This window comes from Erpetoichthys calabaricus, chromosome 17, assembly GCF_900747795.2.
Source record: "Erpetoichthys calabaricus chromosome 17, fErpCal1.3, whole genome shotgun sequence".
In the NCBI taxonomy this organism is placed as follows: Eukaryota; Metazoa; Chordata; class Cladistia; order Polypteriformes; family Polypteridae; genus Erpetoichthys; species Erpetoichthys calabaricus.
Window position 1 is genome coordinate 3,053,716 of NC_041410.2, and position 144,179 is coordinate 3,197,894.

The 144,179-nt window shown below is 40.7% G+C and overlaps 2 protein-coding genes across 4 annotated transcripts; both read left to right on the plus strand.

Moving 5' to 3' along the window:
• The first annotated feature begins 20,548 nt into the window (after nucleotides 1-20,548).
• On the plus strand, nucleotides 20,549-93,252 carry LOC114668258 (upstream stimulatory factor 2-like). Of its 2 annotated transcripts, none has more exons than XM_028823936.2 (10): nucleotides 20,549-21,042; nucleotides 44,759-44,805; nucleotides 55,235-55,353; nucleotides 66,807-66,929; nucleotides 72,226-72,379; nucleotides 81,699-81,786; nucleotides 86,108-86,166; nucleotides 88,350-88,444; nucleotides 89,198-89,326; nucleotides 89,436-93,252. In XM_028823936.2, the coding sequence occupies exons 1-10, from the start codon at nucleotides 21,005-21,007 to the stop codon at nucleotides 89,523-89,525; spliced, it is 942 nt and encodes a 313-aa protein (XP_028679769.1). In that variant the 5' UTR covers nucleotides 20,549-21,004; the 3' UTR covers nucleotides 89,526-93,252. The 2 variants fall into 2 exon arrangements, with proteins under 2 accessions (XP_028679769.1, XP_028679770.1); XM_028823937.2 differs by having other exon boundaries at nucleotides 66,807-66,926.
• A 19,626-nt stretch (nucleotides 93,253-112,878) lies between these two features.
• On the plus strand, nucleotides 112,879-120,448 carry hamp (hepcidin antimicrobial peptide). Of its 2 annotated transcripts, none has more exons than XM_028823407.2 (3): nucleotides 112,879-113,105; nucleotides 116,910-116,990; nucleotides 119,936-120,448. In XM_028823407.2, exons 1-3 carry the CDS (start codon nucleotides 113,028-113,030, stop codon nucleotides 120,038-120,040), a joined length of 264 nt encoding a protein of 87 aa, XP_028679240.1. In that variant the 5' UTR covers nucleotides 112,879-113,027; the 3' UTR covers nucleotides 120,041-120,448. The 2 variants fall into 2 exon arrangements, with proteins under 2 accessions (XP_028679240.1, XP_028679239.1); XM_028823406.2 differs by having other exon boundaries at nucleotides 112,881-113,105; nucleotides 116,910-117,002.
• The last annotated feature ends 23,731 nt before the right edge of the window (nucleotides 120,449-144,179 follow it).

Here is a 144,179-nt window from a genome sequence, read left to right on the forward strand (position 1 = left end):
GCCTTAGGTGTTTGCAGAGATGCATGGATATTTTGAATTCCAAATAAATTAGGTTATGATTGAGTCTAATTTCTTAAAAAATGGAAAAAGCACACTTTTATTCAAACTAATTTTGATTCCAGATATCTTCTGAAATTCTGCTAGTGCTGTTAGGACTGCAGGCACCACATTTTGTGGATCTGATATATACAGTAACATATCACCTGCATATAGTGATATTTTCTGTTCAAGTCCTTCTCTGATAATCCCCTTTACCTCAGATGCATTTCGAAATGGAACAGCCAGTGGTTCAAAGGCACTTGCAAAGTGCAGTGGTGACAGGGAGCATCCTTGTCTAGTACCACGTTCTAGTTTGAACTAGTCTGAGCTAATGTTGTTAATACAAATTGACGCTTCTGGACTGGTATACAGTAGTTTGATCCTTGCACATATGTTAGGGCCAAACCCAAACTTGTGCAATGTGGGGAAAAGGAAGTACCATTCAACCACATCAAATGCTTTTTCTGCATCCAAATATTATAAGATCTCCAGGGTGTTAGACTTTATGGGTGAATATATCACATTAAACAAGTGTCAATGATTGGAAGCTAAGTGTCTGTCTTTAATAAATTCCAGTTTCATCTTGTGATATATACCAAAGGAAGTAGTTTCTCAATGTTTCTAGCTTGAACTTTGGAGAGCATCTTAACATCGTTATTCAGAAGTGAGATTGGTCTGTATGATCCACATTGTAAAAAGTCCTTATTTTCCTTAGGGAAGATGGTAATTAATGCTTGGTGAAAAGTTTGAGGTAGAATTATATTGTCCCTGGCTTCTATAAATGTTGCTTATAATAGGGGAGCTAACTTAATGGAGCATTTTTTATAAAATTCAGACGGGTAGCCATCAGGGCCTGCTGCATTCCCACTCTGAGTGAGTTTATAGTGTCTGGTAATTCTGATAGTGTCAGAGGTTTATCCAGTTCCTCTGCACTGAGAATATTGAGCTGTAGTATCTGAATACAACAAAAAACTCATTAGATTTATGTCTTGTCTTCTTTAAACTGAGTGGAATATAAGGACGAGCACTCTCTAAATGTGTGCTTTATATTTTTAAGGTCAATGATTTTTTCTATCTGTGATGGTGGTTACTGGAATTGCATTGGAAACTGCTTGTGGATTTGTTGAGCTAAGATTTAATTAGCCTCCTCTCCATGTTCATAATAATGATGTCATGATTGAAAAACGAGTTGTTCTGTTTTTTTTTTTTTTTGTCAAGAGGTTGACTTCTGATTGCAAAGCCTGTCCTTTCCTAAAAAGTGCCTCATTTGGAGACCTGCTGTGTTCTTGATCCGTTCTGGTAATTTCACTGATTAATTCTGAGGCCTTCTTGGGTAATGATTTATTTTTGTGAGAGAGTGTGTGCTTGGTGTGTGGGTGTGTTTGTGTGTGTCCTGCAGTGGGTTGGTTCCTGCCTTGTGCTCTGTGTTGGCTGGGATTGGCTCCAGCAGACTCCCGTGACCCTGTGTTCGGATTCAGCAGGTTGGAAAATGGATGGATATGAGATAATCTATCCTCTTAAAAATGCCATCAGAGTTTCCAGAGTATTTCTGCAGAGACCTCTGAGGATGCATTTGTCTCTAAAAAAGAAGCAGTTTGCTTGGATATAAATTCTGTACAGTTGTCGTCAGCTAATAACAGGAGGTTAAGATGCCAGCTGCAAGATGAGTATGTGGGGCGTAGTGATTTGACCTCCATGATTAGAGTCACATGGTTGCAGATAAGAATAGTGTCGTATTTACAAGATGTGATCATGGGCAATTACGGGGGTAAAAAGAACAGATTAGAAATAGCTTGCTCTCTTTCACTCATCTTCCCTGTGTCCCACAGGCGCAACACAGTCCCAAAAGACACACCAAACAGAACACCACCACAAAACACTCTTCTTTTCCTCCACTCCTCTCGGCAGCTTCGTCTCCCTCCTCCCGACTCTGGCTCTTTGATTAGTAGCTGTAGGCTTCTTTTATAGCCCACCTGGAAGTGCTTCATGTGGTAATTAGCCTAATTAGGCTGCACTTCTGGGTGTGGCTGCATCACAGCCCAGAAGGGCTCGGTAAGTCATTCAGCTCCCCCTGGTGGTGGCCACGGAGACCAAAAGGTATGAGGTCCAGTATTCCACGATTGTGGCCCCGATGCCGCCCAGGGGGGCTTTCACCAAGTGTTCCGGGGAATGTAATGAGCCTCCGATTACAGCTTCCCCAGATTCAGTGCCAAAGGGACATCCTGGCTGGGCATGGGCTCTGGCTATCTGTCACACTATCTATCTATCTATCTATCTATCTATCTATCTATCTATCTATCTATCTATCTATTATATAGTGCCTTTCACATCTATCTATCTATCTATCTATCTATCTATCTATCTATCTATCTATCTATCTATCTATCTATCTATCTATCTATCTATCTATCTATCTATTATATAGTGCCTTTCACATCTATCTATCTATCTATCTATCTATCTATCTATCTATCTATCTATCTATCTATCTATCTATCTATCTATCTATCTATTATATAGTGCCTTTCACTTCTATCTATCTATCTATCTATCTATCTATCTATCTATCTATCTATCTATCTATCTATCTATCTATCTATCTATCTATCTATCTATCATATAGTGCCTTTCACTCTATCTATCTATCTATCTATCTATCTATCTATCTATCTATCTATCTATCTATCTATCTATCTATCTATCTATCTATCTATCTATCTATCTATCTATCTATTATATAGTGCCTTTCATGTTTATCTATCTATCTATTATATAGTGCCTTTCACTCTATCTATCTATCTATCTATCTATCTATCTATCTATCTATCTATCTATCTATCTATCTATCTATCTATCTATCTAATCCTGCCAACTACGCTATCCTTTCTATCTATCTATCTAATCCGCCAACTACACTATCTATCTATCTATCTATCTATCTATCTATCTATCTATCTATCTATCTATCTATCTATCTATCTATCTATCTATCTATCTATTATATAGTGCCTTTCACATCTATCTATCTATCTATCTATCTATCTATCTATCTATCTATCTATCTATCTATCTATCTATCTATCTATCTATCTATCTATCTATTATATAGTGCCTTTCACATCTATCTATCTATCTATCTATCTATCTATCTATCTATCTATCTATCTATCTATCTATCTATCTATCTATTATATAGTGCCTTTCACTTCTATCTATCTATCTATCTATCTATCTATCTATCTATCTATCTATCTATCTATCTATCTATCTATCTATCTATCTATCATATAGTGCCTTTCACTCTATCTATCTATCTATCTATCTATCTATCTATCTATCTATCTATCTATCTATCTATCTATCTATTATATAGTGCCTTTCATGTTTATCTATCTATCTATTATATAGTGCCTTTCACTCTATCTATCTATCTATCTATCTATCTATCTATCTATCTATCTATCTATCTATCTATCTATCTATCTATCTAATCCTGCCAACTACGCTATCCTTTCTATCTATCTATCTAATCCGCCAACTACACTATCTATCTATCTATCTATCTATCTATCTATCTATCTATCTATCTATCTATCTATCTATCTATCTATCTATCTATCTATCTATCCATCCCTCCAAACAGGGCAGACACTCTGTGGTAATTAACTGTTGGCTAAACTCACATACTTGTGCCCAGTTACTCTTTAACTTGTAGGATGTACCAGATATGAAGACTATGGGGTTGGGTAGACAAAGCTATCAGAATATAAGAATAAACACGTTTTAAAAGTAAAACACATCAGACTGATTTGAAAGTCACAGCCTGCCTCTTTCTTCACTAAAGTAAATGTCTCCATACAGCACTTGTGCCCACCTTCTTGAAGTGGGAGGCCCCCATTAAAAGTGGACTGGTCCCAGAGAGTACAGAAAAATCCCGCCCAGTCTAACCAGGTCCCTAGTCCAGATGTGAGAGAGTGAGGTACAGATTCGAAAACTGATATGGTTAGCAAAAGAAATTAGAAAACATTATTGACACATGGAATAAATGTGATAGAGAAGGATACTTTAGGGACGTTCAAAACTCAAATTGATGTTTTTTGTTTGGAAAAATGAGGCAAAAACGATCTTTGCTGGGCTGAATGGCCTGTTCCTGTCAAGATGTTCTACTGTGCAGTGTTTGAGTGTGTCATATAAAAAACCTGACGTCTGATTAAAATAGTAGAGTAAGGGAAGTTGTTAACTAACATGTTTTATGTTAATGTATTTAAACAATGATCTGTGTCGTACAGTTCTGATGAGGATGTCACTTGTAGATGGCGCTTTTATCCAAAACACCTTACCAACCACAGTAGGGAGGTATGACTGGGAAGTCAGGAGGTTTTCTGTCTAATGGCTTAATCTCCACACCTCATCCCTTTTTCTTTTTTTGATGTCTGTTAGCTTTTGAGTTTGAATCCCCAGCCTGTCACGGTCTGAATGGCACCTGCATGTCCTCCCTGTGTCTGTTTGCTGTTACTTTGAGTGTTTGCTTTTTCTCTGACTTCTCAAATTATGTTAACTGGCAACTCCAACTCGGCCCTGTGTGATTTAGTATGGGTGGCTGTATAAATCTGTGCTATAAAGAATTTGCAGTTGTTTGGGTCCAATGATGTTGGTATCGTAACACTGGATAAGTGACCTAAAAATGGATGGATATGCACAGATTAATGTATCATTTTTGTCATTCCCAGTTCCTCTGTTCTAACTGTGATGCTCCAATTTCCATTCCTCTTGTCATTACAGATGTACCTAATTCTGCAGCAGTCCGGGTCGGTCCTTGTCATCCATTATAATAAAAGCCCCTGTACTCACATCAGGAGGTCTGATTTCACTTTCATACCATCACAATTAAGAAACAGAAAATCTCACAAATCCCATCAAGTCTCTCAGATCGTGGATGGTTTCCTTTTTTGATGCCTGGGCAACTGACTAAGAGGAGCTCAAGTAGGTGTCACAGATGTAGGCTTAATATGTTGTTCTCTGCCTACTGATGAGATAGATGTGCTGGTATACTTAATATTACTAACTGTAGTTGTCGTTTATAATTGCAAAGAAGACAGTTTTTCTGTAGCTGCCAGCTTAGCTAAAAGGTTTTATCACACCATTACAAGTTATTAGGAAATATAAATTCACAGGTGCAAGGGAGGCCTTTGAAGGAGGCTTCATGTTTTTTGTAATGGAGCTAAAAAAAGTGGGTGTGTCCACTGAGCCCATGCATTCATTATAATATATGCAAATTAGGACAGGCAATTTGCTCTACAGGAGGTTTGTTTAATTGAGGCACATTAACAAGTGGATGAGGCCACATTATTATATTCTATCTGCAGTATCTATTATATAGTGCCTTTCACATCTATCTATCAATCAATCTATCTATCTATTAAATAGTGCCTTTCACGTCCATCTATCTATTCTAGCTGAAAAGAGATCGCCTGCAGTGCAGATTGACCTGTGCACTTTTTGGATTTGCTACATCAAAAGGATGGATTGAATGACACTCCTGCTTTTCATCAAGGTTAGAAAAAAAAAACCATGCACATTCTTAATTGAAATTATCATCTGCACTACTTATTACTTTTTAAAACCTGTAATGAGATGGCATTCCTCTTAAAATAAGCATACAGTACATTGGTAGAAAATTAGCCAGATAGATGGATACATAAAGAATGATATAACTGAAAGATGTTGGCACACAATCACAGGACTCTTTCAAAAATGTTTATATTTAAAGATAAATGTGAAAGGCAGATAGATAGATAGATAGATAGATAGATAGATAGATAGATAGATAGATAGATAGATAGATAGATAGATAGATAGATGTGAAAGGCACTATATAATAGATAGATAGATGTGAAAGGCACTATATAATAGATAGATAGATAGATAGATAGATAGATAGATAGATAGATAGATAGATAGATAGATAGATAGATAGATAGATGTGAAAGGCACTATATAATAGATAGATAGATGTGAAAGGCACTATATAATAGATAGATAGATAGATAGATAGATAGATAGATAGATAGATAGATAGATAGATAGATAGATAGATAGATAGATGTGAAAGGCACTATATAATAGATAGATAGATAGATGTGAAAGGCACTATATAATAGATAGATAGATAGATAGATAGATAGATAGATAGATAGATAGATAGATAGATAGATAGATAGATAGATGTGAAAGGCACTATATAATAGATAGATAGATAGATAGATAGATAGATAGATAGATAGATAGATAGATAGATAGATAGATAGATAGATAGATAGATAGATGTGAAAGGCACTATATAATAGATAGATAGATAGATAGATAGATAGATAGATAGATAGATAGATGTGAAAGGCACTATATAATAGATAGATAGATAGATAGATAGATAGATAGATAGATAGATAGATAGATAGATAGATAGATAGATGTGAAAGGCACTATATAATAGATAGATAGATAGATAGATAGATAGATAGATAGATAGATAGATAGATAGATAGATAGATAGATGTGAAAGGCACTATATAATAGATAGAGATAGATAGATAGATAGATAGATAGATAGATAGATAGATAGATAGATAGATAGATAGATAGATAGATAGATAGATGTGAAAGGCACTATATAATAGATAGATAGATAGATAGATAGATAGATAGATAGATAGATAGATAGATAGATGTGAAAGGCACTATATAATAGATAGATAGATAGATAGATAGATAGATAGATAGATAGATAGATAGATAGATAGATAGATAGATAGATAGATAGATAGATGTGAAAGGCACTATATAATAGATAGATAGATAGATAGATAGATAGATAGATAGATAGATAGATAGATAGATAGATAGATAGATAGATAGATAGTGTAGTAGGCAAGATTTAAACTGTTGATAAATTGATACTTATATAATAGATAGATAGATAGATAGATAGATAGATAGATAGATAGATAGATAGATAGATAGATAGATAGATAGATAGATAAACACTGTATTCATCCCAAGGGTGATTGTAATTTTTACACAGGCCCAGCACCAGGGAGCACCCTAAATATGATGATGATGATGATGATGAGTGCCCCCTGCCCACATTGCCAACTACACTGTTTCTTTTTTTTCTTTTGGATTTCCTCATCCAAGTCATATTTCAAATGCCCCCCTTCTCCTTACCTTTTTGGTGCTGAGGCTGGGTTGCTGTTACAGAAATATAGTAATAATCATCCCCCAAAACACACAAAAAAATTGCAAAAAAAGAAGAAAAAACCTTGTGACTTGACGTATTTCTGTAGGTATATAGGAGCCCCGCTCGTATTTCTTGACCCATTTCTGCTAACTAATACTTTGGCTGAAAGTCCTCAGTGTTCGACTCTCACAGAGGATGAGCAGCGTTGTTCATAATGACCATTACTTTTGACGTGATTCCCTTCTACGTCCGGCGGGTCCAGAGCGTCCCACAATGGAGCCTGTCTTCTAAATCAGCTTATTGATTCAGTGGGCCTCTCTTTTTGTGATATTACTGGCCCAGTGCACCACACAGATAGAGAACATATAAAGGATGTCACTACCCACATTGCCCACAGTCCCCTGAGAACAATAATACATACATACATCGCACAGTACAAAGTAGAGAGTTGGACCTTAGACTTGATGTTAGTTTGGAGAAAACGGGGGAATAGGGTTGGTGAACTTTTTGGGCTGAATAGCCTGTTCTTGTCAAAATTGTTCTAAAGTTCTTATGTTCTAATACATAAAAGTATAACAGCCTCCTTGTTCAGACCCGTGACCTTAATGATGAATGTATTATTCACGTTTTATTTCCTAGCCACAGCATGAAGCTATATCAGCTTTGGCGATCCTCACAAAAACTGGAAGCATACTTCCTTGGCATGTTCCAAAAAACAACGTCTGGACGAATTTTAACAGAATTGGATGCAAGGTTTTGCCCTCTCTGGTACCTGGATGAAGAAGCAAGGTGCTGGTGTCCTATTCCTCCTTCCTGGAACTTTGATCCAACCATCAGAAGGCCACAAGCAGCAATGGATTCCTCAATAAATAACACCAAGTATTACATTGTGGACCTCACACCTTTTGAATCCTGGGCAAACGGATCAAACCCTAAAGCCTTCCAGATGCAAGGACAGCGCATCACGGTTATATGTTCTGATGAAATCAGCTTGGATTATTTCTAATGAACCAGTCATTTTTTTGTTAGATCATGGATGGCCCTATAGCTATAAAGACATGTTTTTACAAAGTCCTCCTTTTCAGTTGTCACAGCTGTCACAGCATCTGTAAGTGTGCTCATTGGCAAATTACACCATGTGCTGAACGTCATTCGTATTGCACACAAGTAGTTATTCGCTCTATATATGTATATATACAGTGTGTGTGTATCTCTACATATATTTCATACACACACACACACGTCTAATGATACTGAAGATGTATTTTATGACATATATACTGTAAATATACAGACAAGTAACTAAATAACTAGGGTTGTACAATATAAATGATCTATCATGAATCTCTATATATCTATACAGAAATCTCTCAAAAAGGTCTGTAATGGCGTGCCAACCTCAACACCTTTCACTTATATTGTGCCCTCTATCCATCTGACTAATTTTTTTACAGCCGTCCACTTATTTTAAAGGGTCCACCATTGTATTTGTGTATTTTGCAAGTTTATAATATACATATGCAGGGTGGCCCAAGAAAAAGTGGCCCACCTCCACCAAGATGACTGCATTGAGAAATGATCAAATTTGGTATTCACATTTACAGAACATGCTGAAAGTGATCTCCTCGTGTGTCAATACATCTCAGTGCCCGTTTCAGCGTGTTCATATACGCTCTCGGCGGCAGACGAGACAGGAGTCGTCTCGGTAGAGCTGGGCCACTTTTTTGTGGGCCATCCTGTATAATACATATCTACTATATACTGTACACTTGCTTTATCTATCTACACAATATAGATAGACAAATAGATACATTTCTGAAAAAGGCATTATAAATTTTATAAACGATAGATAGATGAAAGGCACTATATAATAGATAGATAGAAAGACAATATATCATTTATATTATGCATACTTTGTTATCTCGTTACATATTGTGTATGAATATTTGTATACATATTTTAAAATACATTTCTTTTTGTACTGTATATATAGTGTATATATATATATATGCTGTATATATATTTATACTATACTATAATAATGATATAGCAATGATAATGATAACCCTGTTTAATGAAATGACTAATTTAAAGAATTAACAAAAATGAACAACCTCCGCTGTGGTTCAGATTGTTAATGGATGGCCAGTGAGCAGGAGCTCCGTCTCGATCTCTCTAGTGCAGGCCCCCAAATGCACAGCCCCTTCCTGTGACTGGCCACTATGTATAGCAGGTCCTTCCAGAGGGGGCGAGACTTCCAAGTCTGAAGGGGTCTCCTGGCGTTTGCCCATCAGTACTGCATAAGGAAAGGAGGGAAGCCGTTATCAACAGCGCCTTCTCCTGTCCCAGGGTGGAACTGTGCCAGAGGCCTGAAGGTGTCCCCAAGTACACATATTGTGGGCAGGCAGGTAGGAAGTGTGTTGCAGTGGTTACGGTCTTGGACTTTAAACCCACAGGTCTTAGGGTTCTGATCCTGCTACTGATGCTTTGTGACCATATGAGCAAGTCGCTTCACCTGCCTGCACTCCCAACTGCAAAGACATAAGAATGGCGACCAGTTGTACATCAAATTCTGTAAGCTGCATTGGATAAAAGGTGTCACCCTAATTATATATATATTTTTACACAGAGAGATGATGTATTTCACTATACAGTACGTATATAGGTATTCACACACAGTAAGTAGTGAGACAGCTAGATGTGTCCACTATGAATGATACACAAGCAGTGATGATCAGCTCACTTACATATTTATGGCAGCTGTGACAACTGAAATGGAAGACAGTATGAAGACAAGGCTATGCTGCAATAAAAACTGTCGTCTAAATCTACACTGCAGGACATTTCAAAATGGCCATTCTGAGGACCATGATGGCTGCAGGCATCTAGAAAACTCTGAAATGTAACTTGTGATGGACTCTCTTATCTGGCATCCTTTCCTATTATGCCTCCAGCTCCTTTCTATATTATTTTTCATTTACATCATGGGTCTTTCCTAGAAACGTCATACTGCATATTACCTCTGGAATATAAAAATGTTCAGATGTACAGCATTATACACTATTGACATATCTGTAATTTCATAGCAAATTCTTGCATTTCCTTTTATCAAAGTCAGCCGCTGAGGTCGGCCAGGTAAGCAATACGATAAGAAGACATGACAGGAGGCTTCTGGCTCCAAGAAGAAGTCACTGAGAATCAAGTTATGATCCATAAGCTAAACACTGCTATTGAACCTATCATGTACTTTACGTGTTATAAACTTGCACTGATAAACTGTAAAGAATGGCTATTATGTTTAATATTATTATATCATAGTTGTATGCATGACTTTAAGCAAGTAAACGGGATTTTTTCAACAGTTAGTCATTCTTCCAAATCTCTAAAACAATAAGAAACTAAATTTAGAGTATGGTACAGTGAATGAATGAATGAATGAATGCCAAGGCTGCCATTGTGGTGCAAAAGATAACATGTTGATATTCGAAACCCACGGCTCTCAGTTTACTTCTCACCTTTGTATCACTGTGTGACCCTCTGTAAATAGCTGTGATGTATCTTGACTTTGTAACTCACCTTGGATAAAGCTGTCATTTAATTATACACTGCCTGGCCAAAAAAAAAGTCGCCACCAAAAAAAAAGGCCACACACTCTAATATTTCGTTGGACCGCCTTTAGCTTTGATTACGGCACACATTCGCTGTGGCACAGTTTCGATAAGCTTCTGCAATGTCACAAGATTTAGTTCCATCCAGTGCTGCATTAATTTTTCACCAAGATCTTGCATGATGGGTGCATCACTTCATCTGCCTCTCTTCTTACCCTGATGCGCCCATCACTCTGGAACAGGGTAAATCTGGACTCATCAGACCACATGCTCCAGAGTCCAATCTTTATGCTCCCTAGCAAATTGAAGCCTTTTTTTCCGGTTCGCCTCACTGATTAGTGGTTTTCTTACGGCTACACAGCTGTTCAGTCCCAATCCCTTGAGTTCCCTTCGCATTGTGCGTGTGGAAATGCTCTTACTTTCACTATTAAACATAGACCTGAGTTCTACTGTTGTTTGTCTTCGATTTGATTTCACCAAACGTTTAAGTGATCGCCGATCACGATCATTCAGGATTTTTTTCCGGCCACATTTCTTCCTCAAAGACGATGGGTCCCCACTATCCTTCCAGTTTTTAATAATGCGTTGGACAGTTCTTAACCCAATTTTAGTAGTTTCTGCAATCTCCTTAGATGTTTTCTCTGCTTGATGCATGCCAATGATTTGACCCTTCTCAAACAGACTAACATCTTTTCCACAACCACGAGACGTGTCTTTCGACATGGTTGTTTAAGAAATGAGAAGCAACTCATTGCACCAGTTGGGGTTAAATAACTTGTTGCCAGCTGAAAGATAATCGCCCATGCAGTAATAATCCAATAGGAGGCTCGTACCTATTTGCTTAGTTAAATCCAGGTGGCGACTATTTTTTTGGCCAGGCAGTGTATAATAACCAGTAACAATAACAACAACAACATTTATTTATATAGCACATTTTCATACAAAAAATGTAGCTCAAAGTGCTTTACATAATGAAGAAAAGAAAAATAAAAGACGAAGTAAGAATTAAAATAAGACAACATTAATTAACATAGAAATTAATGGCGCAAATACACTTGATTTGAGCATTCATAATTTTAATACGGGTGGCACAGTGGCGCAGTGGGTAGCGCTTCTGCCTCGCAGTTAGGAGACCCAGGGGTTTGCATGTGCTCCCCGTGTCTGCATGGGTTTCCACCCACAGTACAAAGACATGCAGGTTAGTTGCATTGGCGATCCTAAATTGTCCCTAGTTTGTGCTTGGTATGTGGGTGTGTGTGCGTGCCCTGCGGTGGGCTGGCACCCTGCCCAGGGTTTGTTTCCTGCCTTGCGCCCTGTGTTGGCTGGGATTTATAAATGTAATGATTAATTATTATTATTGGCTCCAGCAGACCCCTGTGACCCTGTAGTTAGGATATAGCGGGTTGGATAATAGATGGCTGGATAGTTTTCATACTCTTTCTCTGTATGTTTAGCATTCATTTGCACAGAGGTTGATGCTTTCTCTTCTCTACCGTAGCGATCAGCCTCTTCTGTTCTTTTGTCGACATCTTTTCGCGTTAAAACTGATTAAGTGTTTGTGTTGCAATTAGTTAGTACTTTTTAAAAAAAATTTCACTTCAGCTGGCACTTAAGTCTTCAATCTGCCTGAAGAATGATTTAAGATATGAAGAGGTAGGGGAAGTGATGGCGAAGGTGGCTGGGATGAGAACCGCGCTGCACGGCCGTCCCGCTGCCCGAAGCCATGAGTTGTCCATCCATCCATCCATTTTCCAACCCGCTGAATCCAAACACTGGGTCACGGGGGTCTGCTGGAGCCAATCCCAGCCAACACAGGGCACAAGGCAGGGAACCAATCCTGGGCAGGGTGCCAACCCACCGCAGGACACACACAAACACACCCACACACCAAGCACACACTAGGACCAATTTAGAATCGCCAATCCACCTAACCTGCATGTCTTTGGACTGTGGGAGGAAACCGGAGCGCCCGGAGGAAACCCACACAGACACGGGGAGAACATGCAAACTCCCGGGAAGCGAACCCAGGTCCCCAGATCTCCCAACTGCGAGGCAGCAGCGCTACCCACTGCGCCACCGTGCCGCCCCCATGAGTTGATTCTACAATAAAATAAAATAAAAAGAGTAATAAAAATCACCAACACAAATGCGAACAGTTGAGGTCACATAGTATATGTGTACCAAATTTCAGGTCAATAGGTCAAACGGTTTGCGAGCTACAGGTGATTTAAAATCCTGGACAGACAAACGGACAACCACGTTCGCGTATTATATAAAGGCTGTTGAACTTTAAAAAACAATAAACACTCGGACCTGTCGCTCCCCCAAATCTGAAAGTGCCCCAGATCGCCTCACTAACTGCTCCAGTCTTACGTTTATGCTCATTTAAACAAACTTGAATCAGTCAAACTGAACCTGGGCCATCACTTTTTTCTACCCACCAAATACAGGTACGCCCTAGTTTCCATTTTACTGATCGCGCTTGCGCATCGGGTTATACTACATCTCCCAGCATGCATCGGGCACAGTTAAAAAAAAAAACAGGAAATTGCAAAAAAGACACTTTACAAATGAAAAAGTATGGTTAAAACGTTTTAAATTTGCTATATAAAGAATATTGCTACATAAAAAGGATTAACATGAAACAAGAAATTAAACTCTAACGGAAAGTCAGCGGTTGGTTACAACGAGCATTTTGTATTTTTTTTTCAGACCAAAGTGTTATGAGTAATTATATAAATAAATGTCTCCCGCTAAGCACAATAAGGCTTTAACGGGCGTTTTCTTTAAATGTAAACCGTGCTACTGCAAATAGGGCACCTTGACTCGTCGCCTGTCACTTTTTTTTTAAACTGTAGTCCTCACCGACGAGCCTCGTGACACCAGCGGCTTGTGCGAAATCCCGGATTGGATCGTCACGTCAGCTGACCTCCACGGCAGCAGCTGCTGGAAAGTAAGATGTCAGCGTGACAGTGGCGCTCGTGTTACGCACACCGCGAGCCTGGGATCACCGTCGACAGTAAGTCATTTATTTGCCGTCTCTGAATTACCGTGAGCGACATATGTCAAGCTAGCGATACGTACGGTTGACTACTCTTTTTTATACAAGCTGCCTTGATTTGTAAAAGAAAGTGCATATTTTAATCAGGGCTGCACGGTGGCGCAGTGGGTAGCGCGGCGGCTAGTGCTACGGGTTCGAAGCTCGCGCATGATCGTTGGCTGCGGTGGAGTTTGCATGTTCGCCCCGCTTCTCGTGTATGTATAGGGGGCTTCGCCCTAAGGTTCTTAATTGGCCTGGCACAACATCCAGGGCTGCCAGATTAGGCTGTAGTCGCCTTTTACCCTGAAGAACCAGGTATTGGGATATTCAGTCTTTATATTATAGACAGTGCAGCAAAACTCGACGTGTTACTAAGGAAATGAGATGTCAGTGCACAGTAAAACTAAAAAAAAAAAAGATAATGTAAATGCAATAATGGCATAAATGATAAAATTCAAATAACTATACTGATGCAGGTCAAAGTGTTTTTGCTTGGAAAAAAGTAGTACACATAGTAAAGTACGTGAAACAACTTTAAAAAAAACAATTTCAGACATTGTACAAAATTATATGATCATCATCTTCTATTTGCAGGTTATGGTTGTCTACTGCTGATGGTCTTGCCCTTTGCTCACAAGTGCCTCATATGTATCTATACCCCTCCATTTCTTGATGGGCACCAGCCATTCTACTTCATTTGTCTTTAAAATGTTCTTGAAGGAGTCTATTCTGCATGTAGTCCTTGATATAAGTATGGAGGACAAACATTAAATAGATTAGTAGAACTTTATTTGGCTTGTTAAAGAAACTCATCAAATAAAAAGATTAATAAACACACACTATTCTCTGCACACACACCAGAATGATTCCAAAGAAAGAAAAATGTCTGATTTGGCAATTCCTGTCCCAGTACAGCATAATTAAGGCATATTGCTGTTGGTATAAAGTAGACAGTGGCTGCTGGTTTTCATTCTCACCCTATTCTTAATTAGTGACCTGTTTTTGCTGTTAATTAACTTCTTTTGAATTCATTTTGGTTGACTTGCTCTTGAAATCTGAGACCCCTTAATTGTCTTCTTTTCCTTAATTAGCTTCCAAACGATAATGAGATATAAAATGAGCCAAAACAACTGGTGTCTATCATACAAGATCTGAAAATAAAGAAAGATGAATGGTCTCGGGAATGCTGATCTGCTCAGGTCCTCAAAGCATAGAAAAGAGAAAATCAACAATTTCAGAAATGTCTGCTATGGGACAATGAGAGCAGCAACATCCCATGGAATTAAAGAACAAGTTTAATGAACGACAAGACTCGGCGCCTCATTAAGTAGCTGGTTGGAGTTTGAGGCCCTGATTTAGTTGCTCTAGTGTTGGCTCCGTCACTTCACATTTCATTGCAGTTTAAGGAAATAAATGAAGCAATTCAGAGGAACGATGAAGAAATTCCAGGGAACAAATCTTAAAAAAACAAAAGTCAATTAAAATTAATTCAAAAGAAGTTAATTAGCAGCAAAAATGGGTCACTCATTAAGAAAAGGGTTAGAATGAAAATCTGCAGCCACTGTGGGACGGGATCCCTGCTTTATCTCATACACAGTGTAGGTCAGGGGTCTCCAACTCCAGTCCTGGAGGCCCCCAGTGCCTACAGATTTTCATTCTAACCCTTTTCTTAATGAGTGACCTGTTTTTGCTGCTAATTAACTCTTTGCCTTAATTTTTATTGATGTATAACTTAAGAGTCACCCCCCTTAATTATTTCTTTTTTCCTTAATTAGCAACCAAACAATATTAAGACTCAAAATGAACCAACACATAAACAACAACCTGCATCCGTCACACAATAACTGAAAATAAAGAAAGGCCTTAGTAACGTTGATCTGCTCGGGTCCACAAACCATTTTGACGGCGCTCTTAAAAAAGCAAATGGACAGTTTTGGAAATGTCTGCCATGGCAGAATGAGCACCATGGCATTCGATAAGGGGTTTAATTAGCAGCAAGAATTGGCTTCACATTAAGAAACTGAATGAAGGTGAAGTTGGTTGGAGTTGGAGGCCCCAACTTAGTTGATGATCACATCAACATTTATGTTTAGGTGCCGTTTAAGGAAAAAAAGAATCAATTCAGCGGTCAGAGTCTCAAGAAAAGTCAATTAAAATAAAGGCCTCCCTAGCCTGTTTGGCTCCTCTAATGATATTCCTCTGTTGTGCCAATCAGGTTCTGGGACGTCCGACACAGGGGGACACTTCTCGTAGTCTTAACACCATCCCTTCTGGGGACGTCGATATTTACAGCGTGGGACCAGAAGGGGCGGAGCTTCTAGACGGGGCTCAGTTGCCCTCAGTTGCCCGTTTCTCAGCACCGCAGAGGAAAAAAACGATAATACTGTTGGCGGGGGCACCACCACCCCCCCCCCCCAAAATTGCAACCCTCATCAGAGTCGGATAGGGAATCCTTACGCACCCATGTGTGACACCATTCCTCAAGTTTTCTTTGAGGCACGTTGTTAAGAGTGCTGGTTCAAGATTTTAAAAGGGCTCTTTCTGTATACAGTGACACAGGTTTACGTTTTTTTTTTTATCTGTTGTAGCCAACTAGACATTCAAGATTTCTGTTTTGCCCACATATTAGGAACCTTTTCAAAGCCTAAAGAACCAATTTCAAGGAATCCTTATTTGTTTAGGTATGTAACTGGCTCCACAAATTACCATGGATGGTACCAGATTTGTAAAATACGGTTCTTTAATGTCACTTTACTGGGTTGTATGGTTAATCGGACCACCATTGCTGTACAAAGAACCATTTCATTTTGTGAAGGTTTCTTTGGACTTTAAAAAGGTTCAGAATATGTGAATAATTTTCACCTGCATTATTATCATTCTTTAATTTAATATTATTTATTGTATCAGTATGCTGCTGCTGAAGAATGTGAATTTCCCATTGGGATTAATAAAGTATCTATCTATCTAAAAGAGAAATCTTTCATGTATATAGTAGGCTACACCACAGGATGCCAACAGAGCAAGAAAACCTGAGCTTAACCTGCGTTACCGTATGCAACAAGAGGCCTTTTAAAATCACAAACCCATTGGAAACCTTCATATGGATCGGATGCTCTAAAAAAAATAAACCACTCTGGCGTCTTTATTTTTTTTTTAAGAGTGAGGGGTCCCTGTTTTTAAACAGGCGCATTTTGGGTTAAACTGAGGTTTTCTGGATCTGTTGCATCCTGCTGTGTAGCCTACTAGACATTCAAGACTTCTTCTAGAAAGTTGATTCTGTTCATCTGGACACAGCTCTTTTCCATGGAGATACGTCACATCACTCATCCAAGTGACTTCCTCAGTCTCAGCTGACTGCAGGTTTCTCCAACCTTATAAACAGTACCTTGGCCTAATGACCGAAACTAGCAGCACTGACTAACAATGGGCCGTGTGATCAATGATATGCCAATTGTCCATGAGTACCATTCACAGAGAGTTGGGGAATGGCTGCAATCACAGCATTGGAAGATGGTGAAAGATGTACCCTTAGGCCCCCTCCTCGGTTCAGAGATGGTCGTTCCTTTTTCACGTAAATGGCCTCCTTGACTCCTCGCTCAAACCAGCGTTCCTCCCTGTCTAGGATGTGCACATCTTCATCACTGAGTGACCACTGTCCTGTAGGTGTAAATAGTCTGGCCTGACGAGGTAGCTTTTCTGTGTTGTGCCATCCGCTTCACCAGTGATTGTTTGATTTCCCCGATGTATAATTCACAGCAATCCTCTTGGCACGTAACTGCGTAAACTATATTACTCTGTCTAGGATGTGCACATCTTCATCACTGAAAGAGTGACCACTGTCCTGTATGTGTAAATAGACTGGCCTGACAAGGTAGTGTTGTGTTGTGCCATCCGCATTTGCCAGTGGTTGTTTGGTTTCCCCGATGTATAATTCACAGCAATCCTCTTGGCACGTAACTGCGTAAACTATATTACTCTGTCTGTGCCGGGGCACCCGGTCCTTGCCATTGTTAGTCAATGGTGCTAGTTTCGGTCATTATGCAAAGGTACTGTTTATAAGGTTGGAGAAACCTGCAGTCAACTGAGACTGAGGAAGTCACTTGGATGAGTGATGTAAAGTATCTCCTTGGAACAGAACTGTGTCCAGATGAACTGAATCAACTTTCTAGAATTTCTAGAATGCATCGAGACATTCAAGACTTCTGTTTTAGCCACATATTGGGAAACGTTTCAAAGCCAAAAGAACAAATTTCATGGTATCCTTATTTGTTTGGGTATATAACAGGCTCCACAAATAACCATGGATGGTATCAGATTTGTAAAATCCTTATGCACTCTTAAAGATAACAGTTCTTTAATGTCACTTCACTGGGTTCTATGGTTATTCGGACCACAATTGCTGTAAAATTCCCAGGAGTTCCTGATTTTGAAAGGAATCTTACTGCATACAATAGCACAGACTAACTTCAGGTTTTCCTGATCTATTGTATCCTACTAGGTAGCCTACTATACATTAAAGATGTCTGGATTGTTGTAATCTGCGGTGGGTTGGCACCCTGCCCGGTGGTTTGTTTCCTGCCTTGCGCCCTGTGTTGGCTGGGACTGGCTCCAGCAGACCCCCGTGACCCTGTAGTTAGGATATAGCGGGTTGGATAATGGATGGAATTATTCTTAGCAATACGACAAAAGTGGAATTCACCTGAAATCATGGTCTTTGGCCAGTATCACCCATTAGATGCTGTCGACTGATTCTCAAGCAGTGGGGGACATCTGGACATTGGTGACACATGAATCACGACAAAAGGGTTTTATGCTGGTTTTCAATAACCAGACTCACTAAACTGGAAGACAGATCTAATAATGTGACCCTGTAGTTAGGATATAGCGGGTTGGATGATGGATGTCTGGATTGTTGTAATTTGTTGAAAAATAAGACAAGAATTGGGCATTGAACCCAACAAAGCCACTTAATTCTTCTAAAATGACATCAAGTCCCTAAAGTCCTCCTGTCCACCACACTACTTGGTCACTTATTCCAGGTGTCTGTGGTTCTCTGTGTGAAGAAAAGCTTCCTAATGTTTCGGTGAAATTTCCCCTTCACAAGTTTCCAACGGTGTCCCCCGTGTTCTTACTGAACTCATTTTTAAAGTCGCCATCTCGATCCACTGGACTAATTCCCTTCATAATTTTAACCATTTCAGACAGGTCTCCTCTTAATCTCCTTTTGCTCAGCTCTTTTAATCCTTCCTCATAATTCATCCCCTGTAGCCCTGGAATCATCCTAGTCGCTCTTCTCTGGACCTTGTTTAGTGCTGCTATGTCCATTTTTAGACCCGGGTTCGCTTCCCGGGTACTCCCTGCGTGGAGTTTGCATGTTCTTCCTGTGTCTGCGTGGTTTCCTCCCAGAGTCCAAAGACATGCAGGTTAAGTGGATTGGCGATTCTAAATTGGCCCTAGTGTGTGCTTGGTGTGTGTCCTGTGGTGGGTTGGCACCCTGCTCAGGATTGGTTCCTGCCTTGTGCCCTGTGTTGGCTGGGATTGGCTCCAGCAGACTCCCGCGACCCTGTGTTCGGATTCAGCGGGTTGGAAAATGGATGGATGGAGACCAAAACTGCACACAGCACTCCACATGAGGCCTCACCAGTGTGTTATAAAGTTTAAGCAGAACTTCCTTGGACTTCAAGGCGCTATATAACCTGACATTCTTTTAGCCTTCTTAATGGCTTCTGCACACTATCTGGCAGTTGAGAGTGTCGAGTCCACTACCCCGTCTCATACTCTCAATTTTCAGACCTCCCATGGTGCATTTAAACCTTTCTACTTCCTATGTGCAATTCTTTACATTAACTTACGTTAAATTTCATCATCCAGAAATCTGCCCTAGTCTGTCTGCTGTATCATGTACAAACACCAAAGAACCAATTCCAAATGCAAAATAAAACTTTCATAGAAGGAAACAGTTCATCAAGCAAAAGGTTCTGTGTTGACCCACACAACGCCATTTTAGAACCTTTATTTTTAAGATTGTAGCTGAAAATGTGATTTTTGGAAAATAAAAAATAAATGAACCCTTTGGTGTATTTAATGTAGAATACGTCTCAGTAACAATTCTGGGCTTATTCTTAATCGTGCAGAACTTCTCCAGATCTCGTTGTCATCTCAAACTGTGAGCACGTGATTAAAAGGCACAGTCCCTGCGCTGGACTGTCGCCCTGCCCTGTCCCTAGATTGCTCTTTCTTTGTCCCTGATGCAGCGCAACTGGAATTAATCGCGTGTGGAAATGTAACGTGGAGTTACGTTATAAAAATAAATATCTTGAAGTAATATTCCTAAAAATAAATCATACTTCTGGCCTGTGGTTGGTCTCACAATAGGCTTTAGTGCCGGTCGTGTTTGGCGGAGGTCGCTCTGGATTAGGCAGCCGTTCACCGTGGCCGGTAGTAGCGCTACGTACTCAGAACCCCTGCACGTCCAAGCGAGTTTAGTTGAGCTGCGTTCCGCGATCCGACTTTGCTTCTGTCACGCATGAATTACTTTGTCGTTTAGATGGATGGATGTTCCAGTCCGTGCTTTGCAATTTGCAGCTTTCTCCCTCCTCTTCCTCTTTCTTTTTCAATCCACCCTTCGGCGCCCCCCTCGCGCATTGATATTAACAAAAAATGAAAACGAGGCAGCCAAAATCACCGTGAATATAAATCTAAGCTTATTATACAATACAAAAAAAAAAGGCTAACGATGTTGGAGAACATCACAGACGACCCCCTTCAAGGTTCCCTCGTCTTTGCGATCACAGCGGGTGATTTCGGCTGTTACTCTTGCACCCTCCTTCCCCCCTCTTCCCTCCACCTCCTCTTTGCAGTCGCCTATGACACGGCTCTGAGCAAACTCAGTACGAGAGTGAACGAGAGCGAGCGAGTGAGTGAGAGAGACAGACAAGCGCTCTCCATTTTCTCCAAGCCTGATCTCTCCTCACGTGTCCTGGAAAGGGGATCTCACATGACCTGTGTGTTTGTCCCCGTGATCAAAACTTCCATCTCCTGTCTGAAATTCACATTTTAAATACAAACCTAGGTCCCCACATGGACATGCTAGATCAGAGTTTGGATACAGCCTCCAGGTAAGTGCGCACCCTTTTGCAAAGCTTGCAGACGGCTCCTCCATGGCTCTCACAGCCCTCCATTTGCAAACTGAACACAGAGCGAACGACTCGGGTGGAGAAAGAGCTCGTTTCTTATTTGAATTTATTTTTCTTGATAGGCTTTGAGCGTCGCGCTGTCTCTTTAGGAGGAAATAAACGGACGGCACTTTTTAAGAGGGGACTTGATTTGTAGTGTGGGCGAAAGTAGTAATAATAATAATAATAAAAAATAATCATCAGTTCGGAAAAGAGTGAAGAGATGCAAGAAGAGGTCTGCGTTTTTTATTCGGTTTTCTTTGGCCGTGTGCGTATGCGCTTGAGATGAGCATTTAAAACAATTTTTGCAGACTTGAGCTACAAAAAAATCCTTGTCGGTATGAAGAAAATCTAAAAGACGTATACTTCATATTATTACTTTAAATATTTTATCAGCGCTATTTGTAGCAAATGTCATCGCGCCCAGTCGGGTTTACCAATAATAAAGAGCGATAATTATGTAACATAATAAAACACTGAAGTTTATAAGAATTTGAAATAGTTACGTTGACGTTGTTGATTTATGAAATGGCATGGGTCACATATTTTTCCTTCTGTATGTTTAACATTTTTTAGTATTTTAAACGGTTATTGTTATAAAACACTTTTAATTTCTGCCGCTAAAGTGTGAACGCATCGGCTTGGGGGACTGACCGCCATTCCTTTGCTCTCTCTAATAATTTCGCCGTTGCAAAAGGTCGAAACGTTGTTTCCGCTCAGTTTAAATATTTTCTCGCTGTCTGACATCCTTTCAGTCGCAGCATATCCCGCATGCTCTGTATTGTCGGTTATGGAGAATATTGTGAGCAGCTGTCCAAGCGGAGTATTTTATACATCCATCCCCAAAACTGTAGTTTTGTTTTTCGATTACGAGATCGCCTGGAGGGGATGCTTATTGGAGTATCGGCCAGTGTCTTGTTTATAGCGCCGCTTATAGCAGTCGTCCTACAGTGTAAAGAAGAGAACGGCAAACTCGAGACAAAAAGCGTGTCGTATAAATGGAAATTAAAAGTGGGATTCTAACAGTCGGCAGCACTCCTTTCTGTAGGATGTAGATGCGCATATACTGTATGAATCGCCAACTTTACACTACACTTCAAGTGCAGTGAAGTCGGTTACTGTGATATTAACACGATATGTAAATGACCCTATTGTCTTCATTTTCAAGTAATTCAAATTTGAAACTGTCGCACGTAGGCGGAAAAGCAACGTTTTGCCTTATTGCGTTTAACTGTAGCGTCGGAGAGGCGCCCGAAGTAGACAGCCCAGATTTCTCTGCGAAACCGCGCCAGACAGTTTTGCGAAGCCGCCTTTGCCACGTCTCTCTGCTGCTTGGCATTCTGCGCCGTTCGCGAGACGCCTTCTGTCAATCCGAGTGGAGACGATGCTGTGGACAGACTGCCAGAGGGGAGCGCTCAGCTGCCCCTGGTCTGCCGGGTTACCTGCGTGGCCGTCAAAAGTGACACCTACTACTACTACTGTATTGGGTGGGCGTGATTATGATGCTGGGGTACATTTGATTTATAAACGCTGAAACGGGTAAAATGTGGGCTGGGATGCAAGAACAGCAGCTTCGCAGAACACTGGGGGGATTGTAGGACAATGACAGATAAGAAAGGGTGTAGCATGGTCTTTTTTGTTGTCGTTGATGCTGAAAATCAAATATTATCAAAGTAACTTCTAAAGGCTGATTTATTGTCACTTTGTAACTTCCGTTTCTATTTTTACTTGCAACCTTTATATTAATTTGTAAAAGCTGACTGAAGAATAAATGTAGGCCAGTTTGTACGCTGAGTAATTTCTTGAATGTAAGTTAGGCTGGGAAGGTGCAGCTTTGTATGTCCTGTATGTGCGGGCAGTGTGGTGGCGCAGCAGTAGGTGCTGATGCCTCACAGGTCCAGCATCCTGGTTTTTATTCTCTGATCCAGTTGTTGTCTGCTGGAAGTTTGCAAGTGCTCTCTGGGCTGATATGGCAATCCTGTAGGTTTATCTGCCTCAATAAACTGTGTGAGTGAATGGGCCCTGTAATGGATGGGTGTCCTGCCCTGGTTTGTTTCCCACCTTGCACCCAGTGTTGCTGGATTGCTTCCTTCCTCCGGAGACCATGAATTGGATTGTGTGTGTGTGTGTGTCTGGGGCCCTCCCTTTTCATTATTTACCTCCTTCCCCTCAGTAATATCTTTCATAAATATAACCTTAGCTTCCACTGTTATGCTGATGACCCCCCAGCTCTATCTCACTAGCAAACCTACTGTTTCCTTTCCACCCTCCTCGCTTGTTGATTGCATAGCAGAAATCAAATCCTGGTTTTCTTCAAATTTTCTTAAATAACAAGTGACAACACTGAGGTTCTCCTCATTGGTACAAAATCAACATTATCCAAAACTGATCACTTTTCATTTGTTGTTGATAATTCCTCTGTCTCCCCTTCCCCACAGGTGTCATCCTTGACAGTACTTTATCCATTAAGTCCCACATCAATAACATCTCCCGGTCTGCGTAGTTCCACTTGCATAACGTTAATCGTATTCACCCCTCCGTCACTCGCCACACCACTGCTATCCTCGTTCATAGCCTCGTCACTTCTCGTCTGGATTATTGCAATTCCCTTTTCTTTAGTCTTTCTTGCAAATCTCTTTATAAGCTTCAACTGGTCCAGAATTCAGCTGCCCTCCCGCATCATTACTAGAACCCCCTCTAGTCACCATATCAGCTTCACTGGCTTCCAGTTCAGTTCCACATTCAATTCAAAATTCTTCTGTTAACTTTTAAGGCTCTCCACAACCTCGCCCTCCATATCTGTCTGACCTCCTCCATGTTGCCATTCCCTCTCGTACCCTTAGATCCTCTCCCTCCATCCACTTGACTGTCCCCTTCATCTGTCTTACCACTATGGGGGGGGGCACAGCATTCAGTTGTGCTGCTCCCCAGCTCTGGAACTCACTACCACCTGAGCTTAGAAATATTGAATCATTTTCACTTTTCAAATCTAAACTCGAAATTCAATTGTTTAAGACTGCTTTTTCTCTGATTACAATTGCTCTGTCTGATTTTAACTTTTGTATTTTACTTTTGTTTATAATCTGTGTTTTATCTATTGTTTGGTGTTCTTGAGTGTTTAGAAAGGCGCCTTCAAATAAATAAAATGTATTATTATAATTATTTCTGTTTCCATCGATATGTATACAGTGCATCTGGAAAGTATTCACAGCGCATCACTTTCTCCACATTTTGTTATGTTACAGCCTTATTCCAAAATGGATTAAATTCATTTTTTTCCTCAGAATTCTACACACAACACCCCATAATGACAACGTGAAAAAAGTTTACTTGAGATTTTTGCAAATTTATTAAAAATAAAAAAAATGAGAAAGCACATGTACATAAGTATTCACAGCCTTTGCCATGAAGCTCCAAATTGTGCTCAGGTGCCTCCTGTTTCCCCTGATCATCCTTGAGATGTTTCTGCAGCTTCATTGGAGTCCACCTGTGGTAAATTCAGTTGACTGGACATGATTTGGAAAGGCACACACCTGTCTATAGAAGGTCCCACAGTTGACAGTTCATATCAGAGCACAAACCAAGCCTGAAGTCAAAGGAATTGTCTGTAGACCTCCGAGACAGGATTGTCTCGAGGCACAAATCTGGGGAAGGTTACAGAAAAACGTCTGCTGCTTTGAAGGTCCCAATGAGCACAGTGGCCTCCATCATCCGTAAGTGGAAGAAGTTTGAAACCACCAGGACTCTTCCTAGAGCTGACCGGCCATCTAAACTGAGTGATCGGAGGAGAAGGGCCTTAGTCAAGGAGGTGACCAAGAACCCGATGGTCACTCTGTCAGAGCTCTAGATGTCCTCTGTGGAGAGAGGAGAACCTTCCAGAAGGACAACCATCTCTGCAGCAATCCACCAATCAGGCCTGTATGGTAGAGTGGCCAGATGGAAGCCACGCCTTAGTAAAAGGCACATGGCAGCCCACCTGGAGTTTGCCAAAAGGCACCTGAAGGACTCTCTGACCATGAGAAAGAAAATTTTCTGGTCTGATGAGACGAAGATTGAACTCTTTGGTGTGAATGCCAGGCGTCACGTTTGGAGGAAACCAGGCACCGCTCACCACCAGGCCAATACCATCCCTACAGTGAAGCATGGTGGTGGCAGCATCATGCTGTGGGGATGTTTGTCAGCGGCAGGAACTGGGAGACTAGTCAGGATAAAGGGAAAGATGACTGCAGCAATGTACAGAGACATCCTGGATGAAAACCTGCTCCAGAGCACTCTTGACCTCAGACTGGGGCGACGGTTCATCTTTCAGCAGGACAACGACCCTAAGCACACAGCCAAGATATCAAAGGAGTGGCTTCAGGACAACTCTGTGAATGTCCTTGAGTGGCCCAGCCAGAGCCCAGACCTGAATCCGATTGAACATCTCTGGAGAGATCTTAAAATGGCTGTGCACCGACACTTCCCATCCAACCTGATGGAGCTTGAGAGGTGCTGCAAAGAGGAATGGGCCAAACTGGCCAAGGATAGGTGTGCCAAGCTTGTGGCATCATATTCAACAAGACTTGAGGCTGGAATTGCTGCCAAAGGGGCATCGACAAAGTATTGAGCAAAGGCTGTGAATACTTATGGACATGGGATTTCTCAGTTTTTTTTATTTTTAATAAATTTGCAAAAACCTCAAGTAAACTTTTTTCACGTTGTCATTATGGGGTGTTGTGTGCAGAATTCTGAGGGAAAAAAATGAATTTAATCCATTTTGGAATAAGGCTGTAACATAACAAAATGTGGACAAAGTGATGTGCTGTGAATACTTTCCGGATGCACTGTATATGTGTATATCTGTCTGTCTATACTGTGATGGACGAGCGGCTATGGACTCCGGTCGCCACCCCCAGGCCGCTAGGAGGAGCCCTCCGGACAGCATATTCGTGCCCCGAGTTCCAGCAGGGCCTCATGGACTTTGTAGTGTTGTGACACAGCCCTGCTGGATACCTTGGGGGCCGCCAGGAGTCGCTGTAGGGGGGCTAGTGGGATCTTGCGTGCCCTATAACCCGGGAGTGCGTCTCAGTCACGTGACTGGAGGAAGCGACGTGCTCCCGGGATAAAGAAGAGGACTGTTTGCCCTGACCCGGAAGGAAATGGACTTGTGGGTTGTGCTTGGAACCACTTCCGGGTCAGGAGCTATAAAAGGACTAAGGAAAGCCCAGTACACTGAGCTGAGCTGGGAGGAAGGGTGGCAAAGTGTCTGGGAGTGTGGAGGATTATTGTTTATTGTGTTTATTAGTGATTATTATTATTGAGTATTGTGGAGAGGAGGGTGCTTTGTGCACTTATTTATATTAATAAATATTATATTTGGACTTTTACCTGGTGTCTGACGTCTAGTCTGAGGGTTCAAGGAGTCACGGAGACCCCTATCTATCACAATACCTATCATATATATAGAGATATAGAGATTCTATGCACGGTATGTGTCTGTTGCATGTTTAAGAGTGTGTGAGTATATCGATGCAGTGGGTCAGTAATCACTGGTGCTGTGCACTGACAGTTTGTCATTCTGGTCTTAGGAGTACTGTCATTTGGTGTACGCGTACACTCTTAAAATTAAGGTGCTAGAGCAGTGTCATGGGTCAGGGTTGTCCAACTCCGGATCTGTTGGGCTGCAGTGGCTACAGGTTTTCATTCTAACCCTTTTCCTAATCAGTGACCAGTTTTCACTGCTAATTAACTCCTTCTCCATTCATCTGTTTAAGGACTCAGTCCTCTGAGTTGATTCTTTTCTTCATTAAATGTCGGCCAAACAGAAATGAGATGTGAAATGAGCCAACAGATGATCAGCTAATATGGGGCTTCAAACTCCAACTAATTTCACTCCAACCAGTTTCTTAATGAGAAGCCGATGCTTGCTGTTAATTAGATAGAGAGATACTTTATTAATCCCAAAGGGAAATTCCCATACTCCAGCAGCATACTGATAAAGACAATATTAAATTAAAGAGTGATGACAATGCAGGTATAACAGACAATAACTTTGTATAATGTTAACGTTTACCCCCCAGGTGGAATTGAAGAGTCACATAGTGTGATGGAGAAGCGATCTCCTCAGTCGGTCAGTGGAGCAGGACGGTGACAGCAGTCTGTCACTGAAGCTGCTCCTCTGTCTGGAGATGATCCTGTTCAGTGGATGCAGTGGATTCTCCATGATTGACAGGAGTCTGCTCAGCGCCCGTCGCTCTGCCACAGATGTCAAACTGTCCATCTCCGTGCCTACAATAGAGCCTGCCTTCCTCACCAGTTTGTCCAGGCGTGAGGCGTCCCTCTTCTTTATGCTGCCTCCCCAGCACACCACCGTGTAGAAGAGTGCACTCGCCACAACTGTCTGATAGAACATCTGCAGCATCTTATTGCAGAGGTTGAAGGACGCCAGCCTTCTAAGGTAGTATAGTCGGCTCTGTTCTCTCTTACACAGAGTATCAGTATTGACAGTCCAGTTTATCATCCAGCTGCACTCCCAGGTATTTATAGGTCTGTACCATCTGCACACAGTCACCGCTGATGATCACGGGGTCCAGGAGGGGCCTGGTCCAATTTAGCCCGTTATTTAATTCCATGGCTTGTTGCTGCTCTCATTCTGCCACAGCAGACATTTCCAAAACTGTTGATTTTTCTGTTTTTTTTTTCTAAGAACATCATGAAAATGTTTTGGTGACCTGAGAGATCAACCTTACTGAGACCTTCACCTTTCTTTATTTTCAGATATTGTGTGATGGGTACAGGTGAGCTGGTCATGTGGTGGCTTGTTTTGTGTCTCATTACTGTCTGGCTGCTAAGCTAATTAAGGAAAAATAACTAAGATGTCTGAGTGAAGTTAATTTAAAACTAAAGAAAAAGAAGTTAATTAGCTGCAAAAACAGGTCACTAATTAAGAAGAGTGTTAGAATGAATTCCTGCAGCTACTGCGGCCCTCCAGGACTGGAGTTTGACATCCCTGCCATAGGTGAACCATTTTTGGTTCCCAAAAGAACTATCCACATGAAGGTTACAGAAAGATATCATACTATATTTATTTTGATCCATAACAAGCTCCATAAATACTCAAACCGATTAGAACAATCTAGACGAGAACAGGCCATTGAGCCCAACAAAGCCTGCCAGTCCTGTCCACTTAATTCTTCTAAAAAACATCAACAACAACATTTATTTCTGTACAAATAATGTAGCTCAAAGTGCTTTACATGATGAAGAAAGAGAAAAAAGACAAAATAAATAAGAATTAAAATAAGTGAACACTAATTAACATAGAATAAAATTAAGGTCCGATGACCAGGGAGGACAGAAAAAACAAAAAAAAAAGGCTGGAGAAAAAATAAAATCTGCAGGGGTTCCAGGCCACGAGACCATCCGGCCAGCCACCTCTAGGCATTCTACCTAACATAAATGACCTCAATCAGTCCTCATTGTATTCAGGGTTCTCGTGGAAGAACTTGATGATGACGGTCATGTGGTCTTCTGGCCTTTGTGAATTTCCCCTTGGGATTAATAAAGTATCTATCTATCTTTAATCCATCAATGGAGGGACATCACGGTGCTTTGATTAGGTGGTGGTGGCGCAGGTCGCCATCACAGAAAACCGGAAAAACAACAGAAGATATAGTAGGGGTTAGTAAGGATTTTGAATATGAATACCATGAATAATAGTTAATTGAATATACAGAGTGTCAGGATTAAACTAGATAGATAGATAGATACTTTATTAATCCCAATGGGAAATTCACATTCTTCAGCAGCAGCATACTGATACAATAAATAATAATAAATTAAAGAATGATAATAATGCAGGTGAAAAACAGACAATAACTATGTATAATGTTGAATGTTAACGTTTACCCCCCCCGGGTGGAATTGAAGAGTCGCATAGTTTGGGGGAGGAACGATCTCCTCAATCTGTCAGTGGAGCAGGACAGTGACAGCAGTCTGTCGCTAAACTAAGATGAAGCTCTGAGAAAGCCGTGTTAAAGTAATGTGTTTTCAGCCGTGTGCTCCACCGTATTAGCCTGGCGAATTCCTATTGGCAAGCTATTCCAGATTTTAGGTGCATCACAGCAGAAGGCCGCCCGCCTCCCCACTTCTTTTAAGTTTAGCTCTTGGAATTCTAAGCAGACCCTCATTTGAAGATCTAAGGTTACGATTTGTAAGGATCAAGTCGAGTTTTGAATGTCCCTAAAGTCTTACTGTCTACCACACTGCTTGGTCGCTTATTCCAAGTGTCTGTCGTTCTTTGTGTAAAGAAAAAACTTCCTAATGTTTGTGTGAAATTTACCCTTAAGTTTCCAACTGTGTGCCCGTGTTCTTGATGAACTCATTTTAAAGTCACAGTCTCGATCCACTGGACTAATTCCCTTTGTCATTTTAAACACTTCAGTTATGTCACCTCTTAATCTTCTTTTGCTTAAACTGTGAAGGTTCAGCTCTTTTAATTTTTCTTCATAACTGATCCCCTGTAGCCCTGGAATCAGCCCAGTCGCACTTAACAAAGAGCAAAGATCACAGCAAAGGTGTGAAATACAAATGAGACTGAGATTTTTCTCCTTCCTCAGACCACTTTTGGTAGTTAACTAACCACCGTATGCCCTGCCGTTTTGGAGATGCTCTGAGCCGGTCGGCTGGCCATCACAGTTTGGTCCTTGTTGAAGTGAGCGGTAGCTCTAGGCTAGGGATCTGCACTGGCAATCAGAAGGTTGCCGGTTCGAATCCTGTAAATGCCAATAGGGACTCTGCTCTGTTGGGCCCTTGAGCAAAGGCCCTTAACCTGCAATTGCTGAGCGCTTTGAGTAGTGAGAAAAGCGTTATATAAATGCAAAGAATTGTTGTTATTATTTAAAGTCACTCAGATCCATACATTTGTCCATTTTTTCCTGCTTCCAACACATCACCTCAAGAACTGACTGTTCACTTGCTGCCTAACATATCCCACCCCACAACAGGTGCCATTGTATCGCAATTATCAGTTATTCACTTTACCTGTCAGTGTGTGTTATACTGTATAATACACACACACACACACACACACACACACACAATTCACTACTCTTTTTGAACTGCCTTTCCGGAGGTTTCTTCTATTTTTTCCCTACAAGGATTTTTTTTGGGAGTTTTTTTTTGTCTTCTTGTCAAGAGGCAGGGCCTGTTAAAGCCCATTGTGGCACTTCTTGTATGACTTTGGGCTACACAAAAATAAATTGTATTGTACTACTTGGTATTCGAGGCGCATTTTCTGTAAGCCGTTCGTTCATTTTTGTCATCAAGTGCTTAACCGTTATCATGATTGTACGTTGAGTAACAGAGAAATGTATCGAATCCTGCCAGTTCCTGTTTTTTTTTTTTTCTTTGGTATCATTTTAAAATCTCGGCTAAATGGTTGTGCAGGAGTAAGACGGAGTGAACTAATAAAGAGCAGCGTACACTGAGACGGTGACGGCTCAGATTTCTTAAGGCACACGGGTAATGCAATTGGTTTATATGATGGAATACTGAAAATGACAATGAGATATTAAAATGGTGGTGTTATGCTTGGAGACATTAAAATAGTGTGCACTTATTTGATATATTAATAACTAGGAAAAGGGCAGAAGTAAAGTATGGGGAATTTTAGAATCCTAGTGCAGTATATTTTTATGATAATCTTCTAGTGGTAAACAATTCATTGTATGTAAAACATAAATAAGATTTAAAAAAACAAAACGCAGGACACAGACAAGACAAGAAGCACAGTGCTGCCGAGCTGCAGCTGGATTTGCTCAAATCTGCAAGTGCCACCGACTGCCGCCATGAGAATCCTTTGTAACAATTCCAATGCAAACCATCGTCACGGTGTTCTCTAATTTTTCTTTTTTCCACAAATTAATTTTTGGTGGGATTGGATTTTTCTAGGCCTTGGGGCCATGAGATTGATCTGTTACGGAAAATTGGTTTTCCTTAGGTTGCCTGCAAAGAGCCGAGAACTTACGTCAGTCAGTCAATTGGGAACACGTAGTTTTACATTTAGAGACGTGTATGTCTGCCTTCTAAGGTGACACGGTTGTTAGCTTGGCATCCTCGCAGCGCCCTGAACTTGAGTTCGGTTCTCCACCTACTTGTGTGTCCCTGTGTTGGCTCTCTCTTGATTTAGATTATCTGATGACTGTAGTTTGACCCATGGCAAGTGAGTGTGCCTTTTGATTCACTGTGCCCGACAGTGACAAGATAGGATATACTTGTAATACCGGGCTATTGAAAAACAAAAGAGCAGATTTCAAACAAACTGTATAAGACACATCACTGGATAGAGGAAAGTTCAAAATTTAAAAGCCCGGCGAAAAGTACCAGTGAATGCCACTGAGCGGCGTTTCTCATTTATAGTAAAATGGCGACAACACCACAAGAGAAATCATTTTGCGTGCTGCAATTAGCAAAGTGCGAGTCCATTGTGCAACATGAATTCTGCCGACAGTTCAACAAACAGCCACCTCACCATAAGCAAATTTACGAGTGGCATAAAAAAGGAGTACAGTCGACTCTCGATATATGACCGGCCTGTCATGCGAACAACTTGGTTTACGACCAAAATTTTTGTTTTGAATCACGACCAACGTCTTGCGTTACGACCCGAATGCGGCCACGTGTATCTGCTTGTGCGATTGTAAACAAACAGCCGAGAGCATTCGTAAGCGTCAGTCAGAGCCCAGATACGTGTGTTTGCGGACCTAATTTCGGTCAGTGCAGTGATTTATATAATTTATTTTGATAATTGCTATCAAAATGGCCCCAAAAAGCCAGAAAAGAAGCGAAGGAAGGAAGAGAAGGTAACAAAGGTAAAGAAAGCGATCACAATCGAATTGAAGAAGGAAATTGTGCGGAAATATGAGAGTGGCGTTCGTGTGACCGATCTCGCTAATATGTACAGCATGTCGAAATCCACCATCTCGACAATTTTACAAAGAAAAGATTTTGATAAAGAAGCTCCTTCCAAACAATAACCACCTTCGATTTCATTCTCCTCCTCTTCCTCCTCCCTTCCTGCAAGTCAAAGATGTCAACTTAAATGGTGAGTACAGTATGAAATTGTTGTTTCTGGTAGGCTAGCTAGATACTTTATTAATCCCCAAGGGAAAATTCACACGCTAGGCACTCTTTATAACTTTTTGGTTAGTACATTAGAAAAATTATTGGTGTTTTTGGTAAATTATGCACGTTATACAACCCTTTTTATTAAGAAAAGGTTAAGTAAGTGTTGCTGTGCGAGGTTCGGAACGCATTATGGGTATTTCCATTGTTTCTTATGGGAAAAATAGTCTTGACTTACCACCAACATGAGTTACAAGCAGCCCTCGTGAATGAATTGAGTTTGTAAGTCAAGGGTCCACTGTAATCTGTGACAGGCGGATATCAGCAAGAGTGACAGGGAAGGTCTACAGGACAGTAGCGAGACCAGCTATGTTATATGGGCTGGAGACGGTGGCACAGGAGACAGAGCTGGAGGTGGCAGAGTTAAAGATGTTAAGATTTGCATTGGGTGTGACGAGGATGGACAGGATTAGAAATGAAGACATTAGAGGGTCAGCTCAAGTGGGAGACAAAGTCAGAGAGGCGAGATTGCTCTGGTTTGGACATGTGCAGAGGAGAGATGAGGGGAATAATGAGAGAAGGGTGCTAAGGATAGAGCTGCCAGGCAAGAGGAGAAGAGGAAGGCCTAAGAGAAGGTTTATGGATGTGGTGAGAGAGGACATGCAGGTGATGGGTGTGACAGAGCAGGATGATGAGGATAGGAAGATATGGAAGAAGAGGATCTGCTGTGGTGACCCCTGACGGGAGCAGCCAGAAGAAGAAGATAAAAAAAAATTGCAGAAGAAGGTTGCATATGCAAACATAAAAGCAATGGTCGTCCGCGCATGTCCGATGAAATGGAGAAAGCTGTGCATTCAGTAACTAGGGACCAGCTGACTCGTGTGTGGCAAGAAATGGTCTACCGTTGTGATGTTTGTTGTGCTACACATGGTGCTCAAGTTAGGACCAAAGTTTGAACTTTCCTTTCTCTAGTGATGTGCGGAATGTGTTTCTGTCTTATACAGTTTGTTTGAAATCTGCTCTTTCATTTTATGTTTCAGCTTTATGGATTTTTTTTTTTTCTAACTGTAGTTAAATTAGTTACTTAAAACTCGGCAATATAGTTTAACACCATCTTCATAGAAATATACGAGGGACTTTCAAAAAGGTTCTGCAGTTTTTTTTTTTTTTTTTAACTCTATTAAGAATGTCAAAAACAAATTTCAGCTCCCGTCTACATAGTCACCTTCGTTTTCAATGCAATTTTCCCAGCGTCGTACCAACTTTTTAATGCCCAATTACTACTCCTCCTGCCCGCCTTCACCGTTTCCAATGAAAATCTAAAAGTGTGGAAACTTTTTGAACGTCCCTCGTATATTCCACAGTGCTGAATGCGTAATGGAATGCAGAGCCACCATTTTAAATATTGTTGATTGTGTTTCAAATATGGTTGTGTGTTTCATTCACACGTGATCAATTGGTGCAGATAGGAGCGGTGCAATTGTCAGTGTTACTGGCACTGAGGGTTCTCGTGGAGCGCAAATGCAAATCTCGGCAGAGTTTCTTTGCAGCTTTTGTTGATTTTCATAAAGTGTTGGAGTCAGTTGATCGAGCTGCCCTTGTGGGACATCTTGAGACTTTGCAGGATCCCCCTGAAGTTGCTGGATATCCTGGCCGGCCTGTACACTGGTACTGTGAGTGCTGTGCAGAGTGGAGGCACAACCTATTGCTTTTTTTCCAGTTGATTCTGGGGTCCGTCAGGGGTGTGTTCTGCTCCTACTCTGTTCATTGGGTGTTGGGCAGAGTCATGGGGTCCAGCAGCTGTGGGGCATCTGTTGGTGCAGATCTTGACTGATCTTGACTTTGATGATGCTGTGATCTTCAATGGAGGCTTTGATGGGGGCTCTCGAGAGACTGAGTGAGGAGTGTGAGGGTCTGGGCTTGCGAGGGTCCTGATAAAAACCAACATCAGGCCTTTAATGGCCTCTTGGACACGGCCATCAGCAGTGTGTCTGTCTGCAGAGAGAGTGTCGACTTCGTCGTTGAGAGGTTTACTGACCTCGGCAGTGACATCCATGTTTTCATATGAAGACAGTAGACGGATTGGGTCAGCATGGGGGGGTTGTGAGGTCGCTGGAAAGGGGTGTGTTGTGCTCCCCATAAATCTGCAAAAGGACGAAGGTCCAAGTCTTTATAGTCCTGGTGCTCCCTGTTTGTGAGACATGGACACTATCCAGTGACCTGAGAAAAAGACTGGACTCCTTCATGTGTGTCTCTTCAGAGGGTCCCTGGGTCCTGCTGGTCTGACTTTGTGTTGCTCATAGAGTTCCGAATGAGGCACATGACCTGCACTGTGAGGGATTGTCAGTTACAGTACTACGGCCATGTGGCGCGATTCCCCATTGTTGAGGACCCGAGTAGCTGGACCAGGCCAAGGGGAGATGCCCATGTAACACCTGGCTGTGGCAGATAGAGGGTCATTTCCCATGCCAGGTGTTTTGTTGTATGGTGTATGTGACAACGCGTTGTACCAGTGCATGTTCCCCAGCTTGACCCGAGTTGAATGTTCCTCCGTTCAGTGCTGTTGTTTGGTGTTCATTTTTTAGTACCAGTAAATCTGCCTTGCCCCCCAGTGCCAGCTGGGATAGGCTACAGCACGCCTGCAAACCCAGGTCTGGATTAAGCAGGTTAGAGAATGACATGACTGATCAATATATGACAGGTATTAACCCTTTCGGCCCTGGATTTTCTGTTTTTATGGGAAAAATTTTATTTTGAGATATTCTACCCTGTGGGGTGTCTAGGAAGCTCAAAAATGAAAAACTAAAATACAATAGCTGCCAAACACTTCAATCTTCTTGAGGAAATAAAATTGAAAGTGGAGCTATGTACTATGTGGGGCGTACAGTCCAGAAGCGTCCATTTTTTACTTCCGTGTTTCGCGGACTGTATGCCGGTCTCTCCAGTCTACGCTAATAGTAGCACGCACCCGGTTCCAACAGCTGCAAACGTATGTACCTGTGCTTTACAAAAACGGCTGCATATATATGTACTTGTAATAGGTGGAAAGGGAACAGCAGAAATTAGAAAAGCAAACGTACAGCAATAAATAAACGATGAAAGGATTGTGCCAGCGATATCCTAGGAGTTCCTGTTGTTATGGAATTGCTTTGGAAGAAGATGTTGCAGCTTTTCTTTTTATTGGAAGCTATGCATGATGAGGTCACAACATACCCCATCGTCTGGCAATCCGTCCAACAAGCCATCAGTGCGTCCATTTGCTAAGCCTGCATCTTCTATCCGAGTATCGTGGGCATAGAACGTAGTGATTAAAAATAGAATATATGCAAATTAAAAGAAAACACTACCAGAGAGAAGGTGCCATGGCGTAAAGCAGACACAAAAGATCTTGTGAATGTCGGAACAGATTGTTGTGGAAGCAAGTGACTGAATGGAACGGAAAACGATGGTGTGAAATACGTGAAACTTAAGTGGTAGGCGCCCTATTGTCGTCAATATGGCTGGAAAAGCAATCGGGAGTGGCACAGCACAATGAAAAGGCTCATCTCATCTGGAAACGAGGGGTGGAAATGTTAGCACTTTTTGTGTTCACTTTATCCGACGGTGCGTTTAACCCCTTATTTACAATTATATAAAAAAAGAAATTATTTGTGTTTTTGCTGACAAGCAGATGCTAAATTAAGCGGAAGGGTCTAGCTGCTGTCTGCAATACCTATGACATAGATCAGGTAATGCCCACAACGTCAGTCACAAAATGCCCTTTGACTGAGATAACCCTCCTACGAGTGTAACGGGGCCCTAATGCTAATCATAGTCTGACGTGATGGGCGTTTCGTGATGTTGGGGCGTTACATGACCGACCTCATAGGTACTGCGGTCTGCAATGACACTCTGTTGAAATTAAGTGGAGATTGTTTATTTGAATAGAGCACACAAGCAAACAATAAGCTAAGTATTTTTATCTGACCACAACTTACCTCAAATTTGGACAATTTCTCGAAATTAGTAGCTAAAATCCACGTGCACGGTCATGCCAACACTTCGCTTCCATCAGGCGGATGTAGTTTCCACCACGACTGCTAGATGGCATGACCAGTGCCTCCAATACAATCCTTGGTACGCATCGATCAGCATTGGCGGGATACATACGCCACCTCAGCTGCATTCAGGCCCGAAGCAATTTTGCAACAATCGTCTACAAGAGGTTAAGAAGGTGGGCAAATTTTTTTTTTCTTCTTTCATGACAGACCCTGTAACACTCCTCTTAAGAAAGCAAGCAGAAATAAATCTGATGTGACAAAGTGGATTTCTGCATCATCCAATTCCAGGATAAAACCAGAATAAAACAGTAGACACCAGTAACGGCACACTGCTATAACGATATCGTGCAGTGAATACACTTGACTTACAGTTTTCATTCTCTTTTTCTGTACGTTTATCATTTGTTTGCTCAGAGGTTGATGTGCTTGCCGCTTCCTGAGCAGCTCTTGTTTTCTCCACCCTAGCGTCCCACTGCTTCTCTTCTTTCGTTAGCATCTTTTCACGTTACAACTGATCAAGTCAGTGTTTTTGTGTTGCAATTACTTAGTACATTTTTAAAAAATTTTCACTTAAGCTGGCACTTAAGTTTTCAATCTGCCTGAAGAATGATTTAAGATATGAAGAGGTAGAGGAAGTGACGGCGAAGGTGGTAGGAATGAGAGCGGCGCCCGTACGCATGCACCACACGGCTACCCAGCTGGCCGCCGCCGAGAGCTGATTCTACAATAAAATAAAATCAGGAATAACATTAGAGGTCAATCATCACCCCGAAAGCGAATAGTCGAGACTTGATTTTACTGTATAATTTCTGGTATTTTATAGTGTCGGTCGAATGCGGAAAACTCACGCTATTGGTCTAAGAGATTATGATATGCTAACGCCCACCTGAGAGAGTAACCACGGAGCACACGGCCTTTTCTTTTCTGTGTATTGTGCCTACGTGACCACACGGTAATACCCGCACTATTCCGAAGCGACATTTGCACTGTTGTGTGTTTTGTGTATCTCACACCCTCATACTCCTTTATTGGAAGAGCATCCCTTATCTACGATTGAGCGTTCGATCAGATGAAAATATGAAGCTGGTTTTAAATTAAAAGTCATTGAAGTGGCGAAAGAAATTGGGAACTGCGCTGCTGCAACAAAATTCATTGTGTCTGAGAAACTGGGGAGAGATTGGAGGAAGCAAGAGGATATAAAAAGAAAAAACTAAATTAAGTGTCGTATTTTTGAACAGGCGTATAAGTCGGGGTCTGATTTTATGAATGATTTTTTGGGTTTCAAGACCAGACTTATACACAAGTATATACGGTAGATAAACTTTATGCGCAGTGGTAGTGCTACTGCTTTGTAGTAAGGAGACTGTGGAAGATTGTGTGTTCGCTTCCCGGTTCCTCCCTGTGTGGATAGCGCTTTGAGTATTGAGAAAAGCACTATATAAATGTATGAATTATTATTATTATTATTATTAAGGGGAAATTCAGATGCATACAGCAGCAGAAAACATAAGAAAAAAATGATACTGACTCGCTGGACAAATAATACAGCCAATCAATCAATCGATAATGAAATAAATGTATATTGTGCAGAAGTTTCAAAATGAACATTACAGAGTATGCTGGGTTGAAGCATTGAAATGTCTGATAGCAGCGGGCAGAAAAGACCCCCAGAGGCACTTCTTAGCATACCGAGGTGGAATGAGCCTTGTGGTTGAAAGTGCTCCAAGAGAACAGCGCCTTCTGGAGGGGATGGAGGAGGTTTTTCATGTTGGCTTCCAGATTTGACACCATCCTCTTCTCCATAACGGCTTCCAGTGTGTCCAGGGTCAGCCCCGTGATGGAGTGGGCTTTCCTGATAATCTGTCTGTAAAGAGTGATCAGGGTTTGCAACGCCATCACCAACCCTCGGTTCTGTACACTGACTCATCGAATTACTGTATGGCAAGTCCAGTAACGGAATTTGTTAGGTGGTGTGGTTGAACGGTTTGGAGCTACTCATACGTGGTTACATCAAAAGAAGTGCTTGGTGGGCCTAATTCAGGGATGCCGTCACTCGTATGTCACATCCTACTTTTTCAGACTGAAACCAAGATATTTGGATTTTACGTGACCTGTCATAACTCTGTTCTGTACCCGCTGTTCACTTTTATTCGCTTCATCAAGACAAAGACGAACAGATTTCATAACCACACTCATCCACACGCTGTGACCACCTTGAACTTGAGAATCTCCTACGCTAATCCGATATTCAGTATATGTCAGCATGTGCTTGTGTTAAATAGGTTGTGTGGGGCTCATCCGACGCTGGTTGCCGTTGTCCTTATGTTATGTGTTTGTATTGATGTTTTATCTGAAGGGGCTTCACCAAGTCAAGTTCCATGAAACTGATATTAGAGATGTGCTAAATAAAGCACACAATCTCACAGTTGTACATTTTGGATTATTTCCATTTTCAAGTTGGCTACGACTAAGTGAGTGTGAGTGTGGGTGTGAGTGGGAGCCCTCCCTTTAGTGAACTGGTGTCTTGCCCAGGGTTGTTTCTTGTCGTATGCCTCGTCCTTTTTACCCATAACCCTAAACTGATTAATAGAATCAAAAAAAGGAGTGAAAGGATTTGAATGTTATGATCCTGAGATTGCTATAGTGTAGACCCCACAAATGTAAAGGCCCACTCACAGAGCGACGACTTTCCCTTGCCTCCTTCTATATGTTGTATCCTTCCCAGTGCAGGTTATACTACTGCTAGGCCTGGCTGCCCGGGACATGGTGGGCAAAGCAGCTAATGACTCCTTGACCTCATGGATGTGATCAGGGAAAGTAACTGTGTCATTGATCCGCCTTACTAGCTTCTGACTTTACCAAAAGTCCCGAGTAGTGATGGGGGCAAAGTTAATGGTGACAGAATTATAGGTCGGTGACATTTGGTAGTGGCTGTCATTTGGGTGAAGGTTTTCCGATTAATTTCCTCTTTAAGGGGTATCCTCAGATTCTGAGGTTTTGGAGTGAGGAAATACTTGGCCTTTGGACTTGTATTTCAAAGTGAGTCAACAACTCTATTAATACACAAACAGGAAAATTACAATTTATTAATAAATGCAAGAAGTGTAAGAGGAGTACATGGTGTGTAATAAAGTATCTGTCTGTCTCATAATTTCTCCCATTCGTCAGTTTATTGAAGCCACTTGATTTGAGTTTAAGGCTGTAGGGAGCTGGAGCCTGTGCTAACAGCAACAAGTGTGGGGCAGGAAGCAAACCCCGAAGGACTGTCAGCCCACCACCGGGCAAAATATATAAACATAAGATGAAGTGAGTGGGGCATGATGCATACAGTCATCTTCTTATGTTTGTTTAATTGTTTTTTTAAGCTTATAGGATCTTGTGAGCCGTGTTCTTATCCATCCATCCATCCATTTTCCAACCCACTGAATCCGAACACAGGGTCACGGGGGTCTGCTGGAGCCAATCCCAGCCAACACAGGGCACAAGGCAGGAATCAATCCCGGGCAGGGTGCCAACCCACCGCAGGACACACACAAACACACCCACACACCAAGCACACACTAGGGCCAATTTAGAATCGCCAATCCACCTAACCTGCATGTCTTTGGACTGTGGGAGGAAACCGGAGCGCCCGGAGGAAACCCACACAGACACGGGGAGAACATGCAAACTCCACACAGGGAGGACCCGGGAAGCGAACCCAGGTCCCCAGGTCTCCCAACTGCGAGGCAGCAGCGCTACCCACTGCGCCACCGTGCCGCCCCTGTTCTTATCCAGTTCAGTGTTAAAAGTAGACAGTGATTACAGGGCTCTCTGGTTTTATCAGCTGAGCAAGGTTTGGTTTTATTTAGTCTTTTGCAAACTTATTAATTGCCCAAGGAGCTTTCTCACTCGTTCTCTTTCTTTCCCCCTCTCCCTTCATCTGTCTTACTCATTCACACTTTAAGTCTGAATGACGTCAAGAGAGTCCGCTGGGACAGAAGGAGAAAACGCTTGTACAAAGAAGATGAAAATGACTTTTTTGTTTCCTAATTAGATAGATAGATAAAGCTGCAAGGACAATCATTTTATCTATTATATAGTGTCTTTATCTATCTATCATAATAAAAGCCCCTGTACTCACATTAGTAGGTCTGATTCCACTTTCATACCATCACAATTAAGAAATGGAAAATCTCACAAATCCCATCAAGTCTCTCAGGTCGTGGATGGTTTCCTTTTTTGATGCCTGGGCTACTGACCAAGAGGAGCTCAAGTAGGTGTCACAGATGTAGGCTTGATATATTTTACTGTGCCTACTGATGAGATAGATGTGCTGGTATGCTTAATATTACTAACTGTACTTGTCGTTTATAATTGCACAGAAGACAGTTTTTCTGTAGCTGCCAGCTTAGCTAAAAGGTTTTATCACACCATTATTAGGAAATATAAATTCACAGGTGCAAGGGAGACCATTGAAGGAGGCTTCATGTTTTTTGTAATGGAGCTAAAAAAAAGTGGGCGTGTCCACTGAGCTTGTGCATTCATTATAATATATGCAAATTAGGACAGGCAATTTGCTCTACAGGAGGTTCATTTAATTAAGGCACATTAACAAGTGGGTGAGGCCACATTATTATATTCTATCTATCTATCATATAGTGCCTTTCATATCTCTATCTATCTATCTATCTATCTACAGTCCTGTGAAAAACTTGACCCCAAGAATTTTTTTTAAACATGCAGCATGTGGACATACAAAGATTTGATGTTCTAATTTAAATAATATAGTTACATAAACATAATATAATAGAAAAAAAAAATGAAAATTTGACTTTGCAGTCCATCCATCCATCCATTTTCCAACCCGCTGAATCCGAACACAGGGTCACGGGGGTCTGCTGGAGCCAATCCCACCCAACATAGGGTGCAAGGCAGGAAACAAACCCCGGCCAGGGTGCCAGCCCACTGCAGGACTTTGCAATCATTTATTCAAAGAAAAATAAACAGGTTTGGTATTTCCCTGGGGGTGGGGGTGGGGGGGGGCTCTGACAGCTGGTATTGCCCCCTTAAGCTGGCATCTCCACTAACCATCAAGTAGTCTCTGATATCGACTGGGTGAAAGTATTTCCCCACACCTCCATGCTGTTTCAACTCTGTGATGTTTGAGGAGTGTCTTGCGTCCACAAATTCCCCCACAGCATCCTGATGGATTTCAAGTGCAGGCTTTTACCGGGACATTCTAGAACCCTCCATTTCTTTCTCTTCAGCCATTCCTTGGTAGATGTATTACTGTGTTACTTGTCATGTTGCACGGCCCATTTTTGGTTGAGCTGCAGTCTTCTGACACACAATCTCACATTATCCTCCATGAAACACTCCCAGTGGATTCTGTGATGGTGAGCTGCCTTGGCCCTGATGCAGCAGTGGACCCAAACCATAACATTTCCACCACCCTGCTTTACAATTGGTATTTGGTTCTTCTCATCAAATGTTGTCTTTGTTTTTTTTTATTGTTTTCGTCAAACATGTCTTCTTGTACTGTGGCCTAATACCTCTATCTTTACTTAGGTGTTCATCCACAAACTTTAATGTTGGTGTGATGTTCTTTCTGGACAGCACATGCTTCCTCCTGGCACATCTCTCAATGCAGATGTCATTTGTGCCGTCACTTTGACATCAACAGTGGCGAGAGGTTACCTGAAGGTCCAGTGAAGAAATTCAGGACTTCTTAGAGACGTTTTTCAGCATCTTGTGTTCTGGTCTTAGGCTGAATTTGCTGGGACAGTCTGACCTGTCCACATTGGCAGTTGTTTGAAATCTTCTCCACTAGTAAACTGGTACATGATCTTCCAGACAGTGGAATGGTTGATTCCAGTTGTTGGGAGATGTTTTGAAATCCTTTCCCCGTTACTTGTAGACATCTAGAACTGTGTTTCTGAAGGCCTCAGACACTCTTTTGATTTAGGGGAGGTGAAAACACACACACACCAACAACAACAGAGCAAACCCAACTAAATCTCAGAGTTTTAAATAACACGAGATCCTCTCTAATGATGTTCTGATCGTCTGCACCTGATCTTGACTTTAGGTATTTCAGGTAGTGATAAATGTACGGGTGAATTTACTTTTTCCTCATGCAAAATTTGTATTTTGTTTATTTAAATTATGCAATGGACAACAAAATGTAAATGTGGCATGATGTTTATTATAGTACTAGCTGTGTAAGCCTGTGCTGGAAAAAGCCCAGGCTCCTAGAAACTATGGAAATCGTCAGAAAAAAACTTGAAATGCAGAGTCTGCGGTTTTGCTTTACGGATGTGCTCACCCCCTTTGTCTATCAGCGGCTAAGCGAGTTTCCCTCTCGTTTGTCTTTCCTCAGCGGTCCCACTTTGGTGACGGAGTCACTTTCTTTTAGCTTCATGCTGTAGCCTCGTCCGTCTTTCTTCTTCTGACTCATTAACTTGGGGGGCCACCTTGTCGGCTCTTTGAACTTCATGCTGTAGCCTTGCACTTCCAGGCCGGCCAGAGAGTCAGTGAGACACACACACTTCCATGCGTAGACATTTATATATAAGACTAGCTGTAAAAAGACTGGGGTCCTAGAAACTATTAAAATCGTCAGGGGGAAAAAATTTAAATGTAGAGAAGTAAGGAAAGTGGAAGTAACTTCTCTGGGCGTCTCTCTCCTAGGAGGTTTCATTTTGCCGACGTGCTTGCATCACTTGTGTATTAGCGGCGGGAGGAAAAGTAAAAGGGATACTGTTTTGCTGATGTTAGCAGCTAAGCGACTTTGTCTTTCTACGGAGGTTTTGTTTTGCTGACGTTCTCGCCCCGCTTGTGCTATTAGCGGCTAAGCGAGTTTTCTCTTTCCTCAGAGGCGGAGTCCTTACCCCAACTCCACCTCTCACTTCCGGGCCAGACAGACAGACACTTCCACATGTAGACATTTATATATAAAACTAGGGGGCACTGCCTCCTGCTCGCTATGCTCGCCAACACCCGGGTGGGCACCACACGCTAGCCACTTCACGGTTCTGTTGCTCACGTATGGGGAAGCGGATGTACAGTTTAAACATTATTTTCATGGGAATTGTTACATATACATAATAGAACTACGTATTTTACATTACTATGTTTAATTACTCACTGTAAAACGTAATAAATTGAAAGAAAATTATGTTTCATGTTGTGTTAGAGGTATTCATTGCATTATACTTTTTCGTTCTGTTTGGCTTTGAAATTAAAATGCAAAAACTTTTTAAACTTATACCGTAAAACTTCAATAAAACAATATTTGAAATTAACTTTTCGTGATTATTGCTTTGAATTTTGATTCCATATTTGGAGTTACATCATGACAACGCAACATATAACTAACTGCCTGTGAGTGAATTTCGTTTCTTTCCCTCTAATAAATAAGCCAACTTTTTCAAATGTTTGTCCCTGTGATTTGTTAATTGTCTTTGCAAAAGCCTTAATCTTGCATATTGTCATCTTTTTAGTTAGCCAATAAAAGGTGTCATTTTGCTTGACTTTTCACTAAAATTAAATATATAAAACCTTCAGAACATTACAATTGTTTAACGTATAAAGATTCAAATGTCTTGGGATAAAGGAGTTAAGTTTAAGCTAAGGTGCTGCCATCATGTGGAGCTGAAGGGAACTCCATGCAATTTGTTGTAATGCTGTACTAAAATCGGGTGTGTCCAGCACATGGCTCTTGCTACGTAAGGGTTTGGATTTTTAGCAGTATAGTATTGCAGGTCAATATTTTATTATATGAAATTAAATGTTTTGTTACAAAATTCTATTCTCCTTCCCATGGTCCTGAAAAACACAATCATTATCTCATTCTGTAGTGCAAAAATTACTGAAGCGATTTTGCTCAATCAGTAGACTTTTAGCATTTTGCAGTGCTTTTAATTGCACCAGGTTTCACTTGGATGGAGGGATTATATTTTAGCTACTGTGTCCACGGTCTCCCATCTTTATACGCAGAATGATATCACTCTTAAATTGGTTAAATCATGTCCAGGAATGCATTAAAATGTGTGTGTGTATATACAGTATATATATGTTAAACACTCCAAAGTTGGAATTTTGAGCCTGTCACTGAACTTTCCTTATGTGTGTAATTAGTATATGCAGAAGATGATAAACACAGAAAGAAGCTAATGGATTCCTGTCTGTTGATAGCCATGAGAACATCTGAAAATGTACTGTTTGGCACATTTTTTTGTATTTGCTCATGTTGTATAAATAATACTGTATTGTTCTCTTCTCTGTAATGTGCTTTACGATTGTATACGCTGCTATTGGTAATGTGTAAAATAAAGATTGACAGACATGAGGAGAGATCGTTCATTGCATGTTAATCATTTATTGTCTCCTAGTTAACAAGTTGGCTCCTGCAAATGACAAAGATGGAGAATGAAAGCATGAACTTCACAGGCAGTATCAATAAATTTATTGATGTGCCAGACAGCTGTGTGAAAGTTGCTGATATTTATTTGCATCACTCTTGTCTCTTTCAGCCACGAAAAAGGACAAGACTCAGAGGAGGTAGTGCATCTGCAGGAAGGTAAGCATCACCAGCCGGGGGCTCCTTGGTTATCACTCACCCATTTAATTAAAAAAAAAAAAAGTCTGACCAGCGGACCTCCTCAAGGGCCAACCTGCACACATTTGGAGACGTAACACATGATGCTTTGAAGTCATATTTGCTGAGATTACGGTTTACAGCAGTCATTCACGTGATCTCGCTACGGCCGGATTTTGCACTTTGTAGACGGCCAAGTGTCTTGTGATTGTTGCACAAGGAGCCAATGGTGGTGCAGAATTTATCTGTGGGTCATTTGAGCCAAGCGCGTGTTGTTTTTTCTGGGGTGGTAACTGTTTAAGTTGCTTTGGCCTCGGCCCATTGGGTCCAAATCATTGAGAGCAGGAAAAACGTGACTGAAAATCAAATTTTGTCTCCAAATTTAAAAAAAAAAAAAAAAAGATTTAAACACTGCACTTTTAGGAAGAAGGTTTAGAAATCTCTCTATTACCCTAAGTTCTTGTCTATAAGCCGGACTCATGTATTAGCCGGAGACCAAAAATCATACGAATTTTTAAAATAAAATCGTATCATAGATAAGCCGGACTCATGGATAAGCCGAACGTACTATAACCTATAACTAATAGAAGGGAGGGAGGTCAGTGGTCTCACTCGCGCCCATTTAATTTCTTTAAGGGGGGAGAGAGTGTGAGATATTGCCGTCTCTCTCACTCCCCGCATGGCGCGGTTGGAGCGGCCGGAGCGCGTTCTTTCTGCTCTGGGCGTCGCTGAGTCAACACGAGCGCGTAGCGGTCATTTAAATTGTGATTTTATATGTAAGCATATTTAAATATATATCGTGGATTTCTGCGGACAATGGGTCTTTTAATTTCTGGTACATGCTTCCTCAGTTGGTTTGCCCAGTTGATTTCATACAAGGGACGCTATTGGCAGATGGCTGAGAAGCTACCCGGCTTACTGTTCTCTCTCTCTTGTGCTGACTATCTGTGATCCTGACGTATGCGGATTGAGCAGGGGGGCTGTTTGCACACCTAGACGATATGGACGCTCGTCTAAAAATGCTGAAAGATTATCTTCACGTTGCTATCTTTTGTAAAGCTGATTCCTGAAAAGACATGCTGCACAGTGCTTCGCATACTTAAAAGCTCGAAGGGCACGTATTGATTTTTGACTGAAAAACAAACTCTGTCTCTCTCTCTCTTTGTCTGCTCCTGACGGAGGGGGTGTGAGCTGCCGCCTTCAACAGCTTTGTACTGGCGGTGCTTCGCATACTTAAAAGCCAAACAGACATATTGATTTGTTTGCTTGACTCCTTTGAAGAGGAAGATATGTTTGCATTCTTTTAATTGTGAGACGGAACTGTCATCTCTGTCTTGTCATGGAGCACAGTTTAAACTTTTGAAAAAGAGACAAATGTTTGTTTGCAGTGTTTGAATAACGTTCCTGTCTCTCTACAACCTCCTGTGTTTCTGCGCAAATCTGTGACCCAAGCATGACAATATAAAAATAACCATATAAACATATGGTTTCTACTTCGCGGATATTCTTATTTTGCGGGTGGCTCTGGAACGCAACCCCCGCGATGGATGTATAAGCCGGACTTATGTATAAGCCGATATTCTATTTTTTCATTTTCACAACTTTTTTCCTTAGATAAGCCGCGGCTTATTGACAAGAACTTAGGGTATAATAAAAAAAAATCCTGGGTCGAGACGTGACTTTTTTCAGAGAGATACTTTCACATCCCGCAAGATGGGGCTTTGTGCTTAGATATTTAACCAGGCCCGGGGCTGGAAATAAGACAAAGAGTAGATGACAAAGTAGAACGTCGTAAAGAATTCAAAATCGTTGGCGCAATAATGGAAGTACGAAAATTCAAAAGTCTCAAAAAAATGACAGTAAATATCGCATTAGTGCAAAGAAATGGAAATTATTACTCGGTGAAATAATGGAACAGCGAAAAGAGATTGAATATATTGTTCAGATTTAAACTTTAAGTCGGAGACTTGTAGATCGTCTAATTCGTGTTGCCATCAGGGAAAAGTAGAGTTTCTTCAAATGAAGAGGGAATGAATTCTGCAAGAATTAAAAGATTAGTTGTTTGGTGAAAGTGAAATCCACAAACGTGAGAGACAGAGACAGGAAGTGGCTGGCGTGTAGCGAAGGCCTGTGGGGGTTGGCGAGCAAAGTGAGCAGGGGGTGAAGCTCCCTAGTTTAAAAAAAAAAAAATAATAATGTAGACCATTATTCTTTACCTTTTTAAATCATCTTTTCCTTTACAGAGAATGTGTTTAAATGATTTTTAATTTTCTATTAGTATTGAATCCTGTTTTCTGCAGATTTGATTTTAATATCTGGAAAAGGAAAAACAATAATAATCTACATGACTGTATCACAATATTTAGGTGTACACCGATGTCGATTTCCCAAGGCCATTGCTGGTTCCCAATTGTGTTTTTTTTGTTAGTTTTCCTATCTGCCTAAATGGCTGACACCAGACTAGCATATCATACTGTTTATTATTTGATAACTACATAGTGCCCATAAGTGATTTTGCCTGTAAAATGATTATCTCTGTAGAACGAGATGAACTGTAGCGGTTTTGGATAACCTCAATAGGCCTTGTAACGTTTTACAGTAGTAATATCTGCAGCAAGTATTACTTGGATTAAGTGATTTATTTTTGTGGTCGACATTCACATAAAAGACCAACATCAATCCCAAAGTGCTCAAGCTGTGTACAGAAAGGACTAAACCTGAAAGTTTGAAGTTTAAAACTCTTCACTGTACTACTTGTGTGCATAATGGCTGCCAAATTAGCTACCAAGAAGGTTCAAATATTCATATTTGAAAAGGAAATATTTGAGTAAATATGAATTTAGGTCAAAGGTTTTGTGTGTTCAGTGTATGTGTGTGTATTTTTAAGAATAATTTATTATATTTACTTTCTTTGTTTAACCACGGTGCGTCCAACTAGTGCGCTGTTGCGTGAATGAATGCTGCCGCCGCCTTCAGACGAATGTCACAGAACAATGGTTAGGATTTTGTTGGTCATCATTTTATTCGCGTCTAACCAGGAGGAGGCCCCGGGGAAGACCCAGGACATGCTGGAGGGACTATGTCTCTCGGCTGGCATGGGAACGCCTCGGAATTCCCCTGGAAGAGCTGGTAGAAGTGGCCAGGGAGAGGAAAGTCTGGGCATCTCTGCTCAAGCTGCTGCCACCGCGACCCAATCTCGGATAAACTGAAGAGGATGGATGGATCATTTTATTCTGTTTGAATGGAAAGAGATATATGGCCACTAAAGTGAAAAATGAAATAATGGAAACTCTAACTTGCAGGACTGCTTAACAAAGTTTTAAGACAAAATTTTTAATAGGCTCAGAGTATTAAGAAGGAGATTTTGGTAACTCCTACATTAGCTAATTCTGTAAAACACATCAAACGGATATCAAGATGAATGAAAATGTATATGTTTCCATCACACATACTGTATTATTGCAGTTTAGCATTTCTAAGGCGGTCTTTTAATGAAATCTGGATCAACATCTTTAAAGGAATACTTGTTTTAAATAGATTTTTTTTTATGTCACTTACCCCATGTACTTGTGTAGTGGTCGCCAAGAAAATTTTTAATCTTGTGTTTTCATGCAGAATGGAATCCAATAGTAACTAATGCTGTTAAACAGTAAGCAATGTGAAAAATGTTATTAGGGGGGAAAACCAAACTCCACTGTTACTTGTATTGCATAATTCACGTACAAAATACATGCTTTTTTGCTAAAATATTGTTAAAAGAGTCACTTCTGGAATAATACATTTATTTCTGTTGCACGTTTTCATACAAATGCTGTAGCTCAAAGTGCTTTACAAGATGAAGAAAGAAAAATATATAAATAAGATTAGACAATGCTAAGTAACGAAGAGTAACGTAAGGTCCAATGGCCAGGGAGGACAGAAAAAACGAAAAACAAAATCTGCAGGGGTTCCAAGGCCGCGAGACCACCTGGCCAGCCCCCACTGGGATTCTACCTAACATACAACACAAAACTAAAGCCTCAATGGGGGGGGGGCACTTTTTAAATTGAAAATGGTAATCTTGACCAACTAAAGGGGGGGGGGGGGGTGACGGGTCATCAGTTGATAAAAGGACTTGCATGAGGCTTTAGTTTCCTGTTTATGATTTACAGACGTATTTCAGAGGTTATTATTTAATGATGTTTTGAGAATGTGACTGGATAATGAACATGTGGATTATGGAATACGAGTAATGCAAGGTTTTTATTTTTATGCCATAAACTTTATTTCTCTCCATTCTGCATGAAAATGATGGTAATTTTCTCAGCCATCACTACAAACCACAAAGGGTAAGTAAGATATAAAAAATGATTTTTTGGTGAAGTATTCCTTTTAAAGATGATGCTGCTCAGGCATGTATATAGCAAGTTGTTCTAACATGCAATGTCTTGTACTGATTTCTATTTATAATCTTTCGGCTGCTCCCATTAGGGGTTGCCACAGCGGATCATCTTCTTCCATATCTTTCTGTCCTAGTCATCTTGCTCTGTCACACCCATCACCTGCATGTCCTCTCTCACCACATCCATAAACCTCCTCTTAGGCCTTCCTCTTCTCCTCTTGCCTGACAGCTCTATCCTTAGCACCCTTCTCTCATTATACTCAGCATCTCTCCTCTGCACATGTCCAAACCAACGAAATCTCGCCTCTCTGACTTTGTCTCCCAACTGTCCAACTTGAGCTGCCCCTCTAATGTCCTCATTTCTAATCCTGTCCATCCTCGTCACACCCAATGCAAATCTTAGCATCTTTAACTCTGCCACCTCCAGCTCTGTCTTCTGTGCCACCGTCTCCAGCTTATATAACATGGCTGGTCTCACTACCGTCCTGACTAATTTCTATTTATAATATCCTAAATTATATTTTCACAAGTCAAAAATCTAATTAGGGACATTTTGGCTCATGAAAACCCAGCAACTTTCTCCATTCACTTCTACAGAGTTTTCAATTAGAGGTATGTATAATTACATTTTATTAGTCAAAATTTGACTTGCCATTTCAGATATTTTATTATACTAAAACATAATTAAATATCTGAAATGTCTGAATAGTCAAAATGTAATTGCAGATATGTGAAATTCATATTCTGAAAAATGAAAATCTAATTACAAATACAGTATTTCTAATTGGCAATTGACTAGTGAAAATACAATTGTAGATATCTACAAAGGGAGTTTGCACTAAATGATAAAATAGCTTGCCATTAATTTCCAACTAGTCAAAACAGAATTACAGACTGGACCAGACTCTCCAGTGAAAAGCTCCGTAGAAGTCATGGTGTGGGGCGACGGGGGAACGTCCTTTGGGTTATACTGTGTGGTAAGACAGCCCCCGGGCACAGACAGACAGACACAGAATGTCCCAAAACACACACGTTTATTATAATAAACAGCACCACAATGCCTAAAACAACCAGTCTCTTCAGTCTCTCTCAATGCTTCTGCCGCCTTTACTCCTCTCCTCCCAAGCTCTGTCTTCTTCCTCCCGACTCCGGCTCGTCTACTGGAGGGTGGCGGCCTGTTTTATAACAACCCAGATGTACTCCAGGTGCTCTGTGACGATCTTCAAGCGGCACTTCCTGGTGTGGCGGAAGTGCCGCATGAGCACCTGGAAGCACTCCGGGTGTCCCTGGAATTCCTTCCGGCAGCACTTCCAAGTGCTGCCATCCAGGGTTCCATAAACGTCTGGGCGCCCTAACAGGGATGAGCTGCCAAGCTCTGATCCCATGGCTCCCTTGCAGACCAGGGAGGCTTCCTTCTCGTGGCCCATGGGAGGTATTGGCCCTCTCCCAGTTCTTCCAGGCATCCCAGCTGGGTAGAATCCCCAGCCGTCGCCCACAGCTGTATATTCTATAATGTAAAGTACGTAAATAGATAAATTTAATGTTCTGATTAGTCAAAAAAGGCATTTTAGATACTAGAAAATTAAATTGAAGAAATATAGTGATGACCCATTGAATAAAGTCAATACATGTGTTTTGTCTTGGTAGAGTAATATATATTGCTCTACTTTCCCCTATTGTATTATTAATATGTAGCCTTTGTCAGAATGCCTAATGTCACAGACTTACCACTGTTTATAAGGTATTATATAGTATATACTAGACAAAGAGCCCGTTTCGACAACGTAAGATGAAACAGGCACGAGTTTGTGTCAGCAGTGTATGAAGAACAAATGATAAGTAATGAAGAAGTTGTTTTGTAATGATTGTAGTCCGCTTTACTCATTACTGTACAGGCTTGTACTGTTAGTTGATGAATTTTCCAGGCCTATAGTATAATATTGAATGATGAATGTTCCAGTACAATATGGAATAGTAATAAATATAAACACCACAAACCTGATATAGGTGTATTGAATGAATGCATAATTGAATCAGAATGCGTAATTAGGCCTCGAGCTGTAGTCGAAATCGCCTTTCAGGCCTCTAGAGCTTTAATCGAAGTCGCCTTTCTCTTTGAATTTTTGCGGCCGTAAATCCGCCACTTACCGCGATGTTGGGGTTGGATGTTGGTCAAAGTCGCCTTTCTCTTTGAATTTTCGTGGCTGTAAATCCGCCGCCTGCTGCAATGTCGGTCTTGTAAGGTTTTTCGGGCGACTGCGCGTTCGGCTTCGGACGTGAGTGAGTGAGTGAGGAGGCTGGCGAATTATGTATACAGATAATTTATACCCACCTTCCCTTCTATATCTATAGGCAATTAGGTGTAGTGAAAAGACAAGCAGGAATGAAGTTACACATAAAACAATGTATTATTGGTAATATTCATAAATAATAACAATATGAAAAGTACATTTGAATATTGGCAACCATACAACCTGATTAAATGCTGATGTGTAGTTTCAGGCGGCACACAGACTTGTAATTATTTAAAATGTCTCTAGTTAAAGCATCATTCAGCTTTCTTCAGAACAGGCCGTATGCCTGTTCCAATATGGCTGCTAAACTGTGGTCTCCATTGTGTTGTCCTTTCAGTTCATGGTGTTATGGTCTTCATCAGTTGTTGGTTAGTAAGAGAGAGAGAATGTGGTTGAGCAAGCAGATTTATAGATTCTCTGTCCAACCCCTAGTGCCAATAGGGCATCATGGTACTTAAAAGATTTCTGATCCAAGCCAATTCCAATCTGACATACTTCAGACCAATGGGGGAATACAACATCTTAAAACCTGCCACCCCCCCAAGGCCACATGTTAAAGTAACCTGGCTTCCTTACGGGGGTTGAAAGGCTTTAGCAGAGAAACACTCGCCAAACTGGTTTAAAGCACACACCCCCCAACTCTGTCGTAAAATTCAAAGAAACTCAGTCGTAAAAGAGGGGCAAACATGAATTCCTCTCACCAAAGTAACACTAAATTACATTGCTTTTCCTAAATTACAAATAAAGGCATACAAAATATTTATCAAGTTATATGCAAAATCTCGCATCACAACAACATGTTAAAACAGCTTGCCATACAAGTGCACCTGTGCTGCTCAAGAAGACAGGAGTAGTTAAAGGACCGGCAGAATTTCAGTATTTTCTATAGACACGACTTCTAAGCAAGCTTGCTAGCACTGAAAGGGAGAGCTGCTGCAAATGCAGTTTAATTCAGTGGATTAAATGGATTCTAAAAAAAAGACCATGCTTTAGACATCCTTTAGCTGCCTGTTGCCCAGTTACTCATAAACTACGTTGTCCCTGTGCTGTAGTAAGTCATTCGGCCTTTCACATTCAGATGTCATCTTATCAATAGTGCAGTCAAAATGGTGAGACCACTTAACTGCTGTTTATGCATCAATTAACAACAGAACACGCAGAGCGTTTGTGGGCTAGATTAAGAAAAGTAAGAAAGTGATCAGCCAGCGGCACCAACTACCAAACAGTGAGGAGATTTGTTCAACAGTCCAACTCTTACGCAGATTGGTCACAGTTTTGTAATTTTATTTGGATGTCTGCTCTGTTGTAATTTTTTTTTTGCTTTTTTCTGAGTGCACATTAAAGTGGGTGCTATGTTAGACCATGGAGGAGCTCTGTTACATAATATGATGTAAAAGTAAGTGTTTCGGTGCAGTATTTCAATACGTACAGCACTTTATTTTTATGTACCCTCATTTATAGAATCTTTCCAGAATTGAACCATTGCTATTAAGTTCTTTGGTCATAACTGTGATTGAATTCTGACTGCGCCAATTCTGACTTGCACCGAAAAGGAGAAGTAGGCCGTTGTTTCCTTCCTGTGACCTGAGGGCTGCAGAAGAGCACTGAGGAGAAGTTTTAATAATAAAATATAATGCTTTTCTCTTCTTTTTCACCTTTCAAGATAATCAAATAAACAATGAAAACATTATTAGCAAGCAAATAATATTTGAACACTGTACAGCTTTTTGGATCCATTCAATGATCATGTGGTGCTTGCTTAGGCAAGTTCTTCCTTTTTATTAAATGTAAATTGTACCTCAAAATATAACAAACAACAACGCTTAAGACAAAGTGGTAGAATGGCAGAAGCTTCATCTTTATTTATTTATTTATTTATTTAAAGTGTGCCTGCTGCTGGTAGTATAACAACATTTAAATGTAGTCTGTGAGCTTCTGGGCTTACAAGAATGTTCTCTTAGCTCAGTACATCGGTCATTTTCTTTTGTGCTCCACAATGATGAGCGAGGAAACAAAGATGACTTTTTTCAGACCACAAAGAGGGACAAATGAGTGATGATAATTTTTTATTATTATTACTACTAAGGGGGCTCTGCCCCCTGCTCGCTTTGCTCGCCAACCCCCCATGCACCAGTCATTTCCCAGATCTGCCTCATGTGACGAATCGTGCTGTGCTTTTGGATAAACACGAATATCAATTCTGTCTTTGATATCTCCGTCTTTTGAAACTATTATCGCTGACAATTCGTCACATGTTGGTTTAATATATATGTGAGCGTGATCTTTCTGGTTCATATAGAAATCCAAGAAAACTTCTTTGTCCGTGTTTTTCAGATAAATTTCGTGTAAAGTGCGATACTTTTGGACATATGGATTTGTATGTATTAATGGTGGTAGAATTTGTAATACATCCAATTGTTTAATTTGATTCTATGTTGTATCACTTCTACGTGATCATAAATATAAACCTGACCAAATTGTGGTTTCTTTGAAATTAAACTTATAGTAGCTTTAATTGTTGTGTGACCACAGATTCTCATAGCATATGGTTCTGAATCGTGTAAATCTACGTTTTGAGCATTGAATGACGTGAACATGAGCAGATTATTGGAGATTCGGATATTTTGCCTGTAGTGTTTGTGGATTTCACTCTCACCAAATAAATCTTTTAATTCTTGTGGATACGCCTCTTCATTGGGAAGAAACACTACTTTCCCTGATGGCAGCACGAATTAGACGATCTACAAGTCTCCGACTTAAAGTTTAAAGCCGAACAATATATTCGATCTCTATTCACTGTTCCGTTATTTCACTGAGTAATAATTTCCGTTTGTTTGCGCTAATGCGATCTTTACTGTCAGTTTTTTTGAGACTTTTGAATTTTAGTACTTTCATCATCTCTAACCTGCTCTGCATGTGTATCGGGCCAATGTTTTTGAACCTCTTTATGATGTTCTACTTTATCTTATACTCTTTGTCTTTTATTTCCGGCCCCGGGCGTGATTAAATGTCTTGGCACAAAGTCTCGTCTCGTGGGACTTGAAATTATCTTTCTGAAAAAGTCTTGTCTTGTCCCAGGATTTTTTTTTATATAATAGTGATATATAAAATATTTTCACACCTTAAGTACTCTTTGCAGTTAGTAAGTGGAGCCCAGTTAGATTGAGTGAGTTACTCAGGGTCTTACAGGGAACTGACAAATTTGTGGTGTTGAGAGTTTGCTGCCTTAGCCAATATGCCATACTGCCTGCCTACAAATCTGATGCAATGTGTTTTTTTTTCTTTTCATTTATGTTTCAAGTGATCACAGCTTCATCCCAAGCTGGTGTGTCACCTCACCCATGTCTAGTAATTGAGGTATTATGTTCACCTGCTGTTCGTATGGTTTCCTTCACATTCCAAAGTCATGCACTCTGTTCATTGGAAACAAGTGCTACGGTGTGTGGAATTGACACCTGTGATGGACCGGCGTACCATTTAGGATATTTGTTACCTTGTTCTCCTAACTAGCAGAATAAAGTTCGTCACTTTGTAATAGAAAATGTGGATTTAGAGTTTTTGGAGTAGTGGGTAGCCCTGTGATGGACTGGTGTCCCACCAGTGATCGGTTCCTGCCTTGTCTAATATTTTTCATGGTAGGTGCCACCCAATGCTTGCATTGCAATAAGTTTGACAATAAATGAATAATAATTTGAGTGAAGGATTTGAAATTCCAACTATCTATTTATTCTCCTAGGTGACGGAACGGGAGCTGACGAGCAAACAGCTGTGGCTATTGCCAGCGTTCAACAGGCCGCCGCATTTGCAGATCACAACATCCAATACCAGTTCCGCACAGAAAACAGTGGTGGGCAGGTAGGTCAATGACTGCTCTTTCAAAGAATTCTAAATATATAGAAAGAATGATTGCAGTCGGGCCTATTTTTTTTTTTTGTTTTATTTTTTCTTACAGTTCTACTTCTGGGGTATATAATACATTTTTTGAATGCATCCTTTTAACACTTTAAATGAAAAAATAGCAACTAGGCAAGTTGTGTCCCTCACTCGCATTTCAAGGTCTTGCCTTGAGGACTTAGCTTATTTCCGCACTCTCAAGTCTGGTCAGTCTGTCTGCTTTGAGCTACCATATATACTCGTGCATAAGTCAGGTCTTGAAACCCGAAAAATTGATCATAAAATCAGTCCCCGACTTGTACGGCCATTCAAAAATACGACACTTCATTTTTTTTTTTGCTTCCCTCAATCTCACACCAGTTTCTCAGGCACATCGAATTTTATTGCAGCAGCGCCGTTACCAATTCCTTTTGCCACTACAACGACTTTTAATTTAAAACCAGCTTCATATTTTCTTCTGATCGAACACTCCATCGTAGATAAGGGATGCTCTTACGATAAAGGTGTATGAGGGTGTGAGATACAAAAAACAGTGCAAACGTTGATTCGGAATAGTTTGGGTATTACCGTGTGGTCACGTAGGTACAATGCATAAGAATAAAAGGGCATGTGCCCTATGGTTCCTCTCTCAGGTGAGCGTTAGCATATCGTAATCTCTTGGACCAATAGCGTGAGTTATACTTATATGACTGACATTATAAAATACCGGAAATTATACGGTAAAGTCAAGCCCCAACTTATCCGTGGGAGAACTTAAAACGCGAGTATATATTGTACATACTGTACAGTACAGTGATGCAGAGTGGCTGAGGATGCATTGATAAGCCACACAAATTGGAGAGGAAACTGTTAAGGGTGATTTTGTTTTTTTTGGTTTTTTATTGGGCAGCTGACAGAATTGAATTAATACAAGTCTCAATGTGTCACTTAGCAAATGAGTCATTCAGCTCTAAACCAAATCTGACAACCCAAAATGCAGCTCACTAGATCCAAGACGTAATGAAAGCTAGGTCAGTGTTCTTTTTTTCTTAAAGTAATTTAGCTGACATTATTATCGAAGATAACTGTACTGCACAGTGCATATATACATTTTTTTTTTACAATTTGTGCACCCAAGGGTTATTTATAATAACCTATGGCACTTCACAGTGATGCCCTTCAACTAGCAGTCTTATGATTAGCAGCCAACAGGGCACACTGCCAACTGGCACATGTTTGTTCTGTATACAATACATCTTAGTTGGTTAAAGAACTGATTTTTGCACTCTGTATATATTTTTTATTGTAGGGCCTTTTTTCACTTAAAATTGAGGGTTACCAGCTGAATGTGCATGTGACAAAAACTGGGCCAAGTGATTGGCTTTCTGTCTCCTGTGTCACATGCTGGTCAGGAGGGAGCCATGTGGGCTGGAAGAGGTTGTTTTTAGTAGCACAGCATCAGTGGAGAGCGCAGGCTCAAGGAGCTGAAGCAGTGTGTGCGCTGCACAATTATAAGGAACGATACTTGCCTAACCACTGGTCATTCTGAGAACATCTGATTATTTCCCTCTATGCGCATGAATGCTTGCAGATGACCTTTTATTTATTTGTTCATTTGTTTTATTTAAGATTAATAGAATTATTTTCTGTTAATGGTGAATTTGAATGGAGTCATCATCTTAAGTTTTTCAAGAATATGCCAGGCAGTGCATGTCGTTATCTTTGAAGACTGGACTGGAGACCATAAGGCTGTGGCTTAAAATCTCTGCTGTGGTGACTCTAAGCTAATTGCGTAACCATCTTGTGCGCAAATTATAAAGATGTGTGTCAGTAGGGTGCTTAGTGATGCAAACTATAATAGATGTCATTATATAATATTGGGACTGATTGCCACAGCAGATCACATTTTATTTTGTGACTTTTTTTTTTTTTAACTTGAATAATAGAAAGAGCAAGCTTTAGTTGCCTAAGCGGTAACCTGAAATAATCCATCACTATTTCTATCATCCGAAAGCGCTTTTTCCATTTCCATTGCCAACTTCATGGTGGCTGGAAAGCTGGCAACTTTCTGTGCAGCACAGGATGCAAGGCAGAAAAGGACCCCAGATTGGGTGCCAGTTAATTGGTGGGCACGTGACATGAATTAAAACCATCAATAATAAATTTGTTAAACTAGGAGGCCTAGCAGGGGAACATCTGCTTTAGGACAGATCAAAACCTGATCAGAATTAACAATTGACAGGATATGTGTGGGGGGGGTGGGTATGGATACATGTAGAAATAAAAGATACTGCAGTAGATGTGAAAGACAAATAGGATTGTGAGATTTATACTGTAGTGTATTGAAGTTCTTCATCTACGGTACATGAGTACAGTTTGGAGTTAATTACGTAAGGGTCAATTTCATCCATCCATCCATTATCCAACCCACTATATCCTAACTACAGGCCAACACAGGGCGCAAGGCAGGAAACAAACCCCAGGCAGGGCGCTAGCCCACCGCAGGGCACACACACACTCACACACCAAGCACACTGTAGGGCCAATTTAGAGAACATGCAAACTCCACGCAGGGAGGACCCAGGAAGTGAACCCGGGTTTCTTCACTGCGAGGCAGCAGCTCTACCCACTGCGCCACCGTGCCTCCCCGGGTCAATTTCACACATCTGAAAAAACACATTTCATAAGGATAGACATTGTTTGGAATGCATTGCTTAACTGGGGTTTAAAGTACCATCTTTTATGCCTGTAAATATAATTTCAGTACAATTTTTAGGAATACTTCGTGACTAATTATTAATGAGCTATTCTGGGTTAAGTGGCTTCCTCTGACTTTATCAGTCAGTCAGTCAGTCAGTCATTGACCAACCCGCTATATCCTAACACAGGGTCACGGGGGTCTGCTGGAGCCAATCCCAGCCAACACAGGGCACAAGGCAGGAACAAATCCCGTGCAGGGAGCCAGCCCACCGCAGGGCACACACAGACACACACACCAAGCACACACTTGGGACAATTTAGAATCACCAATGCACCTAACCTGCATGTCTTTGGAAACCCACACGGACACGGGGAGAACATGCAAACTCCACGCAGGAAGGACCAGGGAAGCGAACCCAGGTCTCCTTACTGCGAGGCAGCAGTGCTACCACTGCGCCACCGTGCCGCCCCTGACTTCAACATTGCTCTTACTATTGCTCTCCGATAGACTGGCAACTAGAAGTGTGCTCACCTTTGAAAGAGATGACACACAATTTTCCTTTTAAAACTGGCATAGTGGTTAGCACTGCAAAAAGTCTGGGTTCAAATTTTGATTTGGTAACTCTCTATATAATTTGCATGTTCAGCTTGCGTTCCTGTGGGTTTTTTTCCAGGTTCTCTAATTTGCTCACACACTTCAATAATGTGTTTAACTAGCAACTGAAAATTGCCCCTTAATCCTTGAGTGTGGGCGAAGGGGTGTGCCCAGTTCATAACTGACTCCTGCTTTGGGGATGATGCTGCTGAGCTAGGCTCTGGCACCCATGACACTGAACTGATTACCCGAGGTTGATCCGGCTCATTGTTGAGGACCTGAGTGGCTGGACTAGGTCAAGGGGATGCCCACGTAACACCTGGCTGCAGTAGGTAAAGGGTCATTTCCAGAGGGTGGGGGTCTGGACCACATGTCTGCCTAGGGGGTTGCCAACCAGGATCCCAAGGTGTTTTGTTGTGTGATGGGTTGCCTGCTCCCCAACCTGACCTGACCTGACCTACAGGCTAAGGCAGGGGTGGGCAAATTCATTCCTGGAGGGCCGCAGTGGCTGCAGGTTTTTGTTCCAACCCAATTGCTTAATAAGAAGCACTTATTGCTCAAGTAACACTTCTGCTTCATTTTAGCTATCTCCCTCATTAAGATTATTAACCCTTATTGCTTATTTAAGTCTTAAACAGCTGCATTCTTGGTTTTTAATTGCTCCTTATTAGCAATAAGATGCAAATGACAAAAGAAACCAGCAGTTATCCATTTTGCTTGTTACCCTTTACACCTGTGTGTATTTATCGTGCACTATTTGGTTTAATTAAATACTTGGAAGGAAAAAGAAGAGAAAAAAGAGAAGGATTGAGAATTACCCATCCGTTTTACACTTCAAAGTATTTGGATGATATCCTTAGAATGGAAAAAAAAAGCTAGGATATGAGAATGACCTGACATAGCAGAGTTAAAGCACTAACAAGCCATGAAATGTAATTATCTATCTATCTATCTATCTATTGGCAAGGATTGTTTTCTAATTTAAGCAACTGGGTTGGAACAAAAACCCGCAGCCACTACGGCCCTCCAGGAGTGAATTTGCCCACCCCTGGGCTAAGGTGTTGGACCAGAAAACACAAACCAGCCGTTTCAGATACTGTCACTGGTGCCCAGCGTGATTTCATTTTAACAGATTTCCATAGGTGTACTGCATATGTGGTTTTCTTGAATCAGGTATTACTGACGGAAGTTTTTTCCTCATTTTCTAATATTTATCCTTGATCCTATATAGTAATTAAATAGAAATTACCACTTGTTCCTTTCACTGAATTTGGAAATGAAATGCTATTTGGTGAGTGCATGAAACATGAAATAAATATAAAATCTACTCAGACAGGTTACATTTCTATAACTGATCTCAGCCACTGCATCAGACAGATTTTCTTCTGGTGTGTAGGAGCTTTTAGAATACAGAAACACTGAATTGTTTTGAAATAAGCAGCTACAAGCACAACATTGTTAATGTTTTGATTTTGTGACTATTTTTTCTTTTTCCGTGTTGCATATTTGCCCTTTCTTTTACAAATAGTCTGACATAGTGTGGTTAGCTAGGAGTAATAACTGGATGAAGTCACCAGCTATACCAATAAATAGGATGACTGTACGATGTTTGGGGATATTTTTGTGCTCAGGCCAGCCGCTTTCCAAATGTTCATTTCCTGAATGTCACTGCTGAAATAGGGCACCGTTTACAAGAATTTGGCAAATATGTATTTTCTGTACATTTTTTTTTAAATTTAGAGATCTTTGCCACTTCCCTTTTAAAAAGGGGAAATACAAAGTAATTTGTGACTTGCTACAAACCCGATTATAGTTAATGTACTCCAGTAAATGCAATGCATTTCCTGCATAAAATGAGGCAGTATTTGAAATATGCTTTTAGATAATTCTCCTAGGTCCAAAACATTAATAACACTGCACTGATTTAAAAGTGTACAGTATTTGCAGGTATTTGGTTTACCTGTGCCAACTTGGTGTCCTTAGGGATTTATGTTCTCCTAATTTCACATCAAAGAGTTTTTTCTTTTCCTGTCATCTGTTGCCTTTTGGTTTTAAACGTATTAAGCATCTACTGTATCTCTTTACTAGCTGCCCCCTGTCGCTCTGCCCACATAGTAGTGAAACAGGACAAACTTTAAATATCAATAATTAAAAAAAAAAAAAAAAAAAAGTAGTAATTTGTATTGAGAAGAATTTATATATGATAGCATCTGTATCCGAGGGCTTCTTGATATGTAATATTTTTGCTTTTGGGGCGAGAATGTAGCTGTGATCTCTCTCAAACTTTGGCACTGTATCTGATCGTGTTCAACTCTGAAGGGAGAGCGTCCCCCACGTGGGGAGAAAAGCCCGTGGCTGTGATATCTCTGCCAATCAGCAGCTACTCTCTCTATAACACGCGTAGCTCTGATCCCTCAGAAATGTCAAACATTACTCTTTAACAGTCTCTAGGTGGTGATGCCTGCTGAACAAACAGGTATTGCTAGCTAATCTGTGGCAAGAGGTAGAGTGACTCGAACAGAGGCTAGCACGTGAGTGAGCAGGGCCCTGCCCAGCTCTGTACTCCTGAGGCCTGCAGCCTGTCTCTTGGAGTCGCGTGAATAAATCGATGCTACAACCGAACGATGACACTTAGTGCAATGAGAAAAGTTGCAAAATCAACCAGAATGTTCAAGCAAATTATAGAAAATGACCCAATCTAAATCCATTAAGTAGTTCTGTCATGAAAAGCGGACAGACATACAGGCAGAAAGACAGACATTGGATTTTATATGTTGTAAGGTTTCTAAACTCTTTTGGGACTACCCCTAAACGAAATGCCCAAGAGTGTCCAGAAGCGCGATTGCCACGTCTGTAGAAAACAGCCTATCAGTTGCCAGTGCAACCGCAGGCTTCTCAGCGCTGTAGCACTTCGCTGCGAAAGCAAATCCGAAAAGATCACGGTCACACTAAAAGCGTCTGCCTTCGATGGGTGATGCAAGGAACATTATAACTACAGGGAACAGTATTACCTGACTGCTGTGTCTTTGTATAGGAGAGTGGCAGATCCCGTCACAATAAATAACCCTGCTGTTCCTGCTTCAAGGGAAGTAAAAGCTGGTTTTGCTAAAGTTCTGAGACTCGGCCTTGTGTTTTGGGGTACAAGACAGGGACTTGCACATCATTATATATATATATAATAATGTAATATAATAATATAAATATACATGCAACATTCATGATCTGCTTCTCGCAACTGAAGAGGGCCCCGTGGCAGATGTTTGCTGAATGGCAGACCAAATAGACGCGTTACCTGGTAGGTAACCACCCATACAAATTAGGTCGGGACTCAGACTACGAATGCAATGAATATATAAATAAATAAATACGCTACCATGGCTGTTTGTTTGTCTATCCAGGATTTTAAATCACCTGTAGCTCGCAAACCATTTGACCTATTGACCTGAAATTTGGTACACATATACTACGTGACATCTACTATCCACTTTCGGGGTGATGATTGACCTCCAAGGTTATTCCTCTTTTTATTTTTATTTTATTTTATTGTAGAATCAACTCTTGGCAGTACAGTACAGGCGCCACTCTCATTCCCTACCACCTTCGCCGTCACTTCCTCTACCTCTTCATATCTTAAGACTTCAAACTGCCTCACAAATGATTTAAGTGCCAGCTTAAGTGAAAAATTAAGGAAAACGTACTAAGAAATTGCAACACAAATACTGACTTAATCAGTTTTAACGTGAAAAGGTGCCAACGAAAGAAAAGAAGAAGTGGGCCACTACAGAAAGAGCTGCTCAGGAATCAGCAAACACATCAACCTCTGAGCAAACAAATGCTAAATGTACAGAGAAAGAGTATGAAAACTATGAATGCTCAAGTCACGCGTATTCACTGCACGTTATCGTGCAGTGCGCCATTACTGGTATATATATAATAGAGAGAGAGAGATTTACTGTATATACCGTATTCAGTTTGTTTTAAGTGATGATCTATCTGCATTGCTTTGCATTTGGACGTCATGTGTAGGAGGCTCAGCCTGTGAAGTACAAAGCATTTGGACTCTCCATGCGTTGTCCAAAGTAGGACTGTGGGGAGAGGAGGCCTTTCCTGGGAGCAATGGGCACAAGACAGGGAACACACCTGACTGAAGTGCCACTCCATCACAGAATAGACTCCTAAAAACATAAACATTTATTCATTTTAGACCCATAAGTTCACTTGTTGTTTTGTAATGTGAGGGTAAAACAGATCATGCAGACAGACACGTGCGTATTTCACACAGGCAGTGGCCCTGCCACAAGCAACCACCATGACATCCTAAAGGACCATGTTAACAAATTTCCTGTGGGTGTCGTGGTCATGGTGACTCAGTGTGTAGAAGCACAGTGTGAATCTTAGAATTTTGAGCTGTGAGGCTGCAGTACTTGTCACTCTGTGTTTTCACGTTTGTGTGAATCTTCCCTGGTATTCCAGTTTTATCCCACATACTGAGAATGTGCATATTGAGTTGATTGAGCACTCACAAATTAATGAGTCAACCTGGATATGTACCTGAGATGGGCTGGTATCCCTATAAAGCCCCCACACCACCACCACCAGTCAGTGCTGCCAGAATTAGCTACTGCTTTCCTGTTATGATGAGATAATGTGGTTCACAAAAATTAATGGATGAATTGCTGGTAACGTCAGATAAATGTTCCATTAAGTCTTGCATAAAGCTATCTTTGATGAATCTAAACAGCAAGAGTAATTCATTGAAAAAAATGTTTCCCTGAAAAACACTTAAAAATAAATAAATAAATAAAAAAAAAAAGTTAATTTACTGTTTGTAGAAAGTTCTAAGCAGCATATGGCATCCAGAAAGTTTAATAAGAGCATTTATTCTTATAATTTGGCATAAATGACTTGTGCTGTACAGGACACTGGCAGTTTGTCAAAATGAAATCATATTACTGCATTACTTTTATGTTCATTTCTTGATCTCTTGTTCATCTAATCTTTGGTTTATAGATTTCCTTTAATAGCAAGAACTATAGTAAAAATGGTTTTCAGGACAACTAATTTAGAGAAAAGTCAAGCAGAATGACCCCCTTTATGGGCTAACTAAAAAGATTACAATATGCAAGCTTTCGAGGCAACTCAGGCCCCTTCTTCAGGCAAGATGGAATGCAGAAACTGGAGTTCCCTGTGTTTATATACACACTCTAGGACCAGAAACAACATTGGTAAATCTTTAAGTGAGAAATCTTAAGTGTAAAAAATTTATAGACTCCTTCAAGCTAGGGTTCATTTAACAAGAGAGAGAAGAACAATGTATGGTCAAGATCTTTGGATACGATAACTGTCCAACAAAGTCTTTTATAATTCTAGAGATCAGAGGGGGCCAGACGAGCTCTACAACAACTTGGCTCAGGTGAACAGCAAATTATTCTGATAACAGCATGGAAAACTGTGTCCAGACTGGTCAAAGTTATGTTTTCGCCCGTACTTGCTAGTTTATTCTGTGTAGTACAGTTTAAGACTAAACAAGTTATTAAAATGTGTCAGAAGTGAAGATGAGTATGTTGCTGCACTGGGCCAGTGTGTCTCGTAATACTTGAGCTTCAATACACATATACCCCCTTAATTTTACCTCTCCACCCAGCAGAAAAAAGCTACAGCTACAGAAAATCTTACTGACCTGGTAAACATTTTGCTGGAAATTCTAATATTCATATTTTTTAAAGGGATAATATCTGTACGTACTTTCAGTTTTAGTGAAACAGTCAAGTATGACATTTATAAATAGTATTCATCCACTATTATTACTTTCTCGTATACAAAGTATAGAGAAAATATTGTAATCGTCCAAAGATTCGATGTTGAGATTTTGATGAATCACGAAATTTTAGACCTCCCCAAGTCCAAAAATACAATTTTTGGAATGATGTCTGTGTGTGTGTATGTAAATGATAACTTGATAACTTGTGTTTATGTGTTTGTGTAAACATAACTTAAGTACACCTTCACTTCATTAGGTACAAAACATAAATTTCTATCAACTTTTGGGCTATTTCCATTAACTGGAAGTGTTGCTTTACCTTTTACTTGTGCAGATTACCAGCATTTTTACCAGGACAGCATTTTTACATTCTCGTATACAAAGTATAAGGAAAGCATTGTAATTGTTCAAAAAGTCGATGTTTTTGACCTCCCAGAGTCCAATTTACTTTCTCATAGGGAAAGTATTTTAAGCATCCAAAAATTAAATTTCGAGATTTTTATGATTTTCAACGTTTTAGAGTCCAAAAATACCATTTTTGGAATTATGTGTGTCTGCATGCACACGTGTGTGTGTGTGTGTGTGTGTGTGTGTGTGTAAACATGATAACTAGAATACACTTTCACTTCGGTCAACCAAATTTCGCATACAAGTATTAGGTAGAAAATGTAGATTTCTATCAACTTTTGGGCTATTTCCATTAACTGGAAGTGGTACTTTAGCTTGTACTCGTGCAAATTACCAGGACAGCATTTTAACTTTATCATATACTAAGTATAGGGTAAGTATTGTAATCATCCAAAAATTCAACCTCAAGATTTTGATGAATCTCGATGTTTTTGACCTCCCAGAGTCCAATTAACTTTCTTGTAGGGAAAATATTGTAATCATCCAAAAATTTGATTTCAAGATTTTGATGAATCTCAACGTTTTTGACCTCCCAGAGTCCGAAAATATAATTTTTGGAATTATGTCTGTGTTTGTGTGTAAACACGGTAACTTAAGTACGCTTTCACTTAGGTCAACCACATTTTACATACAAGTATTAGGTACAAAAACAGATTTCTATCAACTTTTGAGCTATTTCCGCCAACCGGAAGTGTTATTTTTTTATTCATGCAGCTGCAGAGTCTGATTTTTTTCAGCTTCACTTTTATAATAATTGTTCAATGTGTTATTAATTTGATTTGTTGTTGATGGTTTTTTAATGTCCATAATATAAAAAATATAATCATTGTCTTGCGGTTTACTCCTCAAATATCCATCCCCATATCTGAGTATATGAGAAATTCACGATTTTGATTTATGAGATAACCAAATAATTTTTTTAATTTTCCCCAATAACATTGCTTTTTATTCAAGATCACTGCAAATTTTCACAACCATGAAAACATTAAGATACTTGTAAAGCCATTTCTGACCCAGACTTAAATATCTTATGTAGAGAAAACATTAAGAGTATGAAGGTATCTGGATATTGAAGCTGCATGGTTACAGTTAATATTGAGCTATAATGGTAATATCATAATGTTTAATTGCTAAAAAGAGCTTCACTTGGTCCTTTATTTTTTAAGCAGCTGCCAAGCCTTGCCAGTTAAAAATCCCCCAAAGGCTTGTCTTCAACTGGAGTATGGGCTTATTACTTGATGGTTTTAATTTGACCCTACTAGAAATGGATTACTGCCAATTTCAAGTCAAAATATTTTTATATAGTGCTCTTTGCTGAGTGCAACAAGTTTACAGGTAAATATGATTAGAAACTAATAACAATAAGAATTGTTTACATTTATATAGTGCTTTTCTCACTACTCAAAGTACTTTTCACAGTGGATGATATGACAGCAGCCATTTTTGTACCACATATTAACTGTTTACAGAGACAATTAGCCACTTAGAAGTATGGAGTGATTAGGGAGCCAGAAGGACTAGGCCATTGTGGGCGATTTAGCCAGAACATCAGGATACACCCTACCCTTCACAAAGGATGCCCAGGGATCTTTATAAGACCACAGAGAGTGAGGACCTCGGTTTTATGTCTCATCGGAAGGATGGCGCCATTTTAATAGCATCACTGCACTGGGACATTGGGATCCACACACAGAACACAGGGTAAGCGCCCCCTGCTGGCCTCACCAACACCTCTTCCAGCAGCAAACCAAGCTTTTCCTGGTTGGTTTCCAAGTCCTGGCCAGGCCTGACCAGGCTTAGCTTCAGGTGGATGACCCCTTCTGAAGTGCATGTGGTATGGCTGCTACTCCAAATTACTACTGCTTTACCTTTAATCTTTGACCCCTTAAACCCCCCCCCCCCCCTTCTTTTTAGATTGACTGTTTTTCCTATTTTATTGTCCCCGATGTTTGAGTGTCTTTCTTTCTTTAGGTAACATACAGAGTGGTGCAGGTGACAGATGGACAGCTGGACGGCCAAACAGACGCTACTGGGGCAGTCAGCGTTGTTTCCACTGCAGCATTTACAGGGGGACAGCAGGCCGTTGCGCAGGTGGTAATGGACATTGTTTCTTAGCTCTTGAATTGTGTGCTTTATTTCCTTTAAAATGTAGATGTTGCATAATTAGTAAAATATAAAGAAAGTCCACTCTACCAATTCTGAAAGCTACTCGACAGCAAAATGAATGTTCTTTTAAATTACAAACATTTCTTTCAATCCCAAATTTCTCCAGTACAGGGCCACAAGCTGCTGGAGTCAAAACTGGTAAGGGAGGAAGCAGCCCTAAATGGGATTGCTTTCCTATCCTAGATCACACAGTGACAGTCTCTCTCACTGAGCCACAATTGCAAATCGGTCCTTTTGTGTGGACATTCGAGGACACTTGCATGGGTAACATAACATGCAGACTCTTCATACAAGACGTCACAGCCAGGAGTTGCACCGTGTTCCAAGTGTTGTGAGATGGTGGCAATTATCCACTGTGCCGCCCTTCCCATGAAAATGCAGCCATTGTTGTAAAAATTGGTTTGCCAGAAAATGTGTTAAAAAATAAATGTTATCCAAACATACGGTTCATTTAGTGTTGGTTTAAGAGTGTGTTGGTATCATTTTACTATAATGATGTAAATGGGTGAATGAGAGGCTGTTATAGTTGTGCTTGAAAGTTTGTGAACCCTTTAAAATTTTCTATATTTCTGCATAAATATGACCTAAAACATCATCAGATTTTCACTCAAGTCCTAAAAGTAGATAAAGAGAAACCAGTTAAACAAATGAGACAAAAATATTATACTTGGTCATTTATTTATTGAGCAAAATGATTGAATATTACATATTGGTGAGTGGCAAAAGTATGTGAACCTCTAGGATTAGCAGTTAGTTTGAAGGTGAAATTCGAGTCCGGTGTTTTCAGTCAATGGGATGACAATCAGGTGTGAGTGGGCACCCTCTGTTATTTAAAGAACAGGGATCTATTAAAGACTGCTCTTCACAACACATGTTTGTGGAAGTGTATCATGGCACGAACAAAGGAGATTTCTGAGGACCTCAGAAAAAGAGTTGTTGATGCTCATCAGGCTGGAAAAGGTTACAAAACCATCTCTAAAGAGTTTGGACTCCACCAATCCACAGTCAGACAGATTGTGTACAAATGGAGGAAATTGAAAACCATTGTTACCCTCCCCAGGAGTGGTCGACCAACAAAGATCACTCCAAGAGCAAGGCGTGTAATAGTCAGCGAGGTCACAAAGGACCCCAGGGTAACTTCTAAGCAACTGAAGGCCTCTCTCACATTGGCTAATGTTCACGTTCATGAGTCCACCATCAGGAGAACACTGAACAGCAATGGTGTGCATGGCAGGGTTGCAAGGAGAAAGCCACTGCTCTCCAAAAAAAAAAAACATTGCTGCTCGTCTGCAGTTTGCTAAAGATCACGTGGACAAACCAGAAGGCTATTGGAAGAATGTTTTGTGAACGGAGGAGACCAAAGTAGAACTTTTTGGTTTAAATGAAAAGTGTTCTGTTTGGAGAAAGGAAAACACTGCATTCCAGCATAAGAACCTTATCCCATCTGTGAAATGTGGTGGTAGTATCATGGTTTGGTCCTGTTTTGCTGCATCTGGGCCAGTACGGCTTGCCTTCATTGATGGAACAATGAATTCTGAATTATATCAGAGAATTCTAAAGGAAAATGTCCGGACATCTGTCCATGAACTGAATCTCAAGAGAAGGTGGGTCATGCAGCAAGACAATGACCCTAAGCACACAAGTCATTCTACCAAAGAATGGTTAAAGAAGAATAAAGTTGAATGTTTTGGAATGGCCAAGTCAAAGTCCTGACCTTAATCCAATCGAAATGTCGTGGAAGGACCTGAAGCAAGCAGTTAATGTGAATTTGTAATTGTTATTGTGATATTATTGTTATTGTAATTTGCAATTGTGAATTTCCCCTTGGGATTAATAAAGTATCTATCTATCTATCGATCGATCGATCGATCGTGAGGAAACCCACCAACATCCCAGAGTTGAAGCTGTTCTGTACGGAGTAATGGGCTCAGATTCCTCCAAGCCGGTGTGCAGGACTGATCAACAGTTACCGGAAACGTTTACTTGCAGTTATTGCTGCAAAGGGGGGTCACACCAGATACTGAAAGCAAAGGTTCACATACTTCTGCCACTCACAAATATGTAATATTCGATCATTTTCCTTTATAAATAAATGAGCAAGTATAATATTTTTGTCTCATTTGTTTAACTGGTTTCTCTTTATCTACTTTTAGGACTTGAGTGAAAATCTGATGATGTTTTAGGTCATATTTATGCAGAAATATAGAAAATTCTAAAGGGTTCACAAACTTTCAAGCACAACTGTACATACTATATATGTCAATAAGGACAGAACTGAAATGTAATAAATGTAAGTTAATTCTGTATATTTTTGTACTATTACTGACTGTCTTTTAAGTCTTAAAGAGTCATTTAGGTATGTAAACAATGTATTTTAGGTCAGATGCTAAATCTTTTATGCTTTCCAAGTTATTTCCAATGTTTTAAGATGAATGCAATGTTTTAAAAAAAAAAAAAGAAAGAAAATGAGATAAGCTGAACGGGACATTTATACTTGGCGGCTTTCTTCTTTGCCAAGCTTTGTTTAATGAGCGTTTGTTTATAATCGGGCTTTGTACGGTGTGATGCTGAACATGTGCACTTTTACTGTGGACAGTTTGTTTTTTCTCTGTCATGCATTTGATTTGCATTTCCCTTTTCATCATAATTAAACCTAGCAATTTTTATCAATACCGTGCTTCCCCGAAAATAAGACCGCGTCTTATATTAATTTTTGCTCCAAAAGATGCACTAGGGCTTATTTTCAGGGGATATTTTATTTATTCATGTACAACGATATACATTTATCCAAATACAGTCATCGTGTCATCTTCTTCTGGAATATCGTCATAACTCTCCACATTCAGACCCTGAATTTCTTGCTTACTCCAGCCGCTTTGCAGATTGATGTGCGCGCTTCGATGTTTGATGAATGGTTCGATGTGGTGAAGCAAAATGCCGACATACAAATGTATTTGTATTGCTTTGACATTCAAGCGTTGCATATTCCCCAAAGTAATGACACCACACATTTTAAAACTTCACAAAACCATCAGAATGTACGGTGGCATATTTGAGCCACAGAGAAAAAAAATAAGGACATAATGAAAATGTCTATTTTTTGAATAAATTGGAAATTTCGGCTTTAAACTCAAAATGTCCACTTTAACCTCGTAGTTTACTTTATCATTAAAGCAAACCGTCGTAAACGTCATCTTAAAACCCACCCAGTTGTTAATCGCTGGGGCTTCCTCCTGAATGGACAGCAGCAACAAGCAGCATTGCCACACAGAAAACATTACATTTATAATATTCCAGCTCTCTGCATATTTAGAATTCTTAGATTTATACTTGATATCACTTTCATGATGAAATACATTAAAAAAATGTGTGTTACATTTTACAGATAAATCGTTAACTTTGTTTAAATAATGAATACTGTTAATAGTTACATATATGGGGTGGCAGAGCGGTAGCACTGCTGTCTTGCAGGGAGTCACGTCACGTCCCTTGTGATCCCTGCCTGGAGTTTGCATGTTTTCCTGGTGAGTTTCCACAGTGGGCTCAGTTTTCCATCCAAAGACATGAAGGTCTGGGGATTTGGTGAAGCTACAATGACGCCAGTGTATCTGTGTGCTTGTGTTGACCTTGCGTTGAACTGATGCCCCGACCAGAAGTTTTGTTTCTGTCTTGCGCCAATGCTTGCTGGAATGGATGCATCCCTAAACTGATGGACTGGACGTAATCATTAAACATCCTTTTCAGAGATATTGTGGCAAGGTGTCCTCGGAATTTAATGGATGTTTCGGGCACTTTGTGTCACTTTGCTTTGCATGTTAGACACTTTCTACATGAGATTCCCCAATAGATGGATTGGAAAAGGTGTGGCCCATTTTCTTGGCCTCCACGTTTGCCAGATTTGACTCCGTTGGATTTCTTTTTAGGGGGAGATGTGAAAACGAATGTTTATTCAACCAAACCTCGATCTTTAGAAGACTTGCAAGCTAGGATAACTGATGTGATTGGTGGTATTACTACTACAGAATCGTATTACCCTTTGTATTAGTAATGATGGTGGACATGTTGAAAATTAACAAGAGCAATAAAAAATGGAAGTGTTTCTGGCTTGGATGAGATTGAGGCCTGGATGTCCAAGAACTTCCTCAAGCTGAACAGCACCAAAACTGAAGCTCTTTTAATTGGCATCCCCCATCAACTTTGTTCCTCTGTAAATTATATTTCCTTTTTTGACCGTACCATTACCCTCTCCCCTTCTGTTACAAATCTGGGTGTCAAGTTAGACTCCCATCTGTCATTTGATACACATGTCCATCACCTTTGTAAAATTGCATTCCTTCATCTCCGAAACATAGCCAAACTTTCCCTACCTCTCCCTCTGTGATGCTGAAAAGCTGGTTCATGCCTTTGTCTCATCCAGACTAGATTATTGTAATGCACACTCCTCATCGGGATACCCAACAAGAGCCTTCAAAAGCTCCAACAAATTCAAAATAGTGCTGCAGGAACCCAGATGAGGGTGCGGAAATATGAACACATCTCACCAATCCTTCGGCCACTTCATTGGCTCCCTATCCATCTCCATATCGAATACAAACTCTGTTTGTTTACTCACCAGTGTATCCATGGAAATGCTCCACAATATCTCAAGGAACTCCTTAAACTAAAATCCACTACAAGAAACCTCCATTTTGTAAATACCTACCGCCTTCGCCCCCCCAACCCCCCCGTGACCAAACTTCATACAATGGGTGACCGAGCCTTTGTGGCCGCTGCTCCACGGCTCTGGAATGTCCTACCAGAGAGCCTGAGAACACAGCAGATGGTAAAAAACCGCTAAAGACTTTTCAATTTAGGAAAGCTTATTAACAAGAATGCTATAATTATTGTTGTTTTATCTCTGTTTTTATCTTGCTTTGCCTTTGTTTAAACTTTTTATGTTGCACTTTGAGATTTACTGCTAATGTAAAGTGCCCTATACTTTAAATTAAATGTATTATTATTATTACTGTTATTTCTTTTCTAATCTTTTTTTTACAGATTCTTTCTATTACATATACTTACAAAGTTACAACTATTTTAAATTGCACATGGACTTTATGGACACCCTGTATTTTTGCCATACAAAAGGTTTTGCTTAACCTTGGTGTACTCTTAAGTCTGCACTCAGAAGTACTTGCCTCTCCATACTGTTTTAATTTGATTTTCAAATGTCTTCCTCTGACAGGCAGTGATTCAGAACCCTTTTAGTAATGGTGGCAGCCCTGCAACAGACAGTGGTGAGACAAGGTTTGCATACTTCCCTGCATCCACAGTCGGTGATGGCACAGCCACTGCAGTTTCGGTGCAGACTGCAGACCAAACGTTGGCACAGGCTGGAGGTATGGCTCTCATGAGGAGTACAATTATTTAAGAAATGCATTTTGACAAATAACTTTATGTGTTAAGTTCTTAAATACTTTTTTCCTAAAAATTATTAGGTTACATGGTTAAAATATAATTTTGATGGCACTGTCTTCTTCTTCTTTTGGCTGCTCCCATTAGGGTTGCCACAGCAGATCCTCTTCTTCCATATCTTCCTGTCCTTGTCATCTTGCTCTGTCATACTCATCACCTGCATGTCCCCTCTCACCACATCCATAAACCTTCTCTTAGGCCTTCCTCATCTACTCTTGCCTGACAGCTCATATGGAATGAAAATGGAAATTTGGAAAAAATGGAATGAAATTTGAGCTGCCTTCAATCATTTTTTGTCATCAACAGATGAGACACACAGCACCGGGACTGTTGTTTATGTAAATATTTAACCCCAAATGACATGCAAGGCAGTTTTATCACTCTAAGAGATGTTCAAAAAAAATTTGCTAAAATGTCTAGTATAGACAGAATAAAATACAAAAAGACAGTTCTAGACAAATTGCTGTGGAATAGGACATACATACATCCTGTCAACATCATTTTGAAATTCACTCTCATGAAGTTGCTCATTCATTCATATTCCGAAGCTGTTCATCCAGTACATCTCAGGGAGACCAGATTTATCATTGAAGCGTCCTGTGCAAGTTAGAACTACAAGACGCCCAGTTCCAAACTGTTCATCATCTTTACCTTACCCAGCATGGGTGGTGGATCTAAATCTGCCTAGCCAATGCCCATTGAATTTTTATTAATATTTTTGGCAGTACTTTCCAGTTTAAACCTTTGGACTGCTTATATCAAACTATTTCCCTGGTATATTTGTTCTTAATTTTTTTTTTTTTTTTTTTTTTTTACACTTACCAAACCGTGGAGTGGTGGCTCTGAGGTTAAGGATCTGTGCTGGCAACTGGAAGGTTGCTGGTTCAAATCCCATTACTGCCAGAAGGGATCCTGCTCCATTGGCCCCTTGAGCAAGGCCCTTAACCTGAAAATTGAATCCATTGGAGTGGCTTACCGTTTTTTTTTTTTTTTTTTTGACCTCCAAAAAAATACATTTCTCTTTGGGGATCAAAATCAAAAATAATCAAACTTACTTCCTACTAGATGTGTCACTCTTGTTTCCATTACCTGAGCTGAAAAAAAAGGCTGTTTGCCTTGGGGACAGTGGCTTCTAAATTTGATTCTTCCTTCCCAATGGAAGTCCCCAGATTTGCTTGTTTTTATGGTTTTAATGGAAAACTAATGAGCCTTCTTCATCTAGAACTAGCTGTTTCAGGGTAATTGTTGTATGAGCTTTTTATATATGTGTATGTATGTGTGTGTGTATGTGTGTATATATATAATATATATGGGCAATTTTTTTTTTTTTATTTCGTTCTTTCATGACAGTCACTGTAACACTCTTCTTAACAAAGCAAGCACAAATGCAGCCGAAATAAATCTAATGTGACAAAGTGGATTTCTGCATCATCCAAATCCAGGATAAAATTAGAATAAAATAGTAGGCACCAGTAATGGCTTACTGCATGATATTGTGCAGTGAATACACTTGACTTGACATTCCTAGTTTTCATCCTCTTTCTCTGTACGTTTATCATTCGTTTGCTCAGAGGTTGATGTGCTTACTGCTTCCTGAGCAGCTCTTATTCTCTCCACCCTAGCGGCCCTCTTCTTTCGTCTGCATCTTTTCACGTTAAAACTGATTAAGTCAGTGTTTGTGTTGCCATTACTTAGTACGTTTTCCTTAATTTTTCAATCTGCCTGAAGAATGATTTAAGATATTAAGATGTAGGGGAAGTGACGACAAAGGTGGTAGGGATGAGAACGGCACACGTATGCATGTGCCTCACGGCTGGTTGCTACCGAGAGCTGATTCTACAATAAAAATAATTTTAAAAAAGAGGAAAAACCTTGGAGGTCAATCATCACCCTGAAAGTGGATAGTAGATGCCACATAGTATATATGTATCAAATTTCAGGTCAAATGGTTTGCAAGCTACAAGTGATTTAGAATCCTGGACAGACAAACAGCCACGGTAGCGTATTATATATATATATGCTATATTATGCTGGATGGTCTTGTACACCAAAACATAGTTGCACAAAGTTCAGGAAGCAAATAAAATGTTAAGACAACTATCTTCCAGTACAGACCTATTATCACACTACTTTCATTTCCCTGTTGTTTTTTCACCCTGCTTTGTTTCCTCCTTATTTTAGATGAGCTCTTGCCACTCCTGTCATTCCTACTCTGAACTCACTTGACAGAGTCAAGGAGGTGAGTTTTAAAGCTCAACCTGGCAGTACTTCTGGCATACCAGGAGCATAGTCTGGAAGCACTCGCAGGTCAGCTGTATCCCCTGACAAACAGGAATGCGCAATCCCAAGAGCTCTGTCAGGCAACCAAACCGGAGCACCCAGAGAAAGGTTTTGCTGCCCTGTGGCTGGTGGAAATACCACCTTTTGTCCTTTGATTATGTTTGTCCCCCATCTGGCAAAGTTTCCCATTAACCACACCAGTCAAATCTCCATAGTTGCTCTAAGTCTTGTTACAACCATATAGTGTCTTCCCATTATTTATTTATTATTTTAGGGGCGTCAGCTAGGCTTGTAAGGGTGGCATTGAGCATTTTTAATCATTGACTAATGGTTACCATAACTTTGCTGAAATTCTTATTGATAAATCAAGTTTACTCTTCTTTGTCTTTTTGAAAAACTAATAAACATCTGATCACAAAAAGAATAACATGCAGGTCAGGAATGGATCCTGGATGGAACTCCTGTCATACTGCAGGACACGTTCACATTTACTTCTATGATGCATGGATTTAGGAAGACACCAGGTGACCTGGAGAACACTCACTCGGGAATAGCAGGATTGGTTTCACCTGCACACAGAGTGGGATGGTTTTCACGCCCAGGGCAATGGAGATGTGATGCAGCAAAGCTAAATGTCATTTTATTTGCCATTAGCAGTAATGTTGTCAAGAATTCTTCACGTTGCCACTCCACAGTGCGATGATTAAACAAGAATGTGTTAAAATGGCAGTGGGTAGCGCTGCTGCCTCGCAGTTGGGAGACCTGGGGACCCGGGTTCGCTTCCCGGGTCCTCCCTGCGTGGAGTTTGCATGTTCTCCCCGTGTCTGCGTGGGTTTCCTCCGGGCGCTCCGGTTTCCTCCCACAGTCCAAAGACATGCAGGTTAGGTGGATTGGCGATTCTAAATTGGCCCTAGTGTGTGCTTGGTGTGTGGGTGTGCTTGTGTGTGTCCTGCGGTGGGTTGGCACCCTGCCCGGGATTGGTTCCTGCCTTGTGCCCTGTGTTGGCTGGGATTGGCTCCAGCAGACCCCCGTGACCCTGTGTTCGGATTCAGCGGGTTGGAAAATGGATGGATGGTTTCATTGTATTTAATACCGTTTGCACGCCCAGTTCGTGTCTGCGCGAGTTTTCCCCCTCCTGTACAAAAACATGCAGGTGAGGTTAACTAGTAATCTAAATTGAACATTTCAATCAGCTAGCCAGCTCATTTGAAACTGAGCCGATTATGGTGGAGGCCCGTGTGGTTCAACGCAGCGAAGAATCGCACGGCTGCGTTTAATACTTCTCTATTGTGAACTTCGAAAGCTTCACCGTCTCATGGAATAACGGTGGATTAAACGGGTGCCTTTTCCACTCATCCCTTATAACCAACGTTGAGTTTCTTTTTATACTTTCCAGCGAGGACGTCCTCATCAATTTGTTGTAAAGTTGCATGTTCCCTTTTCCTAGCGCGATAATAGCGGCAATCGGGAAAAGCGCCTCGTTCGTTAAAACCATTAAACACATTTGTTTATTTGTTAACCTGCATAACTGGATAAAGTATTCGAAATATGTGTTTTTGGTATTTCGCCATTTATTAAAAGCTGCGTTAAGAAAACTGATCATACCACTCGTGACGATCGCCCCAGTGCCATGTAGTGCTCCGTCTGTGGGCGGGATCCGAAAGTATGCGCGGGACTTGCGTCACGTGACAGGACCGGCGCCAAGCATGTCAAAGTGGGACCCGCGTCATGACTGTCGGAGATGCCACATCGAGTGGCAAAGTAACGTCCGCTTGGCAGACTGGCTAAAGCCAACAATCGGGCGCTCGTACAGATGCCATATTTGTTGTATGGCAGACATGTAAAATCACGTCAATGAGACTGTAATCTGTTCCAAATCGAGGACGCGCTTGTTTATTCGGGCACAGGAATGGACAGCCACGTAAATCGTCAAGCTAGTAATGTATACAAGAAGATTCCTCAGTGGGGCTTTAAAACGGACGAATCTTTCATCTCAACTGTATGGGTTTTCTTTGAGGGAATGCGGTTGACACAGGTTAGGAACTTTTTGTTAGTTAATTGCCAGTCTTTTAGATTAATTCCGTTTGTATTCTTTCGTATTTTTAATAAACATGAACGCGGAAGTGATCAGGAGAAGCGCTTCCCTGTACTTATTATTTATTGGTGTAAGTCTGAGAGTTTTATTATTATTATTTTTTTGATTAATTGATTACTGTCCATTGCCTTCATTATGAAGGATGAATGGGTTAGCAGGAAATGCTGCTAAAAGTGCAGGGACATACTGAAGACACACGACATGATACGTAACTGTCCTAATAATTTCATTTTTTATTAAGTTGTAAGTTGTTTTATTGTTGCAAGGCAATCACCTGAATTAACTCACAGTGGCAAAATGGTGATGACAACGATACTCGGAACTGTCGGCAATAAGTTAACTCTTTTTGTTTCAGTGAGTGATGGATGCACCCTTAAAAATATCACAAAATCCTGTTTGACTAGCCATAATGATTAATGTAAAGCAAAGGTTAAGAACAAGTGTTTGTAATTAATGCTGTGTAGTGATGGTTTACCAAAAAAAATATTTCCAGTGATAATTAGATGGAGCTTGCAAAGCAAAAATGTAAAATGAATATTGATAGATTTGAAAACTTACCAATATAAGCTGGCTCTTTTTATTGTATTGAACAACAGCCATGGACAAACTCGACCTTTTCATCATCATGACAGGTCAGGCATGGTGATCTTGTGATATTTGAGGTAAAACAAAGATTTAAATCAGTGTGGCATAGTGATTAAAAGCTTTGGACTTGGGATCTCAAACCCTGAGGTTGTGGGTTCAAATCCCATTAGTGACACTGTTGACCATGAGTAAGTCACTTCATCTGCCTGTGCGTCAATTTGAATAAGAGACAAAAATGTAAGCAATTGTATCTGTCAAATGTTGTCAGATGTCTTGGATAAAGGTGTCCACTAAGTAATAATAATGTAATATATCGTACTTTAGATAAATGTTAATAATCCCATGGGGAAATTCAGATGCAAATTCAAGAATAAAAATAAGTTTTAAAATATCCAGTGATGATTCCATGGGCTTCTCAACATAAAATGAACGTTTTATATATTAAAATAAAATTAGTAATGTGGCCAATATTCTGGCTGTTTTTGTTTTAACAAATAATACAGCTATTTGAAGGCTTGCCATTTTCATCATCTTTGTGAAGCAAACATGATGTGTGACATTTAAGGTAAAACAAAGATTAAAAAACAAGCATTCTTAATTTTGTATATTATCTCAAAATGTAAAATGAATGTTTGAAAAATCATAAATATGATCAGCAGGCTGCCTGTTTCATTTTTAACAAATACTACATTGATAGACTTACCTTTTTAATCATCACGGGGTGTTTAATCAAATTATAGAAAAAAAAAAAACTAAATCCATTAAGTAGTTCTCTCGTGAAAAGCAGACAGACATACAGACAGATGTTGGATATTTTATTTATATCTATCTATCCGTCTGTCTGTATAATACACTACCGTGGCTGTCTGTTTGTCTGTCCAGGATTGTAAATCACCTGTAGCTCACAAACCATTTCACCTGTTGACCTGAAATTTGGTACACATATACTACATGACCTCTACTGTCTGTTTTCAGGGTGAAGATTTTTATTACTCTTTTTTTATTTTTATATTATTTTATTTTATTGTAGAATCAACTCTTGGCACCGGGCAACAGGGTGGCCGTGTGGGGCATGTGTACAGGCACCATTCTCATCCCTACCACCTTTGCCGTTACTTCCCCTACCTCTCCATATCTCATCTCATTCTCGAGGTAGATATCTAGAGGGTATCATCGCTACCACCTTCACCGTCACTTCCTCAACCTCTTCATATCTTAAATCATTCTTGAGGCAGATTGAACACTTAAGTACCAGCTTAAGTAAAAAATTAAGAAAACATACTAAGTAATTGCAACACAAAAACTGACTTAATCAGTTTTAATTAACGCAAGAAGATGCCGACGGAAGAAGAGAAGAAGCGGGCTCTAGAGTGGAGAAAACAACAGCTGCTTAGGAAGCGGCAAGCGCATCAACCTCTGAGCAAACGAATGCTAAACGTACAGAGAGAGTATGAAAACTATAAGTCAAGTGTATTCACTGTACGTTATCGTGCAGTCCGCCGTTACTGGTATATATAAACATCTACGGGTGGAAGTTTATGTGTCTGTCCGGCCCAGAAGTGAGAAGTGGAGTCGGGCTAAGGGCTCCACCTCCTAGGAAACGGAAAACTCTCTTAGCCGCTCATAACTCTAGTGGGACCAGCATGTCAGCAAACCGAAACCTCAGAAGAAAGACAAAGTCGCTTAGCTGCTAACATCGGCAAAACCGTATCCCTTTTACTTTTCCTCCCACTGCTAATGCACAGGCGATGCCAGCATGTTGGCAATCACCTGACATCTCTGCATTTCAGTTTTTTGTTTCCTGACAATTTTCAATAGTTTCTAGGACCCCGGGCTTTTTACAGCACAGGCTAACACAGCTCGTTCAAAAAGCTTCTGCACTTTCTTTTTTTTTTTTAAACTCTATTAAGAATTTCAAAAACAAATGACATCACTTTTCTTTATAGTCCCGTTCATTTGAGATGCAATTTTCCCAGCGTTGTACCAGCTTTTTAATGCCCAATTACTATCCCTCCCGCCTTCACCGTTCACAATGAAAATATAAAAGTACGGAAACATTTTGAACATCCCTCATATTTGGTATATCAGGATGCATTTAGCTAATCAAGAAAAGTGCTCTCAGATTAAAAAATAAAAATCTGAACGTGTTGGTTTAATCTTTGGTGTGTTGTAGCAAAAGTCAAAGACCGTTTTTGCTCAGTACAGCTTGCATACTTTATTGTGGCAGAATTAGAAGTATATCATATGTCTGAACCCTTTGAACAATTGTCTTGCTGTACCAGTGGCACTATAAAGGAGTGCATTAAAGGTTAAATATTTCTATTTTCTGAATATCCTGTGATAAAGACAGTCTTTTATGCATCTGTGAAATATGTTCAGAGTTAATAAATTAAGGAGAAGCATGATGCTTGTGAACTGCTGTTGATGGCTTAAAAAATTCTTGCAGTATCTTGATTTTGATAATTATGTACAATTTTTTTCTTTCATATGAATAAAATGAGCCAAATAGTATTTTTAGGAATATGACAAAAACCAAGCCAGGCATATTTAAAGTTAAGTTTTGTATCGTCATACTTTGAAGTTACTAGTTTCCAATTGTGGCAAAAATTAATCTGCCTCTGAAAGTTTTCTTAATCATTTTTGAAAAAGATGTCCCCACTTCTTTGTTTGCAGTGACTGACAGATTTTATTTTTTTTTCTCCAGCCGTCTGGAGTTTTTTTGTTTTTTCTGTCCTCCCTGGCCATCGGGCCTTACTCTTATTCTATGTTAATTAGTGTTGTCTTAATTTTAATTCTTTCTTTGTCTTTTTTTCATCATGTAAACACTTTGAGCCACATTATTTGTATGAAAATGTGCTATATAAATAAATGTTGTTGGAGTTTAGCTTGTATGTTAATAGTTTCTTCTCATGCCCTTATCGTAATGCTTAGATTAGATACAAACAACCCAATTCAAAACATGATAATGAAACAACATGCCAATTCCAAGCTATCACTTAAAGAATTGAGGCACCAGTGCTAAACAATATCATTAAAGTTAATTTAACTAAAGCTGCCCAGTTGGTCCTTCTGGTCTGGATTGCTTCTTTCAGTTTAATTTTGGAAAAATTTTAAAATGTATTTAAAACTCAATGACTGTTAATGGCTGGATTGGCTTTCCCGTCAATAACACAACGAGTAGTACAGTGGGACAAAGCCGTATCACCCCAAAACTTGTTTATATTTTCAAGTTGTATCGGTAAATCCCACTGTCTACAGCAAAGGAGTTCATTTTCAGTAGGCCTCAACATTTTGTGTATTCCGTGTACAGCCTGACGTTCTACTGAGGCTCCAGACATTTCTGTAATTCTTTGCTTTTTCTCATCTGTTGCAGCATCTCATCTTCATAGTTGGATATATTAGTGGTATGACGTGAGAACTTGTATGTCTAATTCCTCAGAAAATATAAAATTTCACGAGAAAAAAAGTACGGCTTGACTGACTGAATTTCCATCAAATATGATTGTAACTATAGCATTTATGAAGCTAGACAGTACTGGCAATATTATTAATATATATTAATTATATATTTTCATTCACAACTTAAACAATTATTTCTTCCAATAAATTGCTTTTGAATGTTTATTTTGTTTTTCCTGCATTGGACTGGTGCCCGATCCAGAGTTGATTCCTGCCTTGCATCCAGTGCTGCCAGGATAGGCTCCAGTCCCTCCCCCCCAACCCTCTGACCCTGAATTAGATTAAGAGGATTTCAGAATGTTATTTTGTTTTATGCCTAATACTATCACCATAATTTGTCTTGTCATTCACAATATCTCCAGTTACAGTAGTTTTTAGGAATGCTCAAATTAATTGACAAAATGTTTCTTTTAAAATTGAATGTTCAGGCATGACCTTTTCTGCCTGCTTCCAAGTTTAATCTGATAACTTCCAACTGTAATTATACTTTTTGTCCTCATATTTCCACTTGGCCATTATCTAAAGTTATCTTGGAAGCAAGAGTAATTACAAAGCTCTGCTGTTGCATTGAAAAGAGCACATTGTGTAATACAAAGTAGCTAAATGGAGATAAACGATGTAAGTAGCACGTGTAAGTGTAGAATTGTGAGCTGAATATTTATACCATTATCTTTGTGAGTCGATAAAATTGTCTGATAACCAGCAAGATGGAGAGAGAAAATTCATTCAGTAAATAGCATGATATTAAGATTACAGACTTAATAATTGCTTTCCTTAATATCCTAATTTTTGTGTGTTAATTCTGTCATATCTTCTTCTCACAGGGCAATTCTACGTGATGATGACACCGCCAGATGTTCTACAGTCTGGCACACAGAGGACCATTGCACCCAGAACGCACCCCTATTCTCCGTAAGATGTTTTAACTCTTACCTCAAATGCTTTTATGCCAAGTAGTATGATTTTAAAAAGCGATAGGTTATAAGCAACTCTGATATGCCTGTTATTTCCATGTTTTATGTGAACTATTAGTCACCCATTATAGCTGGGTGGTGGTGTGGCACTTTGGGTAAGCTTCCTCCTCATAGAACCAGCATACTGGGCTTGAATCATATGCTGTTTGCGTGTAGTTTACATGTGTAGGTTTTTCTCTGGGTGCTCTGGTTTTCCTTTCACATGTACAAAGATGTGAACTTTAGGTTAATTAAATTCCACATTGACCCTTTTTGAAAGCGAGATTGTGTGCACTTGTATGAGTGAGCCCTACGATGGACAGTATATTTTTTTTACAGGGTTGTTTCCATCCTTGATAGGCCTAGAAAAGGTTCCAGGACCCGGTGACTCTGAATTGGATTAAGCATGTTTGAGAATGTGTTCTTTTATGTTACCCTAACATAATTAGAAGTTGATTTGTGCATGTAAATATTCCATTAACATTTCTCTTTTGCTTCTTTTATCCAATTTTAATTTGCATTTTACTTGGTAAAAGTAGAGTGCATTACTTTCAATGTCTATGGGGCAAAATATATTTTTCTACTTTTTTTTTAAGGTTGGCTTTCTAATGCAGCTTCTGTTACTATTTGGAAATAACATGTAGCATGACGCATTACCAATATACTTGTTTCTTCTTCACTGTAATATCTGTAGCTCTTTCGTTATTATTATTTTTTTTTTTTGTTGAAAAGATACATTTTCTATTTCCTTTCATACCTCCATTTAATGAATCCCCTCATCGTGGCATACTTAAATTGCACACTCCTATTCCCTCAGAACTTGCCTATGATTGCATTCAGCCTCATACATCCTTGACAAGTGACAGGGCCAAAGTGCCCTGCATCTGTGTAAACACAAAAAGAATGCACAACCTGCACATTGACAAGTGTCTTAAGCAACTCTATACAGCACTCTAAGGTTGAGGAATCCATTTTGTCACTCTCTATATATTTCAATTTTTAATTATTCATCCATCTTAATAGCTTTCCTTGGAACGTAAATACTTGGTATTGGTGTGCCTGATTTTACTGTGTTTTTGTATGCACCATTATCTCTCTATATCTCTATCTCTCTATTGCTGTCTCTAACTATTATATACCGCTTTTCCTATCTATCTATCTGTCTGTCTGTCATATAGTACCCTTCACATCTGTCTGTCTATAAAATATTTTTTTTTCCCTTCTGTTCTGTTACTGGCAAACTGTTCATTAACCGAAAGAAGCAGAATGTTTGTTGCAGCAGATTCCTTTCTTAATGTTTGATAGGCTGCACACACAGAATTAGTGGTGAAACACAATTGAATCAACTTAAAAATGTGAACTGTGGTATGCAAAAAGAAACTGTAGGCACCCTGTATATACAATACAACACAACTATGAGCCCCATATCTAGATACTGTATATAGGTGTCATACTGTGCCCTCTCCTACAGACAGACAGAGTACAGTGAGTGTATTCTGTGTTCCCTATCCTTGAGATATCCATTCATCCATTTGCTAACCTGCATATACGGTTCAGAAGTAATCTGAGTCTAAAGTGGGCATGGGCCCTGGAAAGAGCACTACAAAACTGAGGGCACAGTCCACACACACACACACACACACGCGCGCGTGTCTTCACACTCACAGAGAGGTGTAACGCAAAACACGAGTTCAAAGAGGAGAACCCAAGCAAACATGGTGAGAAAATGTAGACTCCCAGTAGACCATGCCCAGGCCAGGGTTCAAATGTAAGACTCCAGAGCTGTGAAGAAGCAGTGTTAACTACTGCCGTGTTTAGCTAAAACAGACATAACAGAATACAAAACCAAAACAAGTTTGTGGGGATAAATTTGAATAGTTATTATAATTAATTACAGGGCATTTTTTTCTCTCTGTAGTCACCTAGCAAGTTAACTTCAGTGTTATGTTTTGCATTAAGGGTTTTACCTTTCTGTAGATTTTTAATCAAAAGGTAGTAGGGCAGGTGGTGTATTCACAGTGTTCCTTGACACCTCTATTTAGGTTATAATTCTTCATAAGTGTAATAGTTTGAGTAACTGAAACATTAATTTTTTTTTTTAAGTTTGCCCTGTATGAAATCTCACTTTTATTCTAATTTTAGAGTGTCAGAATATGCCAGGATTCCTAAGGCCCATGTGAGTTTTTGAGAGGATGCTAAAGACTTAACATATGTCCCATATCTTTTGATTTTGTTTAATTTTTTTGTCCTAATTGTAAATGATTTACATAATAAGAAGATCTTCATGTTTGGTTGAACTAAAAAGCTAAATCCTAATATTTACCAACAAAGGAAAACTATTAGGATAAAATCTGCATAGCTTTTGTTTTATAAGTGATTTTTATCTTCAGTGACATGATAGGGCAGCTTTTGAGTCACATTTCCACTTCTGTCAAGAAGTTTGCCCTGTGCTGTTTCTTAAATTTACTATTTTTTTCTTTGTCTTAAATAATTTATGCTTCACCCATATTTTTTTTGTTAAAAAGTGGAGTTCACATTTTCTATGCCCTAGAGGATTTTGCAAAACTTTGCTTTAAGTTCATAATAAAGGTTTTGGTAACACTTTACATTAAGTGTCCATAATTACACTGTAACTACTAGGTAATTACCTGTATAAGTACAGTGTAACTACGAGTTATTACTCCGTACTTACTGTGTAATGCAAAGTAACACTATAGTTAATTATTCGGTTTTCATTGTTATTCCACAGTTTATATAATTACAATGTAACAATTTATCACTGATCCAAAAACAAGTGTACTTACATAGTTACATTGTATCTGTACTTTCAAAATGTAATAAAAACATCAGGGTATGTAATTACAACTATGTAACAGATGTTCCATGGTCTGGAGAATTGTATTGGAGAATTGCAGTGATAACTGCATAGGTTTTTGATGATATTTCAAGATCTTTTTTAAATGGTGAAAACACCTTTGCACAATGGTTAACACTTTTGCTTCATGGATCCATTATCCTGAGATGGAATTCTGTCTGGAGATATGTGTGTAAAATTTGTACGTTCTACCCATGTCTCCCTATGTCTTCTTCATGGGTTTTACTGCCACATCCCATGGACATGTAGGTTGGGTTACGTGGCCATATATGTGAGAGAGTGAGTGCTGGTATGTTTGTCAGTGGGCCCTGCAATGGGATGGCTCCCCATCCTGGGCTGTTTCCTGCCTTGTGCCCGGTGATGCTTGGAATGGCTCTGCGACCCTGTGTACCTTGATTTGAATGATGCAAGTTTAGCAGTATTATGTTAGTGATGGGTATAATAATTCAATTCAATTCTCCATTACAACTGCCTATACCATGGAACATCTGTTACATAGTTGTAGTTACATACCCTGATGTTTTTATTACATTTTGAAAGTATAGATACAATGGAACTATGTAAGTACACGTTTTTGGATCAGTGATAAATTGTTACATTGTAATTATATAAACTGTGGAATAACAATGACAACTGAGTAATGAACTATAGCGTTACTTTGTATTACACAGTAAGTATGGAGTAATAACTTGTAGTTACACTGTACTTATACAGGTAAATTACATAGTAGTTACAGTGTAATTATGGACACTTAATGTAAGTTTCTTTTGTAAAGAGAGTAATTCCCTTTTAAGCAAACCTGAGTTAGCTATACCTTTGGACAGCAGAGTCAACCTTTTGTTTGGTCTTCTCAGAAGATAAGCTTATTTTATTAGGATTGTGTGTGTCATATATTATAATTTCAGTTACTGTAAATGTAAAAGTTGAAATCAAGGCAAATCATGTCATATCTTTTCTATCTTGTAATTCATTATTCTTGCCATTGTTATTAAAGTGAGAAGTACAAGAATCATTTTAGATGTATAGACTTTTGATATGTGTTTTATAAAAAAAAATAAGCACCGTAACCTGAATATTTAAACCCAAAATGTTTTATTTTTTCTACATAAATCACACACGCAATCTTAAATAAACTTACATTGGAGCCCCTTTTGCTCAGATGACTAATAGTAACAACAATACATTGATGTTCAAAATAGGGTGAAAATAATAATAATAATTATTATTATTATTAAAAAGGTGAAAAGAATAATTATTCATTAAGGCATTGTCTTTTAAACAAAAAGTTACACAATATTAAATGAAAAACACATTATTAATGTACTTTAGTCCTCAATAAGAAGCAATCTTCCACATCTTGTATTACAAGCTCATTAGGTTGACTTTTTCTTTTATCTCTTTACAGGAAGATGGACGGCCCAAGAACACCTAGAGATGAAAGGAGGAGAGCACAACACAATGAAGGCGAGTACAGCTTTTTCTTGTATTTCAGTGACACTCCGGATATATGTGTTAATTAAAATACATTTGAAATATTTTGCTTCTGTTATTTATATGTGGACAAATTGACAAAGATAAAAGCACACAGACATGTGTAATTGTGTAGTAAATAGCATGTCTGAATACATTCTCTCTAATGCCATCCAACATAGCCAAATGAATCCGATCTTTAATGAAAGCCAAAGAGAACTAAAAATCAAATTTGGTAAGATGTTAAAAATGCTAGTAGGGATAGTCCGAGGGAAAGCATTAAGCTAACTGATTTAAAAGTACATAATAAACAAAGCTTGCTCTTCCTTGGGCCTTTCTTTTCAAACAGTTGCTATATTTGGCTGGTGAAACCTTAACCCTAACCCACCCAAGAAAAAACTGATTTTCCCAACTTAACTGTCCACTGTTGCTCACTTGCATTCATTCTCTCTCTCTCTCATTTTACATCTTTTTTTTTTCCTGCCTCTTTGCTGGTTATAACGTTATTGAAATGATCCATTTTATTCTAGAATCGATTATTTTATGGACAGAGGTTTTTGCTTCTGAGATGTGCAAAAAACAGACTTGTGAAATTTCTGAACCATTAGCCCAAAGGATCATCAGATGGCTTAGAGGACTGTTGTAGCTCTTCACCTCTGGACAGACTTTAAAGAACTAAGCTTCCAACCCAGCACCTGTGGTGTTCATTTGTGTATTTTTTTTTTTTAAGTAGCCATTAGGGTTTAACTTTAATACAAGCCAACTTGGAGTAATTACCCAGATGCAACTGTTCTCTGTGGCTTATCTTTTTTGTTGTTAGTACCTTTGGATTTTCTTCCAGACAACTTATACTATGTGCAGGATATCCCTGGCGATCCTCCTTTACCCAAACTAGTGTGCAAAGGTGTCTCCTAATTGGAAAAATGTGAGCTCTCTCTCTCTTCTCTCCAAGGTTGTCTTTAACCCTCTTGCTTTAGCAGCTGCTTACCAAGTGATAAGTGAAGAGGAACTTCTAATTCTCTTGCTGTGTTTACTTGTTTTTAAAAGAAGTACTATCTCAAAGCAAACAAAAATACCTGGAAAGTTGATATCATTTCCCTTTTTGCACTTTTATGAACAGAAATCTATTTATTAACTTGTAAATGGTCTAGGCCTGGGGTGGCGAACTGCAGGCCTCGAGTGCCGCAGTGGCTGCAGGTTTTCTTTCTTACCATCTTCTTAATTAGTGACCAGTTTTTGCTGCTGATTACTTCTTTTAATTAACTTGACTCAGACCCCATAGTTGTTTCTTTTTCTTTAATTAGCAGACAAACAATAATGAGACACAAAACAAGCCACCACATGATCAGCTCCCCTGTGCCCATTACACAATATCTGAAATTAAAGAGAGGTGATGGTCTTGGTAAGGTTGATCTCTCCGGTCACCAAAACATTTTGATGATGCTCTTAGAAAGAACAGAAAAACAACAGTTTTTGAAATGTGTGCTGTGGCAGAATGAGAGCAGCAACAAGCCATGGAATTAAATAACGAGTTTAATTAACAGCAAGAATTGGCTTCTCATTAAGAAAGTGATTGGAGTGAAATTGGTTGGAGTTTGAAGCCCCAGTTTAGCTGGTCATCTGTTAGCTCGTTTCGCATCTCATGTCTGCTTGGCTGTCATTTCATGAAGAAAGGAATCAATTCAGAGGGCTGGACTCTTCTAACGGGGCTTTTAAAGTGATGGGGGAAAAAGTTAATTAGCAGTGAAAACTGGTCACTGATTAGGAAAAGGGTTAGAATGAAAACCTGTAGCCAATGCGGCACTCCAGGCCTGGAGTTCGCCACCCCTGGTCTAGGCACATGTCATTTCTGCATCATTACTATGCGTGATCCCATATTTATAATCTCAGAATATTTTTGGGATGCTCAAAGTTGTCGTGTATAAAGCATGTGTAAAGCACTTAAGCAAATAATAACTGACTTAGTCTTTCTTCTGTTTAATTGAGATGTATGCATAAAGTTACAGATTACATACAGTACAACTTTTGCCCCCCACCCCGACTTCATCATTATCCTTTTAGCGATGAATGTTTACATTATTTTATAGGGAAAATATATACTGTGTTAGGAGCCTGAACTTCAGAAAATAATATTTAATGATGTTTTTATTATCCCTCCACCTTGGAATCTTTTGTAGTTGAAAGACGACGGAGAGACAAAATAAACAATTGGATTGTGACATTGTCTAAGATCATTCCAGAATGCAACACTGACAACAGCAAGACTGGAGCTGTAAGAATTTATTCCTCAATTTTTTTTCTATATAGGTTGCATTGACTCCATTTGTTTTATGAAGATGTGCCCATTTAAATAAAAATAAATTAAAATGCAGCAGGATATACACTTGGTTAATGTTTATGCTAAAAATTCTGTAAAGACATTTGCATTGAAGAGCATGGTGCATAGTGATATACTGTAAACATATCATTTGTTCTGCTCTTAATGTGTGTATTCTTCCTTTTGCATTTTCTGTACTCCATTTACCTACTGTGCTCATTATTTACTTAACAGGAACTGCGGTATTACCTCTGCTTTAATCATAAATGCAGTAAGTGAGTGCAGCCTAGTTAATTAAAGTAAACCTGCCAGTAAATATTAAAAAAAAAAAAAATCTTTCAGTCTTTCTTGAAATTTTAATCTCTGTATGCTAAATACTTAATATAATTTAAATGGCAGGTCAAAAAAGTACAATTTTATGATTAAATCCTTCACATATGTTTACTATCTGTACAATATGTTGCATAGTACTTATAAAACTATTTCATCTGTATGTCCTTATTTTGTATGAGGTATGTAAAATCTTACCTTTTAATTAATTTTCCTCTGAAAATAATCAAGCTATATCCACCCATCTTTAAATTTACTTCTCTAGTGTTATTTTTTTATTTTTTAAGAGAAGGGCAAAGACAGCAGCCAGGAGCAAGGGTACCCCAGCTTTACTAAAATATCAGCATAATACTGAAAATGAACATGTTTTGGTTTCAGAGTAAAGGAGGTATCCTGTCCAAGGCATGTGACTACATTAGGGAGCTGAGACAAACCAACCAGAGACTCCAGGAAAGCTTCAAGGAAGTGGAAAGAGTCCAGGTGGACAATGAGCTCCTCAGGCAACAGGTGCAGCATCAGTGAATAAGTGGTGACAAGTGTTCATTTTCTGTTTTTTGGCCCTGTACATTTCTGTCCTCCTAATGTTTGCTTTTTCTCTTTCATTTGTGGATCACAGATAGAAGAAATGAAAAATGAAAATGCACTTCTCCGAGCTCAGCTACAGCAGCATGGAATTGAAGTAGTGGGAGAGTCTGCTGGACAATAACTATCAACAGGTCAAGGAGGAAATGACGCGCTGAGATCCGCCCCACTCCCTTTATGCTGCGTGAAGTCTCTAACACCACGTATTTCAAGAGGAGATAAAAGAGAGGAGAGAGAAATAAAAGGCCCCAAATTCCAGTGTCATTAACCTTTCATTCAGAAAGTGATATCTGAAGCTGACTTTAAATATTTGGATTATGGGTGGTGCTGTTGGCAAAGAAATCTGATTGATGTACTTGGTGAGTGTAGGTTGGAGCAATTTTTTGTCCCAAATCAGTTAAATGCTGTTAAGACGGCCCCATCCTAGTGGTTGGATGTTTACTATAAATTACAATATTTGAATGTAGGTTGCAGCATTATACGTGGGGCTGCAGCATTGTCACTATACAACCAATGAAGGAGATGTTGTGGTTGAAGAAGTACAATTGGCTAGTCTTCCTAGTGCAAATTTTCTGCAAGAATATATTGATGCAGAGGTTAAAGGCTAAAGTTAAAGCCCACCCCCAAGTGGATTTTACCTCTTTAGTAAAGTTTAACTGGTGCTCTTCGTCATGAAACCAGAACAAGATGGTCTGCAGTGTTATGTAGGGTTTTTAATATCACATTTAAGAAATGGAATGGAATGGCTGGTGCTTGATTGGAATCAAAAGCCATAATAGTAAAGATGAAGTGAAGGTTGAAAAGGAGCATTGTACGTGCTTTAAAAAAAAGTACATCAGTTTAGAGCTTTACGTGAATGACGATGAGGATAAAGTAACAACGTCATTTTTGCAAAGAGGAAGTTGCCAGACTGATAAAGTGAACAATGTGCCTCACAAGCAGATCGGTGACCCTTTCTGCCTCTTTCTTGCTCGCTTTTCTATGTGTACAGAATGATTAATTATAAGTTTTATATTTATGGTATTATGTTGTTGTAGATATTTGTGGATGTAGAAAAGTGCAGAAATTCAAACCTTGCCGCGCCATCAGCAAAAATTTTTATTTTGTCCATTTTCTTTTCTAGACACCGTAAATCACCAGAAATCATTCTAGCAGTAAATATAATCATGTTGATATATAAAAAACGGCAAATTAAAACAATAAAGTGTATTTGCTGCTGCAACATTTGATGATGTGTAGCACTGCATGCAGCACTTTTCATGTCCACTGTTGTAAATTGAGCCAGTTGTGAGGGTTTTGGATAATGTGTAGAATTAGTCATGTTTCGATGTATATCTGTGTCTTTCATTACATTTTGTACATAGTTACAAAACAAAATAACCGAAGTGTGAATAGTTGAGTCTGAGTGATCCTAAGAACATCTTTGTACAGAATCCCCAAATATAAGATGAACAATAAACCAGCCATTCCTTTGGTAGTCAATGAAAGCCTTAAAACTGACACAGAGATGCATGTCTTAAGGGCAACAGTTGGTCACAAACACTGCAGACATCTATCTTCTATTTCCCTTTCAGTTCATTTTATGTTACGTTATGTTTTCTTGTGCACAAATATAGTGAATATTTACAAAGAAGAAATACCTTTTCCACCAAACCCCAACCCTCTGGCCCACCTTTCATCAGCTTCATCATTATAACAAACGTACTGAGTTTTAATGTGATCTGTGTTAGTAGTGAGTGTGTAACATTACAAAATCAAGTTAACATATAAAGATTTTAAAGTTTATGTTTGAAGAGACTTACATTTACCTTGGGCAACATTAATAACCCGGTTGGCTCATGGAAACCCAGCAGCTTGCTTGAAGAGAAAACTAACATTAAATGAAGACCTTAAGGATGCATAGAAAGTAACAGATCAATATTCAAAGGAGTAGACTTGTGACAAATGTTGTCAGACTGGGATTTAATAGGAAAAGTAAATTGATGAAGGGAAAGCGTTCTGTTGTAGCTTTCGAATAAAACGGAGGCAAGACTAACTTCAAATTAAGTAAGATAAGGTTTTGGAGCAAAATGTCCGGTCAAAGGCTTCACTTTATATAGCAGCTTTAGTGGAAAGTAAGTTTGCTACACATTTAAAAGATTTGTTTTTGTTACTATGGGTTTAGGTATGACACTTCAGATTTTTTTTCAATTTTCACATTGTAGTTAAAGGCTTTTATTTAGTTTTACAAATATCACAAGGTGTTATAATGAGTGGCATTTGGAAGGCGTTTTGGTAATAATGTGGGATTCTGTTTGAAGTTGCATTTCAAGAGCACTTTTTCTTTAGTGAGGTGGAGAAAGGATTGTGTGTGTGTGTGTGTGTGACATTTTCTGCTGATGTTTCAAATGGTACCAAACATGCGATATAACTTTAAAACTAGACACTTTATATATAATTAAAGCTTTTTTTTTTATTGTTAGACTTCATCAATAATGGTACATTTTTGCAAACGGTGTATCAAATGTGATCATCTTAATTTATTCCTGTTAACATGTACCACTGTGAAAGGCCGTATGTGATTCAGTGATTTACACTGGGCGTGCATCCTCCTGACATTCATCACTTTCTGCTGTAGTAGAAGCAACGGCGTACATTCAGGTTTGTCTGTTTTGGAAAATGTTTAGAGAGTTTTTGGCTTTGTGAAATGTCCAGACTAACAAGTTTCTGTTTGTCTATATTCCGTTTAAAATCCCCAACTTGTATGACTAAAGGGAAATAAAAATTGAAAAGGTATTCAGTAGGTTTCTTTTCATGCTGACCCCTGCATAATTATTTAGAAATGTTCTGCACAACCTGTGCGCACACACAGTATGATGATAAGGTGTATGAGCCTCGTGTAATCTGGTATTTTGAACATCAGCAGGTGCTTCCAAAAAGGTGAAGAAATTAGCAAGGCACAGATTATTTAATGCACTTCAAGGTCCATCTTTTATCTAATGAACGGTTTTATTTCTTGAATCTCATGTGACAGAGGCAGTGGTCTCCAAATCAGAGGAAGTCATCGCCGCGAACAGTGGAATTAAAAAACGGGGCTTGTGGCAGTGTTGAGGTGCGATTCTACTTCACTTAACATCATTTGAGTTTATTGTGAAATGATGCTCTTACTGAGCCCTAGAAAATGTTCAGCCCTCTAGGATTTCAATGGTAACAGCATCACCCTGTCCTTTATCTGCCAACTGGAGTTCATTTTTATACTTGCAGCTTTTTCACTCGAGTCAAAGGAAGGCCATGTTTTTTGTGGCCTGTGGTGTGTATATATAATGCATTCAAACAGGATCTCGTGAAGGACAGAGAATGAACATGCATCTGTGAAACGAAATGGCTGGACTCATTCATTTGAGAGGATGGATATTTTCCAATTTGCCATCTCCATTTTTGCTTTCTCAAACTATTTACCGGACTTCTTACATTGTAGTATAGCTGTGACAGCTGAACAGTGTATAAAGGAGCTGAAATATTTTAGACTTTCTGAGGAAGGTGGGGGCGAGGGAAAGAATATAAAAGCAAAAATTGCAGTTTGATTTATTTTTGTTTTTCCTACATCTTGGAGCCCCTTTTAGTAATATTAGCATGATACGACTAACCCACGGCTAAGGACTTTGATAAAAACAAAACGGCCAATTGTGAACCATCCCCTTTTTTCCTAAACAAGTAAGTAACAGCAGTAGCAGCCAATGCTAGAGGCAGAAATAATGTGGAGACATTCGGCCCAAACCATTGGTTGTTTACAGCTAAGAGCCAATCACATTGTGGTTTTTTTTTTTTTTTTTTTTGTATCATTGCAAAATAAACAATGGCTAATTTCTTTGTCTGCTGTCAGTCTGTTACTGATTTCTTGCCAATGTATGTTTCCTTAAGGGGAAAAGTGTAAAATTTGAAATTGTGTGTGTATACATATGTATATTTTTGTATTATGATTTGTGGTGAATTGCACTGTTTTTCCTTTTTTAGAGGTAAATTCAACCGGTTTTACGGCATAAAAGATGGTAGCTAGTATTGCAAACTGTAGTCTTGAGATTTTTCGAGCAAAGGAACACCAATGTTTCAAGGTAAGATATACGGATGTAAGGTTAGTCTCATTTTGGTTCATTCATTAACTTTTCCTGATCCACTTCTGCCAAAGCAGGTTTGCATGATTGGTGTCTCATGGAAATCTGAGTGCCTCAAAAAAAAAAAAAAAAACAACACCAGCATGCAAATATTCATAGGTCCAGGGTTTTGTGTATGTTTGTGTGTATGCTATTTGTTATTCACTGGGCCAAGTTAAATTGCAATATGTGATTTATGTTTTGAGCACAGTATGGAGAGCTTCATTAAAACTCTCCTTCCCAGTGTCCCAAAGAAGATCGCAGTGTACAGTAATTACATACCTGAAACACTGCAATACCGGTCCCGACCAGAGGGTGGCACTAACATGCCACTTTGAAGTCTGTGCATTCCACCATGTTCAATGCTAGTATTAGAGTTTGGTGTAAACTGGGGGCTGCAGAGTCCGTCCTAAATAGCCATAGTAACTGCAGACTTTATTTTTTTTTACTTCAATTGCTTAATTAGAAACGCATCCTTTTGTAGCTGCCGTCAGGTCATTTTTGTAGATATTCTTCTTCCCAAGGATATCATCTAAAGGATTTGTAGCCGCACATCCTACATTTATCCAGAGCAGGACGAGGGAAGCTGGGGCCTATTCTAGCAAGCATTGGGCACATGGCAGGAATGGACGGGGCTGCCGGTCCATCGCATTCTGAACACACACATCCATCCATTATCCAACCCGCTATATCCTAACTACAGGGTCACGGGGGTCTGCAGGAGCCAATCCCAGCCAACACAGGGCAGGGTGCCAGCCCACCGCAGGGCACACACACACACCAAGCACACACTAGGGACAATTTAGAATCGCCAATGCACCTAACCTGCATGTCTTTGGACTGTGGGAGGAGACCCACGCAGACACGGGGAGAACATGCAAACTCCATGCAGGGAGGACCCGGGAAGCGAACCACAGGTTTGGACAAGCGTCCAGTCTGGAGATTATTCCTGCCTTGTACCCAGTGCTTGATGGGACTGTCTCCCGCTTGCTCTTGACCCTGTTTTGGAGAAGTGGGTTTGGAAAATGGATTGATTGGATGGGTGGTCTTTTTTTTTTATTTTTTTTCCTTTCTGTGGTCTTGCACCCTGATGTTCTTTCTGTTTCCTCCTAGCATACCTCCCATGTAGATCTTGTTTCTAGTGGCCGACTCGTGCACTTTGATATTAACAGTGGGTAAGATTGACGTGGAAGTCCTGTGATGAAATCCTGGGCTTCTGTTCTCAAGCTGAACTTGCTGGGGTGGCCTGATCTGGAGAAGTTGCCAGTTGTTTGAAATCTTCTCTGCTTGTCGATGACCTTCTGGACAGTGAAATGGTGGATTTCCATTTGTTCTGAGGTCTTTGTTCACTGCCTTCCCAGATTCCTAGGTATCTAGAACCTTCTTTCTGGAAGTCTGATCACTTGCACTGGATTTTGAGGTATCTGAGGTAGCGCTGATGAATGGAGGGCTGCTTTTAACTTTTTTGTACATGTGAAATTTGCATTTATGTTTATTTAAATTATACAATGGACTGCAAAATGGAAAAGCAGCCCGAAGTTTGTTGTATTTTATCACCTTTATCTACGAAATGTAAATATGGCCTGATGTTTGTTAAATTATATCACCTTTACCTAAAGAAACTATTTAAATAGCATTCAAATCTTGATACACCCACATATGTGAAGAAAAAAATGTCTTGCTTGTACTGTTTCATAAAACAAAAAAAACTTAATTCATGAAGCATTTAATTGTTTATGCTCCAATGCCATTCTGTTTATTGATTTTTCCCATTTCGTCATACACGTATTAATGAGCATATTTATTGTATGTATTGTGCCTAAAGTAGCCCTCCTGTTTGTAGCCACTTGCACAAGCGGGCATATTGTGTGTTAACTGCTCCTTGGGAGTTTGAAACGTCGGCAGCCTTTTCTCTTTCTTGGTGACTTAAAGCTTCAGTTTGTATCGGTACATGTCACAATACATACATCGACAGATAGGGAAGGCGTTTGTAATACTGTAGACGTAAGGGCGCTATATAGTAGATAGATAGGAGAGGTGACAAACAGGACTTAATTTGTCCCAAGGGAGAAATCTTAGTAAGCACATATTTTATATATTTATATATACTGATATATACAGTGGTGTGAAAAACTATTTGCCCCCTTCCTGATTTCTTATTCTTTTGCATGTTTGTCACACAAAATGTTTCTGATCATCAAACACATTTAACTATTAGTCAAATATAACACAAGTAAACACAAAATGCAGTTTGTAAATGGTGGTTTTTATTATTTAGGGAGAAAAAAAAATCTAAACCTACATGGCCCTGTGTGAAAAAGTAATTGCCCCCTAAACCTAATAACTGGTTGGGCCACCCTTAGCAGCAATAACTGCAATTAAGCGTTTGCGATAACTTGCAATGAGTCTTTTACAGCGCTCTGGAGGAATTTTGGCCCACTCATCTTTGCAAAATTGTTGTAATTCAGCTTTATTTGAGGGTTTTCTAGCATGAACCGCCTTTTTAAGGTCATGCCATAGCATCTCAATTGGATTCAGGTCAGGACTTTGACTAGGCCACTCCAAAGTCTTCATTTTGTTTTTCTTCAGCCATTCAGAGGTGGATTTGCTGGTGTGTTTTGGGTCATTGTCCTGTTGCAGCACCCAAGATCGCTTCAGCTTGAGTTGACGAACAGATGGCCGGACATTCTCCTTCAGGATTTTTTGGTAGACAGTAGAATTCATGGTTCCATCTATCACAGCAAGCCTTCCAGGTCCTGAAGCAGCAAAACAACCCCAGACCATCACACTACCATCACCATATTTTACTGTTGGTATGATGTTCTTTTCCTGAAATGCTGTGTTCCTTTTACGCCAGATGTAACGGGACATTTGCCTTCCAAAAAGTTCAACTTTTGACTCATCAGTCCACAAGGTATTTTCCCAAAAGTCTTGGCAATCATTGAGATGTTTCTTAGCAAAATTGAGACGAGCCCTAATGTTCTTTTTGCTTAACAGTGGTTTGCGTCTTGGAAATCTGCCATGCAGGCCGTTTTTGCCCAGTCTCTTTCTTATGGTGGAGTCGTGAACACTGACCTTAATTGAGGCAAGTGAGGCCTGCAGTTCTTTATACGTTGTCCTGGGGTCTTTTGTGACCTCTCGGATGAGTCGTCTCTGCGCTCTTGGGGTAATTTTGGTCGGCCGGCCACTCCTGGGAAGGTTCACCACTGTTCCGTGTTTTTGCCATTTGTGGATAATGGCTCTCACTGTGGTTCGCTGGAGTCCCAAAGCTTTAGAAATGGCTTTATAACCTTTACCAGACTGATAGATCTCAATTACTTCTGTTCTCATTTGTTCCTGAATTTCTTTGGATCTTGGCATGATGTCTAGCTTTTGAGGTGCTTTTGGTCTACTTCTGTGTCAGGCAGCTCCTATTTAAGTGATTTCTTGATGGAAACAGGTGTGGCAGTAATCAGGCCTGGGGGTGGCTACGGAAATTGAACTCAGGTGTGATACACCACAGTTAGGTTATTTTTTAACAAGGGGGCAATTACTTTTTCACACAGGGCCATGTAGGTTTGGATTTTTTTTCTCCCTAAATAATAAAAACCATCATTTAAAAACTGCATTTTGTGTTTACTTGTGTTATATTTGACTAATGGTTAAATGTGTTTGTCACACAAAATGTTTCTGATCATCAAACATGCAAAAGAATAAGAAATCAGGAAGGAGGCAAATAGTTTTTCACACCACTGTATATATATACACAGTCATATGAAAAAGTTTGAGAACCCCTCTTAATTCTTTGGGTTTTTGTTTCTCATTGGCTGAGCTTTCAAAGTAGCAACTTCCTTTTAATATTTGACATGCTTTATGGAGTAGGATTTCAGCAGTGACATTAAGTTTATTGGATTAACAGAAAATATGCAATATTCATCATAACAAAATTAGACAGGTGTATAAATATGGGCACCCCAACAGAGATATGACATCAATACTCAGTTGAGCCTCCTTTTGCCTCTCGACGCTGTCCTCCTATAGCCTCTGATGAGTGTCTGATTCTGGATGGAGGTCTTGTTCACCATTCTTCATACAAAATCTCTCCAGTTCAGTTCAATTTGATGGACAGCCTACTTCAAATCATCCCATAGATTTTCGATGATATTCAAGTCAGGTGACTGTGAAGGCCATTCCAGAACATTGTACTTCTCCCTCTGCATGAATGCCTTTGTAGATTTCCAACTGTGTTTTGGCTCATTGTCTTGTTGGAATATCCATCCCCTGCATAACTTCAACTTTGTGACTGATGCTTGAACATTATCCTGAAGAATTTGTTGATATTGGGTTGAATTCATCTGACCCTCGACTTTAACAAGGGCCCCAGTCCCTGAACTAGCCACACAGCCCCACAGCATGATGAAACCTCCACCAAATTTGATAGTAGGTAGCAGGTGTTTTTCTTGGAATGCGGTGTTCTTCTTCCGCCATGCAAAGCGCTTTTTGTTCTGACCAAATAACTCAATTTGTGTCTCATCAGTCCAAAGCACTTTGTTCCAAAATGAATCTGGCTTGTCTAAATGAGCATTGGCACACAAGAAGTGACTCTGTTTGTGGCGTGAGTGCAGAAAGGGCTTCTTTCTCATCACCCTGCCATACAGATGTTCTTTGTGCAAATTGTGTTGAATTATAGAACAATGTACAGATACACCATCTGCAGCCAGATGTTCTTGCAGGTCTTTGGAGATGATCTGTGGGTTGTCTGTCACCATTCTCACAATCCTGCACATATGCCGCTCCTGTATTTTTCTTGGCCTGCCAGACCTGCTGGGTTTAACAGCAACTGTGCCTGTGGCCTTCCATTTCCTGATAACATTCCTTACAGTTGAATCTGACAGTTTAGACCTCTGAGATGGCTTTTTGTAGCCTTCCCATAAACCATAAGACTCAACTCTTTGTTTGCAGATCTTTGGAGAGTTGCTTTGAGGATCCCATGCTGTCACTCTTCAGAGGAGAGTCAAAGGGAAGGAAGCACAACTTGGACACACCTGTCTATGAAGTTCAAGGCTTAGCGAGCTCATCCAACCAAGTAATCAGCATTGAGCAGTGACAGGCATTCAAATCAGCAAAATTACAAGGGGACCCACATTTTTGCACGGCCAGTTTTTCTCATTTGATTTAATTTCATACAACTAAATACTGCGTCACTAAAAATCTTTGTTCAGAAAACACCGCAGTACTCAGATGTTCCTAGAAAATGAAAGACATACCGCTGTTATCTTTTTGCTTGAAAGGAGAGTCAGTTATTATGCAGGCTGAGAGGGGTTACCAGAAGGTTGCCAGTTCGAATCCCCATCACTGCCAAAAGAGATCCTACTCTACTGGGCCCTTGAGCAAGACCCGTAACCTGTAATTGTTCCAGGGGCGCTGGATAATGGCTGACCCTACGCTCTGATCCCAAGGGGTGTGCAAAAAATAACAAATTCCTAGGCGAAATAAAGAACAAAAAAAAAACAACAAACTATGAAAATATATACATATACATATATATATATATATATATATATATATATATATATATATATATATATATATATATATATATATACACACACACATATACATACATACACATATATAAAATATGTATATGCAAAATCCAATGTCTATGTCTGTCCGCTTTTCACTAGAGAACTACTTAACGGATTTAAATTCGGTTCCTTTCTGTAATTTGCTTGAACATTCCGGTTGATTTTTCCAACTCCTCTCATCATGCTAAGAATCAGAGTTCAGTTGCGGTGCCGATTTATTTGCACGAATCCGAGAGAGCAGCTGTAGACTGAGTGGAGGGGGAGGTGGGACCTCAGGAGTGGGGAGCCCTCGTCACTCGCACACCTGCCTCAGGGTGTACCTTCACTCCGCTAAGCTAGCGAACGACAGAACTTCTTAACGGATTTCGATCTGTTTTTTTTTTTTTTTTTTTCTCTAGAATTTGCTTGAACATTCCAGTTGATTTTGTGATTTCTCTCATCGTGCTAAGAATCGGAGTTTGCTTACAGGAGCGATATTTTCACGTTAATCCAAGACAGAGGCTGCAGGCCGAGGGAAAGAGGAAGCATGACATCAGGAGTGGTGAGCCAGGCAGGGCAGTCCTTACTTTCCTCTTTCACTACTACATGGGTAGTGCCACGGATCATGGTTAGTATGTATGTATGTGTATGTGTATATGTATATATATATATATATATATATATATATATAATATATAAAATATACACCACAAACTGTGATCTACTTGATTTGATGGTCCATCATCCACGACACCAGGGGCTCATCCTCCTGCACATCTGAGGTGACCACCTTAACAGGGATGGCTGGATGGTCCTGGAGTCCTCACAGTCCGGCCAGCTTTGTCCAACCTTGTGGAGCAGACTGATAATCTCATCTTCCACTCCAGTCTGTGGTGGGCCCAAGTGGTCTTTCACAATAGGACTCTTATAGCCCAGGCCTTTAGAAGCCCAATATCTGAGCCTTGAGACTCACCCCCCCACCTGCTGACTGCAACTGCTCTAGAGAGTTGAACGCAGACCACCAGAGGTGTGAGGTGAGTGGTACACCACTACATCACCCAACACCGGAACCTTACAAATGGGTTATGTTGCTCTTGATGTGATCATGAATTGTCACTTAGCCGAGTCGTGTGCCATTCCACTGAGGCCGAGTTTGGATTTGGGACCACCCCACCCCCTTGCACTGGTATCCTCCAGTGACTCTTCCTGGCCCCTCTTTGGCATCCATCCTTGATCCCAGACCACTCGGTCAGGTCCGGCGCCGCTTCTGCACACAGCCAGGCGCCTCGCTGCTCGGCCTGCTGTTTGCTCTGGTGGTCTTTGATCTCTCTGCCTCTCTTTTGTCTGTTGAGTAATAATTCATGTTAGCCTCTGTGCTCACATAATGCTGCACGCTAGTCACCTCCACAGAGTCTCACTCGGGCTGTGCCGAAGAAGACCCTCAACATACTGTGTATAGTGCTTTTATGGTAGAAGTGAATAGGATTAAACTGCCGGGTTATTTGTATTTTTGTACTTTGAGCAGCATGTTGGCACCGTCATCGTTAGTCTGGCCTCGTAACTCCAGGCACTTCACAGTCCACATCACTTGGGCACGAGTAAGTGGCTCAGGGTCCCACCGCGCATTGTCTCCTGCCTTGTTCTTGATGGTGATGGCATCGGCCCAACCTCCCAGTGCCCTGCCAAAGGAAAAACAAAAAACAATTTTAATGAAGTGGGAGGTCTGCTTTCTCATCTCTATCTCTCCTGGCAGTGGCAGTCACAGGGCCAGTGCCACCAATAGGGCGCAGATCATAAGAAGGAAGGGGGGAAACCGAGCCACATGGGTTAGCTACGCAACAGTCGGTGGGCGCACTAATAAGCCTGGCGTAGGGCGCAAAATAACTTCATACCACCACTGGGTGGTCATCTTGTCGGCATTTAGTTTGAAATTTTTTTTTTTTTTTTTTTGGAGAGGTTGGCAGGTTTATGGAGTTTGATTTTAATGCACACCGAGTGGAAATGCTTTTAACACTAGAATCAATGAAGCCTACAAAAATGGTCATAATCCCGTGCTACCTTAAATTCCTTCGCACCTCCTCATCAGCGTCTTTTGTTTTGTTAATGTGTGGATCGGCACAAGCAGCAGGCAGCCTGCTATCCCGTCCCTGACCGGTGAGGGGAGTTTGAATTTCTCCCAGCTCAAGTCTTGTTTATCAGCGTCTGAGGTGCCTGGAGTTGTAGACGGCAAATAATATATCATCATTTGGAACACATGGCATTTATATAAGTAACTAGGGGGCTGTGACCCCTGCTCACTTCACTTGCCAACACCCAGGCGGGCGCTACACGTTAGCCACGTCACAGCTCTGCCACTAACGTACTGAGAAGCGGATGTACAATTTAAACAGATTGTTATATTCGGGGGAATTGTTACATATACATAATATAACTATTATACGTTACAGCGAGTAATTAACCACAGTAAAAAATAGTAAAACGTAATAAATTGAAATGTTGTGTTGGAGGTATTCGTTGAGTTATGCGTTTTCGTTCTGTTTGGCTTTGAAATTAACACGCAAATACTTTTTTAAACTTGCACTTTTACTGTAAAACTTCAGTAAAAACAATATTTGGAATTAACTTTTCATCAATATCGCTTTGAAGTGTTTGGACTTTCATCGTGACAATGCAACGTACAACTGCCAGTGAGTGAATCTCTTTTCTTTGACTCTAATATATTAAACGACTTTTTCGAATGTTTGTCCCTGTGATTTGTTAATTGTCATAGCAAAAGTTATTCTAACAGAAAACTGTAAACGTTATAATATGAATGGCATATCCAGATCTCCTTTGATGTCTCATGTTAGATGGACTACATTACCTTTCTTGTCAGAATTGTTCAACCAATTCTGAATACATCTAATCTTGTCCCATTGCATAGCCCATAACTCAAACATTAATTACGTGATAACATTAGATATACGCCCTTCTTTCTACCAGATGGTGTTAACGGTTGTAGATATTCTTTGTGATATTGTAAGTTGATGTTTTCATCTTCCGCACCATCACCACCAACTGTCTTAGCAGAGTCTATTGATACGCATTTAACCAATCTGCCGTGTAACCGATCAACAATTTTCGTGTTAATTTGTTTGACTTCATTGTTTCTCGGTGCCAGGATTGCCCGTGTACTCCTTTCTTCTGTTGATAACCCTTCGTGATGAAATTCTTCAATAAGATTTGGACATAATACGTCTTCTGTAATTGGGACCTTAAAGTGAGGAAAACGTAAACATTTATAAGAGCTGAGAGCACAAGAACTGAGTCTGACAAAAGCATTCATACGAATGAGAGGTGAGAGGACCGCGGGAGTGGGCCGTGAACTGGAAATGGTGGAGAGGAGAGCGGGATTTACATAAAGACCATCAAGAAACATAATCACAAACGGAACTGCACGATACCTTGTTGTACTGTGTTAGCCATTATGAATGTGGTGAGAAGTCGAGCAAAATGACCCCATTTATTGCCGAACTAAAAAGATTACAATATGCAAGCTTTTGAGGCAACTTGCGCTTCTTCTTCAGACCAGATGTAATTCTTCTTGTTCTTCTCACCTGAAGAAGGGACCCAAGTTTCCTTCAAAGATTGCATATTGTAATCTTTTTAGTTCGCTAATAAATGGGGTCATTTTGCTTGACTTCTCACGATACGTTGGCGAGCTCTGTAAGCCGTGCCGTTTCGTTGAAGGACAGGTGTGGGGCAGACTGACTGGCGGCATGACGCCCGACCTGTTGCTGCCATCATTCGCCTTTACGCCTGGTGCAGTTGCGTCGTTCTTATATGCGAGTCGACGTTTCTCGCAGGGAGGGCTTCTGTTCTTTCTCCGATGAAGAACCCTCGTCCTCCTCTGAATTCACCTCTGCTTACAGCACGTCTTTATTTGAGAACAGCAGGGTCAGATCGTGAGTGAGAGAAGAATTAAACAAACGCTAACCTTTACAAGTACCATATGTTTCCACTGGCTGCTACAGACTCAAATCAAATGTATGTTTTTATTGTATAATAGTAGCAAACTACTGAAAACGGATGCGTCCAGAATCAAACCTGTGACCTCCTGACTACGAATCAGCAGTTCTTACCTCTGCACCACCCAAGCGGGTCGTGTCAGCGTCGTACCCTAACCCGATTTCTTTTTCCTCCGGTTATATTCTTGATTAAAAGCACACTTGTTTCATTATACCTTTTGTGAAAGTGTTTATTTGATATTTGGACTTCAGTCTTCACACATTACACACGTCACGTCATTATTAGTAGAACATGAAAACGTTTAGTTTTTAGTTATGTGTTCAACATTTCTTGCCTCACGTTTCCTGTCGTCCTACGTTTACCCAGATCGTTGGAGACACGGAACACACTTTAAATGTACATATTCCACGTAATGATCTATTATTTACCCAATACAACTCCAGGCACCTCACACCCAGATAAACACACTTGAGCTCTGAGAATTTTAATAATAATAATAATACATTTTATTTATACAAGGCGCCTTTCAGAGAACTCAAGGACACCGAACAAACAATAAATAAATAAAAGACACAATTATAAACAACTTAAAACATCAGAAAATCTAAAAATTAAAACCAAACAAAACAACTATAATCAGGAGGAAAAAGAAAAAGCCACTTTAAACAGATGTGTTTTAAGTTTACATTTGAAGGATGAGTATGATTTGATATTTTGGAGATCCGCAGGTAATGAATTCCAGAGCTTGGGAGCAGAACGGCTGAAAGCTCTGCTCCCCATGGTGGTTAGACGGGCGGGAGGGACGGTCAGATGGGTGGAGAAAGAGGATCTAAGGTTACGGGAGGGAATGGCAACATGAAGGTCAGACAGATATGGAGGGGCGAGGTTACGGATGGCCTTAAATGTTAATAGCAGAATCTTAAAATCGGTACGAAACTTGGGACTGACTTCATCTCCGTCGTCAGTGATGGAATAGCAGGCTGCTTGTGCTGATCGACACATTTAAAACACAAAAGCCGCTGATGGAGAGGTGCGAAGGAGTTTAAGGTGGGCTGGGATTACGGCCGTTTTCTTAGGCTTCAGGGATTCTAGTGTTTAATGGAGTGCATTCTGGGAAATCGACCGTCTAAACTTATGCACATGTTAATTTTAGATCAGGGCTTCTTAAACTTTTTTGAATTTGCTACCCCACCTTGTCCTTCTTTGTGTTTTGTCATGACTGTCAGATCAGGGGGCCCCCCTCGGAGATTCACCCCTGATTGCCATAGCAGAGCCCACGGCGACCCATCACGAGACACTTCCCAAACCGTACGCGACTCTTTCCCATTGAGTACAACGGTAAATTGCGACCCGTAGATTAAGAGACTTTTTTTTTAGACCACAAAAACGGCTGCCAACCACAAGCTGTTAACATCTCAGCCATTCCTGCTTCTCCTTCCTTTGTCTTGTAGAGATGAGCTTAGCAGGTTACTTAAGATGGTGTGTGTTGACGTGGCCTTTGTCAGGTTAAGCTACAGGGTGTCCTCTCAGACCAGTAGTGTCCCTTCATTAAGGGGGTACCCCCCCCCCCCCAAAACAATGACACGTTACTCACCTCATGTGTTTCAAGTCACGTCAAGTCAAGAGGCTTTACTGTCACACCATCCATATCGCATATTGCAGCATACGGTGGCACAACATAACATTCCCCAGGACCACCGCCGTGCAACCTAAACACGGGACAACAGCAAGGTCAAAAATAAAGTAGTGTTTTGTAGTGAAGGTCAGGAAAAACATTTAATGCCAATGGAGATTAAAAAAAAAAAGTGGATCTGTAGGTTTAAAACGACAAAACGTCCTGCGTGCGTCCATCCACACCCTGGCGTAACACAGCAGCCTTTACACGTGTGAACATCACTCATGTCACCAGCATCCACAAGAGTAGCTTGTTTAAAATGATGACTTGGAATGGAGCTCCTTGCGTCTGGGCTTGTGAGGGTCCTGATAAACACCAAGAGCCAGGGCGTCAGTGACCTCTTTGGCACGGCCATCAGCAGTGGGTCTGTGTGCAGAGAGAGTGTCGACCTCCTTCGAGAAGTTTACTGACCTCGACAGTGACATTCATGTGACTCTTTCTATGAAGTCAGTAGACGGATTGGGAGAGCATGGGGGGGTCATAAGGTCGCTGGACAGGGAAGTGTGGCGCTCCTGATATCTGCAAAAGGACAAAGGTCCAAGTCTTTAGAGTCCTGGTGCCCCCTGTTTGTGAAACATGGATGCTCTCCAGTGACCGGAGATGAAGACTGGACTCCTTCATGTGTGTCTCTTCAGAGGTCCTTGGGCACCGCTGGTTTGACTTTGTGTTGCTCGTGGAGTCCCCAATGAGGCACATGACCTGCATTGAGAGGGAGCGTCAGTTACAGCACTACGGCCATGTGGCCGAGGATAATCCGGCTCATTATTGAGGACCCGAGTGGCTGGACCGGGCAACGGGGACGCCCACGTAACACCTAGCTGTGGCAGTTAGATGGTCATTTCTCTGAGGGGGACTGGACCGCGTGTTTGCCTTGCCAACCAGGATCCAGGTTTCGTCATTAGGTGGGTGCGACAATGTGCCAACCTGACCTGATCTGATCTCCTTCGAATTAATGAAACCTAAAATGAATTCTTCTTTGGGTGACAAGTGATTAGAACAAGAGAAAGGATTGAAAGCAAAAATGAAGGGCGGAATGAGAAAAAGAAATACAAGCTAGAGTGTCAAACAGGCAAGAAGCACAAAGAAAGAGGAATATCAGGGCCGGACTGTCCAATGAAAGAAGGCGACAACAACGTGAAACGAATGTCAGAGCTCTACAATAGGCGATGATCAAAGGCAACAACAACAGGGGTACGGTGCCCGAGGAACGCTGGCAACAGGAAGCACAAAGGTGAGGGCAGGAATGTCTGAACAAAGGCAACAACCACCATAAAACAAAGAGGGATGTCAGTGTTAGCAGAGGCTCCTGAACGCACAACGTCATCCAAACAGACTGAGTGTTGCTGGCATGGCCACCGCTTGGCGCTTCGCCTGCAATGTTATCTGTGATTAGCCGTGAACTGTTACATAGCCTGGCACAAATGATAACGGCTGAGCACAGATATCGTTATTAGCGACACACTGTCTACCTGATGAGGAGTGTTTGGTAGTTTAAGTGCAGACCTTTTTGTGTACCTTGGCTGGTTTCTGTTGTACGTAATTAGAGCCGTTTACATTCCACCACAGGCTGATGTTAATACCGCACTTGACTGCATGCTGTCAGTAACAAACGAACAACAGAATGCAAACCCTGATGGGGTCTTTACCCTGGCCGGTGTTTTTAATCGCGTCAATTTGAAAATCGAGCGTCTGAGGTTTAAACAACCCATTAAATGCTCAACCAAATTGGGGAGACGCACTGGACCGTGTGCATTCGTATGTCCCCAAAGGACACACAGAGCTTTACCTTTTCCACATCTTGGACAGCCTGACCACTTGTCACTTTTTTTTGTAATTCCAGCGTGTTGTCCTATGATTAGGAAACAACAAATCATTAACTGCTTTCACCGCACTGACTGGCGTCGCTTTTTCACTGAGGGTACTGAGGAGTCGCCATCAAGTGTATTGTACGTTACCGTTAACAGACACGTCCGCGTGTTCCCAAATAGGAAACCGTGGAGGACAGGCTTCAGGTCCAGGTGCTCCTGAAAGACCTCAATGCAGCCTCTAGATCTGGCCACAACACCACCATTTATTTCCAGAGCACGTCTTCATGCAAAGTGCTTTACAAGATGAAGAAAGAAAAGTTTACTAAAAAAAATAAATAGGCAATGCTAAGTAGCAAAGAATAACGTGAGGTCCCATGGCCAGGAGGAGATTAAAAACAAGCAAGGGTTCTGAGGCCACAAGACCACCCAGCCAGCGCCCACAAGGTCATTAGAAAACACTAGAACTGGCCATTCAGCCCAACAAAGCTCGCCAGTCCTGCCCACTTATTTCTTCCAGTATAACATCAAGTCGGGTTTTGAAAGTCCCTAACGTCTACACTGTAAAAAATGTCGTCAGTAAATTTAACTGTAAAAGTGCTGTAAATGGTGAAAGTAAAAGACCTTTGCTGAAAAAAGGAAAGTTACCTTATGTTCTACGGAAATTACCTGTATATCTTTAAACAACACATTTCATTATTTTTTACAGCCAAGTTCTGTAAAATTGATAATTTTTCTACCATCAAAATATGCTAAATACCATTTATTGATGCATTACAGTTACACTGAAAAAATCTGATAATTTTTACAATGTAAAACAACCGTAAAATGTAAAACGGTACGTTGCTGTTTCAGTAAAACCGGTTACGATATTTGCATAAGGACACGCCCCCTTTTCCCATATTGCTCCTGGTGAGCCGCATACCTGTGAATGGCAGGGGGGAAAAAACTTAACACGCAGGGAAAAATACGTCTGCTAACTGGGTTTGATGGTTTTTTGAGGTTACGGGAGCTGATTTCTGGTGGGTTGTATTCGATAAGCTGGCACACCTGTAGGATACCATACACCACAAGAGCAAACTTTACTTCTCCTCCAGACAATGTGCCGTATCTTCCTTAAACACTGAATTGTTTCCAATGTGTATAATTAAATGGTACCTGTTGGTATTGCTTGTTGTTACTTTACTGTTTACTGGGGTTTGACTCTGACAATACTTTCTAATGGTTTATTGGGTTGGCACCCTGCCCGGGATTGGTCCCCTGCCTTGTGCCCTGTGTTGGCTGGGATTGGCTCCAGCAGACCCCCGTGACCCTGTGTTCGGATTCAGCAGGTTGGAAAATGAATGGATGGTTGGATATTTATTATACTACATGAATTTCTGGTTATGGTTAAACATTCCCTTCTGTTGGAATGTGTTGCAAAGAAAAAACAGTTTTTACTACAAAATTATACTGTAGACCTAAAACTATTGTCACCTTATTTATTACAGTAAAGTTTTGGCAATCCAGCTGCCAGTATGTTACCGAAAATTTAACATTATTTTTTTTTTTTTTTCGGTGTACCTCACTACTTGGTAGCATCTTCCTCGGCTTCCTCTGATTTTTCCAGGCCTCGTTCCACGTGGCTCCAATGATCTTCTCTCTGCCTCGTCCACTGCCTGCACATTCACGGCATTTCTTCACAAGCTCCTTTGAACTCGGAGGTAATGCCATCAGCGCTTACCTTCTCCAACTACGTGAGCTGATCCAAGCTGGGATGCTGCCTGGACATCACAGAAGGTTAGGGGCGGAGTCACACAATTTAGTTATTATTTTGCAACGTTCTTGTCATTCAGTGTTAATGGCTTTTTGGTTTAATTAAAATTATGATTCAAAACGTTTCTCTAAATTTCCACCAATAAGCCAGATTAGTAATACTTGGTGCTACTTGAGAAGATACAGGCCACCTTCTGTCACACACGCCATAGCTTGAGGATTCCAGTTCTTGAGACACCATCGCCCCATAGTCTGAAGTGTTCCCTTTCCAAATGCACCTGATCCCAACTCATGAGCGGATTATCAAAGTTGGATCAAAGCAATACTCGGGGGGGCCCCCTCCGCCACCTTCATCCAGGTTCCTTCTAGTTGCTACTGTTACATTTAAACACAAATATGATGCTGAGAAGTTCATCCACACATTTATGTCTAGTAGGGTTAACCACTGTGATGTGCTGTTCACATCTTCCCTGATGCAGCTTTCACTTCATTCAAAATGCTGCAGCAAGAATCCTCACAAGAAGTAGAAGGTCGACCACATAACCCCTGTCCTCAGGTCGTTACACTGGCTTCCAGTTAAGCTTAGAGCTAATTTTGAAAATCCTCCTCCTTGCATGTAAAGACTTAAATGGCCGTGGACCTACTTAACTATCCAAACTTATCACTACGTCCAAAGCACAGCATGCATTAAGATCTCAAGATGCCGGCCTACTAAACTTTTTAAAGATGAATTGAACAGCAGTGGGTGGTCAGACTTTAAGCTACTGAGCCCCAAACTCTGCTGATCTGAGATGTCCCCTCGTTCGACAGCCCATCCTTATTACAGCTGCACAGATTGCAAATCTTTGAGTGACTTGTATAGAATGTTAACAAACATAACAATTATTAACTATTAAGAAAACAAGTTCGACGACAATGGTGGCATGGCATAACATTCAGGTGCTTTCGGTGCCTTAGTTATGAAAGTTGGAGAATTTCATACTTTTTATTTACTTCATCAGAATAACGGAATATCAATGGCACACAATGGGCAAGAAGATCAGGGGCTTACCGCAATGATTCGTGCATATCTGGAACTGAAAGATCAGGGGCAAGGTGCCAGAGATCAGGGTCTTAATCCCCAAAAGACCCCCACCTCCTGTTTCTATATACATATGTTAACAGAGCAAATGCATCTCATGGGGTGCACTTACTTTTTCACATGACTAAATATTTCTGAGGAAAACAAAATGCAGAAAACTCCACCTCAACAGCAGGATGCTGCTGATAGGCAAACATTTCAAAAGCTGCCGTTTTCACTTTGTACCACCGGACAGTGCCCACCTGTACCACCTCTGGACCCCCGGCTCTCTGGAGCCGCATGAGGGTTTTGTTTAGATATTTCGGCCCGGCCCGGCCAGTCTGCCATGTAGACGTTTGCCAACCAACTTTCTTTGATTTGAGCGTAGCGTCGTCAGAAAACGTATAACTAACTAAGTGTTACTGACCTCTGCCTACATTTCCGTGACTTGCACATATCTTGCAGGCCATTCAGGTTGGCACAAAAGGTGCTCCAACTGTCCTCTTCTGGGTCATTGTCCTGTGGCAGAGTCGCACGTTGTGGCGCCTCTCCGTCTCGCCGCGCAGGTCACACGATCGTGTTTGCCAAGTGGAGCCTTGGACTGACGGCTTCAGAAAGTGACGCAGATGAAAGCCGACGTTGTGTTCATACGGGAAACCTCATGTGCTGATTGGAAAAAGAGGAGCAAAAATCAAAAGTTAGCAAATATGAGCGCCCGTGGAACCTCTGAGTGTAAAGAAATGGGGCGAATGAAGCCCCTCAGTCACAGAGCGCGTTGGGGGGGATGCAAAATCTGCAGCGCGTGACGTGAAGTATGACTGGAAAATTAATTTTGCAAACACGTGTCTTGTTTTAATTTATAGACCTGTGGGGGAACTGAGAGTTTGTAGAAGACGAGCGCAGCCGGCTATGCAACATGTCATTTCAATAAAGTGGTAAATAAATAAAAAGAAATGCGATGTACACCAGGAACTTTAGCGAAAGCTGACGTATGATATACACTTTAAACGAACACTTCTGTCTGTCTGTCTGTGTGTGTGTGTGTGTCTCATTACATCAGTCGTACACACTGCACTGGCCAACTTCTAGATGCGTCTTCTTTCACATCTATCTGTCCTATAGTCCTTTTATATAGTGCCTTTCACATCTATCTATATATTTATCTATTGTATAGTGCCTTTCACGTCTATCTATTTATCCATTGTATTGTGCCTTTCACCTCTATCTATAATAATAATAATAATTCTTTGCATTTATATAGCGCTTTTCTCACTACTCAAAGCACTCAGCAATTGCAGGTTAAGGGCCCAACAGAGCAGAGTCCTTATTGGCATTTACGGGATTCGAACCTGCAACCTTCCGATTGCCAGTGCAGACCCCTAGCCTCAGAGTTATATAGTGCTTTTCACATCTATTTATATATTTAGCTATTATATAGTGCCTTTCACATCTATCTATTATATAGTGCCTTTCACATCTATCTATATTTAGCTATCTATTATATAGTGCCTTTCACATCTATCTATATATTTAGCTATCTATTGTATAGTGCCTTTCACATCTATCTATTATATAGTGCCTTTCACATATATCTATATATTTAGCTATCCATTATATAGTGCCTTTCATATCTGTCTAAATTACAGAATATATAGTGTCATATACTGTCTTTCACACCTATGCATACATTACATAGAGCCTTTAATATCTATCTAATTTATAGTATAGTGACTAACTATCCAGCTTCTACTGTCTTTCATTCCTTCCTACACAAAATCAATTGTCTGTTAATTCTAATTGTGAATTCACAAATATATTCACAAATAATTAAACAGGTAATTTTTGTTTGAAAAGCACTAGATGCATATATTATTTCTCTCTATATTTATTTATAAAAAGTGTTTTTTTTTTATTTAAAAATGTTAATTGACGGATGTAGCAATTTACTAAATATCACCTATCTATCTATCTATCTATCTATCTATCTATCTATCTATCTATCTATCAGTACATTTATTGGTGTGACATTTGACATTAGGCTGCTACATATTCACATCACCTCCCATGTCACATATCATGAATTGTTTGTAATAAAAAGTTTCTATACCATAAATCTCACCATCACATGTGTAACACTTTGTAATTCTGAAAAAGTACGTAAGTTCCGCTAATAATATTGAAATGACCGAAACCTTTTTTTTTTTTTTGACTGCTTATTATTTTTGTGTCAGAAATCAACACGTTCTTATTTTTTAAACAAGTTGGAAAATGTATACGTGAATCAGGTGTTCTGGGATTGGATTAGCTGCTTCGAAATACAAGCTGGTTAGGAGAGTTGGCATTGCCCAAAGGTGTCTGACGCGGTGTGTGTCTGTCTGTCTGTCTGTGTCTATATAATATATATATATATATATATATATATATATATATATATATATATATATATATATATATAAATATATATATAAATATAATATATGTGTGTATGTGTGTGTTTGTTCGTCCTGCGATGGGCTGGCGTCCTGTCCACGGATTGTTCCTTCCTTGCACCCGATGACCTTTCCTGCGCCACTGCTCAAAATTAGTGGGTTTAAAAATCGGGTGGATTGATGGATCGTTAAAGCACTTTTAACGATTTCTTATTTTCATCACAAAGACATTTTTGTTTACTGCTTATTTTGTCACGGTGGTGCGCGTAACGTTTGATTCCCGTTTGCCCAGTCCTCCCCACCGCAGCTTGCCAGTGCACCTTCTGCTATAAGGCGCGAGCACGAGAGAGCGCGCTAAACGTTACGTTCATTTAAATTGCAGCTTAATGATCCGACATGTAAATGAGGACAACTCTGTAAACGAAATCTACACGTTGAAGTGACGTCTGTCAAGCGGAATTTAAAACCGTAAAGTAAATCTGTCATTTATGTGGTGCGGTGTGTTTCACTCTTTGTTTTAAACACAGGAGACGTGAAAGTAATGGATGGATTTATTGATCGTATTCGTTGATTATGAACATATTTGCAATTAGCCGTGGCCTTAAAAAACTTTTGATGGAAAACAACCCTTTCTTACAGACTTATTTTAGTAACACGTTGCTTGTCCCCACCCCACCCCCTTAGTATCTATGAGATTTAAAAGTAAAACGGCAGTGTTAAATGAACTCGCATGGGATCAAAGTAGACCTTAAGTGTGTATGCTGTGTGTGGAAAGATCGGACCCCTAAATATATTATACGGTGTGTCATTTGTGGCTTTTGGAGATCCTTCTTTCTGTCCTTCTTTCTTTCTTTCCTTTTTTCGTTTCCTTTACAATCAACCAGTGCCCTGATGACACCCAGAATTGCGACACCACATGACAGACGGTCACTTAGCCAAAAGAGGACAGACCCCCCACTTACCGAAAGTCCGGAAGCCTGCGGGGGGCGGTGATGTCCGATATGTCCCACCTGACAGCTGGGACCTGTGAGGTAATCCCGACAGTTTTTGACTATAAGTAGCGCCACTCGCCGCCTCGGACTTCATTCGTTCTTCACTCCTCTCATAAAACTTGCCAGGCGCAGGCGCAGGAGATCCGAAGTAAGCCGAGGAGCCGCGCAACTGAACACAAGACGAAGTTCTTGAGCGATTTGTTAGAAACGCAAAGTACAAGACGCGATGTCGACCACCTCCGTGCTCTTTCTCGTCATGCTGTCCGTTTGGGCTCAGACCTCACAGTGCAGCCCCCTCACAGAGGTGAGTACAGTGAAGACCGCGTGCATGACTCGGTGGTCCTGTCTCGGCAGCATTAGGCACAAAGCGGGTGACCAGTCCTGGACGGGACACGAGTCCACCGTGCGCATCGACGCCCACACTCGCACTAACACCTTAGATGGGCTGATTAACTTCAAATGCACATCTTGGGGTTGAATTTGGGGGGAACGAACTTCACGGAGAGAACCTGTAAACTCCACACAGACAGGCAGGGTGCGTGACACGATTCGTACTTGGGACCTTGGAGGTCCAAAATAGCAGAAGAGACCGCCGCACAACGCCAGCGCTGCGTGCGCACATCAAATGACTTTTTAGTCCTTGATGAACTTTTAAAAAATGCCGCACAGGTGGTCGGCAGATCTCTCTGGAATTCTACCAGTCATTTGAGCCTTTCAGGAACTCCGGGGGGCAGCACGGTGGCTCAGCCGCCTCACAAACACGGAGACCGGGCATCACGTCCCGGTGCTCCCTGCGTGGAGTCTCCACGTTCTCTCCGTGCTGATGTTCGTTAACTGCGTTTCCCTGAAGACGTAATGTTGATGATGATGATGAATACAACATCATCATCATTATTATTATTATTACTAGTAGTAGTAGTAGTAGTATTTATTTATTGATATATTTATTTTTTACATTGATCATGATACACTAATGAAGAACAATAGAAGTTGAACTTGGCCTGATAGAAACATTTTGAACTTTTTCTACTTCAGTTCTTGTACCTGATTTATTATCTAAAGAGGAAGGCGCTCTTCATAATTGCCTCGCTACAAGGACAGCCAGGTCCTCGACTGCATGGAGTTTGCATGTTCTCCCAGGTATATGTGGGTTTCCCCAGACACATGTAGGTTAGCTGAATTGACGATGCTAAATTGGCCCGAGTGTGTGGTGCCCTGTTATGGACTGGCGTCCTGTCCTGGGGATTTTCCTGCCTTATGCCCAATGTTTGATGTCAGAGCTGACATGTTAAATACTTCTGCCTGAGGGATGGTAAATATTGGCAGCTACTCATCGTTAATAGACACGACAATAAACTTAAACCAAATACAATACACACTGCGATACGGGCTTCACCACACAGCACTCCCATGATGCACTGCATCCTCGTGACAACAGCTTGCAAACGCAGGTACAGAAATGTGCCATTAAGTGAGATATTTACCATTTTCTATGGATATTTTCCATTTGTGTGCAACATTTGCCATTTAACTTAGATATTTACTGTATGCCTTTAAAGTTGGATATTTACAATTTACTATAGATGAAGGCCATTTAAGTTAAACATTTTTCATTTGTGTGCAATATTTACCATTTACAATGGATAGCTGCCATTTAAGAGCAACATTTACTATACAGATATTTGCCATTTAAGTTAGATATTCACCATTTTGTACTGATATTTGCCATTTGTATGCAATATTTACCACTTACTATGGATATTTGCTATTTAACTTCGATATTTACTATGGATATTTGCCATTTAAGTGCAATATTTAATACACATATGCCATTAAAGTTGGATATTTACCATTTGCTATGTTTATATGCCATTTAAGTTAGACATTTGCCATTAAAGTTCAGTATTTCCCATTTGCTGTGGATATTTACCATTTAAGTGTGGTTTTTACCATGTGAGATGGCTGTTTCCCAAATAAGAGGAGGATTTCACGTTGAAGTTAAAATCTTTTCATTTAAACAAGCGTTTTGACATTTTACCACACAAAAACACACGTATTTGAAGAATAAAAGAGCACATTCTTACATTTTGTATCCCGTAAACGTACACTAAAGGACGGTTCAAGAAACAAGTCCACCGTTTTTCAAACAGCACCCCGTGGTGCACAGGCGTTGTTCTGATTCTTGGAGGTTTGTGGCGCTCTGAAGATGTGCACATCTGATTTTGAAACTTTTCAGTCTTTTTTTAACATTGTTTATAGGTAATATTTAAGTAAAGAATCGGACCTGAATGTAATTAGTAAGGCTCATCATTAATTTTCTTTTTCGTATTATTATTATTACATAATTTTAAAAGAATGCTGTTGCATCAGATTCCCACTTGAGAGAGTCGCCACATCGCCTCCGTCCTCGGGCTGCCCTGCCAGCTGGGGCTGATTCTCGTTTCTCCAGGCCCTCGTTCTGGATGAGCGGGCTATAAAAATGGATGGATGGAATGAATGAACCCCCCCCCCCAATAATCAATTAGCATTATTATTAAATAAAACTAATAATAACAGAATAAAAAAATGTAGTCTTCCCTTTTGTAATGGTATAATAACTATGCTCTAAGAATTTTGAGGTCAGGAAGACAGATGTTTCGAGGTAAACTTGCTCTGCTCTTTCATAAGCACAGGAAAGTAAGAATGTCACTGGACTCTCGACACAGGCCAGCAGTGGCCTAATAAACTCTAAAATGCACCATTGCTAATTCAGACTTGTCGTTAGGTTATTCTGGATGAGAGAAGGCAGACACTAAATTACGCAATCACTGAGTTACTAAATAATGTGTTGCTAATTGCATCAGAATATTTCTTTAGGTTATAATGCAATTTCCTGAACCACAAAAGAAACCTTCTGTCCATGTTAATAAAAGTACAAGTGTCTGTGTATCTTTGTGTAGGTTTGGTTGCTATGTCTGGGTCATTCCAACAGATGGTGCATTACAAACATTATCATAACTTTTATGAATTCCATACCAAATGACATATAACAAAAACATATTTGTCATTCCAACAGATGGCTCATCATAAACATTAACACTGCACTTACAAATCCCATACCAAATGGCACATAACAGAGACAAATGCACTGAATCTGTCATTTCAACATCACAAACATTTGTTATAATACAATTTATTACATTTGTCATTTCAACAGATGGTGCATCAAAAACATTTGTTATAATAAAATTTATTGCATTTTTCATTCCAACACTTCACGCATCACAAACATTTGTTACACTAAAACTTATTGCATTTTTCTTTCCAACAGCTGATGCATCACAAACATTTGTTATACTAAAATTTATTGCATGTTTCATTCCAACAGATAACGCATCACACACATTAACACTGCTTTTATGGATTCCATACCAAATGGCATATAACAGAGACAAATGCACTGAATCTGTCATTTCAACATCGCAAACATTTGTTATAATACAATTTATTACATTTGTCATTTCAACAGGTGGTGCATCAAAAACATTTTATAATAAAATCTATTGCATCTTTCATTCCAACAGATGACACATCAAAAACATTTGTTATAATAAAATTTATTTCATTTTTCATTCCAACAGATGATGCATCACAAACATTTGTTATACTCAAACTTATTGCATTTTTTATTTCAACAGATGACACATCACAAACATTAACACTGCTTTTATGGATTCCATACCAAATGGCATATGACAGAGACAAATGCACTGAATCTGTCATTTCAATGTCACAAACATTTGTTATAATACAATTTATTACATCTGCATTTCAACAGATGGTGCATCACAAACATTTGTTATACTAAAACTTGTTGCATTTTTCATTCCAACAAATGGTGCATCACAAACATTTGAAGCAATGCATTTTATTACTACAATATGTTTGTGATGAGCCATCTGTTGGAATGACACATGCAATGCATTTTACTAGCACATGCATTACAAAATCCCTTCCCATTGTTATTGCTGAGGTCCATGTTGATTATTTTGATTTCAACTCGTCTTAGATGGGGAGCACAGCTACTGATATAATAAAGGAATTCTAAACGCTGTCTTTTATATTTCAGTTTTCCGAACAGAGAGATGAACAGACGACAGATTTATTTCATTCAAGCCCAGACGGCGAGCAGACTGTGGTTCACGCACAAGTGAGTCCTCTGGTGAGTTTATTTCTTATTCTTCTTCTGCTCACCTCTCAGCCATATTGCTGCATGAATGCTGACGTCTGTGTATCTTAGCTGAGGATAATAAATGCAAACATCATGAGAAGACGTGTCTGTTAACTTAGGGATGAGTTGAGGAAACAGCACATCAGTTTTGCATAAATCATCAAAAATGATGGGGATATTAAGAGAAATGTAAAATGTATTTACCTTCTTACAGCACCATCCTCAGTCCTTCAACTAGCAGAAGAGAGCTTCAATTTTATTTAAATAATTTACAATTAAATGGCCCTTCATCCAAGGGTGGTCCCTGCATGACACACAATGCTGTGCCTGGTGGGCACCAACCCTCTACAATCCTACATTAAGTGGGCTTTGACACTGTGTGGTTGGAGGTTTATTTTAAACGTTTAAACGACATCCTAATGCAGCCAAACTCCTACGACAGGACTCCACGCTTCCGCACTTTCTTCCCTGTTGATTCCTTTCATTTGGCTTCATTCCCAGGTTTGCATTTGTTTTACGTGGGGGGGTCAATGGGACTGTGCTGCCGTCATGGTGTCCACACTCTGTGCAGTTCAGTAATCTGATCAAACGGCTTCATCACAGAGGTGTGCAACCCCCCCACAAGGCCAATTAATGAAGACCCTCTGAAAAATGGAGGTAGAAATGTATGAAACGTGTCAGACCACCACACTGAATCATAGGATAACCGAGTGGAACGTTCAGGCTTCATTCATCTTGTGATTTTTCAGCTGGCAGGGGCACCTGAATGAGGAATACGAATGCCAGTTTATGTTTATATAGCGCTCTTCACCGAGTGAAAACACAAGTTCACATGTAAAATGCAATTACAAACTTCACATAATAAGGACATGAAGTAGTAGTAGTATTATTTTAAGTAATTTCAATTGAAAAATGAGTGTATATATTTAATTATTATGCAGCTGATTTCAAATGAAGATTATTGGTATAAAGGGTTACATGAAACTGAAGGCTAACAGGCTGGGCCTCTAGGGGGCAGCACTTCTTTGCAGGGCACTCTCTCTCACTTTTTCATCCATCCATCCATTTTCCAACCCGCTGAATCCGAACACAGGGTCACGGGGGTCTGCTGGAGCCAATCCCAGCCAACACAGGGCGCAAGGCAGGAAACAAACCCCAGGCAAGGCGCCATCCCACCGAAGCAAAGACGGCTCAGTGTCTTCATAAAGTTCACGTAGACAGTGCGGTGCAAACATCTAAATCATCAAAATTAGAGGGGGTGCCACTTCATTGTAGGGCACATGTCCATAATGTTGGGGACAAGGACACATTTATTCTTGATGTCCCCCTCTGCTCTGCAGTTTAAAATTCCAAATCAAACAATGCAGGAGTGAGTGAAGTGCACATTGCAGACTTTCATGTAAGGGTCTTTCCATACATTTTAGTCTCGCTGTGTAGAAACTTTACTCACGTCAGAATTGGTTGATTTGTAATTTTAAACTGTGGAGCAGAGGGGGGCGTCAATGAAAAATGTGCCGTTGTCCCAGACAGTATGGAGGGTTCGTTATGGATGCTCAAAGCAACAGTTTAGTATTGTCGTTCTGCTTATGTGATGGCGTTGCATGTTCTAGTCAAAACTGGAGGGGAGCACATCTTATTCTAGGGGGTCCCATACAGCTATTAAAGGCGCGAAACAAAACGTGGTGCTACAGCAGGAATTCCCGCGTGTCCAGTCCGTGGCGTTTCTCATTAATCCACTCCGTTTTTGTATAAAAACGATGATTATTTTCCACGTGATACATTTCCACCGTCAAAATGAAACTCAAGACAGACACGGTAAGAAACCCGCGTGTTTCCAAAGCCCTAATAATCCACGCAATAACTTCCCATAAGTCCCGCTACCCAGCACCCCTTGTTAAAGTAGCAATACCCCGTTAGAACTAAATCATTATCTAACCCCATTCTTAATATAGAAACTAATCTTGAACTACAAATAAACTTAACATATTTTCAAATTAACTGAACATAAAAACGTTAATACAGAACTTGGCTCATACAGTTATTGTCCTAACGTAGGGGTGTCAAAGTGATATTTCAAGTTGATAATAAATTGTAAAAATTCCTAAAATGCCACTTTTGCTTTTGTCATTCTGGGGTGGTGACAGCTGACATCAGCCGTCTTACACAGGCAGCACAGCGGGTGCGAAATAAGACCCTTAGAGCCACCACAAAAATAAATAAACACGAAATGAAACGAAACGAGGGCGGCACGGTGGCGCAGTGGGTAGCGCTGCTGCCTCGCAGTTTGCATGTTCTCCCCGTGTCTGCGTGGGTTTCCTCCCACAGTCCAAAGACATGCAGGTTAGGTGCATTGATGATCCTAAACTGTCCCTAGTGTGTGATTGGTGTGTGTGTGTTAGCGCCTTGCCCAGGATTGGTTCCCTGCCTTGCGCCCTGTGTTGGCTGGGATTGGCTCCAGCAGACCCCCGTGACCCTGTGTTCGGATTCAGCGGTTTGGAAAATCACAGGTGGCATTGCAATGGTAGTGCTGCTGCTTTGCAGTAAGGAGACTGTGGAAGATTGTGGGTTCGCTTCCCGGTTCCTCCCTGTGTGGATAGCGCTTTGAGTACTGAGAAAAGCGCTATATAAATGTAATGACTTTTTATTATTACTATTATTAAAATGGATGGATGGATGAAACGAAACGGAGTCACGCTGGACTCGCATTGGCCATATCCGCGGACCTGAGTGAGTGGAGATCTTCATTCTTCTCCGGTCTTCTCCTGCTCTTGTTGTCTTGGCGCTGTGCTGCATGTTGACATGTCCTACTTTTTGTGGCGTTTGGCCAGTCCGATGAGCGCACGTGCTGTGCTCGGTTATTGAAATGAGAGACGAGATCTGCTAACTTCAGTGCTAACACGCGCCGCCTTTTCTCTCCATTGCAGGTCTCGCTGCTCCAACGTGCCAAGAGGCAAACCCACCTGCCCATGTGCCGCTACTGCTGTAACTGCTGCCGAAACAAGCGCTGCGGATACTGCTGTCCGTTTTAAGCGGCCATGGCTGCCAACCTTATTTATATTTCACCACGTGTACAGTTTAAAGATGTCTATTGTATTTGTCTTTTTTTACTAAACTCCTGTGGGACTTTTTATTTGTATTGACATTTTTTGAAGACGCTACGGAGATTGTGATAGGAGCCCAAAATTCTCCTTCCTCAGTCGATTCGGCGACTGCCCAGGAGGTCAAACAACAGGAGGTTTGGGTTAGAAGTAAGTAACTAACCTTAACCCTGGTCAGCTGTGTCCACCGCGCCACCCGCTTATGGAGGAATTGGAGAAGCTGGAGCACCCGGAGGATCTTCTGTGAAGTGCGGCTGCTGCAGTAAAGCTGTCTGATGTCCAGCAGTCACATTTGTATCGATGTATGAATGAAATAAACAGAATCTGAGGAAAACAAAATGTCGTGCGGTGCCTGGTGTCCTCTTATGTTACACTCTGCTCAGAATAAACTGCCGCTGATGAGGCTTCATTTCATGGGGGTGTCTCCACAGCGAACACCGTCCGGGTTTTTTTTTTTTTTTTCGCACAACCGTTTCTTTGTTTTTTGTCGTTGGGGTGCAGGCAGGTGTAGCGACTCCGAGGTGGGAACTGCTTTATAACGCACTAAACATAGGGGTCCCCAACTCCAGTCCTGGAGGGCCGCAGTGGCTGCAGGTTCTCAATCTAACCCTTTCCTTAATCAGGGACCTGTTTTTTGCTGCTAATTATCTTCCATCCATCCATTATCCAACCCGCTATATCCTAATTACAGGGTCACGGGGGTCTGCTGGAGCCAATCCCAGCCAACACAGAGCGCAAGGCAGGAAACAAACCACCGGGCAGAAGGGCGCACACACACCCAGACACAGGGCCAATTTAGAATCGCCAATCCACCTAACCTGCATGTCTTTGGACTGTGGGAGGAAATCGGAGCACCCTAATTAACTTCTTTAAAAAAATCAGAACTAGGAGCAGAACCAGATCTGGACAAAAAAAAAAAAGTTTAAGAAACTCAGCGGCTGTCCGGGGCTGCCCTTCTCTTCCTCCTCGTTTGCCTTTCCTGCAGTCACAGTTGCTTTTGTTTTCAGTTTCACTTTCATTTATTGTTAACCCCCCCACCGCTCTTACCCTTCTCCCTTTAATCCTCCACATCACAATCAGCTGGTGCCTTCCAATTGTCGGCCTGCTCTTGTCCAGCAATCATTAATTGAAGCCAGTGTGCGGGCACTCCGTATTACACACGCTACATCTAAACGGGATCTTTTCTGCACTGGCACCGACCCCTCTCACCACACTCTCATACTCACCCAGTGCCATTTTAGAGTCACAGATTTACCCAACAGGGAGGTCCTTGGGTTGTGGGCAGCTCCGTGTCTGTGTAGAATTTGCATGTGCCCAATTACACCCCCAGCGATGTGCGCGTAAAGCAGGCCCGGCCTTAGGCATAGGCAAGTAGGCGACCGCCTAGGGCCTCGGCGTCCGGGGGGGCCCTGGCCCGCCCCTCCCCTCGCATGTTTAAATCACGTGGGCCAGCGGGGGCGTGTCCGCGTGGGCGGCTTTCTATAAAAGCAGAGCGGTTTGAGTCAAGATCTCTATGGGTCGAACGTTCACAGGGTGATGACCTCGTAACGTTACAAGAAAACGTATCCTTGGTCTAATTTTCACGCATTTTGCAGAGCTTCCAGGGGGCTCCTGGACCCCCCCTTTCGCCTAGGGCTCCATAATACCTAAAACCGGGCCTGCGTAAAGTTTTAATTCAAGAAACCCTGGTGAGAGTTTCACTCCACGTCTAATTTTACTTCGTACCAAAGTAACATTACACTTTTTAAACATTTTCCGCTGAAGCTGCTAAACTACCCAAAGAAGTGCCGGGAATTTCAGAAAGGACGAAAATCTGATAGCACTGCTTTTTTAAAATTTTTTATTAATAGCTAATTTTCCTTTAGGCAACTCCTGTTCATTTCCATTTGTTCTGCTCATACTCCACTGACATAATTGCGTCTGTTATTAGCGGAAGCTCACAAAAGTTGATGAAAACCGCCCACAATAGTCGACCAGTCAGCAGAAAAATTGACGGTCATATTCATCATCTGACATTTATAAATAGCTGTGCGAAAAAACGGGCATAACCATGAATTTCCCAATACTTAAAAAAAAACGAAGCGTGTGCCAAACGTACTAAACCAACAAATCCACCCATTGAGCCATCTGACCCTGAACCCACCATTTCTTCTTCAGGCCTTCAATATAAAGACAAACGGACATCCCCGGACGGAACACAAGTGCATCGAAAGGGAGAGTCCGGCCAGCGCTTCACATCAGCTGCTCAGTGGTGCTCCGCAACGGCAGTTTCTGTTGATCTGCTTCAGTCGTGAATGACAACAAATGAATTCTTTAGGACGACACATTTAACCGTTATTTTATTCTAAAAAATTGTTGCCCGTTCTAACTTGTACATTTATTTCAGAATTTTAATACCAACATGATTATTACGAGATCAGTATGAACATACGGAGCGTCCTTAGGCTTTTAATGCACCTGTCGGATTGAAACCATGGCTTTTAGGTGCGCCTGCATTGCTCGAGCTCATTAGTTGCTATGAGTCCTGTAAACCACCAGATGTCGCTATTCTCGAAGCTTCAAATCCTTTTTTTTTTTTTTTTGGACACAATCAGGAAGAAACTTCAGGGGGCTTCGTCCGTCCATCACATATCTTCGGGGGCACTTACCGACCAGTTTCTAATCTCCTGCTCCTTCTCCCCAAGTTCACCCAACGTTCTGTTCGTATCCCATTCCGCACTTCCAGTGGCGTAGCTCGAGTTCGCGCCACTCGGGGCGGGACGGGGCTTCAATTTAACGACCTTCAAGGCATCTGAATATGTTAACTTATTTAAATAGAAAAGTAAAATGACGTATTGAGAAAAATGAAGATTCATTTTGCATAGATTTATTTATATAGAGATAAACAGCAATATTTTTTTCAAATATAATTATTTATAAGCATCAACTAGACAAGAATATAGTACAGACGCACTGATAAGCTGTGTTCTGATTATTAGTTTATTATAATTACGCTGCGAAAAACAGAACCGGTGTGGTGTACAAGTGATAGGTGGGGATGAGCAAGAACGCTTTCGGATTGATAACGAAACGAAATTATACATTGTGAATTAGTTGTTTATCTTCCTAGAAATTATTATCGGTGTAATGTTCCTGTTTATTTTTGTTATTGCCTCATAAATCTCAACTGCCATGTCTGATGCCGTCAAAGAAGGACCGTCTGAAAATGATTTTTGAAGCATTTGTGGATGAAAATCAGGGAATTTTACTTTTTTTCATTCATGAGTGATATTTTTCCGAACCCTGCTGCTTGCACGTGAAGTGTTCTGAGCCTTTTGGCCAATAATGCCGCCCCCAAAAATGTGCCGCCCGCCACTGCGCACCTCCTCCTGTATCAATTAAACAAATCATACGAATCCCGTCGAGCAGGGGCGAAGCTGCAGTGTGAGTCGCCCCCATTCAGAAGCCTGGCCCACCCAAATCACATTATTTTGCACCTGCTTTAATGATTAAACTTTGCATTCAATGCTGAGTGAACGATGAAATAGCCACAGGTGAACATTTTGAAAAGTGCTGTTAAAGTCACTCTCTTGAGGTTATCATTATGAGCGCTCTGTGCACAATCGCCGGTCCACGGAACTTTTTATGCATTTTACATCTTGAAGCTGAACGCTTCTCTGTGATTTTCCCCAAGGAGGACATGGAACTTTTCCATCGATCGTCAATGAATCGAGTCGCTCTAAACTCCAATAGAAGAATCTATAGGGTGGTCCAGATCTAACTATGCAACTTTTAATGCAATGCAAATTAGATCTGGACCACGCTGTATATTGTTAATCATTAAACCTGTGAGGACACGGTGCCGCAGCGCTAGTGAGGAGCTTCCTGCCTCGCGCTGTATTCTTGCTAGGACTGGCGCGACACTGGAAGGATAGATAGATAGAATAATTAGACATGTAGGATATTTCAAAGTTCCTTAAAAGTTCTGAAGAATCGGCGTTCTCAGCTTACAGATGGCTTAATGTCTATTACAGAGCTGATTGTTTGGCGATTGGGTATTTGGAGAAAGAAAAGGAAGGACACGAATTGGAGGTTAGTACGTTTGAAAGAGACAGGACTGCTGCAGTAAAATATTTCATCGAAGGTCGCGCAGCAAGCATCTTGCGTGAGACCTGAACAATCACTGCGCCACCGTGTACCCATGTTTAATAACATGATTTAACTCCTATCATCATGAAAATATCACGTATACATGTCAGTATTTGAATTATTCAGAGAGCTGTAATATCACCAATGTAATGGATTCTGTGTCCTGTTGGAGGAAGAGAAAACCCGTTTAAGAAGCACATAGTGATTCACACACACAGAAGATCAAATACAGAACAAAGCATTTAACGTGCTACTTTAGTCACGATGGAAGTTGAGACACTAGTAAAATAAACGATTTTAAGATGACGTTTATGATGATCTACTTTAATGACGACATAAATTACGTGATTGAAGTGGAAATTTCGAGATTAAACTTGACATTTCCAGCTTTTTCCCCACTGTGTGCCTATTTTTTTTCTCTGTACCCTAATAAGCATTCATTTGACACTCCGACGGTGGGCTACGACTCGCCTTTTCACGGTGACTTTGATATGTGATTTCTTTTTTATTTCGGGCACTGTGCGCCTTTGTGAACTTGATCTTTCGAGTTTCTCCGACACTCTGTCACTCGATCAACTTCCTTTTGTTGATTATATCACTGTTTAAACCAACAAATAGTACGTTTTTTCTTTGCCTCCACTTGGTATTCACTGAAATTCTTTTATTCTTTCCCCATTGTCTTTTCACAGAAGGCTGAGCTTAAGGACTATTTATATTGATTTGCATATTCAAACAGGCGTAATTCTGGGAGGAGTTGGGGCGGAACAGCAGGCGCGTGCACGTGCGTTACTTTTCGTGCGCGTTACTTTTCACGCTGACCGGGATTTATGGCGTGGAAGTATGCGAACTGTATGCATCTGGATTTTTTTTTGTGCGTACAAACATCCATCCATCGTACAAACATTTCCGCTTTTGTCTTTTACTGCATGTTTTCGTGTGAATTCCACGCACGGCGTTATGCATGAGCCCCCTGGTCACAGAGCTCCTAAGTGTAAGCAGGAGTTTATGTCAGGAAATTCCAATAAAGTTAACTGATGGTGGGTGGAGTTGAGAGGTAGAGAGAAAAAAAGAAAGAAAAAGAGAGAGAGACCGCACTGAGCGACACCATATCTCTCTCTTTTTCTTTCTTTTTTTCCACCAAATTTCTCCTCCCTTAAACAATCAATTAACTTTATTGGAATTTCCTGACATGAACTCCTGCTTACATAAGGAACAACGTGTAGATTTAACCGCGAAACCAAACAAATGAAAGCGCCGCAACCGTCACGTGTCTTAAAAAAAAAAATCGTCGCGCTATATCCCAACATGCATTTCACTTCTTGCGTCACTGCTCGGTTTCCTCGACTTGCCCGCGAAAACAGAGACGACGCCTACGTGCCGGTAAGATAACGGAATATTCATGAAGATAAAATGATTAATTCAGGGCAGGCTCTACCGTTTAGGCCAACTAGGCAGTCGTATAATCTCGGGGGCGACGTTCTTTACGCAATACAAACTCTGACTAGAGAACACCCGGGCGGAATGCCGCTGTCCGATTATATAGTTTGATGTCACTTTGTTTGGTCTTAACGTCTGACGACCTGGCCTTGCACGTGTGGTGTCCCAAATTCTAAGATGGTCCTTCTTTATCTTCTGGACCTTTCTTTGTCTTCTTCAGGTGCAGGTTCGTACACTGTTAAAACGAATGGTTCTTTAATGTTACTTTACTGAGTTGTTTGGTTTCTCGTTGAACTACCGCCCAGCAAGGAGCCATTTAATTTTAGGAAGGGTTCTTTGTATATGAAATTTGGTTCTTTGGATTTTGAAAAGGTACCTAATAGAGAATATGGACAAAACAGAAAAAAATAATGTACAGTAGGTTACCAAAGCTGGACAGCACAAGATCATGAAAACACAAAGGCAGCCCGCGTTACTGTGTGCAGCACGTGTTCTTTTTTAAAAATAAGACCCTATATTGGTATTTCACTAATCTAATATCATTCAGGGCGGCACGTGGTGCAGTGGGTAGCGCTGCTGCCTCGCAGTTAGGAGACCTGGCTTCACTTCCCGGGTCCTCCCTGTGTGGAGTTTGCATGTTCTCCCCGTGTCTGTGTGGGTTTCCTCCCACAGGCCAATGACATGCAGGTTAGGTGCATTGGTGATCCTATATTGTCCCAAGTGTGTGCTTGGTGTGTGTGTATGACCTGTGGTGGGATGGCTTCCTGCCTTGTGCCCTGTGCTGGCTGGGATTGGCTCCAGCAGACCCCTGTGTTAGGATATAGCGAGTTGGAGAATGGATGGATGGAATATCATTCATGTTTGTTTGTTACAAATCTAAATAATCACAAGTTTCTTTGTGGAAGGTTCTTTTGGGAACCAAAAATGGTTCATGTATGGCATCACTCTGAAGAGCAGTGCTGGCACTTCTACTATTAAGAGCACAGTGTTAGTTTTGCTTTCATGGTGCTGACTTGCCATTAACTGGGGTTCTTGGGGTTACATCACAGATAATCAACTAATAATGTGTGCAACAACAGAAATGATAATGAAAATAGCAATAACAGTCTAGCAACTGGCATAAGCATAGAAGACACAGACGATCAAAATGGCAACAAGACTGCAACTCCTGCACAAATTGCTAAATGCCGATTTTCATTCAAACCATAAGCATATACCAAATGGGCTTACATTAAAAGTTGTGCTAAAATTTGGAAAATCTTATTCTCTGTTGTTCACCACCATATATGATAGTCCTTCTTGGCACGCTTTAAACAAAAACAAAGTTCTGTGCAATCTGTCATGGCAGAAAAAAAACACAAGGCATGCATTGATTGTAGTTACTGTATATTCCTTTATTTGTATACATGAGGATACTGTAAATAAGAATTATAGGTAAACATTTAACATAGCAATTATAGTTCAGTTTCATTGAATTTTGTGATTATATTAATTTTGTAAATTTCTTTAATTAAATTTAAATGAGGGCGGCATGGTGGCGCAGTGGGTAGTGCTGCTGCCTCGCAGTTAGGAGACCCGGGTCCTCCCTGCGTGGAGTTTGCATGTTCTCCCCGTGTCTGCGTGGGTTTCCTCCCACAGTCCAAAGACATGCAGGTTAGGTGAATTGGTGATTCTAAATTATCCCTAGTGTGTGTGTGTGTGTGTGTGCCCTGCGGTGGGCTGGCACCTTGCCCGGGGTTTGTTTCCTGCCTTGTGCCCTGGGGTTGGCTCCAGCAGACCCCCGTGACCCTGTAGTTAGGATATAGCGGGTTGGATAATAGATGGATGGATAAATTTAAATGAAATATATACAGTATGTTTATGAAGTTGCATTAGATGGCATACTGTACATCATCATAAGGTACCTGTTTGGCTGGTGGTTTAAACAGACACCTATAAGACCACATGGGATTATGTGAACAGAGTGCTTTTTATTTATTTATTTTTTTAAAGAAATGTTAAATACAAATAAAGTAAAACCAACTAATGCTGCCCAGTTCCTGACACGTTTTCTGAAATATCACGCCTCGTGAGTGTATTTTTTGGAGACAGTTTTGTAAACCGATGTTGCCGTGCCCCTTGCCACTCTCACTGTTTTGTATCCAACCCCTCCCTCTGGCTTCTCTGTCTCCAGTTTTTTATGACCAGGTCTCCCAGTGATTGTTCCACTCATAACAAAGGTGGGGCATCAGGGTGCCATGTACAGCTACAGCCTAAGGCAGTAACAATGCTCGAGCCGACCCTGGATTAATTACAAAATGTAAACTCTTTCTTTTTGGTCACCATGTGCCTTCTTGTTACTGAATGAAAAGTGACACGAGGGAGACACCGAGACGCTGGTGTAATGGCTGTGGTGTGCTGCACAGGGAATGCTGCAGGCTGCAATGCTGCCTGACCTGACCTTTATGAGTATTTCCATCATACGATAGCAGTCACTTTACGGTTTAATAACTCCATGTTTATTTAGGTCCATTTTATCTTTAATTAATAACGTTTTTTTTTTTTAATGAATTCTTTTAGTGAAGTGAGCGACCCTGCTTGCTGGTTCATATGTTTGACATGGCACAGTACTAATGTAAATTATGTTGCTTTCTTGTTTAACTGCTGAATTCATGTTATTAGTTATTTCTTTCCATCAATCCATCCACACCTTTTCTTGTTCTACTTATCCACAGTGAGGTCTCAGGGCAGCTGGAGCCAATCCCAGCAAGCATCAGGCGTTAGGCAGGAAGGACATCTGGACTGGGCAGTCGTCCGTCAAGTGCTGAGAACGCACAAACGAAACCACGCAGCACTAATCCTCCTCATTAAAGTACTAAAAGAACATGTGGGTGTCACCCTTGGACTTTCCAGTTGACACAGAGAGAAATGTAAAAATAAAGTCATTAATTATTATTAGGATTATTTTTTCCGGGATGTAACAAGTAAATTAATCCTGTTACAATCTTAGAAGAGTAATTAGTCATTTGTAACGGATTACATTTATTGCATGACTACCCCAGCTCTGAACATAACCGTAGCATTTGTGTGCCCTCCTAATCCAGCTGAGGGTCATTGGGGTCTAGAGCCTATCCTGGCAACAGTTGGGCACAAGGCAGTAAACAGTCCTGGACAGGACACTTGAGTGTTCAGGGTGGCGTATTGCTAATCTCGTATATGATGCTCAATGTTGGTGTGTTTGTTCTTTATACAGTTCCCCACCTTTGGTTCAGTCTTTATAGACACACACATCCATTTGTATACACATCCCTTCTTTTCAGGAAGAGGCACTAGATTACTTTGAAACCCAAAATTTGACCCTGGGGGTCCCCTTTCTTCCTTTTTTACTACAAGGACGGTGCCCTGTCCTGGATTTTGGGCCCTGAAATAAAGTAAATGAATTTAATTTGTCTCTGGGAGGGCAAACATTTAGGAGCACCATTTACAGACGTTGGAAAGTTCTGCCTTAAAATGTTCTAACTGGGCAACACCAGGTGCTGCTGCTACTTTATTTATATGTTTTATTTTTGTGTCGGAGCAGGTGACGGCTTTGCCCCGTTCAGGCCAGATGTGGAGCAGACTTTGAGAGACACCTCTGGTAAGTCACGTCATTGTTTTCCATCTGCACACCCATCAGCTAAAGTAGTGGATTGCACTCGATGGCAGCAGTTTTTACTTTTTTTAAAATCTGCTGGAGCCAATAAATGAAAAATAAAGTGCTTTGGGAATCTGTTTAGCTGATATGAAACCTACCGGCATATATCAAGAACAAGCAAAATAAAGAAATTCACAGGAAATCTGGGGGAAGAAAAACTGATAAACGTTGAACTGTACGATTACCCTACTCTTTTATTTATATATACCATATATTTATACAGTATCGTGCATTCAAAGCCATTAGCATGAATAGATTATACTAAAAACACTTTCACAATAAAGGAATATCGATAAAAATGGAAGCATAATTTCAATTTATTTATTTTTTGTATAGCAATCTTCACTGAGTGCGGGTTCAGAGTAACAATTCTTAGTTAAAATGCAAGTATAGATTATGTTAATTACTAAATACAGAACAAGTACACAAAAATACAGATTTTCTAAAATATTCTGAAAGTAAGGTAGAAACTGAATTAATTTTAACAGAAACCATTTATGGAAATGATAATCTCCCCCCCCCCCCCTTGGCAGCCTTCTCCCACAATATTCACACTCGCCCACTTAAGCATCCCCTCCAGCCTGTCCAGATCTTCTCCTTCAACCACAAGTAGGAACCTGCATGACCAGGAGTGATGGTGTGGAAGAATACTGAGCCACAGCAGGAGCACAACAAACAGTTAAAAACTTGGGAATGCACTGGTGAGGCCTTCCCTGGAGTACTGGGAGCAGCTTTGGTTTCCAGGCTACAAAAAAAAAATAGACAAAGCAGTGCTAGAAAAAGATGGAGGAGAGCAACCAGGCCGATTGTGGGACTGCAGGGTGTGAGCTGTGAGGAGCGATTGGAGGAGTTGAACCTTTTCACTCAAAGCAATGGAGATAAAGAGGTGACAAGATTGATATGAAGGGAATTGGCAGGCAGTGTGGTGTAGCAGTTAGGGCGTTGGACTTCAGCTGATGTTTAAATGGCATCCTCACTTAGAGGGTCTGTGCAAAGCTTTTTTTTTAAACCTCATCCATCCATCCATTTTCCAACCCGCTGAATCCGAACACAGGGTCACGGGGGTCTGCTGGAGCCAATCCCAGCCAACACAGGGCACAAGGCAGGAACCAATCCCGGGCAGGGTGCCAACCCACCGCAGTTTTTTAAAACCTGGCACAATCTAATCAGTAACATTTTAGAATAAGCATTTACATTGAGGAAGTGGTATCTATCTATCTATCTATCTATCTATACTGCTCAAAAAAAGTTTAATCTGAATATAGCATCAAGTCAATGAAACATCTGGGCTATTGATCTGGTCAGTTAATAATAATTCATTACATTTATATAGCGCTTTTCTCATTACTCAAAGCGCTATCCACACAGGGAGGAACTGGGAAGCGAACCCACAATCTTCCACAGTTAAGTAGCAGAGCAGCAGCTTTGGTGCACTAAAGGGGGGGGGGGGGGGGCAACAATGAGACGCCCCCCAAAACTGGAATGACTGGTTTAACAGCTGGAGGGAGGCCACTGACATTTTTCCCACATCTGTTTTGTCACTCGTTTTGCATTTGGCTACACTCAGTATCACTACTGGTAGCATTAGGCCATACCTGGACCGTACAGAGCTGGCACAGGTAGTCCAACTTCTCCAGGATGGCACATCAATACGTGTCATTGCTAGAAGGTTTGCTGTGTCTCCCAGCACAGTCTCATGGGCATGGAGGAGATTCCGGGATACAGGCAGGTCCTCTAGGAGAGCTGGACAGGGCCCCTCGTAGACGGTCCTTAACCCATCAGCAGAACCCACCGGTATCTGTTCCTTTGGGTGAGGAGGAACAGGATGAGCACTGGCAGAGCCTACAAAATGACCTCCAGCAGGTAGACAGGTCACTGGTGTGAATGTCTCTGACCCATCAATCAGAAACAGACTTCATGAGGGTGGTCTGTGGGTTCGATGTCCTGCACTGTGGAGCTCGATTAGCATTTGCCATAGAATAACAGAATTGGCACCCTGTGCTTTTCACAGATGAGAGCAGGTTCACCCTGAGCACATGTGACAGACGTGAAAATGTCTGGAGAAGCCATGGAGAACGTTCTGCTGCCTGTAACATCATTCAGCATTAGCGGTTTGGTGGGGGGGGGGGTGTCAGTGATGGTCTGGGGAGGCATATCCATGGAGGGACACACAGACCTCTACAGGCTAGACAACGGTGGGCACCTTGACTGCAATTAGGTATTGGGATGAAATCCTTGGACCCATCATCAGACCCTATGCTGGTTCCTCCTGGTGCACGACAATGTCCGGCCTCATGTGTTTGCGAGAGGATGAAGGCATTGATACCATTGAGTTTATTTATTTATTTATGTTTATTTATCGTACTATTAAAGTTTTACTCGGTTGTCCTAGCTCTCTTTGTCATGGGTGAGGGTTGATTTGATTTGAACTTAGTTTTGTAAAATTTGACTGGCTTGTGTGGAATGTTACTCACTTTTAATAATTTCAATAAAATACTAAAAAAAAAAGGTCATGCATGAAGATCTGTAGAACAGCAGTTACCTGAAGCTCCCAGTGTTTTACTAAGGATTTTTAAAGTCGACAATCCATCTTTAATGTAAACGCGACGGGGAGCTGCCAGTCGCGTTTGTCACAACCATCACGTCGTGACCCTGTTACAAATTAACTGGTTTGCACAAATTAAATAGGATCGATGTCAGATCACTTTTTGAGTCGTTTCACAAGTTAAAGTGGTTTCAAATCTTCCCGCATCGCAAGAGACGTGAACTTGCATCACAAAATGCAATGCAAAACAGACAGTTTTTTGTTTTTTTTCTTTCTCTGTAACTTGTGCCTTATGCCGCTAGGATAATGCACGGTCCTATGGTCTTTAATGGAAAACGTGATCTTGGAAGTAGGATGGGTAGTTACTAAATTTCATGTGATATTCCTTTTCTCCGCCAGATGTCAGCACTTGCTTGTATTTTGTTCCTGGCTGTTCTTCCTCAGCAGTTTTGTCATTGAATTTTTTTTTTTTTTTGTTGATGTCCTCATGTCTTTGTCCTCCAAGGTGCCAGCTTGAGTCTCTCTGACTCCATTAAATCATCTTTATGAGCTGGGAACCTTTTCATGCTTATTGCACAGTTTAATTTTTAAACATCTTCTTCATTATGAATGCATTACAGCTTAACAGTGTGCTGTGAGATCTCCTCTCGCATGTGCCTTGGTGCCCATGTTAATAACACCTTCATCGAGTCGTAGCAATGGAAGAACAGCACATTAAGAAAAAAAAGATCTTCTATGGCACCGGTCCACAGTAAACGCCACCCCAATGTAAATAATTGGCTTATTTCTGAATTTAAAATGCTGTCAGGTTAAGTGACTCACCTAAAATATCAAGCACAGGTCGGTGTGTTTGAGACTAAACCCGGGGTCTCCAACCCTGGTCCTGGTGGGCCGCAGTGGCTGCAGATTTTCATTCAAACCCTTTTCCTAAACAATGCCCAGTTTTCACTGCTAATTAGCTTCTTTTCCTATCATTTTAATATCCCTGTTTTTAAGGATTCAGTCCTCTGAATTGATTCTTTTCCTTATTAAATGGCATCCAAATAGAAATGAGATGTGAAGTGAATTAACAGCTGAATCAGGGCTTCAAACTCCATCCAGTTACTTCATGAGAAGCCAGTTCTTGCTGTTAAGTAAACCCGTTATTTAATTCCATGACTTGTTGCTGCTCTCATTTTGCCACAGCAGATGTTTCTAAAACTGTTGATTTGCTGTTTTTTTTTTTCTTCTTCTAATAACACTCTCAAAATGTTTTGGTGACCTGAGCAGCTCACCCATACCGAGACCTTCACCTTTCTGTATTCTTAGATATTGTGTGATGGACGCAGGTTAGCTGGTTGTGTGTTGGCTGCTAATTACTTTTTTACAATTACAATTCATTTATTTATTTATAAGTGTTCCCTCCTCATCTGTTTTGTCACTCGTTTTGCGTTTGGCTACGCTCAGTGTCACTACTGGTAGCATGAGGCCATACCTGGACCCTACAGAGCTGGCACAGGTAGTCCAACAGCTGGATGATAAATTGGACTGGACTGCCAATACTGATGCTCTGTGTAAGAGAGGACCGAGCCGACTATATTTCCTTAGAAGGCTGGCATCCTTCAACATCTGCAATAAGATGCTGCAGATGTTCTATCACAGGGGTGGGCAAATTCAGTCCTGGAGGGCCGCAGTGGTTGCAGGTTTTTGTTCCAACCCAATTGCTTAATTAAAAAGCAATCCTTGTCAATTATTTAATTGCATGGCTTGCTAGTGCTTTAACTCTGCCATGTCAGGTCATTCTCATATCCTAGATTTATTTTCCTTTCTAAGGATATCATCCAAATGATTTGAAGTCTAAAACAGATGAGTAATTCTCAGTGCTTCACTTTTTTCTCTTCACTTTCCTTCCAAGTATTTAATTAAACCAAATAGTGCGTGATAAATACACACAGGTATAAATGAAAACAAGCTAAATGGAGAAATGCTGGTCTCTTTTGTCATTTGTATGGTATTGCTAATTAGGAGCAATTCAAAACCAAGAATACAGCTGTTTAAGACTAAAATAAGCAATAAGGGTTCAAAATCTTAACGAGCGAGACAACTAAAGTGAAGCTGAAGTGTTACTTGAGCAATAAGGGCTTCTTATTAAGCAATTGGGTTGGAGCAAAAACCTGCAGCCACTGCGGCCCTCCAGGACTGAATCTGCCCACCCCTGTTCTATCAGACGGTTGTGGTGAGTGCCCTCTTCTACGCGGTGGCGTGCTGAGAAGGCAGCATAAAGAAGAGGGACGCCTCACGCCTGGACAAACTGGTGAGGAAGGCAGGCTGTAGGCACGGAACTGGACAGTTTGACATCTGTGGCAGAGCGACCAGCGCTGAGCAGACTCCTGTCAATCATGGAGTATCCACTGAACAGGATCATCTCCAGACAGAGGAGCAGCTTCAGCGACAGACTGCTGTCACCGTCCTGCTCCACTGACAGACTGAGGAGATCGTTCCTCCACCACACTATGCGACTGTTCAATTCCACGCTGGGGTAAACGTTAACATTATATAAAGTTATTGTCTGTTATACCTGCATTTTTATCACTCTTAATTTAATATTGTTTTTATCAGTATGCTGCTGATGGAGTATGTGAATTTCCCCTTGGGATTAATAAAGTATCTATCTAATTAAGGAAAAAAGTCAAAATCTGTTCAAATTAAAGCAAAAGAAGTTAATTGGCAGCAAAAACTTGACACTAATTAAGAAGATGGTTGAAATGAAAACCTGCAGCCACTGTGGCCCTCCAGGACTGGAGTTGGACACCCCTGGAGTAAACGGTCGGTGCAGTTTCATGTTCTAACCACCAGAGGGCCACACTTCAAATCAGTTTTAAATACGAAAACCAAATTATGTGGCATGATTGGACTAATTGATTGTGTGAGTGTCCGCCAAGATCCTCTCCTCCACTTTTAATGACTCATCCATCTATTAACAGACGCAATCAGCACAGTTCACGGTCATTGAAGATCAAGTCTTTGTCAGCAGAACCCACTTATAAGGCAGTAGGCACCAGTCCAACATGGGGCACACAAACACCCCCCCAAACACTCATCCAGGCCCCCTCCACCAACCTGAGGCTCATCATTTCACCAAAGAAGCAGGAAGTTAGTAAACATACCTGAAGAAATCTCAGACCAGGGGTGGCAAACTCCAGTCCTGGAGTGCCGCAGTGGCTGCAGGTTTTCATTCTAACCCTTTTCCTAATCAGTGACCAGTTTTCACTGTTAATTAACTTTTTTCCCTTCATTTTAGTAGCCCTGTTTTTAATGATTCAGTGCTCTGAAATAATTATTTTCTTCATTAAATGACAGCCAAACAGAAATCAAATGTAAAACAAGTCAACAGTTGACCAGCTAAATTGGCGCTTCAAACTCCAACTAATTTCACTCCAACCAGTTTCTTAATGAGAAGCCAATTCTTGCTGTTAATTAAACTCGTTATTTAATTCTATGGCTTGTTGCTGCTCTCATTCTGACACAGCAGACATTTCCGTAACTGTTGATTTTCTGTTTTTTCTAAGAACATTGTCAAAATGTTTTGGGGTCCTGAGAGATCAACTGTACTGAGACTTTCACCTTTCTTTATTTTGAGATATTGTGTGGTGGGCACGGGTGAGCTGGTCATGTGGCACCTTGTTTTGTGTCTCACTATTGTTTGGCAGCTAATTTAAAGAAAAAAAAACAACAAAGGGGCCTAGATCAAATTAATTAAAATTAAGGCAAAAGAAGTTAATTAGCAGCAAAAACTAATGAAGAAGATGGTTAGAATGAAAACCTGTAGCCACTGCGGCCCTCCAGGACTGGAGTTTGCCATCCCTGTCCCAGACTGACATGGAGAGAACATACAGAGTCCACACAGGTAGTGATACAGCAGCGTTACCCTTTACACCAGCAGGCCTGTTTATGACAGAATAGATTAATAATGAGGATCTTTACACATATAGTACCTTAACTTCAAATATAAAAGTAAAATTAGAACAGTGGATTCACAATGAAGGAAACAGAAAGAGTAGAAGTGGCCATTGTCACCAAGATTGGCACACTTGACCAGACTCTCTGGGATTCTGGTGATGGTGCCAGAGAAATGTCATCTTCCTGATTGTAAGTGACTTCCCTTCTCTGGTGTTCCACAATCTCCTGGAATTGGCCCACTTGCTTTTAGCTTCATCATCTAACCACGGGAGTGTGTGAATCACCTGTACAGTATGTCCTCCTGTTCTGCTCCCCTGATGCCTTACATGAATATGTATGTGGTGTCCTCGGCACTGATGCCAGTTTTGTGAAGTCAGTCCTCTGAAACCTGCAATGACACCTTTTGAGCACCTTCATCCTTTCACACAGTTTCTCTTAATCTGATACAACTTGTGATGTAATACTCAGATTTGTATATCTCCCCACCACTCCTTGTGAGGTAATGTTAAAGTAAAATGCATTCATGCAAATCGCAGGTTTTCCTGAAGTTGTTGGTGAGATTGACATTAAGATCATTCCTCCAAGTGTGGATGAGCACACATACGTCAACCGCAGGCGATATCCCAGGATCAACAGTCACATGTTTTTGGATGTAAACTGTACTGTAATATTACTCTGATGACTGACAGTGAAGTGGTATACAGGTACACTGAGCTCTGCATTCCACCAAACTCTGGAATATTTGTGTTACATTTCGGCCAGGAAAGAGTCAAGAAGGCGGGCAGAGACTCCTGGAGTATAGGGTGTATTGTAATAATAGAGCCTCGCAGAAGATAAGCGGGGGGAATCACAGAGATAGGCACGGCAGACGTCTTTTCTTTTGCTCCCCTCAGCACAATACAGTCCAAAGCACCGATAATCAAACACAGTCCATTTTCTTCATCTTCTCCCGACAAGCTTCGTCCACCTCCTCCCGACTCTGGCTCTCTGAATGGAGTGAGGCGGCTCCTTTTAGTCAACACCTGGGAGTACTCCAGGCGGTTCATCAGGAGTACCTGGAATCGCTCCCAGGTGTGGTGGAAAACCAGTGAATGGCTCTGCAGCTCCCCCTGGAGGCCCCCACAGAACCCAACAGGGCTGCACCAAAACCCAGCTCTCTGCATGCCCTGCGGGAAAGCATGGTGCCACAACCATCCAGGAAGGCTGCCCTCTAGCGTCCCGGCTCAGCGGTCCTCTGTCATCCTGGTTCTTCCATTCCATTGGCGTCCCGGCCGGGTAATGATTGAGGCCATCCGTCACAATAAGCATGTCCATTATCGAACTTTGTTCTCCTTCAGCGTGTGTGTGTGTGTGTGTCTTGATCTTTTCATCTCGGTGCTGTTAACGGTTTTATTGTTGATGTTGTTACGAAGTGGTAACAATTACATGCAGCTCAGCACAATATCCTACCTTCTTATGCTTTCCTTTTTCTTCTCTGTCTTCTCCTACTTTTCTGAATATAATTATTATCTTTGTGTGGTGGAGCGTTAACATTAGGATCAGAAAACTATGAAATGTCATCCCGATTACCAAGGAGACTACAAAACGCCTTCATGAGTGCTTCTTTGCAGCTCAGTGAGCCGTAAAGTCGTAACGTCATTCATTCTTCAAGTGGCCTTCTACTCCTAGCTGGGCGTATGTGTAGGACACTTCATAACTACTTCTCACGTTCTCTTTTGGTGTAGGACAAATTCTTATCCTTGGCCGGCTTTTAGTGCAATTGTTCTAGGGGTAAATATAGGGATCAGATCTCACTTTAAATAAAACCAATTTTTTACAAGGGGAAGTCAAGCTAAACTTAGAAAATGGGATCCATCAGAAAATGGAATGAACCTTCACAAAACTGATCGTGTGATTTCTCAGTGTAGACTCCACCCTTCTCAATGCACTTGTGCCACCTGCCTGGCAGTGCCCGGATTCCAGCAGAATAAAAGGTTTTATCTCGTCTTCGCCAACCACTCATGCACTGAGCGGTCCAAAAAGGTGGAAATCGCACGGTGCCAAATCTGGTGAGTAAGGAGGATGTGGCGATACCTCAAACTTCAGTTCCCCCAGACAAGCCTGGGTGTTCTTAGCAGTGTGTGGGCAGCAAAAGGACTCCTTGAGACAGCAGACCCCGTCGCTTGGATCGAATAGCAGGCTTCACAGTGGTCTCCAGCAAGTCACAGTAACTTGCACTAGTGACTGTAGGACCCCTCAGCATCTAGTGTTCGACAATAATTTTGCTGGAATCCGGACACTGGCGCAAGTGCATTGAGACGACATTGAGAAATGAATGACATTAGCAGTCTTGTTAAGGTTTGTTCCATTTTCTAACTTTAGCATGACCCCCCCCTCGTACAACTTTACACCTGCTTTCAGTGACAAAGACCCTTACAGAGACACGTCCAGTCCATTCAGTTGGTTGTTGTTCTTAACCTGCAATAACTAGTAGGTGGAAAATGAGGAATCGGATATCTGGGACTGTGGTGTAGTGGGTCTATGGCTCTAAATGAATGGCTAGTTTTTAAATAATGGGCGCCCTCGTGGCTTAACGAGGGGGCATGGTAGTATGGCCGGAGCGGTTCCCGGGCGGGGAATTTCTGAACTGAAGTGCACAAGTGAGGGTTTACCTGTGTCTGTGATTAATGCCGGGAGCTGCTGATCGCCACACCTGTGCCACATCCCCGTTTATAAGTAGGAGGAGCGCGAGTGCGAGTGGAGGGGAGAGAAGATCGAAAGAACGGAGGTTAGTGGAGAGCCGGTGTGTGCGAGCGAGTGAGCAGGCAGCTGGGAGGAGAGCCCCTCAGGAGGAGTGTTAGGCTAACACTCGTGGGGGGCAGCATGAAGCGGTCGCTACAGCTGAGTGGTCTCAGGAGCTGGAGTGTCCCAAAGGTGGTTGGCTAGTTGAGGGAGTCAGGGCGGTTTGGGAGAGTTGAGCCCCAGCGTGTGCACTCTGCTCGCTGGGGAACCCGAGTCTCAGTCCGGTGGGAGCTCCACGTAGCCAGGGGATGGAAGACTACCGGACCAGCTAGAGAAGGTCAGCTGCTGCTGCTGCAGGTTGAGCGAATCCCCTGTTGCAAAGCCCGATGGGAGAACTAGGGGAGCCGCCAAGCAGAAGGATGAAGGCAACAAGTTTTTAGAATGGGACTGTTTTCAGCCTGTTGATGTTAACCTCGTTTTAATTGGATTTATTTATTTGGATTATTTTAACCTCCACTTTTATTCACCCTGTTTTTATGGATTTTTTAATTTATTGATCTTTGAATCACTTTTTTTTTCATAAAAGCACTTGTTCACTTTTTGCACCATCCCCTTGCTGAGTTTGATTTGTCCCCATCTGCCCGTTCATCATCCGGTTACATTAGCGACAGTGTCTGGGTTTGAGGGCTCCCAAATCTAGAAGAGGGAGCGTGGAGCAGGACCCGCATTGTCACAAAGGGAGGGCCACCAATCTTGTTGAGGACATTGAAAAGGGGAGGGGGGAGAGCAGCCACCACGGCCTCACGTCAGTAGGAAATGAATTGTCAATTATGACGAAAACAGATCCCAAACTAAAAAGTTGCCTGGCATTGGCCGATGACGCTCATTAAAGCAGATGCTGAGGGGAGCTCATTATGATGATTCATGTGGGCCATCTGACACAAGATTAAATTAGAACAATGGCATTTCAGATCATAAGTCAACCCGTAAAACACGGACCTTGAAAAAGCGTCAGAGAGACAATACGATTTGAGTCAACAATTATTTCTGTTTAATGAAACAGTCTTGGATAATTAGGATGAATTGTCGTCATTCATAAATAAATCAAAAGGCTCCTTCAAAACGAATGAGGATGACAAACAATTAGCCTGATATCCTAGGAAGGCTCCGGGGAGGCAGAAGCATCCAAATTGAGAGAAAGCTGCACATCACATGTAAATTCAAGGGATCTGAATATTCAGAAGGGGTCCGCTTAATACTTGGGACACTGAACCCCCTCAGCAGAATGGACATCTACAATTCTCCAGATATATTGAGAGAAATCTCGAATGGCCGAGTCATCCTCACGGTGGGCAATGGCACCACTTGAAATGCAAATACGCGGGCTCTCGTGAAACGGGCTTGGAATGAAAAGTGGGATTTTCATAAAACACAAAGCACTTTCACTTTATAATTAACTTTTCATTTTACATCTCAACTAGATAATTGGATAAACATGCATATCTCTGAAATCAAATAAAGTTCTTTAGTGCCGCGCTAAAGCAAGGCCTCCTGCTGCCATGCTAATCCATTAATTACCAGTCTAAAGATATCAAATTTAAAGGTAAATTCAGAATCAACTTCAGTTTTATGTGGAAGAAATTCTGGATTTTTCTCTAGCTATTATAGTTTGATAATTACAGTGCGGTAATATTAGGGAGAAGAAGTAAGTGTAGAGTAAAAGCTCAGGTATTCATTATATGATATAGCGCTTTCCACTTTAGACAGTCTTAAAGCTTTGGAATGATGAAAAGATTCAAGAAATGTGCAGCAGAAGCTTAGATACATTACTTGATGTAGCACCTTTGGCTTCAAATAGTTTTGAAACACTGGAATAATCAGAGCAAGGGCTCATATTTGTTACATGATATAGTAATAATAATAATAATAATAATACATTTTATTTATATAGTACCTTCCTGTACTATCTGCAAAAAGGGCAGTCAGGTCAGAAAATAAGAATGAGCAGAGTCAGACTGGGACCCTAAATGTTGCCTGGAATTTTAGGATTCTGGCGGCCCACTAAATATAACGGCTTTCTACGATCGGTGGATTGGCATACAATAACAGTCTCAAACAACCAAATCGGATGAAGAGCGCTCATGCCGCCACTGTAATGTAAATCCTCACAATAAAGTCTATCGATCCAAAATGAGCAGAACTGAACCATTTAAAAGTACAAAAACAGACAAGTTGACGTTCATTTTAGTGAATCCAGGAGGCCCATGCCACATACAGCTTCCATTGCAGGTATGATGTCATACTGGAAATCTCTAAATCTCAATAAACGCACAACGGCCACGACAAAAAAAATAAACTGTCAAAAGTCCACATAGTAGGCCACTTATTTCCATGAGCAAGGTGATCACCAGGTCTGCTTTGAGAGTCAAATGAATGTCCTTTTTGGTTGACATAAGACATATAAGTCCCCAAACTATCCTGTTCTCTCCTGTCTATTTTTTTAGGAACTTCAGAGTGGAAAAACTCCGCTCACATGCCTCCTGGATTGACTGGCAGGTAGACTAGGCCAATGACATCATACGTGTCATACGTGTCTATGAATAAGCTGTTTTTGAGAAGAGCACAGTAACAACACAAAGTGCAGTTTACACATGTAGGTGCTGGTAAGTAAGGCAGGATCAAGCACGGGTCAAACAGTCCAAAAAGTTCATTTTAAAAGGTTTAATTAAAATACAAATCAAACAGTCCACACAAGAATATAGAAATGGGTTGTTAGACATAGAATAAAAGGCAACAAAATTTAAAACATGTTTCTTCTCTAATCTTAGCTTTTCTTGTCAAACTTCAGTTGTTTTCTTTACTTAAAGATTCTTTACTTTGCCTTCAGTACGCTCTACAACGGAGATTTCCAACGTTGGGCGCATGCCCAAACTGGGGGGCAATTTGATTTTTTAGGGGGCAATTCGAGAATTTAGGTACATTAAACAATTTATAAAATGAAAAAAACAGAAATTCACTGTTAAAAATTATAGAAAAAAATAAACAAATAATTTTTATTTTTTGCAGAGACATTTATATATTTATATAAACATAGACAGGATGGTGAAGAACTCTTTAAGTTATGATTTTACAACTGGCTTGGGTTTTTCTACTTAGAAATCGTTTTTACCATTAAAATAATATGAATTGTAATATTTATTGTAAGAAGTTCATAAAGGCACACTGCAGTGAAAACACATGGACTTACCATTGTACCATACATTGTGCTCTTAATATACTTTTTTTAAGTGTCTTTTTGTTGTTCTTGTATTCCAACAGATGGTGCACAATAAACATTTGAGTAATGTATTTTATTACTACAAATGTTTGTGATGAGCCATCTGCTTTGTCACTGTTCTAAGGAGACAACCCAGTAAAAATGTCAGTATATTATAAACATGAAACAATGAACATGAAATAAATAAAGTAAAATTGACCAGAGGAGATTTTAAGATGCCTCTTTTAAGTTTGCATTTTCTTTCTTTCTTTCTTTCTTGGTTTTTTTTTTTTCTTTCTTACTTTGCTGTTCTTTTCCATTGTCTAAGGAGGCTTCAGTCTGCAAGTCCAGCATGCCTCTGATCCAAAATGCTCCTTCATCTTCGTTTTCCAAATGTTTGCGTTCAGTTGAGGTTACATATGTTCGTATCGTCTCTATACTTTACTCCAGCTATTGAACCCAAATCCCAGCTCAGTTTTTTTCATATTAGAAATTCTGTCAAAAATGCTGATCTGACTCTGTGGAGCTATCATTTATTTTCAAATTTCAGTTTTAAACTTTATAGATTTTTGTGATCTTTGTATGTTTTTTTTTCTCTCTGTATAACTTCCTTATATATGAAAGCGAGCCTAATGAAAGATTTGTTATTCTCTCTGATTCTAATGGTTACACCTACAGATGTGTTTAATGAAGGACTGTCAATACTATATACATCAATGATAGGGAGCACTCTTGAGCCATCTTTGAACCCAGAATAAAACTAAGGAGACTAAAAGACTGGCAAATAAATATAATGGAGCGTTACGACACAACAGGAGGATGCAAAGTACAAAATAAAAAGGCAAGAAAACAGCAGACCTACTGACCACACTAATGGGGTGGCTGAACCAGTTCCCACCCCACACTCCTTTACACCTTGTCCGTGTCTCTTTCCACACATCTGTGCTGTCTGCCTCCTACCATCACTTTTCCATCCAATGAAGTGCCTTCTGAGATCCATCTGAGAGCCACTTCACTGGCAAGAACATGAGTAGGCCATTCACCCCACATTTGCTAAAGTTGTCCTGATATCTCGTCCAGAAAGAAGGTTTCTTCTGTAGTCTGTTGACTCTATCTATCATATAATAATAATTCTTTGCATTTTTATAGCGCTTTTCTCACTACTCAAAGCGCTCAGCAATTTTAGGTTAAGGGCCCAACAGAGCAGAGTCCCTATTGGCATTCACGGGATTCAAACCGGAAACCTTCCGATTGCCAGTGCAGATCCCCAGCCTCAGAGCCACCACTCTGCCGGATATATAGTGCCTTTCATCTCTCTCTCTCTTTCTCATATATATATCGTGCTTTTCTTGTCACTCATGTACAGTCTATCATGTAGTGTTTTTCACTACAATCATTCATTCATATGCTGTCTTTGCGTCCACTTTTCTGTAATATAGTGCCTTTATCCCTCCATCCCCTCCACTCTGTGGATGATGTGGCTTTTGTATTAACATTGTTGAAGAGCTCCAGTTACACTTGGCATTTGTTCCATGAGACACACATCATGAATCACATTGACGGGTAATTAAGAGCAGCGAAAAGTGATGGGTTTAGTTTTGGAAGTGGCAGTCGCAGTGTGATAGACGACGTGTGACTTCCTGATGAATAAAGATGTGTTTTTTTTGTTTTTTTTCTCCCAAATGTGGACACGACTTTATTTGTCCTGACCGTTTATGAAAAAGTGAAAAGACTGAGGACAGCAACTTTATTGCTTGACTTCATAATATAAAAGAAGACAATCATTTGATAATTCCATTTTGCAGTAAGGTTGATTGACCGCTTTTGTTGAGGGTATTGGGCCAACATCGAGACCTGAAAACCGTGACGGTCATGTGCCGCCTAGCTGGGCTCGGGTGATCAGCATATTGTCACGTGTGTTTTGTTGTTTTCATACATCGCATCTCAAGCTCATCGTCACACCTGGAGAGTCGCACAGCAGACCGTGGAATCTCCTGCCTTGCTGGATGCGTCCTCAAACAGAGGTTTTCATGAACTCGGCCTGCCTTTGGGGATTTCAGACACAGCTTTGGTGCCCACATCACATCAGATTGGCTGCTGAACTACTTTGCTCCCTTATTCCATTGGGACTGGCCCTCTACTGCTGGACGTCTGGCGTCAGGGGGGATCTGAAACGCCCCTCCATCCTTTTTATGACCTACTCACTTCAATGTCGGAGTCCTGTTGAGTCACAGTAGTATTTGGTTTAAACCAGGACCCAACCCTGGATGGGACACCAGTCTTTCATGAGGCTCATACTGTATACAGTCAGTGATATGAGATGTGAATTTCTAGTAGGCAATAAATAGGATAAGTTTAGGGAATGCAACAG

Coding starts and splice junctions, on each gene's coding strand:
- LOC114668258 (XM_028823936.2), top strand. CDS start 21,005: ATGGACATGCTAGATCAGAGTTTGGATACAGCCTCCAG. Junction 55,354..66,806: donor CAGAAAACAGTGGTGGGCAG/GTAGGTCAATGA, acceptor TTCTTTCTTTAG/GTAACATACAGAGTGGTGCA. Junction 72,380..81,698: donor AACGTTGGCACAGGCTGGAG/GTATGGCTCTCA, acceptor TTCTTCTCACAG/GGCAATTCTACGTGATGATG.
- hamp (XM_028823406.2), top strand. CDS start 113,028: ATGTCGACCACCTCCGTGCTCTTTCTCGTCATGCTGTCCGTTTGGGCT. Junction 113,106..116,909: donor AGTGCAGCCCCCTCACAGAG/GTGAGTACAGTG, acceptor TTTATATTTCAG/TTTTCCGAACAGAGAGATGA. Junction 117,003..119,935: donor ACGCACAAGTGAGTCCTCTG/GTGAGTTTATTT, acceptor TCTCCATTGCAG/GTCTCGCTGCTCCAACGTGC.